The sequence below is a fragment of the Sander lucioperca genome, chromosome 1 (assembly GCF_008315115.2).
Source record: "Sander lucioperca isolate FBNREF2018 chromosome 1, SLUC_FBN_1.2, whole genome shotgun sequence".
Taxonomy (NCBI): Eukaryota; Metazoa; Chordata; class Actinopteri; order Perciformes; family Percidae; genus Sander; species Sander lucioperca.
Genome location: NC_050173.1, coordinates 30,087,194 through 30,193,099, shown reverse-complemented (window position 1 = coordinate 30,193,099; position 105,906 = coordinate 30,087,194). Strand labels below are relative to the sequence as shown.

The 105,906-nt window shown below is 41.0% G+C and overlaps 7 protein-coding genes across 13 annotated transcripts; 3 read left to right on the top strand and 4 right to left on the bottom strand.

The window, feature by feature from the left end:
• Positions 1-5,120: 5,120 nt before the first annotated feature.
• npas4a (neuronal PAS domain protein 4a) lies at positions 5,121-11,103 on the top strand. The gene is made up of 8 exons (XM_031303447.2): positions 5,121-5,696; positions 6,083-6,237; positions 6,335-6,437; positions 6,527-6,836; positions 6,973-7,082; positions 7,245-7,380; positions 7,506-9,280; positions 9,396-11,103. Exons 1-8 carry the CDS (start codon positions 5,522-5,524, stop codon positions 9,422-9,424), a joined length of 2,793 nt encoding a protein of 930 aa, XP_031159307.1. The 5' UTR covers positions 5,121-5,521; the 3' UTR covers positions 9,425-11,103.
• A 2,519-nt stretch (positions 11,104-13,622) lies between these two features.
• Positions 13,623-50,166, bottom strand: mrpl11 (mitochondrial ribosomal protein L11). Its single transcript, XM_031302986.2, has 6 exons — positions 50,029-50,166; positions 37,700-37,879; positions 20,178-20,273; positions 16,559-16,652; positions 15,894-16,053; positions 13,623-13,863 (listed from the first exon to the last, which is right to left on the bottom strand). Exons 2-6 carry the CDS (start codon positions 37,820-37,822, stop codon positions 13,749-13,751), a joined length of 588 nt encoding a protein of 195 aa, XP_031158846.1. The 5' UTR covers positions 37,823-37,879; positions 50,029-50,166; the 3' UTR covers positions 13,623-13,748.
• Positions 22,162-32,145, top strand: tmem265 (transmembrane protein 265). Of its 2 annotated transcripts, none has more exons than XM_031302982.2 (2): positions 22,162-22,615; positions 29,565-32,145. In XM_031302982.2, the coding sequence occupies exon 2, from the start codon at positions 29,567-29,569 to the stop codon at positions 30,617-30,619; it is 1,053 nt and encodes a 350-aa protein (XP_031158842.1). In that variant the 5' UTR covers positions 22,162-22,615; positions 29,565-29,566; the 3' UTR covers positions 30,620-32,145. The 2 variants fall into 2 exon arrangements, with proteins under 2 accessions (XP_031158842.1, XP_031158841.1); XM_031302981.2 differs by lacking the exon at positions 22,162-22,615 and adding an exon at positions 24,935-26,710.
• A 1,172-nt stretch (positions 50,167-51,338) lies between the features above and the next one.
• Positions 51,339-62,077, bottom strand: si:rp71-46j2.7. 2 transcript variants are annotated; one of them, XM_031302974.2, is made up of 17 exons: positions 61,700-62,077; positions 61,183-61,291; positions 59,688-59,901; positions 59,248-59,390; positions 58,115-58,289; positions 57,911-57,966; positions 56,709-56,866; positions 56,498-56,608; positions 56,236-56,361; positions 55,219-55,317; positions 54,967-55,125; positions 53,880-54,076; positions 53,437-53,654; positions 52,106-52,169; positions 51,825-52,012; positions 51,645-51,733; positions 51,339-51,525 (listed from the first exon to the last, which is right to left on the bottom strand). In XM_031302974.2, the coding sequence occupies exons 1-17, from the start codon at positions 61,886-61,888 to the stop codon at positions 51,427-51,429; spliced, it is 2,394 nt and encodes a 797-aa protein (XP_031158834.2). In that variant the 5' UTR covers positions 61,889-62,077; the 3' UTR covers positions 51,339-51,426. The 2 variants fall into 2 exon arrangements, with proteins under 2 accessions (XP_031158834.2, XP_031158831.2); XM_031302971.2 differs by having other exon boundaries at positions 53,437-54,076.
• A 3,371-nt stretch (positions 62,078-65,448) lies between these two features.
• slc25a5 (solute carrier family 25 member 5) lies at positions 65,449-67,744 on the bottom strand. The gene is made up of 4 exons (XM_031302984.2): positions 67,481-67,744; positions 66,234-66,720; positions 65,999-66,139; positions 65,449-65,864 (listed from the first exon to the last, which is right to left on the bottom strand). Exons 1-4 carry the CDS (start codon positions 67,589-67,591, stop codon positions 65,707-65,709), a joined length of 897 nt encoding a protein of 298 aa, XP_031158844.1. The 5' UTR covers positions 67,592-67,744; the 3' UTR covers positions 65,449-65,706.
• Positions 67,745-68,327: 583 nt separating this feature from the next.
• Positions 68,328-74,504, bottom strand: slc25a43 (solute carrier family 25 member 43). The gene is made up of 5 exons (XM_031302983.2): positions 74,066-74,504; positions 71,803-72,044; positions 71,441-71,613; positions 69,647-69,781; positions 68,328-69,066 (listed from the first exon to the last, which is right to left on the bottom strand). Exons 1-5 carry the CDS (start codon positions 74,335-74,337, stop codon positions 68,854-68,856), a joined length of 1,035 nt encoding a protein of 344 aa, XP_031158843.1. The 5' UTR covers positions 74,338-74,504; the 3' UTR covers positions 68,328-68,853.
• Positions 72,900-105,571, top strand: lnx2b (ligand of numb-protein X 2b). Of its 5 annotated transcripts, XM_031302976.2 has the most exons (12): positions 85,783-86,033; positions 86,141-86,179; positions 93,572-94,151; positions 95,949-96,142; positions 97,391-97,590; positions 98,883-99,314; positions 99,445-99,459; positions 101,117-101,263; positions 102,223-102,397; positions 103,406-103,649; positions 103,737-103,895; positions 103,994-105,571. In XM_031302976.2, exons 3-12 carry the CDS (start codon positions 93,745-93,747, stop codon positions 104,127-104,129), a joined length of 2,109 nt encoding a protein of 702 aa, XP_031158836.1. In that variant the 5' UTR covers positions 85,783-86,033; positions 86,141-86,179; positions 93,572-93,744; the 3' UTR covers positions 104,130-105,571. The 5 variants fall into 5 exon arrangements, with proteins under 5 accessions (XP_035857730.1, XP_031158836.1, XP_031158839.1 ...); XM_036001837.1 differs by lacking the exons at positions 85,783-86,033; positions 86,141-86,179 and adding an exon at positions 72,900-72,920; XM_031302979.2 differs by having other exon boundaries at positions 85,883-86,179; positions 95,949-96,133.
• The last annotated feature ends 335 nt before the right edge of the window (positions 105,572-105,906 follow it).

The window sequence follows — 105,906 nt, the reverse complement described above, 5'->3', positions numbered from 1 at the left end:
ATTAAATTCTACAGAAAAAAATCTACCAGAATTCAATAAGAAAGCAAAAAAGAACGCACAGATAAAGATGATGACTATAACATAAATTGCCAGGCTAGAATGGTTTCCTCCCTGGCACCATGCACCCTTGTGTCCAAGATCCAAATGAATCATATCAAGGTAAGTATTAATTGATTGGGCTTTTGTAATCATGTGCGGAGATTTCCTACATAAAGAGAACAATTTTTGGCAGCTTTAATGCCTGTTAGGAAAATATGTCTTTTCCAAGATGATAATTGAAAAGCTGAGACATCATTTGAGAGCAACACAGTGAGACAACAACACCCAGCACATATGATTGAGAGTCTGAAAGTTTCACACATTCATAAATCACAAAAAAGGCTTAGAAAATGGTCAGTAATAATGAATATGTGGTTTAGGAAATGAAACAAATTGTGTTCAAACACTGGCATGGTCCACTATAAAGAGAGAGTTGGAATCTAAATAACTCACTGTCAAATTAATTTGTGGTTGATGGTGACAGCTTACAAGGTCAAACCCAGGAAAAAAGTAATTTTGTAGTCAGTCGTCATTTGGAAAATAATCCTTTTTTATAGTTAAAGATTGTTGTCTATCATTAATTACTGTAATGATAGCGAATATAAGACAAGGCCACAAAGTGCTTATAGGCTAGTTAATGATGCAGCAGACTTAAATGTGTTGTTTTTTTTTCTACATTAAACAAGAATGCTGGAGTAGTTATGTTGCTAATGGCACCAAGATGCAGAGGACCATAACCTGAAGACTTTTGGACACAAGCATTTTAACAGCCAGACTACTGGTGAAGGGTGGAAGGTTGTTGAAAACTCTGGGGGAAGGAAATGCCATAATGTAGTATGAGGTAATTCCTGAGGAGAATGTCAGGATCCTAAGAGTTTGGTGCTTTATTGAATGGGAAGTGGTGTGGGTCGATATAATAAACAACCCTTTTTGCAGTAGCAAGTATCAAATGTAATCCAACGTCAGTACTTGCACAAACAAAGCCATACAATATGACATCATGCTGTAAAAATAAGGGCTGAGACTGTCACTACTGAAGCATATGTGGCGACTAGACACTGCTAAGATACAGTTATGAATATGCTACACAAGACCATACTGAACACATCATATTTTCATTATCATTCCTAAGCAACAAGAACACATTGCCACTGCTGACAAATGTTCCAGTTTTGTCCACATGGAGTTGCTGACTTAAAGCTGGGGTAGGCAGCTTTGTTTTGCGTCATTGGACAAAAATTCCACAATAACCTTTAACATATTGTAATTCAAGTTATCTGAGAGAATACTAGACCGCTGCCCTGCTCCTTGCTCCATTTTCAGGCTTTAGAATATCTAGCCTGTGACTGGGGACTTTGGCCAATCACATGCCATTTCAGAGAGAGGGTGTTCCTATTGGTTGTTCTAGATGCGGGTACACATGCCTTCAGATGGTGAAAGCCTGATTCAATAGCGAAAAATCCTGCAGAAAACGTTGTAACTGGCGACAACTAAATATACTGCAAAGCAACTCTCAAAAGGAAGACAGACTTCTCAAAGAGAGAGTGTCTAAAAATGCGTCTGACTATAAACGCAATAAAACAATATTTGAGAAGTGTCTTAGAGATAGAGAGAAAACACTGACAATAGTTTAGCCGTAGCCAAAAGCTCACAGCTGAGGCTAAAGCTCACAGCTACGGTTGGCAGAAAGCTAAACTACAACATTTTCTCTCAATCTCTGAATTGCTTTGTCAATATTGACACAACCTAAATCATAGCATCTCAAAGGGCTTTACAGGCCCACAAGTTTGCAAAAAAAATTTGCCGCTATATAATGACATCGGCGACACAATCACAATCAGGATGATTGAAATGAATGACTAGGACTCGCATAGGTTACTGTATAAAATGTGTACATATGGCCGCGCTCGTCTGGTTGGAGGGGCTTAGGAGATAGAGGGGAGAGCATCAGGAGGAGAGCTATATTTTCTAATTCTTGAATTCTTGAGTTTGTTTGACTTTTCCCAAAAACTGCCTACCCCACCTTTAAACTAGGCTGTTACAGTTGGAGTGCATGGAGATGAGGACCACAACTAACAACTCTTGTCATTATTGCTTAATCTGCTAATTATTTTCTTGATTAGTTTGTTTGTTCAATAAAATGTCATAAAATAGTATAAAATGTCCATCACCATTTCCCAAGCCCACGATGAAGCCTTCAGTTTATGATCATTATTAGTACAGCAGCAAATCCTCACAACTAAGAATATAGAACCAGGGAATCTTGGCATTTTTTTCTAGAGAGAATTATTTAATTTTCTGTGACTAACTGTCAGTCCACAGTAGTAGTAGTAGTAGTAGTAGTAGTAGACTTGTTATATGAGTATCCATTGGCATTTTTGTGTTGATATTAATTTAAAAACAACTATTTTTAGTCTGTACTTTCAAGCTGGAAACTGAAAATGGTTCTGAAGGCAGAGAGAACAATGGACTCTAAACTCAAGATATCTCACACTTATACTCTCACTGCGCTTTCCCGGTTAGGGGACTCACATGTGGCACCTGTTGTGTTCATTAAGTCCAGGAGAAGGAATTACATCTGGATGATTTTTACCTATAAACTCATACAACAGGGCCAACATCAAACCAAGTGAAAGGTTATTAGATGCACCTGAAAGAAAAAGAATCAATGAATCAATTTTAGTCATTTTCGTCGGGCTCTTTAAAAAAGAAAGTAGATTTGCACAACCTCTGTACATTGATATCTTCTCTGAGTAAACTGCTCTAATGAATGTGTGTAACGCTGCATCCAGAATAGCCAAAAGGAAAACTGATGTCACTGTCATGACACATTATAGTTCCCACTAGCAACAGACTGGTGTGTCTGCTCTGGAGGCGCTGCTCGTCCATGTGATGTGGAGTAGAAATGACAAACTCATTTTTCTCATTTGTACGGCTTCAAGAGCTCAAGTGAAGCTAATTTAACCTGTACACATTGAAAGTAAGGATTATGGGTCATTTTAGTGGAAAAAGTGAATTAATCAGTACCTCTATATGCAAATCTGCTATTCTTCTCTGATTGTCTGGTACCTTTGGGTCATTATTGAACAGGAAGCACTGATGGAAATACAACTATAGAAGAGGAAGCAGAGATGGCTTTGTCATCCAATAAGAAATATGAGACCAAAGCAAACTCCAAAGGAGAAAAGACACACACAGGTACTGAATCAAGTAAACCAAGAAGCAGGATGATTCATCAATGAGCTATCTTTTGCATATTAAAAACTGTCAAAGTAGGTAAACAGTGGGCCAAAGTAAGCAATACCTTTTGACAAATGGGCCTCATCCTCTTGACTCTACATTTATCTTTATTCATCTGAAGTAGATATAGACCAGGTTCTGTATTCCATTAGAAATGGACACAAACACACACACACACACACACACACACACACACACACACACACACACACACACACACACACACACACACACACACACACACACACACACACAGCATCGTAATTTGTCCGGATGAACAGTGGGGGCAGCGGTACAGATCCAGGTGTGTGTCTGTGCTCGGATCCACATGTGAAGCACATACTACAGATCTATTTTAAGTTAAAAGTGAAATCTTATCTATAAATAGGACGATCAGAACGGGATGCGGGGGCGCGCCTTGCAGTCCTTGTGTTGGTCACTAGACCTATTTTTAGAAACAGCACGGTTACCTCACGTGCGACTGGTGACAGGTTTGCAGGTTGCTCAATGCCGGCTGCTATTTGCGCGCGCGTCACATTATTCATGAATGTCATTCATTAAAATGGCTTCACTTTTCATTATGAAGATCGTCCTTGTAAGTTTTAAACGGAGGAAGAGAACAAAGCGCCGAACCACACATAAACGTCGTTCGTTAAACAGTTATAAGAGAGAATTATAATAAGATCGTTGCTGGTGTTTGATGGTATAAAATGGTTTTTGAGCGCCTTACTGGTCAAACTGGCCAGCTGTTTAGTTTGTTTATTTCAGTGATTTGCATTTGATCATGCTCTGATTGTTTCTGCGAGTCCATGTTTTTATTCTACAATCAAAACCACAACCGCCAACGGTCACTTAGAGTTAGTCTATTCTCGCCTGTTAATTTTTAAACCCTAAAAACGTTACTGTCCATCACAAGGCAATGGAGATTTAGCTCTGACGTGAATCACACTGCATATATAAAAACAAACCTTACATGTAGTGTTTCAGTTTATTTCTTATCGACAGTATTGAGAAAAAAAATGCTCACAAAATGCTAAAGATTGCCTCTTAACAAGACAAATGTGAAATTGCAATGAAGGCACGGGACAAGCGCAGCATTCATGTCTAACATTTTAAAAATGGAGGCACATTATGTGCAGGATTATGCATCCATTAGTGTTTTCAGCTGCTCAAGAATGATTTTCATTCAGAAAAGGCGACGGAGAGACGAAGCGATGTGAAACAGCCTCAGCATCCATGTCCGTCTCCTGTAAGGTGACTGAGCATGTTGTGTTCAGCTCTGCATCATCAATCTCACATGTTTAAAATGTTGACAGTAAATGTGGTCAAAGTGAAATGATCGAATCGCACCTAACAAGCACCTGCCGTGTTTACTGACAGGTCCGGGGCAAACAGGCAGTGACGGATAGCCTACCAAGTGCCAGACATATAAACACAGAGACTTCTTTCGTATGCAACCCAGTCTTCCCATCATCCCTCCCCTGCACCCCCTCCTCCTGCTCCAGTACACCGGAGTCCGGTGACTCCGTTTACGTTTTACGCTTGCTCCGCCCCTTACTCGGTTTTGTCCAAATCGGGCTTTTTGCGTCGCCGGAGCTCCCGATTTCAGACCTACGTCATCACCGAGTAGAGGGAAGCGCTGACGTCGATGAAGTGTCACCGAAAGGAGAGGGCACGGGAAAGGGAGGGGGAGAATTTCACCATTGCTACACTGATATGAGACATATCTATCACCCTCGCCTCGCTCCCCCCCCCCCCCTTCTTCTCCACCCCCTCCCTTCGTTTTACGTCGGTGTCGGTGTGTTGGGAGCCCCCCTGCTCTGGTGGAGTCCCAGACTATATAAGTGACTGGCGAGCAGAGTCCCTCAACCAGATTTACGGGTTACGGACTTCTGTGCGAGAGACGGCTACCACAGCCGCCGATTCACCTGCACTCTGAGAGGGTGGACAGACATCCAGCAGCCTGCCAGCATCCAAGCTGGACGCTGTGGCGGAGCTAAAGCAGACAGAGACAGGGCAGGAGAAGGTTTTATAACCTTTCTCTGAAAAACAAACCTAGCTGAGATGAAAGTCCAATAACACACCTCAGAGCTTTTCCACTTTTACAACCTGTCTCTTAACACATCTCGGAGACAGGGCACCCCGACTCCAGCCGAGGCACGGCGTTAAACAACACTCTGCTCGCAACTCTCCAACGCACATCTGGAGGAATTTCGATAGTTCACCGCAACAACCGGCCACAATGTACCGCTCAACCAAAGGAGCATCCAAGGCTCGACGGGACCAGATCAACGCGGAGATCCGGAGCCTGAAGGACTTGTTGCCCATATCCGATGCAGATAAAGCGCGGCTCTCATACCTGCACATCATGTCACTTGCCTGCATGTACACTAGGAACTCCGTCTTCTTCACTCAAGGTAAGATTGAATTTACTCTGAATAAAACGACCTGTTGATGAATGTCATGTGCTGCATTGATAGACTGAAATCTCTCAGTGGTGGAATCAACAAGTGTTTTAGTGGCACCGCAGGCAATTGACTTGATACATATCTCGAGCTGTGGGTCATTCATTATTCGCAAATAGTCGATATACAAGCTCGTTAACGCGTTTAATAAAAGTTTGTCGCTGTCCGTGGTGTTGAAATGCTTTAGCACCATAAATACAGCCGCGCCGCTGTCCATGGTGCTGAAATACACTGCGGCCGCTGTTTTTCTTATTGCGGAGATCAGGTGTGTTGTGTTCATTCTTATTAGGTTCAGGTTTATTAACAAATATCTTTCCTGTCCCATTTTTTCTCTCTAGAAGCGGAAACTGCTGAGGAGAGCGCGGGGTTTCTGTCTTTCCTCGAACTGTCGGAGTTGATGCAGTCGCTGCCGGGTTTTTTGATGCTGCTGACTGGGGAAGGGAAGCTCCTGTACCTGTCAGATAGCGTCTCCGACCACCTCGGACACTCCATGGTGAGTCTACACAGAACCGATTCATTCGTAGTTCAGTAGTACTATTCAAGCTCTACTTTGGGCTTAATAAATAACGTTTCTGTTTGAATTTTTTTAGGTGGATCTTGTGGCACAGGGGGACAGTGTGTATGATATCATCGACGCCTCAGACCACTTTAACATGAGGACCAACCTGTCAACCACCACGTCACTTGAGATGGGTAAGACAAACATTAAATTCACAAGTCTAATGCGGACTGACTACCGAATATGATTTTTAATAACCCCCCTCTCATCTTCTCCTACACAGACCGTCTCTTCCGCTGCCGTTTTAACACCTCCAAGTCCGTGCGGAGGCAGAGTGCTGGGAACAAGTTGGTTCTGATCCGAGCTCGCTGCCTCTCTCCCCCCGCTGCCTCTACTGCCGCTGGGTCCTACTGGACATCCAACCCCGTATGGGTGTGTTTCTGCTCCCCTCTGGAGCCCCACCCGACCCGCTCCAGCCCTGGGGGAGAGAGGGAGTCAACCTCCACCCCTCCTCTTGCTGAGGCCAACTTGTTTCTGGCTTGCTTCCACTCCCAGCATAGCCGGGACATGAGGCTGCAGACTGCCCAGGACAGGTGAGTTCACACAAATAGCTGATCCTCACCTCCACCTGTTGCTTTAATATTTACTGGTATATTAGTCTGTTCATGAGATCACTAAATGGTTAAAAAATGATCCTCCTAACATATCACCACCCACTCTCTCCTACAGTGTGAGCGCCTATCTCGGCTTTGATGTGACAGCTTTACGCTCTTGCTCCTGGTACAGCCTCCTCCACCCACAGGATCTGTCACATGCCTCCGCTCAACACCGCAGCCTATGTAAGTGTACTCTTCACACATACCTACCAGTTACAACCATCCATGCCCACACAATTACACTCACATCGTGGCCATTGGCACATCCACACAGTGAAAAACACTATGATGATTAATATGATTACATACAAGATGCTAACTTGTGCTGTGACTGTTGTTCAACAGTAAGAGAAGGAGGAGAGGGCAGAGCTGAAATGGTGGTGCGTGTGCAAGCTCAGGACCAATCGTGGGTTTGGCTCTACATGGTGCTTCAGCTGCAGCCTGGAGAAATCCCCATCATCAGCAACAACTACATCATCAGGTATTTACTGCCTTTTTTTCAAACCACACACCAATCATCAATTTAGGGACAAAAGAATGATGAATACAGAGAAAAACACCATCCTAACTTTCGGTTTCTTCTTTGTTTCTTCTTCTCTCTCTCAGTGAGTCTGAGGCCTGGTCAGTGCGTCAGCAGCTCAGCTCAGAGCACACCCAGCTGACCCTGGTTCTAAGTGGCGGTACCTCTCAGCAGGAGGGTCTGAGCCTCCAGTCTCCAGAAACCCTGTCCAGCCCAGACCAAGTCTTCACCCCAGGCAGCAGTGGCTTGTCAGCCCAGTCCTTTGACTTCAGCACTGCTGGCTGCAGTGTGGGTTCCTCTGATGAACCAGGGAGCTCTGCTGCTGAGGCCATGCAGGTGGAGGGTGACCCTCGCTCCAGTATCTCCTCTCTGGAGGAAGACAGCTTCTTTCAGCAGCATCCCACTGAGAGCCCCTCAGCTGCCTCCTCTCCCACTCCAGTCACTGTTGAAACAGTAGCAGACTTAGACTTTTTGACCCAGAACATTCTTCTGCCGCCGTCCTTCCAGCTCGACCCTCCACTGCCAGCTCTCCCCCTGCCTCTCCCCCCTGTCCCCACCTCACAAGCTCAGCAGACCAAAGAGTTTGTGTGCACACCACCCTACACTCCCCATGTTGCTGGTTCTAGCTTCCCATTTGGTGAACCCCTCTTCAGCTTCGACCCCACTGGCACTACCACTCCTCCGCCCTCTGCTACAACAGCCACCGCCACCACCACCTCAGTGGCCCCTTCAGCTTCCTCCTCAGCTCCACCAACTACCACCTCCAGCCCCTCCCCCCCCACCACCCTGTCCACCAAGCTCCCGCTCAAGCTACCGACTCTATCCACTGACTTCCTCTTCTCTGTCGAGCATGGCAGTGGAGCCCTTTATGAGAAACTGCCCCCCACACCTGACAGCCCTGGAGACGGCGACTGCACAGTGATGACCCTGCCCGAGGTTCGGGGTCCACTGTATGTAGATGTACCACTGGGGCACCTCCAGTATCCCCCTGAGGGCCTCCTCACCCCTGAGGCCTCACCCGGCAAACAGCCCTGCCTCTCCTTCTTCTCCCTGGAGAGAGAGAGGGAGAAGGAGAGGGCAGAAATCTCCCTCTTAGCTCAGCACATCAGCTCACTGGCAGAGGGATTCTACCTGGATCCACTCCTGTCCAAACTCTCTCCTCCCTCCATGTCACCCTCATCCTCCCCTCCCTCCCCCTTCCTGTCTCCCGCCGTTGAAACTGCTGATGTTGATTCAGTCCACATGCTTAGGGAGTTTTACCCCATCAAAGCATGGAGAGGTCTGGACATTCCCATGTTCCTCGACGATGATGACTCTCTGTTTGAAGAGAGTATCCTAGAAACCCTCCTCCAAGACAACTTCATTCCTCCTCAGTCCCCCGGCCTCTCCTCCCCCTCCCCTATGCCCAATCCCGCCAGCCCAATCTCTCCTCAAACCCCAGTGTGCTGGCGCCAACCCTCCCAGTTTGAGGGAGTGGGCCACTTCTGTAGCGTCCAATCGGCGCAATGTAACTCCATGGTTGGGTGCGGGGCGACTGTGGCTGCTGATGCCGGGGCAATGGCAGAAGGAGAGGGGCTAGCGGAGGAAGCAATGGAGATCGAGGTGGTGTCATCTCCTGTGTCCTCTTGCTCCTCCATCCCAGCTTCCCCTCCCCTCATCCTCACTGCCTCCCCCAGCCCTGCCACCTCCACGCCCATCGTCTCGCCCATGCCCGCTGTGTCTTGCAATCAGTCCCTCCTAGAGGAACTGGCTGTCCTGGAACCCATGTTTGGGGCAGGTGCCTCGATCGCCCCTGGCTTAGGGCAACAACCTGAGTTGTATCAACTCCAATGTCATCCATCGCCACAGTGCTTCCACAAAGGTAAGAATCTGTCTCTTTTCTTTTATCTTAGTCTTGTTAAAAGACACGAAAAAAACATTTCTGAAAATACATCACTAACGTCCTCTTTCTCTCTTTTCCCTTTTTTGTCTTTCAGATGGGAGTGGAAGTGTTCCTCCGTTCTAAAATAAGTCTGTGACTTACTTCATTAAGTATGGCATATTGTCATATTTTGTGGAGCCCCTTTTACTGAAAAGTAAAAAATTATTAAGTGTATAAATATACATAATGTATATACAACTTAAGGACTTTAACTCCTACATGTCTCCTAAGAACAAAGATTGGCTTTATATTTTTGTTCAGTTATTTATCTGTATACTACTATAAAACTGGTGCAACATTTACATGATGGTTAAACCACATGGACCCATAACTGACTTGGTTTTGAGTCTATGTGGTGTCTTTCAGCTTCTCTGTAACACAAGCTTCAGATATGATCAGACAGAGAAACCTCTCTGAACTTGTAAGCGCTGTTTAACTTCCAGATGCGCATTTGTATTCACTCGTAGTGAAAAATCTGTTGTGAACAAAAAAAGAACATTTCTTGCTATTTCAATAGAGAGATGAATTATAGCACTTTTTTGCCTGACATGCAGCAACGCAAACCCAAACCTCAAATGTATTGGAAGTCAAATGTTTACAAATATTTTACATCCTTAGGATGACCACTATCAGTACATCCAAATAAGTTCCTGCCAATAGCTCTTCTATCCGGTCTTCAGAGCCAGTACCGCTCTGATTCGATAGCACTCTTGCCTTAAAGGCAACATCAAAACTCAAAAATAGTAATTCACTTTTAACCAGAGATACTTTGAGCTTTGAGTTTGCAGCTTTAAACCTTTAACATTTCATATTTATCTCTCCATCTAAAATCTTGTGTATCGATGTGATGTGCAAACAAAAAAGGAAACATGAGATCCTGGCATGTGAAGATCTCAAGAATGTTGAAGACGTCCATTGCTTTACAAGATATAACACCAAACAAGAAATTGTCTGGAAGTTTGCCGGAGCTCTGATCATGCCACAAATCCACTGCTACGTTGTACTGTACATTAGACTCTGAATGTGGGCTCTTCAGGTTCCTGCTGGCCTGACGGCAGTCGGCTGGATATTGTTGCAGCATCAATATTTGCAATGCTGGCAGCTTATAGCGGCTCCTGTGTGCCTGAAACGGCCCTGACCTGCTGAACTCTGAACTCTTTATCATGTCCATTCAACATGGACATTTACATCGTTGCTCCACTGGAGTGCGGTGTAGTGAGGCACAATTGACTATGTGAATGAGCGATTCTTCTTTTTTGAGAGGGGTTAGATTACAAAAGTTTTGTTTTAAAAAATGAAAATAGGGATGGGGTGCTATTTCTATTCAGTTACCAAGCGACACGGGTTGAGAATGGTACTATTCCCATGGTGTCGACATGCTCACGTAGAGTTGTCTACGGTCAAGTAAAGGATTGATTCCTACGTTCTAGCTATTAAAGGCTAAGTTAATATACATGTGTAAAATTACTGTATTGTATGTGTGATATTTGAAAAAGATGTTATTACATATGCATTATGTCTGTGGATATAGGCATATGTTCTTTTCAGAAAGGTTGTACACATTTGTACATTTGTACAGTTGAACAATATTGGTCTGTGTATATAAGAAAGAGATTTTTATTGCATAAGATGGAATATATTCTAAACATCTTATTTCATGCAGAATGGACATTGTGGACCAGTGTTCTATTGTGTTGCTTATAAGTGTATTTGATTGTCATACAAATGCATTTATATTAAAAGTGCACTTAATGCAGCTGATGCATTTGTGTCGTCATAGTCAAGCCCCTTGTTCCTCCCTCAGCCTCATCATCCTCATCATCATCATCCCACCATCCCTGCCTCTTTTCCGCCCTCCCATACACTCTCCTCCATTTCTTCCCCGGTTCGCTCAGCAACAGCACTGACGCACACACATGACGAGACAGAATGAGACACTATCTGACTCAGACTGACGCACACTCTTGGCATCGAGGTTTTTGCGTGTGAGCATATGCACACAGGCACACACAGTGAGCCTCCCACTTATGATGATGCACACACACATAATAGTAGGCATGTGACCCCCCCCGCCAGCCACCCCTCTTTACAAATAACAGTAGCCCACATTCACTCGATGTACCTGTGACTCTATTAGCGCACGGAGTGGTGTAAGACTCCATATATAGGCATTCCATCTCAAGAGCTCTGACTGAAAGAGCCTCTCGTCTATTCTCAGCCTCCATTCAGAAGGATCAGAGAGGGGAGGGCTGGGGAGAGAGGGGAGACAAAGAAGGAGTGAGAGGAGGCTAAAATTAGAGGTACAGTAAGGAGGGATGTGGGACAATCTGATGCTATGTAGCCACAGGATGGAGAGGTGAACATAATTAAAATCAAAGGGAAAAAAATAGATTAATATAACCCATTTTCTCTACATCATGATAGATAAAAAAAAATAGAAAATATAGAAGATGTGTTTTACGGATCATTTTCTGCCAGATCTCATCACCTGTGCCACATAACAGATAATACAGAGGCAAAGCTCTAAACATTATACTGTTTTTTTGCAAGCAAACATTTTGTTCCATCACTAGCTGCTGCTGCAGTGTCTGTGATGGAGTGAAGATGAGCAGTGGAGAAAGTGTGCTCAGCTGAATGCTGCCATCTTCTGGCAAAGACAAGTACTGCACCAGAGAGGAGCATAGTGTGTGTTGTGCAAGAGGCCATGTTAGGAAAAGGTTATGATGAGGGCAGGGGTGAGGACATATTTTTATACTTCATGCTTGCTGGACCAAATATTATTACAGGTGTGATAAATATCACTATTCAAAGCTTACATAAAGGTAAAGTCTATGTAGGGCTGGAGGATATGGCAGAGATCATTAGAGTAAAGGATAGGTTCACATTTTAATCTGACAAAACAATACTCACATGCACACTGTTATTGGTTGGTGGTATTGTTCCTCCTGTCCATAGTGGCCTCGAAGACACCCCTTCCCTCTTTCTATTTTCTCAGAAGAAGGAATAGTAATACAAAGGTGGACATTTGTGCTTTTATCTTTGTAATACATTTTTAATTTATACAAATACACATTCACACAAGATGAGTTGGGAGGCAGACCACTAAACTTCGGATTGATCGATGTCTACCTTCTGAGCCACAGCCACCCCAGACTTTGATGCTGGATGATTCCCTGAGTCAGCCGAACTTTAGAAGTTTTGCACAGAATGAAAACTATGACACTGAAATCACCTTAGGAAGGATTATCTTCACAGCCAGTATGGAGTGAAGGAACATTTACAGCGAACAATAACACTTTGAATGTATATATGGGCATGTGAGTATTGTTTTAAGACCCATTTAAAAAAATGTAATCTAACCTTTAATAAAAATATTTTCTGATATTAATATATTGATACATGGCAAATGCAGGAAAACATAAAATAGTGTGATGTTCCATTTAGGGCTGCAACGAATGAATATTTTCAATCAGTCAATTATTTGTTTACAATTTTGTTACAGTCTTGAAGAGCAGTTTCATTCTCTTTGGTGCCACCTATAGCTAAAAGCAGTGATTGTTGAAAGTCTCAACAGCAAATGCAAGGGCGTCAGTGGGCCCTAGGCTCAATCACCATTGTGTTACATCATTTGGTGATGGATAGTGATTTAACATTTATGAATAAAAATCTTTGAGATTATTACTTTAAATATCACAAACTATTGAAAAATGGCCAACCAAAGATCCCAGGGTGCAAAGTGACATCTCCAAATTGCTTGTTTTGTCTGACCAACAGTCAAAACCTACAATGTTAAAAAAAAAAACCAGCAAATCCTCACATTTGACAGGCTATAACCAGTTTGGTGGATAAATGACTTCATAATAGTTGTTGGTTAATGAATTGTTTCAGCATTGGTTTGGTGGTTCATGAAACTAAACTCTTTATTTGTGCAAAACAAAAAGTTAAGTTGATAAGTTGATGAGGTGTGTGAAATGTACAAGAAACCATCTGCACAACCTGACAAGAAGCCAAACCGCTCCGAGAAGTGTTAATAATAGATAATAACATCAAAGAGACTAAACATACAAATCTTTCCAAAATAGAGCAATTACAGTTTCATTAGCTCGACTCAGCGGAAATAAAACGCTCAGGGTCATAAATATTTTCAATATTTGAGTGGATGTTTTTGTTGTTAAAATGTAGATGACGTTAAATCTTTTAAATCATTCTTAAATACTAAAACCAAACAATTTGCTGTAAAGAATCTAAATATCAGATGTGAATAAGGACACAGAAGAAAAGAAATCACAAACTTAACTGTTTATTAACTGACAGACAACATTAACAGTGTTTTTGTATGAATGTGGTTTATGTATGGAGTCAATACTAATAGGAATGCGGGGGTTAAAATTAAAAATGTTGCAGGTCTTCATTTCTTTTTGCTTGTCAAAGCTTCAGCTGCGGCGGCTGCGGCTGCTGCTGCATCAGTTTTCAACTTCTCCTCCCTCTGCTCCAAGAAGAGTTTGTACTCATCAGCTGAGAGACTGAAGAGGAGAAGGGAGGAAGAGAGAGAGAGAGAGGGGGAAGGTAAATTATATTTAGTTACCTAAAACTTTGTTTGACTTACTGCAACAGGAAATTGTAAGCTATTGTTAAAGGTTAAAAGGCAAAACGTTTAGGATGGTGTTCCTTGCATTACTACATCATTTTCTAGTAAAATCGAATAAAACCGGACAAATGTGGATGACAAACGTCACATCAGGATATTTCCAGTGGAGATGGTGATATTGAATAACGGGCATTTCTACTTGTTCCTTCAGCTATCTGCAATATCAACTATAACCACAGTTTAACCATGCTCTTCTCTCTGGACTCAGCATAATGCAGCAGTGTTCAACAACCATCCAGAGAGAAATCCATTGTAAAAGAGCCAGAGATACCAATTTCTCCACTGACAGTACTCTCAATAAATCATAATGCACTGCAGCTGCAAGACATGTTGAGCTTTAAGTAAGGGGGGGGGGGGGGGGGGGATTCTGGGAAAAGTACAATATCATTATGTGAAGAAGAAATAGATGCGGCAGGTTGAGGGACTGTGGTTGTGCATGAATACTGTAACACAGTTCATGCTGTGCACGTAATAAATGATAAATATCGGAATGAAAACACAGGTGGGTGTTAAGATGCAAAGCCCCTCAAGGGTACGCAAGTAAGTTGGAGGAGGAGTGGGGGGAGTATCTGTAAAATCTAAAGAATTCTGATATAAAAGCAAGATGTGCAATATTTGTGAAGCTTATAGCATTCATCTTAGTCCCAAATCCATACTGCATACTGATTGTATACAGTATATAATGTTGGTGTCTTAGTATAAGTTTTTGCAGTATGTACATATCAAAAAAGGTTTATACTAACAGGACATTATGCAACATGTGCATCGACGCGCGTCAATCAAACTGTGACGTTTGAATAACAACTTGTATGAGTCTATAAAACAAAAACTAAACTTGCGCCATAAACAAATCTAAATATACACTGAATAATTCCAGATTGTTCAAGGCACACTGGTACAGTACAAGTAAAGAAGATATTGTATAATATAATGATGTATTAGTATGGGTAAGGTACTGTATAGGACCTGCAAAGATTAATAGAAACATTAGCTGTCCAATTAATTATTTTCATGGAGAAATGATGACCCTGGGCCCCTGGGCACAGACACATAAATAGGGCCCTCCTCATACCTTGCACCCACAACATTTTAAAACCCCCACCCCCAGCCTAAGTTGTCAAAGCTTTATTACATTGTTTGGATTACGAGAATGCTCAAAACACTGACATTCATTTTGTACTTTATTAGCTTACTCTAACCTAAATAAGCACTATGAAGCTGTATTACATTGGAAAAAAATCAACGTAAATATTACAAAGATAAATACTGAATAGGACTCTGTCTGGAAAGATGCTCAATATTAAAGGACTAGAGGTTCTTCCCGGGTCCACTCAGTTCCTCATAAAGAGGTAGGGTCCCATTGTATTGTAAGGGGTCTCGGGTGTGTATCATAGATCCTCGAGTAGATTTGAGCGCTCCATACCGACCCCTACAAAGGACTCCGAACGGGATCAAGAGCATGAACAGATAAAATGTGACGGGGACATCACAATTTCTGTCTGAGCCCTTTGACTCTACAACAGTTATTGCTGCGGGGCCATTTTATTGAATTTGATTATATACTGAAGCTACTGTAGGTGTTTATGTTATTGTGGCCACTGTGGTCACTTCAGTATTATCTTATCTGACCTCTAGTGGCCGTTAGGAGGCATAGCAGCATCTACAGAGGACGCCACCTGCTGCTGCCTTGTAACTCTGCAGGAAAATGTGTGACATTTTATGTATCTTCTGTGTTTCTTTGTTCATTTTATTTGTTCATTTAAAGAACTTAATACAAAATGATAACAATCAGGACAGGACCAGTTTCTGACAGCATTGCTTGCGTGCACACAGGTGGCTTCATGGCATCTCAGGTCAATACAATAATAATATAAAAAGTGCACCGAGCACAGAATAGAGACTTACTCGCTGACAATCTTGATGCCCAGTGAACGAGCCGAGCCGATGATGCTTTTGACGACGGTCTCAAGGGAGGCGTTCCTCATTTTGAAGCACTCGTCCTCGGCTTTCACCTGGGCAATCTCATACACCGCCCTCACCGACACCATCCCCGCTGTCTCGTGGCCTTCACACACACACACACACACACACACACACACACACACACACACAGAGTTCAGGGTGTAAATGAAGAAACAAAAAACGAAAAATTCAATAACTGTACAAAATACAGTTTGGCACCAAAGAGGACAAAGTGGGGTGTCTGTGTGTGTGTGTGTGTGTGTGTGTGTGTGTGTGTGTGTGTGTGTGTGTGTGTGTGTGTGTGTGTGCGTGCGTGCGTGTGCGTGTGTTGGAGACAGTGTAGAGGTGGTATTACGAGTCAACTGCTGAAACAAGGCTGGAGATAGCTTGGAGCATAAAAGTTGGAAATCCATAGTTCTCTTTTCTTAACTCGCCACCTTTGCTGCTTCCTTCCTCTGCTGCAGTTCCCCCGCATGTCATGAATATAACATCAATCACAGCAAAGCTCAAAACCGAGCCCAGGGAGAGACGTGTGTCCGTTACAGGATGGGCTCAGCAGGTGCAGATGGCAGTGAGAGCAGATACATCAGTGCAGCAGCACATCTCACCTGTCTTGCCGGCCCCTTTCGCAATGCCGGCTGCTTGTTTGAGAAAGTAAGACACTGTGGGCTGGCCAATCTTCAGGTCATAGGTTCTGTCGGGCTGAGGAGACAGAAGAATCAAAATTAAAACCTCTGATCAAATGTGGGCCAGAAACAGGCTGTAGCTAGGATTCAGATATCTATAAATTGTTCTTTTGTTCACATTAATTTATTCATTCAATAATGTATTTATTCATTCAATTTGACTGTTCACTAAACCCTACCTCCATTAGTTACTGTTGCTACCCCTGTCAAAGTTTCTGTTCTGCTCGACACATATGCAGTTTACAATGACAGTGTTGGCAGATTGAAGGAATGTGCTGTTATTGAGACTTTAGCTTATTCACCGTAACCCCCAGAGTTAGATAAGTCATACATAGCCTTCTCATCTCCGTGCATGTCGTAACTGTCTGATGCACCCACCGCTAGCCTAGTTTAGCACAGATCCTGGAGGTAACTGGCTCCATCTAGCCTACTGCTCCCAATAAGTGACAAAATAACGCCAACATTTTCCTATTTATATGTTGTGATTTGTATAGTCACAGTGTGTACAAATAACAAGGTTACATGAGACACAGCTATCTTCTAACCGTATACAAACTGGGAACTATATTCTCAGAAGGCGAAGCACTGCTACTTGGGCGGAGTGATTAGCGCAACACCTGAAAAGCACCGCTGTTACTCTCTGCTCCTCACCACGGGGCTTCTCAGGTGCTGCGAGCAAATCACTCTGCCCAAGTAGCAGTGCTTCGCCTTCTGAGAATATAGTTCCTAGTTTATTCCTAGATTTTAATTTAATAAATGGATTAGATAATTGTTTTGCCCATAAACCCCCAAAGTTGAATGTAAAAAGCCTTCAAAACCAACTATTTGTCCTTTCTGTGTAATTGTAGGATTTAAACTTTTCCTAAAGTAATAAGACCTCCGTGTCTCAATGGTGTCCGTGGTGTCCTCAATGGTAGCTATAGCTCTGACCAAAAAAACGGTATCTTCCTTTATGACTCTTGATAACTTAAATTAATAAAACTGAGTAGAAGCAGCATGAGTCATACATTTTTTTCTGTGCGTCTAATACTGTTTTGAAACATTTTCTAATTGAAATTCAAAACTGAAGTATCAACGTACTGTAGCTTGGACCTACTATTCACGAGAGGGTGAATTCCTCCTAAAAAGTCAAAGCTCAGTGCTTCGTTAAACTGCAAAAAGTTAAGAAGCCTTTATGATAATAAGACTCCATGATTAAAGCTAACACAAACACGTATCGACCGCTCTCTGCTCTTCTTCAAAGGCTTCAATGAAGCAGTGCATTGAGATTTTGGGGGAAATCATTCCCTTTCTTGTCTACAGTATTGAAGCTATCTGTGAATCAGGAGTACATGCTTTTTCTTTATCCCTCTCAGATTAAAGTAGTGCTTCCTTTATTTTTTTTCATTTCATATCTTGAACCTAATTACTTTGTGTTCATTGCAATAGTTATTGTAACAGAAACAACAATTATACTACAACAATCTGTAAGAATATTAGATGTTTGGTTACTGTGCCACCTCTAAACAACAAAGTAATTTGTAATTTTGTAATTTTTTTGTGACTGTCCGAGACTATAATTTAAATCTATGCCCGATAAACTGGGAACACAAAACTCACATATTCTTTATAAGATTTATTTTATTAGGACAAGGCACATTAATCAACATTTCTGTAAACGCGCCAGGCTAATTTTTAACTGTTAATTAATCACCCGCAACTAACTCCCTTTAACAGGGTAAAACACCATGGTACACAACAATTTGTAACAAAATTGTAACACTTATAATTCTATTTTTACAAAATTACAGCATGTTTTTATATTCTATGTCTTGACAGTAGAGCAAGCCACTAGAAACCTATAATAGGGCCCAGTCATGCAAAAAAACAACGTAATATACCATAATATGAAAGAGGCTGTAAAGCTCCGCAGATCTGAGGAGAGGTCATTGACAATGCTGCAGCTTTAAAGAGGATGAAATACAGTAATGTGAACACATAAAGAACAACATAAACATTGAAGTAATCTAACCCATTTACATGAGGTGTTTACTTTATTTTATTTACCCCCCCTCCCCCCTCCTGCATGTTCAACTGTGTGCAGCACATCTGCTCTCCTGCCTCATTTGCTCGCCCTTTCTATCCTCCCCTAAGGAAAAAAATTAAAATAATCTCTTCAGCCTCAATGAGTTATTCTGACCCTTTCCTTTTAATTCAGATTCCTTCTCTGACCTTTATTTACTAAAACGTGACGTACAGATCCAATCAATAAATTATCTGAGGAAAGACGCTTTGGATCATTTGTTATCTGAGACGTCAATACAAAAAACACAAAAACAAACAGGACAATAAACTGTAGGCTGAGCTGAGAAGATACCACAGAGCAGGTGATTTGTCATCAGAGTTGTGTTATCTAACAGCAGTGACCTTTCGACAAAGACAAGAATTTTTCTCCATCTATGGAAAAGCTATTGGTTGTTAAGGTCCGATGTGTCGCTGTTGTTTCCACCTACATTATAGCGTCTGACAGGCAAACTGAAAAATACAAAGACGGAGAGAGAAGGGGAATAATAGTGCAGGAACGTTATGGGAGCTTTCATGCTGAGAGTTAGATAAGAGGTGTTTAGCATAGCATAAAGACTGGAAACAGCTGTCCAAAGTTAAATAAAAAAATAAGCTACCAGTACCTCTAAAACTCATTAATTAGCTGGCTCTATCTTGTTGTCTATCTTATTTTTGTTTTGGCCGTCCACATACATAAACTGTTGCCTGGCAACCTATGTGACAACAAGACACCAGGAGGTCACTGCACCCAGCAACTGTTTGCCAAGAAATGTCAAACTGTTCCTTCAAAGAACGATGAAAGGCACTGTGAGAGGTGCTCAAAGCTACTGACAAGCCGGAGGTGAAAGTTGAAATGTGAGAAACATACATCTCAGAGGCTGAAACATGTTGCATCATGCACACATTAAACATCACACACAGTACAGTGTGAACAGAACAAACACTACAAACCACCAGCAGATGGCAATGGTGGGCAGCAGTGAGGCCCCACGTGTGATGGCAGAGCCATTGCTGCATATTGCATATCAAAATAAATTCACGCCTTTTAAAGGATTAGGCTTCCCCTCCCTCCATCACAAACCTCATTACAACACACATTTATTCCTTCCATCACAAACCTCATTACAACACATTTATTCAGCCGAAAGGACGCAACTCCTTAGTTGAAACAGCACACAAAGAGGTGGGAGGGGCGTGACGAGTCACACAATGTGTGGTTGTGTAAAATAAAATCTACAAGCTCATAACACCTCTTTTCTGAGTAATTCACGTTTCTTGCATGCACTTAATGCTTCTTGACTCCAAGTTCCTCTGGGCATTGCTTCATTAATGAATGCAAATGGAAAGGCTTACTTCGGTGGAAGAGTATGAATAATGAAAGTGCTCTGGTAATGTTATGCAGCTAGAGGAATTAACCACAATCGTGGGAGGGAGGGGTGCTAAGTGTAAAGGGTCAGGGATGGGTTAGAGAGACTGACAACGAGCCTCACAGACACACCTTCACATGGATCTTGATCGGGAGAGGGATGCCCTCCTTCAGCTCCTTGGTTTTCTCATTGAAGTCCTTGCAGAACTGCCCAATAGGGATTCCTCTCTGTTTGAGAAAAAAAGGGAAATAAACATGAGAAAACGATGGAGGATCGCTTTAAAATGTATGCGAAGAGCCACAAACATTGAGCTGAACGTCACTCGTGTCACACTGTGCTGCCAGAATACAGATGCCTGGGCTGCTGTCAGTCAGTCAATCAATTACAAAACCTCCAGGTCTGACTATATTTGCAGACATGAGTGGTTCAGGGAGCGGGCGTGTGGTGGTAAATAAATATATCTGACAGGTGTGTTTATTTGTAATATTTTGAAGGAGACATTTTCACACTTTACACTAGTAATTGTTATATTCACACGGAGATGCTTCCGTGTGTGTGTGTGTATGTGTGTGCAGCCTCTGTTGTTCCACACAGTGTTTGTGTGTGTGTGTGTGTGTTTGTTTGTGTGCAGCCTCTCTGTTGTTCCACAGTGTTTGTGTGTGTGTGTGTGTGTGTGTGTGTGTGTGTGCGTGTGTTGCTCGAGCTATGACTGAATGCATGTTGGTGCCCAGAGCCAGAGAAACCCAGTGATGAATGAGCCTCCCATTTTCCAGCTCCTGCAAGGCCAACCAGAGCGAAAGCAAAATGGATGGGTGACATTAAGTCAACACTCGACCAATGCTGCTCCTTTGCACCATTCCTCTTTGGAGTTGAATTCAGAGGCAAAGACTAATAAAGAATCTAATTATTACTGCCGGATTTATACTGACCTTCATCCGCCATCCTTCCCAAAGGCAACACACTGATTGAAATGTTCATTTCATAAATGAGGGGAAGAAAAAAAAAAAAAGGAGTTTTATTCAGTTTAATGGACTCGCAAGCTTCTATTGCTCCACGACAGAGCAGAGCCCTCAGTTTCTAATAAAGGATCTGATGAAAAGTCAGTCATCCTGAGACATTCTCCAATGACAGCACGGGGAAGACATTCATTTAAATTTAACGGAGCAGAAAGTTCTCTGAACATCATCTCTGCTAAAGGCTTCAAAAGCACCTGATGAATGCTAATCAGCTGTTGATCTGCACGACCCCATCACTTCCTTTGGGTCTAAAACGCTCCTCATTACTCACTGGAGTTCCTATGCTAACACAGATCTGCTAACACAATCACAAAAAAAACTGATTGAAATTTCAACACATCACAGGAGTCGAGACATGTTATGGTTTCAGAGCTGATTGGTGCCATTTGAATTACAATATGCTACTAATGAAATGAAATGCAGCTACGTCCCCGGAGCCCTCACTAGGCTCTACCTTCCCTCCCCACCCATGCTTATTAATAGTAATCCCATGTTAACCTTCTATCCATGCCCTTCCCTCCCTCCGCCTCCCATAAAACAACATAGCAAGGGTAAACAAACGGCGAGGGAGCACTGAAGGAAAGTCTAATTAAATATGGATTAGTATAAAGGCTGTGATGTTGCGTATGAGTCAAAGCAAACCCTCGGGCTCTGCCTCACACATTCAGCTCCCATTCCTTCCCTTCTGTTCAGCCCATGTCGGATAATAATCTCTCCCACCGACTCAGATGACCCTTTCATGCCACACAATGCCATAAAAGAGCCTTCCAGACCAGCCGGAGATAATGCCTGATGCTTCTAAAATGTGCTTAAGCACGGACGGCGAGACATTATGCAGACAGGGGAGCGACTGTTCTAAAGATAGACAGAGGCAAAGAATTCGAACGGCCTCCCTGACAAGATAGTTCCTCTAAAAAAGGGCTTGAACAAATAAAATTTAAAAAAAGGCTTAAGTGGCAAATATAAGACACGACCCACTTGGGGGAGGCAGACAGTTTGCCCTTGAGCTCTGCATACAACTAAGTATGCACCAGAGACAGGTAGTCATATTTTAATTAAGCTGTACCACAGGAGTCCAGGCATCTGATCCTCTGAAGATGGCAGTGTGAGGAAGTTTTATATTGGCCTCGGGCTACCAACCAACCATGTTGGTAATTGCAATCACAGTCTTTAAATGTGGCAGAGGGCTTGCGTGCCATGAAAGCAAGGTTCGAAGTTGGCTCCTCCAACTTCGCATGACATTTATCAGATAGAGAGAACTGGAACATTCATGCCCCGGCCAAATCGCTAACCCCCTCACTGCATCGGAGCATCTAATCATCCTCGAGTCCGAGCTGCTGGATAAATCCTCTCTCTTTCACCATGACTGATTAGAGCCGGGCGCTCTCCAGTATAAAATGGCTGCAGCCCATCACCCGAGGCGGGGCCTTCCACACTGGCTGTGGGCGAGGACATTCAGCTGCACATCTTCAAAGACTTTTGAGATCCTGGGCACCGTGATTAAACGCTAATCTAAGAAGATATTTCTTGCGTCAAATCCAGCTGCGACAGTGGTGAGTAATTGCTATATGACCCATTCAAGATCAGCCCGGCAGAGTCTTATTACTCGTAATTATGGGAGCAATTAGGCATTTGCAATTAAAATCTGGGAAGTGTCCATTTGATTTGACCCATCCAACATATTCTCTGCAGTCTTTTTTGACACTCCTTCCGTGTTAATGTGATTGGCCTTTCAGCTTCACTAACTCTTTTTAACAAGATGTAGCACTGGTGTGGCAAGATGGTGTGTGTGGATGGAGGGGCGGAGAGGAGAGACAGGAATGGGAAAAGAGAGAGACAGCTGAGGTGTATTAAAGTTGTCAGAATGTGGCCAGTGATCGTCGTGGTCAATATCTGAACAATGAGAAAGGGTTTGTTTAACCATGGTAAACAACGGGAGAGGAGACAAGTAAAGCGAAAGGCCGCAGGAGGTCCTCATGAATATGGGTAAGTGTGTGTGTGTGTGTGTAGGTTTATGTATGAATATTTCAGGCTGATTTCAATATGACAAGACTATCAGTTTAAGGGTGGATATGTGTGCATATTAAGCTGCCAGGGACTGCTGACGGTGAGGAAGTGTTCATTCACTGTGTGTGGTTGCAGGTGTCTCTGCGTCTGATAGAACAGGGGGGGGAAAAAGAAATAAGGGAGAGGAAAAGAAAGGGAGTGGAGGAGGAGGAGGGGAGAGAGGGAGAGATGGAGGGAGACGAGAAAGAGAAGGTGAGTAGGTCAAGTGAAAGTATTGTGCTTATGGAAGCGTGGCAAACATGGAGATAAAGGACACAGATGCAGGAAAAGACCTTGGGGCAGGAGGCAGGATTAACTGCCCCTGGCACACAAGGCCACCTGATAAATTGCCCCGGGCGATCGACACAGCGGAGGGCTGCGATACGGTGACGAAGGTGTTACAGTGGAGAAGGGCTGGTGGGAGGCGAGGTTAATTAAACTCCTCAGTGTGAAACACTCTCATTCATTACCTTCATTACCTTGTTCATTTAATCTGCTTCGCTGTTGGCATTTTATCACATTCAGCCCCATAGTAGCGTCATACAGCTGATTAGGTTTCATGTTGAACCCCTCAGCTGCAGACGTGGGTAACTGAGAGGCTGAACAGCAGGTCAGTTTAGGTCTAACAGACACAGATGCACACAGCAAAACAGCAAAAAATAAATTGAGTTCATGCTGGACATGTATTTTACTTGATTTTCCACCCTGGAATCAGTGGATTAGTCCTAAAAGTGGAAAATGAAAAGATTTTCACCCCGTCTCCAGTGAACTGTGCAGAGGCCAATATATAAAGAGCTGAGGAGCACTGCTCACACAAGCATGAGTGCAGAACTGACGGAGTGAACCTAATTCGGGGCCTCATCTTTATAACAACCAAAACAAGTCTAAACTTCTTAGCATTGTTTTCACTGTCTGGATCTTTGCTTAAAATAGAGGCAGCCTTTACTTTTTCTGGCTGGCACAAGAAGAAAAATTTGCCGTTTGAGGGCATGGTGAAAGCAAGCAGGCGAAGGGTGGAACAAAATGGATTGCATCACGACAAAACATCCCATTTTCAACTCCATTAGGTTCCCCACACAGTCTTGACAGTGTTGTGCTTTTTGCCACTTCACATGATTAATCACGTGTGGAGGCTGCAGCAGAAATACAGGAGCCTGAACTGCAGGCAGCTGAGGCTCCACACTGGAGATGTCTGAAAAATCACAAGACACGCTGACAAGTGGAAGGAGAGACACACAAAGAAAGAGAGTCAGGGGTTGGAATAAAGTCAGACTTGCAACAACAACTGATAGTAGATAATAGTGAATTTTGCACACTAAAAGGTGTCATTCAAAAGGGAACTCCACCGATTTTACACATCAAAGTCTGTTTGCAGGTCACGGGGAGGATAACCGCATAGGTGAACAAAGTTGTATAAAGACTTTTATGGCTACAGAGGGAGTAGCGCAAAATCTGATAAACTGCACACACCCAAATCTCAGACTGCTGGTGGTCAAGTTGCATTGTGGGCAATGTATGTAGGTGCCAGGTTTTGACGAGGAAGAATAATGTGTGGAATAAAAAAGAATGATATTTCAGCTACTGTTGTATTGATGTTTTTGTACTGTACATTAAGAGATGGACAATGCTGCAGAAGTGCAATGCTAAATCAGTGCTCTTTTAACTCATGCCCGACACACTGAGATGACTTCGAGAGAAAGAGCCAAGAGCAGGAAGGTGAAGGGATTGAGTACTCCATTTTGCCATGTTTGTGGAGGTCAGCCCCAGGTCTGATGTGGAGCATGACTCAGTGTTGACGCCTTTAGCATTCTTGGGACAGTCTTCAACCCCATGTGTCCTTCCAAACTTCCCCAATCATGTCTGAAGCAAAAAGTGATGACTGTACAGTACTGTGGACAGCCTGCCCACCTGGCTGCCCCTCGCCCTCCTCTGCTGTTCTCTGCCTGTCCTTTTTCCTGCCTCGCTCTCTCCTCTCTGAAAGTGAGCCAGTGTGCAGAATGACCTTCAACCACACCCACAGGGAACAAAAACAAAAGAGGGGGAAGTAGCAGGATGGAGGAGACAATGGGATAAACATGAGAGGGGTGACAGAAAGGCAGCGAAAAGAAGAAGACGGATAAAGAACAAAACAAAAACCCACGCTGAAGTGAGGACAATGGAAAATCTCTCTTCTCTTGGAAGCCAGCGGAGCGCAGAGCTGAATCTGACAAGAAAGATGACTCTCCTTCCTTTTCCCCACCAGTCTGATTAAACCTCTCACTCTAAAATGAACCCAGCACTCTGAGAGCCACAGAAACGAGGGAGCTGAGGACCAGAGCCTTTGCTAAAGATGCAGACTGGAATGCCTTCAGATACATTTGAAGGAGCCTTAGAGAGAAGTGACGCTATGAAATTCCTTAAAATCACATCTGTGGCTGACAAAGGAACCAAAATTAAATTCTTAAACCAGAAAAGCAGCCAGCTCTTTTTGAAAACAGTTTCCAAAAGATTAATTTCCAACTAGATCTGTCGCAGAATTCCCAATCCTTCTGTTTAAGCGCGCAGTAAGCCGGCTGTAATGAGTTCATCCACAATAGAGGGATGATTTCCTTGTGTGACTAAGACAGTAAGTAGACAGAAGGAGGTCTAATTAAAGTTGTAACATCTGCCTTCTGAGCTCTAAGTGTGTCTACAGGCAAGCATCTTTCGCTCCACTTTCTCCGCTCTTATTTCAAACGAAGAAGGGTAAACAAGGTATCCGCCTGCTCCCACACAATGCAACTAATCTTCTGCAAGTGGCATCATCATAATTACCATAACCAATGAGTATAACTGTAACTGGGTGCTCTCAAATATTCATAGCATCTTCCAGCTTAACTTCCACAGCTGCTGGTGGAGAAGAGGAGGAGAAACTGAGGAGGAGAAACTGAGGAGGGTGGGAGGTCTGGAGTGGAGCACGTAACCTGCTTACAAATTAACACCACAACCAAAGTCGGACAACGTGAGTGAGTTTCTCCTCTCGCTGTTGCACCGCTCTGCCTGCTCTCGCATGAGCCATCTTCTTCTCGGTCTGCGGTCTCCACTTTAACGTTAGGCGGATGCTCCACTTCTGACCGACTTCCCCCGGCTGCTCGGCACTGCCGGAGCCCGCCCGAGCCGCAGCAGCAAGCCCTGCACGGCTCTCTGCCCCCGCTGCTGCGTGAAAAGATAAACCAACAACGGCAGACCACGACACTGCGGGAGGTGACAGATCCAGATTCAGATTCGAGCCTCTGCAATAACCACAGACACATCGGCCATGCCATTTCTGCACACAGGGGGAAATCTTGATAAGTATGAGCAGTTCTTTTTTTTTTGATCCTACAAACTCGGGTCTGCTTGGTGTGGCAGTGGCGATGTCTTTCCACTCTTAACAGTCTCGAGATGAGCCTTCTCCTGGAGCCTTGCTCTATACAAACACCCGGACTGTAAGAAGAAGACTTTATCACCGAGCCTGGCTCATCAACGACAATAAAAGAGACTTTATTAGTCATCGACTGCGCTTCTACTTGGAAGAAAAAGCACATTACTCGCTGTAAATCAAGCCAGGAGGATCGAGCCTAAGTGCAAGACGAATGGTTTGGGTAACTAAAGCTTCACTTTACTAGCAGCCATGCACTGATACTCTCACAGTACCTGCTGTTAATAGGACAGTTATGAAACAGGTGTTGCAGAGAAGCGATTTCATAGAGATTATTTTAATTGCCAGAGGATGCAAGACGTCGCACTGCATGCTGGGCCAGTAATGATAACCCAATTTTCAAGAAAAAAAACAAACGCGATAACTCGGTCAAAAAAGCAACACAAATCCCCTCAGGCAACACTTGGGCTGCTACCTTACAAATCAACAGATGTTTCAGGCATGTGGCTTTAAGTCTGTAGAGGGGATTTATTCAGCAGTGCATTATCAGGGATTGCACACTGCCTGGCTCTCTATTAATTAATTAGTTTGCCCATAATGGCCTAGATGTTGTCCTGATGCCCTTGGTGCCCCAGTGGCACCTGTGATAACTTGTGGAGTATCTGGTCTTTGATGTAATTTGGAGCTCTGTAGGGCTGTTCATAGAGATATACTCTGAGTGGAGACAAATTAATCTTTGCTCTACATGGATTTCTATCCACCTGGAAATCGACCAATACTAATAGCAAAACAAATGGAAGTGGCAACCCCACCCCTTGCTTTATCTCTGTCAGCACGAGTGTGTGTTGCAAATAATGAGAGTTTTTGTGTTTGTTTGGACGATTACATGACACTGGTGCAGATGGAGGGAGAACAGTGTGCACATGGCGTCACACAAGATTAAAGACAACAAATGGGAAGAAATGGGAGGGGAAATGGATTTACAGTCTTTCACCTGCACACTATTACATGCCATTACTCATGCTTACACCAAAATAGTTTTCCTCGCCCTGTCAACGGCAGTGTAGCTTTCCAGACAGGGGAATGATGAATTTGGTCATTATTGATGAGCAGAGTGGACACACGGGCTGTCATCCCGGTCTCTCACTCAGAACAGAATACATTACACCGCTTTGACAGGGAGTCAAAACACAAATACAGGCTGAGGGGGAGATTTCTACGGTGAAATTTAAGGCGCAGGTGGAATATCTTAAGAGGCACGACCTCGAGAAAAAGCCAGCTGCAACAGTGGCTGTAAAACTTCTCCATCCTCTCCCTCTCTCCCTGCAGATAGGGTTTGTTCCCAGAGAAAGAAAAAAACAAATTTAAATTCCAATATCCTCTAATCTGCGGCTTGATGAAATTCATTCAATTTTGGGGGAATGGTAATCAATTTGCAGTAAGCGATGAGACAAAAGGCTCCATAGACTATACGATATTACGAATGCTGGCATGATCCACGCCTGTCCTCCCACCATGCCTCCGAGCAGATTAATCAGTTGAGATCGTTCCTTTCCTCATTTCTTTGATTCATCCGTTTCAGACAAACTCTAATGTCTGGGGTATTTCAATAGCCCTGGTGATGAATACATTTGGATTCATCCAGGCCAGGCTGGCACTTGAACTGCATGTCTTCATATAAGTGGATGGAAGTCACTTTCTATCTACATTTGAGTCTTTTCTTCTTCATCACTTTCACCCCCTCTCCTCCTGCGCTTATTTATGAACTATTACCATCACGCAGTAACACTTTATTAGACATGTAGACAGCCAAGAGGCCTATTAATCTTTCACTTGCAGTCGTATGCTCATTCTCCTTCCACACACACACACACACACACACACACACACACACACAATCTCAAACCCCCTTTTTTACCCAGTGGAGTTCCTCAGCCCTTTTCAATGATTCAGACAGCACCGAGGAGATGGCAGAGCTCCTGTTACAGTGAGGGAAGGGATGTGTCTTCCATCAGCAAGATATCAATACACACTTTTCACTGGCAGATTTTTTTAGGAGGCTGCAATCATGCTGACAATCTCTCGCTCGATCACGCTCAACTGTTGCCATTACGACACATCTGAGCTGGTAGTGATTTTATATTATAATGTCATCGATCCAGTTGAGGGGTTGACCGCGTTGTGCTGAGCAGATAACAGATAGTCCACTGATCTGTGCTGTGCTTTTCAGCTAAATACGATAAAGAGACAGCGGTTTGATTACACTGTAAAGTCAATGATCATTTCTCACACTACAGTAAGTCAGTACTGAGGTTTACACTGTCCGTGGCTGAGATATGAGCTGCAACAAAAAAAAAGAACCCTCATGTTCAGCCAAATTAACATTGCTTGCATGCACTCACACAGACATACAGTGTGTACACAGAGGCACGAGTCAAACACATCGTCCAAACAAATAGCAAGTTATCAATATTCATCTGAAATGAGAGGGGAATTTGAAAAGATTAAAGACTGCAGCACAGTATGAGAATAAACATGGCACACTATAGAGGCAAAGAAAAGGCTTTGACGGGACACCTAGCTGCGCCTGAACGCAATTAATTAATAATGAATAAGATGAGTACAAAAAGAACAGAAACAACAACAATACACAGACAAAAGTAACAGCATAGAACTCAGGGAAAGTCTGAGAATCAAAACGAAGCAAGGACATTTATGGAAAATAAAGACTACTAAATTCAAAGAGCTGCAGAGTTACAAAAAAAAACAAAAAAAAACCATACAATTTAACAGGCTTCTCAGCTTGAGCAGCCAGGGTAGATGTAGCTCTGGCCAAAGATGAAGGGGGCTCACTGCTTACTAGGCAGCCAATGTCTTTAACCATAGCAACAAACATCAAACTATTTTACATTTGGTTTTGAATACGTGTTGGGAACAACGAGCATGTTCTTATCCTGCAAATCTGTCAGTTTTACCGAGGACAGATGGCACTGTGTGGAACTATGTGAGCAGAGTTTGAATTCTGTCTAACAGACTGTAACAGATTTACCAAGTGCATGTGTGTACGTCTCTTTCAGGCATGGTGCCCACGCCCCAGGTGTGCGTATCAACCCTGGTCACAGTGAGCACGATGGCAGTGGTGGACCTCTACCTGCTGGAGCAGAGCATGCTGGGTGCTCGTGGTCTTCCAGGACCTAGCGTGTGGCAGTGTGCGGCAGTATTGCTCGGTGATGTGGGCTTCCTGCTGGCGCTGCGCTTTGTGTCGGCCGGTGTGGTGTCAGAGGCGCGGTCGCCGCGTCGTGGTTTTGCCAACGCCCTCTGGTTCCTGTTCCTGTCACTGCTCCAGCTCAAGCTTTTCTTCGTCTGCCATAACTACAGGCAGGAGCACCGTCCGCCAGATCCGCTTGCCAGGAAGACCCTGACGCTGCTGCTGTCCATATGCCTGCCATCCCTGTTTCTTATCCTGACGGGAGCTGACCATATGACCCCGCAGCGCAGAAAGCAGGAGGTGCGTGGCCGGCTCCTGTGGGTTGTGGTGGACCTGTTGGATGTGCTGGACCTGCAGGCGGGACTATGGGAAGCCCAAGCGGGGAGTGGAGGGGTCGTTGAGCAGAGGCTGCCCATTTGGGCGGAGGGCCTGGTCTTTTTTTATTGCTACGCCCTTCTGCTGCTGTTGCCCTGTGTGGCTCTCACAGAGCTGGGGGCCACTGGCCTGCCAGGACAGAGGGGTCCCCGTAAGGAGGCTCTGTACCCTTGGCTTAGCTTGGTCACTATCAATATCTTCACCCTGGCCCTGAGGGGCACAGGCATGCTGTGGTACAGGGACCCCCGTGTGTCCACTGTGTTCCTGGGGAAGAACCTACTGGCTCTGGCTGTGAAGCTGAGCTCAGCCTGGGAAAGACACAAGCAGGAGCGCAGTGCTGCAGGAGCTGGGACTGTGGCTGGAGCAGAACCAGGAGACTCGACCCTGCCAAGCCAGAGCTCAGAGCAGGGAGAGGGCCAGGACCAGGGGAAAGCTCCTCCCTCTCATTATCACACACTGTCTCGCTCCCAAAGCCACACGCTCTCCCACGTCAGCATGGAGCCCACAGAGACGCCCTTGGGACCCTCTTTCATCTCCCATGAACTTTAGAGTCACTCTGAACAAAAGCATGTGCTCACACATCCACACTTAAAACTCGGACTAGCAGAGCCAGCATCACATCCAAACAGATAACTTGTATTGTGTTTCAGTACAACAGTGATAGGTCTAATGCAGAGCTGTGGAAACGCATTTGGCAAGCTTGGCTTTCTGCACATTTTGTTGTGCTAATAATAACTCAAAATGCATTGCTGGGATTTGTGGGAGTGTATTTTTTAAAGTGATCACTGTGAACACATCTATCAGCCTGTAAAGAATATTCCAGAAATGTATGTTGAAGTCTAGTAGTGCTTGTTCCTTTCTTTAATCTGGGCACAGCTGCCCAAACTGCCACAGATTTGGTGAATGTGTTGCATTCAGACCCGTTTTAATTATTGTATTGTTTTACTGCATTACTCCATTTACAGTATCTCATATTGGTTTACTTATTTGTTAATTTTTGAGTTCAGGTCATGTGGCTTGTCGGAAAAAGGAGATCAACACTTTTCTGCCATTAGATGCCAAAATACAGACTCTGACCTTTAGCGTACTTTTTTCTCTGTCACTTTACAGGGACCTTTCACAGAGAAAGGTTAATACAGAGGAGTGACAATTTATTTCCCCCTTCCCACAGAGCCATGATTCAAGTCCTATTTGAATAGATTTGAAAGGCATGAAGAGGTAAAACTATCCAGTTTTTCAAAATAAAAAAGATAAGAAAATAAAATAAAAAATAATGTGTAACAGATCTTTTATCCTCATATCCTATCTTTTTTTATACTCTCATGACATCCAAGATTGATCTTAAACATCAGCTGGAGATGATTTTAGAGATGCATACTGAACCGTCACATTTATTTTAGAACCACTTTTGCTGTAAATGTTAAAACTCTCCTGCAGCGATTCTACCAAAACAATATGTGCATAACTCAAGATGCCAACTATTTATGAAAGACACCGTTTCCATAAATAAAATCTTTCAACAGTAGGGCTTAAAGATGAGCATTTTGCATCATCTTAATCCTATTGCAACACAAAACTACAGTACAGGTCTATTTTACTACATTGTTTACAAAGACAGAATACCATTGTAAGTAATCCCTTTAACCATTTCAGAACACATTTAAAAATCATGTTTTGCTGTCGTCTGTACTTGTCTTAAAGTCTCTGTCAGTCATTTTCAAAAAGAAGAAAAAAAACTGTCCAGCTGCCTCAGATTATTAAGAGTTAACTTTTTGATTCTATTTGAATTATGGATGGAGCCTTTCATTTACTGATTTGTTAACGTGTGGGTGTGGTAGTATTTGGTCGTCATGGGATTATGGGTCAGAGCAGCAGGTGTAGAGGATGTACAGTACAGACAAGTGCCTTGTTTCCTCATGGATCTACAAGCCTCTGCGTCGTCACGAGGCGTACACATTATGTGTACCATGTGGAACTTGGACATATGCCATGTGTACACTGTGAAGTTATTCCACAGCTGCTGTCAGCTACACCTCCAGGACAGAGTGCAAGCTAATAAAGTGTTTCATACTCGCCTAGTGTTGACAGTTCATTGGCTATGGCTATTATGTAGGAGCGTTATTGGCAGCCTGTCGCCCACATGGGGTAAAACAGGAGTCAGTCCTTATTTAAGGCCATGAGGCCTTAATATATATTATATATTTCAAAATGTACATATTTTTGTCAATCAGCTTGCACTCCACAGTCACAGAAAATTGCATGTTTTTCTACGTGAACACATTCAAGCAAGAAAAAGGTGCTCTTTGCTTCATGGTGCAGCACGCGGACAAAAGGCTGTCATTTATCACAATTATGCCAGCGGCCCCATCAGCTTGGATCCTCTCGCAGTAATCCTTGAGTGTGCCGTCGTGTTGTCTGCCTTTAATGTTGAAAGAGAGATGGGGTGTGCCTGTCAAGAGTTGTAGTAAGTGTGTGATGTTTTTAGAGTGAACTGGCTCTTTGCTCACAGCGGCTGTGAATGCACCCGCCGGCCTCGCCTCTGAGCTTAAATGGTCCTATTAATTGAAATTGAGGCATTTGTCAAAATGCAAGCGCTTATTCTCAGTGCTTTACGCTTGATTTACAGGCTATATTAACAGGATGTATTAAGACTAATGTACACACTCAGGCACAAAAAGAAATTCATTCAAAGTGTCAGTGGGGAATTTCTCTCCGGTTCAGAGAAACTTTTAAGGGAAAACCACAGAGGGATAACCAGAGTAGTAGACAGCATCCAGCTCTTGCCTACCCTCTTACTTTCATCCCCTCCTCCCTCGCTTACTCTGAATTTCAAACATACGCATACTGGATGCACTCCCTGTTGGGCAACTTCTCATGTTTCTATTATACTAAAAGCAGTGACTGCATAGGCAGCAGCCTCGGCAAATGACTACCTCCTAGAATTTGTTACACCTGTTAAGCTCTAGATACAATGCTCAGCATTTTCCCTCAGCTCCCACCGACTCTCATAACCTGCTCTTGAAGAAAAGTGCATGAGCCACTCTCCTATTATCTTTCTCCTTTTTCCGCTTTCTCTGGTGCTCTCTTTTATTCTCCTCCATTCGCCTGTGCTAATTTCAATCCAGCCTTTAATTATTCTCCTGTACCAAAGCTGTCAGTTTCCCTTTTTTGTCTCCCATTCCTTCGTTTATTTCTCTCGTTTGTTTAAATTTGCCCCGCAGCCGACAGACAGCCTACCTCTCTGCACTTCCCCTGTCAAGGGTTGTTAATCAGAGATGGAGAAAAAAAACGAGGAGAAGAGGCAGGCTAAGATTAAAGGGCCGGAGCCACTGCCTAAAGCAGAGCGGCTGCCGACTGCCATTTATTTACCGTTACACACAGTGTGAGCTTGATGGAGCACAGGAGCCCAGAGAGACGAACACACACAACATGCCGCCCCGACAACAATGACATCCCAAACAGTCCAAAAGGAGGCATCTTTATACAAACATATGGCTTTGTTTTGCTCCGTTGAGCACTTGGTTACAACCCATCTCACCTCATTACCCCTGACATGGCGACACCTACAGTATGCCTACAAGCTCAAACCCATCTTCTCTGGCAGAAAGAGACACATTAGACACAGATGTCTAAATCATTCAGGACACACCATCAGCACCAAATCTTTTGGGGAGAACTTCAAAGTATATTCTACAAGATGATGCAAAAGAGTCTGAGAAGATATGCAATGCAATACTAGAGACAGATGCATACTAATACTGGTCTCAGGTGTTACGGTGACATCAGTCTTAAACAGCTGATAACTACTGGTCAATGTTTCTGATCCTTACATAAAATTAAATAAAGAACTAGGCTTAAAACAATTTCTCAATTACTCAGTTAGCTGGTCGACAGGACATTAGTCACTAACTAATTTAATCATGGCTTATTTATTTGTCAAACCCAAATGCAACAGTTTCTGGTTCCAGGCTCTCAAACATGAGAATGTGCTGCTTTTTCTCTATTTTATATCATTGTAAATTACAGGTGTTCAGTAGAAGAATCTTTGACAATGAATGTTTACACAGAACTGACCATACTGAATCCCTATTGTCACGGACTGAATCAGTAGCTTTTAGCAGTGGAGCTCCACTTGTTAGCTCTGCTGTGATTCACTAGCCTAGAAGTCTAGACGGACCCTAGCGACAGCAAATGTATTTTGCAGCCAGAGGGGTCTAGGCCCTCTCCGTTTGGCTTGCAAGCTGGAAAAAACAAACTCTAGTCAGGCCAATCACGTTGTGTATAGAGTCGGTGGGCGGGCTTATGGCTGCTGCTGGGAACAGTGGTCTTCTGGAAGACTTGGAGTTAAGATTTTCTTTGAGAAAAGAACAAAGAACGGCACTGAAATCATTCTTAAAAAGGAACGTGTTCAGAGTTTTGCCGACCGGATACGGCAAAAGTTTAATCTATCAACTAGCATTGCGCTGGTTGGTTGTAGCGCTATCCTATTGCATGCAGAGGGAATTTGAAAGACAACCGTTTATCCCGCCCCTCAGATTGAGCCCTGCCAATGGTAACTTCCCAGACTCAACATCTTGATGTGGGTCTGGCTTGTCAAGCTAGTGATTCACATTACTTTCTCTTTAAAAGTCTACTAAAAGACAGCGAAAGCCACAGAAACGATCATAGTCTGATAACTCTGTCGCCAGTAATGGACTACCGAGCTATTAGCCCGTACAGTGCTTGTATAGGCTAGTTTTGCACTGATCGAAAAGTCACAGGTTGACCTGGCAGCAGACTGAATATACCTGTATGCTGTATGAATGGTGATGGTTGACTTACTGTTGTATGTGCTGAAGTGCATTTGAACGGTGATGCGACCGCTTAGCTAAGGAGGAAAAGTAAACAAACTACATTGCCACTATGTCTTAGCGGAGTTTATGAAATCAAAAACAACAAGAGGAAAAAAATGTGGAGGTTAAACAAATACAAGAAAAGGAAAAATCCATAATTCAACTTTCTTCTGGCTGAAACAGAATATTTGGACAAGGAACACGTGTTCTAAGGTGAAATGGACAAACAAAGACAGGCAGTGAAGACCACACTGCATACTTGAAGTTGGTAAAGAAACCCAGATTCTTGTTCTTGCCTGTTATCTTGAGCTGTCACACATTTCAGATTCTTTAAAATGATAAAATTTCCAACGAGAGGAAAGAAAAGCTGTTTTTTGGGGGGGTAAACATGCAAAGATCGCACACACACTCCCACTGATGCTCACATATCAGCACTCGTCACTGTGACAGGTTTTATATGATGTGAGAGACATGGAGGGATTTAAAAAAATGTATGATTGCTATTGTTTGAAGTTTTGATGTATGCCTATTGGGAGCTGCCATTAAAAATATTCCCCGTCTGTCAAGTCATGCAATTCTGCTATAAAAAAAAACATGTTTTTGCGAACTATGTTGTAGGTGTACAGTATTTTCTGTAATGCAAAATTAAAAAGGTCAAAAAAAAGTACATTTTTAGTGATATTTCCGAGTACTGGAGTCAGGACGTGCTTACAAACTGAAAAACTCAATAATCTTTAGGGTTGAGTGACAAAGCAAGTTTCTTAATTCTCAGCTTCGGGGGATCAGAGAGAACTTAGCTCCAGTAGCTGAGCCTCAAATGTGATCAGTAAAAATCTTAAAATCAATTATACAACTAACTGGTAAACAGTGCAGCGGCGGTAAAATTGGGTTATTACGGTCTCTTCAATTGGCAGCAGTTAAAACCCTGGCTTCTGCATTTTTCAGAGGGAGTAAAAGATGGTGAAATGGGATGAGATTAAAGCATAGATCCTGTATTACTGGATAAAAAAAATGGATGTTTAACAACTGTAAGAAGCATTACTGTAACTGCTCACTGTATTTATTCCAGTCACTGTCAAATATCAGTCCAAATTTTCTGACCACTGTGTGTGTGTCTGCAAGACTTTTGAGAAGAAGATGCCTTACACCTGTTAATACTGTCTTAATATAAAAACAATAGTTCATTGACTTTTTTGTCCACTTTGGAGCAGTGGATACAAGCTTCTGACACATTATCACCTTTTAAGTAGATAAAGCAAACTTGTGAGCAAAGCCTATTTACACATCCAGTAGATACAGAGAAATATTATTATTCATTTAGAGTGACCTGATGAATTTAAGTCCAATATTCACTTTGTTTTTGGTTTTACCAACCCCTGAGGGAAATATCTATATATTTAGCTGCTAAATGCTCAACTATGTTCACCAGCTGGTCGCTAACTGTCTGTCTGCAGATTGGGGCTGAGCAGATAGATTTGTACAAACGGTTTTTAGATTATGGGTTCTGGACTGCTGCTTAGGCAGAAAAAGAGGTCACGCTGGGCTCTGGGAAATTGTGATGGACAATTTTTTTTTACTATTTTTTGACCTTCTCTAGACAGAATGATAATTGATTGAAGGAACACAGAGAAAGTTAAAACAAAAGTGTTTAAAATGACTTAAAAGTATAGTACTTCCGAGCACTAAATCTAAGTCTCAGTCTGACTAGGGAGCTCAGATATACAGTAATGAACTGATTTTATCTTATAAAGTTGTGCAGCTGGTGACAGCAGAGTACATCATTTTGAACAAAACCATAAAGCAATAACACAGTTACAGTACAGTCAATGTCAGATAAGACAAGATAAGAGATAGGTTTCCAAGGGTGCAATAGCATTCAAGACTGATGAGCAGTGTCAATTAAAGAGCCTTACTGGATCATTTGTATGTACAGAACAAGCCATAGCATCCATTCAATATAGCAAAGGACAATCAAAGTTAAATAGCTGAATCACCATTAAAGCCGGAGCAGATTGTGCCTTTATAGTGTAAAATAAAATATAACTTTAACAAGAAAGATTTAAAACAATACACTTGTGTGATCAGAAACAAAGATGACGTTGATAAACAGAGCATCAGCATCAACAGTTACAAAAGGATGATTTTATTTACAGTGAAAAATAATTCAGCCTCAGTAATTTTTATCCACTCACTCCAATCCATCTTTGTTCATTGCTCAACACTTGACGACTGCGGACTTATTTTATTATTGTAATTCTTTCTAGTAGGAAGGGAATTGGCATCAGTGGTGAAAAAGTTGTAGTGGTGCATCCCTGAGCAATAAAAAAGAAGACAACCTCAGCTGTCTCTCCAGAGCAATTGAAGCAGAGAGAAGTATACAAGAATTGAAGAGAAAACCTTCACAGGTTCAAACTCGTTTCATCGACTGGCTTGTAAAGAGTGAGGCTAATGTATAAGGACACCTGCTGTGGATGGAGGTGTTAGCGTCTTTGGCCTGGAAACGGTGAGAAAATAGTTGCAGACTGAGTGTGGCACCTAGAGCTGTGCGACTAGAATAAAAATGGGAATATGAATAGAGATGGAGGTGGTGGTGGGGATGTACAATGAGCTGCCTGAGGAGAGAGAGGCAACTATGTGATTGGCAAAGTAAAAATAGGGAAGGATCAGGTTGTGAGAACTGTGTGCAGAAGTTCAGCTGATAAAATGAAGCGCTGCTCCTGCAATTAAGGTAATACTCCTGATTACTCGGAGCGAACAGACTCGGAGGAACAAGAAGTAGAATTGTAGGTAATTTTACCTGTCCCAGGATGGGGCCTAGTGGAGGTCCAGGGGCCGCTTGTCCTGACCTCACTATAGCCCGGATTACATTGCTGGCATCCAATTTCTTCACAGCCTTGGCTGCCTTAGAGATCTTTGACATCCTGTTCTGTCTCGAAAAGCCTTAAATCTGCCTCCAAGTCAACTGAGAATCCATCCACTGAGAAGAAAAACAGAAGAAAAAACAAATTAGCCTCTCATGAATACACAACTGCAACAAATGATTTACACGCCGGGCTCATTAAAACATCATACACTCAAATCGATACCGACACCTGCAGGGCAAAACCCGTGCCTTTTTTATTCTGCAGTGGGGGAGTAATTAAAAAAATCTTTGCCTTCGATCGGCTCAGTGAGAGCCACTTTCCTGGAGGAGTTTTGCAGTGTGGATCAGCAGCCGAGTGCTGATGCTCGCCATGTTGAAGAGCCTGAGAACTGGCAGGATTTAAACTTCTTTCCCAAAAATCATGGGGTGCATGCCAAAACACCTCCATCGCTTCACCTCTGTTTCAGAAGTGTCACCACTAAACTCCGTGTGCTGCGGCAGAGCTTCTTCTACATCAGTAGAGGTCAATAGAAGGCAGAGGAGGGATATGTAACAATATTGTGGCATCCCCGCATATGAACGCAAAGAGGGGTCAGCTCTTTCATTCCACCTTAAATGCATTTGCCAAATTAGGAGCCAATTAGTGGAGTGGGGAGAATGACTGGGGATGCAGAAACACATAAAAGCAAGCCTATAATCCTCTGCTGGAATAAAAGTGATACTGACACAGCTGTAAAAAAAAAGATCAATGACTGGAGCCAAGGGACAAATACAAGTTTTAAGGTTGAGCCTTGTGATTCAGGGGAACCCTGCATTCAATAAAAAACAAGCACTTGAGGGGAGAGAAGAGATCCAGCAATGATTCATTGTAGGCAACAGAGGGTATCCAATTAGATCAACAGAAGAGACAGTACCAAAAAGATATATGGGACCTCACGCTGCTTTAGAGCAAAAAACGGAGAGAAACTGCTCCCAAGAAAAGCTGCGATTCTATCTGGGCTGCTGATTATCCAGCAGCCGTTAAAGTGCAACCACCATTAGGCAATATTTAGGGCAATAAGGTGATACGCATACTGCAGAAAGAGTCCCAAATAGAATCCATTTAGTTTGAATTCAATAGCTGTCTTCACAATGCAAGTCTCATACACTGCTACATCTCAGAGGTCAATTTCACGCTACTCAACCAATGTGTTCAGGTACTTCATTGGAGAAAAATTGTGTTGCAGTTCAGATCAATTTTGGAGCCAGTTAGAAAATGCATAGACCAGTGTGCATTAAATCTGAAGTGAGAAAACCCACTTCTGTTATCAAACAATGACAGAAAGACTCATGAATCCTTAACTGGCAAGCTGCAGAAAAATAACTTAAAACAGCAGTTTGAGCGGGGGTTACAAAAAGTATCAACTAATATAATTACATAGTGTACGTCCAGAGAGACCAGGCTTGACTGGAGTTTTGTGACCACAAGAGAAAAAAAAAATTTGAGCCAGCATCAAATGTCGGGTTTAATTCTAATTTGGGGCAAAGGGAATAACAGTTCTGCGAGTGGGGAAATGACAACGTCATGCTTTAATGCACCGCAACTCCAATCTCTGTTGAAGTATGAATAATAAAACTGCAGTTCCCTCGCAAAATGAAATCACTCAACAGGGCCGAGCAGTGAACGCTGAAGAAGAATTGACCTACATAAGGCATCACAACTGCACCGACAGTATGTTTCTCGCAGCTGAATTAACATTAGATTCAAGAAATAAAGAAGCATTAACTGTGCAGTGGCGGGAAAGATGATTCAAGGCAGTACAATAAGCCTCAATCAGAGCTGGGTTTTGCTGTGAATAATCAAATCAAAGGTGTAGTAATTTCAAAGGAACAGACACAATTTTGAGCTGCCCTTTAGGCGGAATATTACATTCCCACAGCAATTACTGGCAACAGCGTCGCCGATAAAACGGAGTACACAGAAAGAGCAATTTGTTTGGGCCGTGTAGAGTTGCAGCGTAAAAGCGCTTTGCTGAAACATGCTTGAGAAATGACGTGCCACAAAGCCAGCACGTAAATTACTACCTAATAAGGAGGATGAGGTGAGTGATAATGAAGACCACAAATGTTGGACAATCCTCCTCCAAATTCTCCAAATTGTTGTTGCACCCAACAACTTCACTCCTATTCCTGACATTTTAAGTTTAATGTATTTCTTGTCCTTGCGATTATTCCATTAGGATTTGGCATCAAGTCTCTTGTTTATCAACTCAAGTCGTCGTTTTGGTTAATAAATCACCACCAAAATCCAAACTCTAAATATGAGCTGTTTCTTGGCCCATCTGTCTAGGAAATCTCTCCTGCTGCCTGTCAGACAAACTACATGGGATGGAAACACAACATCTTTGACAGAGGTAAACATGTCAATAAAACTGAGCACACAGGGGAAAGGCTGGAGAAAAATCCCACCTGTCATTTAAATGTGCATGAGTCTACATAAACTGTTACACCTACTTTATCATCTACTCATTATAATGTGTCGAAATTTCCTTTGGGTTTTTTATGCAACTGTAAACAGCAGCTTCTGTGGTGTGTTTCAGCATAATTAACACTGACTGTACTGTACAAGGATAAAGCTGACTTTGATTAAAGAAATTAATCAGTTTGCTATTAAAAGGTGTGTTTAATTGCACTAGTGAAGCCCACAGCTGTTTGTTGTTTAGGCTATTAGGCTCTCTTTAGTTTTCATTAAGGAGACAAGTCAAACAGTAGCCCCAACATCAATAAATACTCTAAGACTGTGATTTATTTACAGTTCAAGGTTACAGATATTGATCTTCCAAAAAATGACATTCTTGAAAAATGGAAGAAATGGTCTTTTAAAAAAAAAAAATCACTTGGGTTTTAAAGTCCCAGACCGTCCTCAATATAAAATATACCGACACTGTATCAGCCTGGAGGAAATCATGTCTTCTTCTTCTCTTTATATCTTTCATACCTTTTTACTGCAGTCGGGTGAATAAAAAGCTGAATACTAATTGATTTCTCAGTGGGATCAGGCTTTGTACCTGCAACAACACAGAATCTAATCTGATTCAATAACCTTTGTTCCACTTTATCAGTCTTCTCATCTTTATATCTCTAAATTATAACAGAGTCAGTGAAGAAAATTAAGTCAAATATTTTCTAATAACAGATTTTGCGCTGCCACATGAATTAAAGAATACAAGATTATTATCTTACCAAATGAACTCTCTGACAAAGATTCATTTGAGCGTAAATGCAGTGTAACCTGAAACTGCTTCGGTAAAGCCAGGGTACCTTTATGTGGTTGGTTTATGTTTCTCTACAGCTATTCCTTATGTCCATCCTAAAGCATCTTTGTAGGATTGGGTAGATTCGTGCCCACCAGACTACAGCTTGTACTGCTGATTTGTGCTTGCTAAGGTTGTGAATAATGTTACATTCCACATTCCATTGAGAAGTCTGAAGAAAGTCATTCTCATCCGTTTTATTTGTATCCTAAATTGCAACACTGTTTTCCCACCTGTGTGAACAGACCTTGAGACAATCCTTCCGCCCATCTCTTATCTTACTACACGTCATCTAAATGAATGGAGCGATTGTTAGAAAAGATGTATATCCTTGTGTTTCTCATTAAACAATTAGAACAGGGATCTTCAACAGGGGGTCCTCAGAGTCAATGCAGGGGGGGCTCCAAATAATTGTTAATCTTTAAAAAAATTAAAAAGTCCTAAAATGAATCCAACATATCATTAGCAAATATAAATCCCCACTGATGATAGGCTTACTGGCCTATAGGTAAGGTAGTCACTAAGATAGTCATCCACAGATACAGTTAATCCTAAGGATTCACTGTGCCACATGTATGTTTAACATTAGAGAGAGATCTCGCCACTGCTTTCACAACCAACTCACACGGGTCAAGCCAGTAGATGACAGGATTCGAACCACAAAACTTTCACAACAATGGGAAACTGTCACTTGAAATCATGTGGTCAGGGAAAAAAAAAAAGTGATAAAAGCCAAATTATTGATAATGGGAAACTTGGATGTAAGCTTATCACCGTAGTTAAAACGTTTTTGTATGAATAATGTTTAGCCACGCTATCAGTGGGATAGCGGGATGGCAATGTTGGTTGGTCGTTCCACCAATTCAGACAGAAATAACTATTGGATGGATTGCCGTGTTAATTTATACAGATATTCATGGTGCCAAGAGGATAAATCCTAATGACACTGGCGATCCCCTGATTTTTCCTCTAGCGCCACCATGAGGTTGACATTTGCCATTTTTAGTGAAATGGCTTGACAACTACGGAATGGACTGTCATTTTTGGTACAGATATTCATGCTGTAAATGAATATCACACAGTGGATTGTACCAACTTTGGCAATCCCCTTAATAATACTACTTAAAATACTTGGTGTATGACTAAATACCTGCAAAACTAATGACATTCCCATCAGCCTCAACTTTGGGGATATTTTTGCTTTTATTCTAAGGTCGACAGTAGGGAGGTGACAAGAAATGAAGGGAGAAAGAGCGGGAATAATATACAACATAGATCCCTCTCTCAAATCCTGTTGCAGTGACAATATATATTATCCGTCCTAACCCCTATGCCACTACGATACACTGTGATAAGAGGATTTTATCACCCATCCGGTGAACTGGTGCAGCACTCCTTTCTATTTTTTTATTTACTACTTTATCCCACTGTTCCCCAAGTGTTGCGATAACATGGTATTTACAGCTTAGCTGATAGTTCACAGCCCTAATTAGGATGATTTTAGTTGATATAAAACATTTACGCAAGCAAGCTTCTAAACTAGGTTATGTTTAAAATGTATAATCCATTACTTGATACATCTTTCTTGTCCTCTGGGACTAATTCTGTGAGACTAATAAGAACTGAAGTGTTCTTATTCCTGTCTCATCACTCAAAAAAAAAAAAACATTGTTTCCATCTTTTTAAAGAGATAAAAACCTGTCAGAGCCAATATCCAAACAGAAACCATGATTAGTATTCTTTTAGTATTCTTGAAATTACAAGGAAAGTGACAGAATTCATTCTTATCTTCCAACAACACTAAAACTCTTGACTCTTGTTTTATTCAACTCTTAGTGTGGCAGTCCATCTAGTGGTGGCATTCACCTTTACATTTGATGCCAGGCCTTAAACTGAGGGATTATTTCACAATAAGATAGTGGTACACTTCAGTGACCTGTGTGTCATTTCTGAGATAGCCAATGGCACCACTACAGGAACCTGCCACCAAAAAAAATGTATATAAACAGGAAGAAAGAGCCTGAAGACAAGCTGAAGTCCCTCGAGTCTAATAGAAAAAAAACACAGGCATAATACAAAAATTATAATAGCAATTTCATGTTTCTGCCCCTCTTTGCAGAAAAGTTTGAATACCATTAGAGCCACAAGACTGACCTCCTTGAATACTTAAGATGACAAAATCTCTTAACAGCACAATAAACAGCGCAGGAAGGACCTGCACTGACAGCAGGGGGATTCTGGGATACAGTTTAACTGTTATCGATGAGCCTAATGCAGTGATCAAACAGAACAAATGTACTGGGCTGTGATCATTCAGAGAGCCACATGGGACGCTCTCGATAAGATTAAAAGATAACGTCAGATATAAAGCTATAGAGACCCAGTCATGCCAATGCTGTTCAACTACATTAGTATTCTCCCCATCAAACTCGGGCTCTGGAGCTATTGATTGCTGAATGCCAAGTGCTAAAGGCCAGTCAAATAAAACGAAGAACTCAAGAAGAGTCTGAATGATCCCACAAGCCTGAAAAGGGGAACTTGCATGACCTGATTTAACCAAGACATATACATATAAACTTAAATAAATGTTTTTTAAATAGGATCTGTTGCACAAGTTTGTTGAAACTGTTCCACATTAAACATACAGTACCTTTGGAATTTCTGTACTGCAATTTCTAGTTACTAGTCTTGCATTGCCAGACCTATCTCCACAGCGCTGTGTCAGTGCTTGAGTATGGTCTGGCTACACCACGTATTTACTGGGATAGGAGGAAAAACACTCGTTTGTTTGTATTTTTTTAAACCAATCACAACCGTCCTAGGAGGCGCTAAGCCCCGATAGCAGAGATAGCGAGAGGGGAGATACCGTTCAGGCTTTATCCCAGTAATGTGCATCCATTGAGCCAGACTACTCATCAGCTGACAAACACGGCAATCTGTGATAAAATAACATTGGCCTATACAGCATATGTTGGGGCAGTGTTAGTCTTAAGGCGGTTCGATCTTTGGATCTTCACTTGTGAAAGAACAGCTTTTGGCATATCCTAATTACCACCACTGAAGTGCCATTGAGCAAGGCCCTTAACCCCTAACTGCTCACTAGTCCAGTCCCCAAAGATATTCAAATAGCTATAGGGTAAGACACAAAACAGCATAAAATCCTCCCATTCCGGAAGCTGTCCCCATCAAATGTTTGGTATTTTTACTTGGAAACTGACCTAAACAATTAATCAATTATCAAAATGGTTTTGAGAATGGTTGGAAATTGGTTTTCCTCCACACAGCCCCAACCCTAACAAATACCTCTGGTATGAACTTGAGCATCACCGGTGAGCCAATCATTTATTGGAATAACGTGTCCAGTGTGTCCACACAGTGTATTATAATCAGTTCACTTGACATTGCTGTCAAGGAATCACCGTGCAAAAATAAGACCGTTAATGAGGGCAGCAGCCGTTCTCTGCGCTGCTTTAGTGCCGACTACTGAAGCAGCTGATACATTCCCATCACTGCAGCCTGGATTCAAACCAGGACCTTGAACTTGAATAGTGATGACTCCCAGTCTAAACTCCCTGCATGCATTATCTCTGTTTAGGCTGTTTCCTTTACAGGCACCCCTGAATTACATTACTGTCTTACCGTACAAATTGGCTGTACTTGGAATACATTTAAAAAAAAGCAACAAACCACAACAATGACACATCAAATAAAGAAATGGAAAAACAGCACTCAGTTCATCTCGGATATATTTTGCAGACAGTGACAATGTTGTGGCTACATTAGCTGTCATTTTTCTTTAGTATCTGAGCATAAAGCGCAAGAAACTACAGACTGATGTGTCAAAAACAGGCTACAGTAACATTAGAATTACAATTTCCATTGCTCACCACATCATTGGACTTCTTGTGTGTTGTGGCTGATATTCAGCCGCAACACATAAACAAGCAATGCGAGGAAGAAAAGATCTGCTGTCTCTCACACACACACACACACACACACACACACACACACACCTCTCTAGGCAACATGTGGATACCCACAAGGCTCTGACATTATAAAATCCAGCCTTCAGAACTACAGCTCAGAAACTGCAAGCCAACTGTGACTGCAGCCAGAATGTGACAGTAAACCCTCTGAACTCTGAAGCCATCTGCCCCCGCCTGAGCTCTTGCTGCAGCTGGACCTCATATTCAGAATACTGGGGAGGTATGATTATATCAGCACAAGTGGGTTCCAATAACAATACCAGTATCAGAAATGCCTCTAATACTGCCTAAATGAATGAATGAAACATTTATTGCCCCGAGGGGAATTTGTTTTGCACTCAAGGGAGCCACATTACACATTAAGCACATACAACAGTAAATAACCATAAATAAACAATAGAAACCATACCAAATATCCAACAACAATGAAGACGAGGATACAGAAAACAGAACAACAACAACAACGCAGCAATGGTGGTGACATGCAATCATCAGTCCAATAGCTAAGATGACTTAATAAATAAATAAAGAATCAATAGTGCACATTATAAAATGTCTATGTGCCTGTATCTGATGCTAAAAATAAATAATTCTCTCAATTATGACTGATAGATAATAAAAAAAAGTTATATGGCATTTATTATCTGTATGTATTGGTTCATGTTTGAGCCAGGCCATACAACAATGACACCAATCATCAAGTTCTGGTATAGAAAAGTAAATAATGGTATTGGAACATCTCTGGTTAGTGAACTGGGAGATGGACACCAGATTAGCAGGGGTCAAACTAACCTGGTTGACACCAGACCCTTCTCAGAGCAAATCTCAAATTTGCCGGAAGTTCGTCAGGGTTTTCCCAGGCTAGGGTCAAACAGGAATCTGGATGAAACTAAAGTCAGATCTCTTTTTTGCAGCAAATGTGTTGTATTACAGATCTTTTAAACACCATGAGCTGAATTTTTTTTGTCACTGATGTTCTCTCAAACACGCAGAACATGTTTTTGTTCAAATGGGCCATTTTGAATGTCTTCATAAGCTTTTCATGGAACGTGGCTTCGAACCACCACGATGCCAAAAAGCAGTAAAGGCTACCAGCTTCATAATTTTTCTTCCTTTCACACCGTTTCTTGATTTGGACATTCAGATTTGCGCAAATGTCAAACACATTTTAAATAAATCTGCATGGTTCTGACAGCAGTCAACTGAGTTGTTAAGGGTGGTGGTTACAAAAATAAGGTCAAAGCCTAACTGTTGCTGTCTTTACCTACAGTTTAAAAGGTGCTCTAAGTGATGTGATGCGTTTTTTAGGCTACAACATTTTTCGTCACATACAGCAAACATCTCCTCACTATCCGCGAGCTGACTGTCCCCTGAACACACTATAAAAAAACGCGGTCTCTGTAGACAGCCCCAGAGTGATAGAGAAAGACACTATCTCTATGGCTCTGGACAGCCCATGCTCCACAAACGCCAACAAAAACAAACTGCGCTACCTGAGGCCTGTACTACGAAGTGAGATTTGGCGTTAACGAGCTAACTTCAGGTTCAACCCAGGGTTTTCTGTACTACGAAGGTGGATCACTTGTGATCGGGTTCAGTCGCCGTGGTAACTTATGCTGAACGCCTAACCTGGTCGGGAGCAGGTTAAGTTGGAGATCAGAGATCAACCGGTATAAAAGCACTGCCCACTGACCAATCAAAACTCAACTGATAACGGCGTCACCGTTCTTAGAAGATCAGCTGGAGCTCGGTTCGCGGAGAGAGAGAGAGAGGTGCGCTCATAAAAGTTAAAACATTTAGAGACCGACAACCCCGTTAACATTCCCTGATGGGTATTTTTACAAAAGATATAGATTTTCAGCGGAGGGAATTACTTATAGGCTATTTGTTGCCTTCTTTAGCCGTGTGTTGCCAATGCGCACATCGGTTTAAATTATGTTTTAATGTTTTTTTTTTTATTTTCTCTCACGATCGCGCACCACTGCCAGGGTTGCAACTGAAATAAAAGCCTAAAGCAACGACAGTTTATGGAAAGCAAAAGTGTAATTATATATGGTCAGATCTTGTGCCTGACTGATGGGGAAGTGACCAGTTTAGTCTAATGTATTGTAGTGGGTGTACTGTACTGTATATTGGCCAGAATCTGTCTTTGGGGGAGGAGGGGGGCATATCATAGTGGGGGGTCTGGGTGCCCTCCCCCAGGGAAGTTTTAAGCATCAACGACTTCATTTCCTGCATTCCGATACACTTTTATGCACCAATTTATGGTGAAATACCTCCATTGAGCCTATGTGAAGAAAAAAGCACAGATGACAATTCAAAATATATCAAACATATAATGGAAAGTATGTTGTTACGTGTCATTGGGCATTTTTAAGTGAGTATATGGAAATCCTGGAGCTTACTATCACGTAGACTACACCACTGGATATTGATAAACGTTGTGATTTAAGCATAACAGCGTCTGCTTTTTTGCCAGCTTTCCTTCCTGCGTTTTGCCTGTAAACCGTGTCTGTGTTCTTCATATTTATGTAGAATTACAGTTTGTTCTTCTTGTTTAAAAGATGCAGCTCTGGTAGATGTTTGCGATTGGTCATGGTGCGCAAACACCGCCTCTTTTATGTGAACGTGCACGTCTCTAGATTGGAAAAACCTGGGTTGACTGAACTAGTTGATAACCAGCGTCGTGACACAGGTTATGCGGGACCACGGTTGTTAGGTTAGGTGAAGCCGGATCACTGAAAGAAATCCAGGACATGTTGATCTTGATTCGTAGTACAGGCCTCTGCACCACGAACCATAACAAACAGTGTTCCAGCCAATAACTGACAAGGAAGAGTTGGTTGAGCCATCACTGCAGCAGCATTAGTCAGTAGGCTACTTCCACAATGCACGTTCATGACTCAACCAGCTCCTCCTTGTCGGTTATTGGCTGGAACACTGTTTGTTATGGTTCGTTGTGCAGATTGGCGCAGTTTGTTTTTGTTGGCGTTTGTGGAGCCTGGGCTGTCTACAGAAACCGCGTTTTTTTACAGTGGGTGTTGCATATGTGACAAAAAATGTTGTAGCCTAAAAAACGCGTCACATCACTTAAAGCACCTTAAATATTGGCATTAACGCATCCATTTAGATCACAAACAGACACATACTTCATAGATGTTCAGTTGGCCTTTACAGTCAGGTTACTGTAAGTTGATCTATACCCTCCAACCAATTATAATCACAAATGTTCCGTGGCCACACGTTCCATACTAACAAGACATATGGGCCTAGTCGTTTCTCAGGTGATCATATTTGGGACCTGTAAATAACTGCAAAGCAACTAAAGAAACAACAGGGGGTTGATGCTAGTAAGGCTATCAATATTCAGGTTAGTAAAACAATTAAGACAGGGAAGAAAAGAAAAAGATGCTGTTCATCAAGCAAACATCAGTCAAATCTAATATATGGAGAAGCCTTTGTTTCTCTAGAGTTCACCGTCAAATATAGCCTAGCAGAAGATGCTAAGGTCTTCTTTATAACATTAAATATTCAAGTCAAAATACAGAGCAATCAAAGTAAGATTCCTCAGGGAATGTTTAAGTTGAGAAATTTCAGATAATCTGCCTTTTCAAAACTGTGTGGTTGTGCTTTGATCAGATTTGATTGACAGCGGCCTGGGAACATAAGCAAACAGGCTTACGTGCAGTTTAGTGTCACAAATTATTTTCCAAAAACTGAGTGTCCCAAATGATGAGGGTCTTATTTGAGACAGGTTAAGGTTAGGGTTAAGGGTAGGGGTAGGGTAGCACAGGTGGTTTAGCAGGTTCATAATTAATTAAGGACATTGTATGGGGAATTTGGGACACTAAACTGCACGTATGCCATTTGGCAGAAGATCTGGTGTTCATGTAGTGTAGTGGAAGTTTTTCTTGTAAGCAGCAGGAGTGCGTATCAAAAACACCAGATGAAACATATAAGGACGATTTGAGGATTAAACCAAAGTTTGGTCTTTGAGTATTTATTTACATTTGCAAATGCAGAGAAAACAGTTTCACAAGTACTCATGGCACATCTGAAAGGGTCTTCTGACCATCTAGACAAAACATACGTCTATATAGTAGGAACTCACATAAAACACCCCCCCTCCAGGATAAGTTTAGCAGCTACGCAGATGAAAAAACACCACAAACAGTCACAATGACTACTACTTTTCCCCTCTGACCCTGCTTCTCTAGTTAATAGCCTAAACACCTGTTTAAAGCAAGAAACAGAAGGAGACAACAGTTCAAATGTTATGATCCCTTTCCACCCTTATCTGCCATGAAAGGAGTGACTGAGTTCTAAAAACAATAAATAACTTTCACAGAGAATAGCTTCACCTAGACTCAAGGTTTTATGATGCCAGTTGCTTCTTCTCTTGGAGTCTGAAAGTCTATTACAAAACTAAAGATTAGGAAACTCCTGTAAAGTATGTAAGAGAATCTTGTAAGATATCAAACTATAATGTTAAAATAAAATTCCCACTACAGTAGGACCCATTTTGCTCATCGAAGCCGTACGAAGTTTTTAGGGACTGCATTTCATTTCAATGGCATAACAGAAACTAATGACAAATGTGTACAGAAACATGCAGTTCATGTTCTTTCTATAATTTACATAAGTAGTTGTAAGCCTTCACTCACTCTGGCCTAACCACACAGATGTCTCCACATCTTTGCTTCCAGGTTAAGTGTAAAAACCATGCACGAGTAAGACTATTTTCTTTTTACCAAAAATACGAGATGAGTACCAATTATAAGAAAGATACAATGTGGGAAAAACATGCTTTCATCTTTAAACTACTAATAAAACACATACGCGTTTGACACCTTGTGTCCATAGTCACATTGAAAGCTACAGGCGCGTTAACTGTATGCCGAGAAACAGCTTAAACCCTTTATAACGGGTCAAAGAGGACCGTGTTAAACTCTAAAAAACGACATATACCGTAGTGTTCTCATACCTGTGACTTGTCCTGTACCTTCACGCCGTTAGCAGCATCCTTCAGGGCGCAGACATGTTGGATTACTGAACAGTTTGCTGCTGTTAATCACAAAGCTGCACCCTGCTGGAGCGGAGGAGCAGCTGCAGCAACGACTGGGTGGTGGAAACCATAGACTGTATAGAGCTGAGGTCTTGCTCAAGGACACTTCAGCAGGGTGGGTGGTTGTTGACACAGCAACTTCTACTATTTGATTAAGTAGTCTTATATTTAACCTTCAACTTTTCTTCTTTTCTTACCCCCCCCCCCCCCCCCCATTTTCATCATGAGTTTGTCATTTTGACTTCATGTTAACAAGTCATCACCTCAGGCTGGTAATACAGTAGATAGATAGCCAGATAGGCTCAACTTCTGTAAATCAAAGTGTGTTGGTTCTGTTATGTTGTTACCTGGCTACAGGAACGTCAGTGAATAAAACATGGCTTCATGTTGTTATGCTGCCTGATAATCTCTCTCCTGTGACCTGGACCAGAATAATCCTGGAATTATTTCTGTTACAGCAAGAGCATTCGAGACAGCATTTCCATTAAGGGTAATAGAAACAACACTACAACACTTTAGTCTAGTATTTTAATACATCTCACACTACACCTACAGGATTTCCCTAGGTGGACGAACTTGCTCAACTTGTCCGAAATATATTTTACCCAAATATTGCTTCAGAGAGTAGCCCGGGTTGGCTACAAGAGCAAATAAGCTGCTAGCATCAGCAACTTATTAACATCTTATACTTCTAAATTTACGATATTTATCTTTTACAGAGTCCAAACTCATTCAAATACACGAAGCCAGAAAAATAACAGAATTTTTTTTTTTCATTTAAATATTTTATTTGAAATAAATTCAAGTTATTTACATTAACAGCTTTGATAGTGGTACTGTCCACTTTGAGAGATTTAGGTGAATCGTAATTGTGGGATATTATAAAACTTAGACAGATGAATCAGAAAACAAACACTCACCACACAAAAGTGCTCAAAGTGATACAAAATATTTTAGAAAATTTAAATTATCTTACATTAAAACGTGATGGGTGAAATTCAAACTGTGTATATGAAATATTTACTTTTTACAATGAGTTTTACAATTAAGTAGTATATGCAAAGCTAGCTCCCACAAATTATGTTTCTGATTTCACACACATTTAAGTCAGGGTTTATAACTTACAAAATAAAAAAGGAAATTCAAAAAATGTTCACAGTATGTTTGAGGTAAACGCGACCGAGAGTAGTGTTTGACATTAATACAGAAATGGCCACAAATATTCCAAGGCATTTTCAGATGTTTAATAAATACAGTAATTTGATGTTTTAAAAAATGTCAAAAAAGTACCATTAAAAACACAACCAAGGATTCAGATCAGTTGGTGGAGTTGGTCACTTTCTGCAGGGCAGCGGCGCTCACATTTAGGGAATGCTCATTGGGAAAGAATTCCCTTAATAGGAATGACAGGAGCATCTGTTATGAAAGATCAATAAGAACAAGATTTGTATACTATATTGAAAAATTAAAAACCTGTGTAAATTAAATACAATTAACTAGGGATTGTGACAGAAAGTAAATGTTGAGATACTCACATATACCAGCATTTTGTTTTTTTCACCATCCTGGAAAATATTAAAAACAGACTCCATATCTGTCTTTTTCAGGATAAGATAGTTTGAATCTACAAAGAGAACATAAAAATACATTTTAAATGGATTATAAACTGCCAAAAACAATTGTATATTTCCTACTGGTGCAGAGGTGTCACCTACATCTGGCATTGATTAGATTGTGCGCTCTATCCCTGGTCTTGTTCTTCTCCTCATCGGTGCGAGGAGGAGGAGGAGGAGGAGGCGCTGCGGGTTGAAAATCTGGCCACTGTTTTTCACGCAAGGTGTCGATGTATGCGGCTATCTGCACTTCTGTCGGGTTCATCTTGTTTAGGAAAGAGTTCACTTTTCTGGAGGTGAACGCAACCAGAAGTCACTCACAGACCAGATCTGCCATAAAACTCTGTTTTATTGGAGGGTTGGAAGGCAGCACCAAAACTTACTTTTTTAGGATGGGCATAACAGGTTTCAAAATGGCATCAAATATGTTTACAAGGATGGAGTTCCCTGTTAAGACAGACAGTATTCAGTATTAAGTCTATTTTCAAAAAGACAGCCTTAAAAAAAAAAAAAAAATCATATCAGTGTTTATGCATGTTCAAGCTTATTTGGCTGAGATCAAAACAGTGAAAGTGCAAGCCTAACACTTAAGCTAAAAAAAAAGCTTTGTAGCTGCAGAGTTGGGTTTAGGGTCTAACGACAGACAGTGTTGCATGTTTTACAGATTGTGAAGCTCTCCGTCTTGCCCTCTACTTCAATTCTATTGATCAATGCAGTTTAACATGACTACCAACAATTTACTTAAAGATGCAGTAGGTAAGACTTATAAAACTAACTTTCTGTCATATTTGCTGAAACTGACCCTATGTTCGAGTAGAACTACATGAAGCAGGTAATTTAAAAAAATCTGGCTCCTCTGGCACCAGCTACAGCCTGTAGTGCAATTTGCAAAAATCAACCGCTTCCTGTTCAGATACACCAATCAGGGCCAGGAGGGTGTCTAACTGCGCGTCAATCACTGCTCATGCACACACATTAATTCTCCCTTGTGGGGGGAGGGGCTTAGGAGACTGAGAAGTTGTTGATGTTCAAATTTTTTGGCAAAATCCTGGATCTTCCCATTCCTACCTACATCACTTTTAAATTTACCAGCTGTTAAACCCGTTCTTCCGTACCTTCGTGAGCCACTGTTTTTTGTTTATTTCAGGATAATGTGGAAAACTTGTATAGATTTGAAGTTTGCTCTAGAAATATTTAGCTAAGGTAGATAATTCATCACAGTAAACATTAATGCAGTGGAATGCTCCTGATGAAGCTTCTTGGATGAGCTGTGAATCATTTTGTAAACCAAACATCAAAACCTTTGATTTATTTTAGTATTTTAGATATCCTACAACCTGTTTAATTGGGCATCTACACAGACAAACCTTTTAGTGCATGAAGTTACCTAACTAACATGATCCTTCACATCAATGTTTGCTTATTGCGGTCTTCTGCGGTTTGGCTGCCAACTGTCAAACATGGATTGTCTGAGCTTGTCACAAGCACATTAATGCACCACCTAAAATACTTATAACAGTCCATAAGTTCACCTTAAAATATCACATGATAAATTATAAAGCAGACTAAATGTTCATTGCAAAGGATTAGCTTTGTCAGGCGAGTGTGTACTGAGTGTACTTAAAAAAAAAAAGAAGGCCTACAACATACAAAAACACTGGTAAGATCATGAAGCTCTTAATGTTGTAAACAATAGTTTAAACACGGAACAAACCAGATATTTCTTTCAGTAGATCGAATATGGCTTTGGTCGCCTCCAGCTGCTCCCTGCCGACTTGGCTCTTCTGACAGTGGGAGTTCTCCCCTCTTGGTGAAGTGCCCTGATGCTTCCCTTTAGCCTTGTTCACTCCACTTGACATCTTGAAACATATGTTCTCCTTTTTATTTGACCTTACACTGGAATGAAGCCAAGTCGGGCCTTCTGCGATCTCCCTCTGCACGCCTCTGATTTGGCTGCTGTGTGGCGTGGAGTCTGAATCAGGCGGGTCTTCATCACTGCCGTTTCTTGTCGAGACCAGAGACTCTTGTGACCTGGAACGGGTCAGTCCTTTGAAAATAATTTTAAAGTGAGAGGTTAAAGGACTATCAGAGTCTTCTGTTATGTCTCGGGAACAGTTTTCGTTTGAAGAGTCCGAGTTAGCAGCAGACTGTGGTTCCTTTTCGGTTTCTGCATCCTCAGGCGGTTCTGAAGAAGAATTATATTGGGAGATAACAATAGTTGGGATTGAAGCACTGGGAACATCATTGCCCTTCTCAGTAGAGGCACCAGGTTTTTCTAAAGGCAGAGCTGTCAGTTCTGGATGTAGAGATGGTGTCATGATTTCTTTTGGGGCTTCTGTCTGAGGGCTCGAGCTCTGCAGAGGAAAACAAAGCAATCAGATTGCGACAGCTGATCCTGAGGCATCGGCCTTTATGGTGCAGAGTGGCAGACACCAAAGGCTAAACTAATCCATTTAAAGTAAGACATTTTTAAAGGGGCACTCCAACTAATTTACACATGAAGTTCAATTTACTATTTAGAAGGAGCATAGTGAGGTCAGCTTGAAACTACACTTTTTTTAAGCTGGAGTGCGGAACTTTTGTCTCCCCCCTCTGGCAATGACAGTTATTACACAAACACTGTCGACATGCTTAAGAAAAGAAGTAGGATTCGTAATAGCACTACAGCTCTGTGGTCTCTCCCCCCTTCCTGCCTGTCTTATATAGGTATTGGGTAATACAGGTAGACTAAATCGTGTAGCCAATCAGAGAGCCAGAATAAGCAGCTACGCTGTGAAGAACTGTAAGGTAGTGAGCAAGGTTGGTTGACGGCACTTTGAGTACTGCTCATGTAAGGACATTGTTGTGGAGTTAATAAACTACCCGTTCTGTAAACAAATAAGCGGTATCGGCATCATTCCGCTGCGGCACACACACTAGACACCAGAACCTCCTTATACTGAAAAATACAGAGCTTTCCCTGGCGGTGTTAAGCTAAATCTGCATTGTCTGAACTTGTTTGGCAAGGGGTTTGATATAACAGATGTTCATTTATATGTAAAGATCCTGTACTCACATTTTTTTTTACACAAATCCTGTGTTACAAACAGGTGATCCATTGTTTTGGAAGCTTGACATATAGTAGGAGCTTCAAATCAGGATATCCTCAACCCCAGTTGCTTGCAACTTGAGTCTTATTTCCATAGTTTTGGTCATTGCCATAACTTTATTATAACCATTAAAAGTAGTAAAAGAGTAACTTTACCTCGTCTTCCTCTTGACCTGGAGTCAAGAAGTAAGCCAAGCTGCTCAGAAGGCCCCACACGCCTTCATAATGGTCCTCCTCATTCAGCAGTTTGTCAAATGGGCAGAGGAACTGGAAAACCGGTTGAGTGTGGCCAATCAGATTATCAGAAACTAACTCCTGGAAAAGAACATACCATAAAGATTGAGTCATAAAGATTGTGATTGAAGTTGTTATGTCAGCATATCTACGTTTTATTCTGGTGTCTTTAACCTGCAGGAAATGCTCCACTGATACTCTGGCTTCTTCTTCAAGCTCATCGTTGACCTCCGACTCCTCCAGCACCAGGATCGTGGGCAGGTTGGTCGAGTCCTGAAAAAAAAGGCATAAAGAAAAGAGTGTTTTTAGGACAAGAAAGTTTAGAGACTAAACTGTTTTTGACATCAGGCAAAAGTTTGGCTCACGCTGAATAGACAGTAAGCAGGAAACACAACCCTTTCTCTAAAATCAAAGGAAATAAATCCTGACAACCAAAAGATCTTCTTTCAAATCGATAAACATGATGATGCCTGTCTATTTGTAGAAAACCATCTTTTTAAATTGTCCTATAGAAATTCATAACATTGGACTGCATGATTATGGTTCATCAAAAGTGAATTTGTCATTTTAAACTAATGTTCCCGTATTTCACTCAACTATTTAATTCTGGGTGAAATTTGCTTGTCAGCTTTAACAAAATAACTCATGTATGATTCATAATAGTCAAACCATTTCTAGAGGGGGGATGGCAGATTAACAAGGGGCATGCATTTTGGTCATTTTGCTAACGAGGGGGGTGGCATCCCCCCTCATATCACCTACTGGGTACACCTAGCTAACACTAATGCAGTCTAATACATCAGCCTTGTAATAAATCCTCCCATCATAAAGGTTATAATCAGTCTTTTAAAAACTGTTTCAGAGAGATGTTGATTCAAATTTAGAATACTTTTGGAGGCTGTAGTTTGTGGTGCTGTTGAACTGTATTGCATTATACAGAGAGTTATTTCAGCCATTTAGCCTACCCTCATTAATATCAATAGGGTAGACAAAATACTAGAAACACCTGTCAGTACCACACAATTCAACAGCACCCCAAACTACTGTTTTATTGCAGGACAGAATTGCTTTTAGCTAGGTGCACCTAATAAGCTGGAAACTGTATATCAGAGGTGATTGGATCAGTTAAAAGCAGAACATATATATAAAATGAGAAAAAACACAAAACATGGCCCTCCATCTGCCTTTTACCTGCCATGTGTTGCGGAAGTATATAACATCCATGTAGGTCTTCCTGATGTCCCACTGTAGGTTCTCAGGGCTGCCCTTCTCCTCCAGATGAACGGTGAAGATTAGCTTCTCATCATCCCAGTCGGCCTACAACAGTCAACTCCTACTCAGATTCCAGCTCAAATATTAACATGTCATCCAAGGACAAGCTTTAAGAGAGTCTCAGCGGACAGATAGCAAGCCTCCGGGACATTCCACACTGTCACTGATATTTATAACTCACATGAGGGACGCTGACAGCCCAGCGGCCAACACGCCACATCTCATACGACAGCTTGAATTCCATCATGTCCTCTTGGACGCTTGTCAAGTAGTTCTCCAGATCATCGTCCTCCTAATGGGGTTTGGCCAAAAAAAGCAACAATGAATATGTCATGTTTCACAAACTGTCATCTTTAGTTTAGTATATTGTATTATATCTGCAGCAGACTAACCCTGTCAGAGTCCTGCTGGCTGTTAACGGAGCCCTCCCTGCTGCTGACATCGTTCTCGTTGCTGCTCCCCTGCTCCATATTTTTGATCTTCTTCTTCGTGGCCTTCTTAGACTTCACCTTGTCCACAAATTTAGACCATCCTTCTTTTAACTTGTTAGCTGAAAATGACAACAACCACATTTTAAAAGTCAGAGAGATTTCCACAACTTAGTAAGTCAGTATTTTACCTTGCCTTTTTTCTGTCTCTTTTACTTGTTTTCTTTATTGTGTACACCACAGCTTTGAAGAAACACAATGTCCCTTGACTGTTAATCTGAAAAAAAATTCTGCACTGCGATAGGGATGCTTAAAGTGAACTCTTAAACATCACTATAGTTCCCTCCGACGAGGAGATTATGTTTATGAAAGGAGGAACCCAATACATTTTGACAGGATCGAATCACGGGCAGATACATAAAATATTTTTTACTTTCGTTAACATTGTGGCATAGCCTTGGCTGAGGTCTGGGCTCTCTTAGTGCCCGTCTAGTTGGAAATGTAGCGAGAAAGACTATTCACCAGATATAATCAACATTTCATTAGGCACGTAAGCATGATTAGTAATCAAAATTTGTGTGTTATAATCAATGTGATGGCCTTATAATGAATAAATATCCCAACAGAGTTAAATAATTCTTACATATTATGACAAATGATGGCATTTTTTTCAGAATTTATGATCCTTAAAGAAAACACACTCATTTGTCATTTTTGTTCATTATCATGGCATAATCGATTCTTATTTAGCCATCGTTACTTTTTGATTGTTTGCAATACAAAGAGATAGAAGTTGCACACAGAAATTATTTGCCATTCAGCTTACAGTTTGTGTAATTAGCTGTCTAGACCAACAAACAAAAGAAATAGCGGATTAATTATGCACTGAAAGGCAAGCTGGTAAAGAAAATTATAATGTCAACACTACTATTCTTCAAACTGTTGAACAAGGCGTTATGCAAGCACAGGCCTCTATTTTCCAAACACCCACAAAGTACTCCATCTGCCTTCCTCAACTCTTCCTTAAGTCTCATTTGAAAAGTTTTCACACTCATAGTTAAAAAGCAGGTTAGAATAATGTGTACTGCTAAGAAGAATGTCAAAGAGCTTTAAATAAAATAAAAAAAACACCTTTTAATCATAACAACTCAAATCTAAAAACGCACCTTTCCTTTTGGCCTTGATCCTGGTGCTGGTTGAAATCCCTGCTCCCTCCAAGCTCCTAGAAATCGATATAAAAAAAAACAGCCACCAGAAAAAACCTGGTCAGTTCCAATTTCAACCACAGAAAGAGGCTCACACAGTTGTTGCTTTGAGGTTCACTGTGACTAGGTCAAGCCAGCAGGGTGCAAAAGATGACAGCCACTCACACTTCACTGCCCTTGCCCTCGCCTTCGCCCTCCTGTGAAGCCAGAGAGGTTTGATCCGGGTCTGATCCACACAGATCCTCCACAGAGCCTTTGGGGGTCACGCTGTCCAGCTGGCTCACCACCAGCTGGTTCAGGTTGTCGGGGTCTGACAGCCATTTCACCAACAGGCCCAATCCTGAAGAAAACAGCCAACATACTAATCCTACAAGCACCGTTTGTCATGATATAAACACTAAAATCAGGAGGCACAATTTCCACATTTCACAATATTATAGGATTGTAATGAGTCATGTTTTTGAATCCTCTTAACACAGCTGCAGTCAGTAATAATAGATTCTGCCGTTTTAAAAAGGAATAGAACATTTTCCAAAATATGCTAATTTGCTTTCTTGCCACGAGTTATCTTAGCATAGAATTAAGACTGAAAACAGCTCGTCTCTGTCCAAAGATAACAAAATCCATCTACCAGCACCCCTAAGCTCACAAATTTACATGTTGTATCTTGTTTGTTTGATCCGTACAAGAAAGCAAATACTTGTATTTCCCAAAATATCAAAATATTACTTTAAATGTGGCGTATCAGCCCTTATAACATTTTTGTTTTGACTTGTAATGTCTTGCGTAGTTGAGAATAAGTGGTACGATATTACGATATTAGGCAAAATCAGGATTGTCAATTTAACTATAAAAGCAAAGCCCTGTATAATTTACCAACTGCTCCAATTTGTTGCAAAAACTGAATTATGTGTCTATAAGCAAAACTATACAATTAGAAATTATCTGTTTCTAGCTGCCAAGATGCACATAATCTCTTAACTAAAGCTGTAAAAAGCACTTATTGTAACTGAGTTACATGCATAATTGCAAAAACCTACTGCACAGCAAGACTCCCACGAGATAAGACATTTTATCTGTTACTAAAAAAAAGAAAGACAAAAACTTAAAGGGAATTGGCAAATGACCGCAGAAGAGCGCCTTCCTTTTACGCAACCCAAAATTCATGCCCTAAACTCTACAATGCCAAAAAGAAAAAAGGGATTACATACAATACACACTTGTAAAAGAAGTTCTGGGAGGCTTAGCCGTTACATAAGAGTGTATTCCTGCCGAGAGAGAATTTAATGCTTTCTTACCCTTTAAGGCAACAACCTCATTTAAGGCACAGCGGTTGACTTCTAGGTCACAGAGAGATTCGGGTAAAACGTTACGTACTAGAGCGTCAGAAAACTCTCGGAGAACTGCGATCTCCTCTGCTCTGGAGCTGAACAAGAGCTCTCTGAAACAGAAACCAAACAAGAGGGGATTATTACAGCACTGGATCATAGATGTTTATCACCACACATCTCTTACTATCACACAATCTAAATCTTAATGCGATGTACTCTTGAAATACTATTCAGCATAAAAACAACCATTAGTGTGTCACTGCAGGTATAATCTTGTAAAAGTAAGGTAAATTATCATAGGTGATAAAAAAATATGGGAGGTATTTATAGAGATCAGACACATAACTGAGTGCAAAGTGTAACTGAAGCAGCATGAATTCTGAGATAAAGTACGTGTAAAGTCTCACCTGTCAGACTGCTTCGCATTATGCAAATGCTGGGTCAAAATACGAACGGAGCCCACGATAGCCTGGGAAACATCAAAGTCTTTGGCTCTCCCAATGATCCGGTTGATTACGAAGTCAAACTCTCTGCTGAGCACCTGGTACAGAGGCTGGTTCTTGCGTGGCTCAGGAAGGCCGTACCAAGGGAGGATCAGCTGGGCGTACGCACACTCAAACACTGAGGAGAGCAGTTACACAGGAAAGTTAACACCAAACACCCCCACTCTCCCCCTAAACATCAAACTCGAGGACTGCAGCAACTTTAAAGCTTGTTTGGTGAAATTCAAGCTCTGTTTTTTTTTTTTTTTACTTTCTTCTTAAGTCAAGAACTCCTGTCCAAACTATTCAATTCAAAACTCAGCACAAATATCCATGACAGGATTTCCCTCTGAACTGAAGTCGGGTCCCTCTAGAGAGCATGTTTTATTTACAGCAACATAACGTTATTTATATATCATATAGAGGAAAGCTGAGAAAACCAGCTGAGAGCGCTGATGTGGGACTTCACACAGCCACTTAGTAGACCATAAGATTTTTTTAAAAGCTGTGAATTATTCATAGTTTCAGTGATTTACAGGCATGCATACATACAGTAGACTTTCAATGAAAAAAGGCACAAAAACGGGTTGGAATAAAATCACTTCACATGTAAATAGACAGTATTATAGTTTTGGCTTACATTTTTCAGCTGTATTTGTTTGTATAAATAGGGAAATAACATTTCTCACAACCTAAAGCTGTTCTATAATAATATGTTGCGTAATTTGGATTAAAGAGTTGTACATTTCTATAGAACCTTTAATATATAGCTGAGTTTGTGCTGGCAAAATAGATGTTATGTATGTGGGATAAGGACAGTTTAAAAGGTGCAAAGACAAAAAGGAATGCATAGATGATTCCAAAGGGTTACCGGGTCATGCATTTGAATGTCAGTGCTAGATTTAGGTCAACCAGTGGTTTTGAAGGTCTGTCTTGAGCCTTTAAGAATTGAAATGTAGATTACATGAAATACGTGTTTAAAGCCACTTATTCTAAAAGAGCTGGGATATCAATCATACATACAAACCAGTTTAATAAACGCTGCACAAAATAGATGCAAAGCAAAAACGGCTGATAATGGAGGCATGAAAACCAGATATCTTATTTCCTGTTTTAACACAGCCATATGCACCCATCTATCGAGGGTTTTTTTCATCCCTTTCTTTATTTCCTTAAAGCCCCTTATTTGCTTCATGTAACATGAGCTCCAGCTGCTGCCGTGTCTATGCAAAACCGCCCTTTTCAACAGTGTCAAGTCAAAACGAAAGTACAATTTACTGACAAAGACAGTCAGGAGCAGAACATGGATTTTTTTTTAAACATTTGCTCACATCTTCATGAAAAATGTTTCTGAACTGCAAGGACAAATGTGTTTACGCCACTGTAAAACACATGTTCTCCTGTGTAAGACATGCCTCACCTCGCTGTAGAGACATTTTTACACGTTGGTACTGAGAGTCCAGTGGTTCAGCCTGTTTGCTGCTTCCTCCATCTGTCAAGTCACCCAACAACTCTCTGTCAACAGTTTCCTGGAAAACACAAAACTATGAGTCAACTAAAGTAGACCTACCAGGGATTAATAGAGCACAGTAAGAACTATAACATTAGTTAGTGCTGAACTCTAGGTGACAGAGTAAGCTATGTAATGAGTGAAAAAAATGCACCTCAGGCTGTAAGTGATAGGCTAACTTTTCAATATTTGACTTTTACTTATCACACAGCTCAGGTGTTTGTGTAGCCTGACTTGTAAACATGGCAGACAAGTTAGATTACTGACTTAAACTTTGATTAAAAAAAAAAAATACTATTACTTATCTCACTTACTAAAGCATACAAGGCTTACCTCATTAAAACATGACTCAGTTTCTAGTCATGCAGTGCTCGTAAAAGCAACTCTTTCCTGCGATAAAAGACTGCAAAAAATGTGTATTTAATACCTGGAGTGGGTCTTCCTTCGTCTCTTCATCAGTCTGAGTGCTACTCTCTCGTCCACTGTTTCCGAATAACAGTGGAGTAGAAAAACAAAAGAGGAAACATAAAAAGTACTGTGTCACTGTGCGACCACAGTCTGAAAAATACCACATCAAACCGAGGGTTATGGCGATAGAAAAGCGCCATAGATACATCTTCTTTTCTTACAAAAGACTGCTCGTCTCTCTGACTTTAAGCCGATGTATGTTCCACATAGGCAGAGCTGGTTTGTTCACCCACATAATTAGCACCGAGAACAAGACGCCCGTTTCCTCGAAACCTAAATTGAAAAAAAGGAACTTTATTAAACTGGTTAAAGCAGAACTGTGATTGGCTGCAGGAAGTGCGCGTGGATGCCATCTACAGGTAACAGCTTTACCTGAAAGCATGGAGCTCTGAGGAACTGGTGGTCCCATTTATTTAATATTTTATTGTTTATAATATATATTTATTTATTCAAAGACGAACTTCTTCAACTTCAAAATTCTGCAACACAAATTTTTTTATATGAAATAATGTTTAATTTGACCTCTTTGGGCCGAAAACTATTATTTAAATGAAACCATCTGAAAAGGTTTAGAGGGGAAATCACTGTTAACAACTTAAAAACATCTGAACTCATTAGATACTATTTTTTTTCTAAAAGGTCTTAAGCCAAACAGGTTGGATCCGTAGGAAATCACTGATTTAATATTTAATATTAATATCAATTAATAAGTACTGTTGAATTGATATTGAATGAATTAATTAGGATTATTACTATTGTACATATTCTTTATACTTTAAACTGTAAACATGTGCACATTTCATCCTCTTTGTTTCAAAAACTGTACATAAAAAACAAACATATATTACTTATTTTATTGTACACTTGTCCATTTCGTATTTATGATTCTTGAGATTTGAGGTAGTGTAGTAGTTTTTTATTCTTTTCTCTTACTATGTTTCTTGTTATGCACCAAAACACCATGGCAAACTCCTTGTATGTGAAAACCTACTTGGCAATAATTGAAGGAAGGAGCAGATAGTTAATTACCACAAGGTGGTGCTAACGCTGTTCTTCAACAACTACTGTTGAGTGTAAATTCGACAACATGCAGCGCAGCAAAGCCAACTGCAGACATCTGCCAAAAATGCCTGTAAAGGAGTAAATAATAAATATACACAGTAAGAATGACAGTAATTTACACTTTGGAAATAGTTCTACAATTACTGGATACGATAATCATGCCTGAGGGGAAACCCTCATGGTCATGGATGTATTATGGAAAACCTTCAGACAGACCTATAGGGGTATTATTACATTTATCCATACAATGCTCTCCGCATTATAAATTTAACTATTAAGCAGAATGGCTGGAATACTATAAGCACATACCCTGCGTGACATGTAACTATAACTTACTAAATCAATCAAACTATCAAAAACCCTACTGCCTTGTGTGGTTTTTCCTCATGAGTGGAAATCACTGAGGTCATGACCCGGTGGATTTATGACGCAATTCAGTCTCACAGCTGAAATTACGCAACAGGCTGCTTGACAGAAAGCTTTTAATGTGAAGTGCTGAAGCTCCAGTGATCCGTAGACCTCCATGTGTAAACATTGACGATCAAACCCTTTTAAGAGCGGTGGATTGTAACTAAAGTATTGTACTCAAGTACTTTTAAGTACAATATTTGAGGTACTTGTAGCCTACTTTACTAGAGTAATGTACTATACTAATAATATACCTTTACTTCACTGCATTATTTTGACAGTTAATAGTCACGTAAAACAAATGATCTTATCAATATGTTGCAATGTAGATTTACACATGAATGCATTAGTAATAGTAATCTAATAATATAATTGCGTAAAATGGATATTTTTTTTATTTAATTATTTAAGTACATTTTGCTTATAATACTTATACTTCTGTATATCCATTTAAGCTACTTTATACTTCTACTTCAGTACATTTCAGAGGCAAATACTTATTTTTTTACTCCACTACATTTATCTGACAGCTTTACATTTCAGATTAACATTTAAAATAGAAAATCACCAAATAGTAACATATACAAAGTATAGTAGTTAAAATTAGCTAAGCATCCACTGGCTGCAACATTAGTAGTAATGTTATAGTAATAACAGGTGAAAATATAGTATATGATACAGTAGCATTACAATGACCATTCTCCTGCCTAATGAGTACTTTTACTTTTGATACTTTCAAGTATGTTTTGTTGCTAATACCAATGTACTTTTAACTAAGTCAAATTTTGAATGCAGGACTTCTAACTGAATATTTTAGTGTGATATTGCTGCATTATTAAGTAAAAAAATCTAAGTAAAAGATCTGAATATTTCCCCCACTACTGGGCCACAACACCTCAACGTCAAACACAAAGGAGTTACAGCAGGTGTTTCTATTTGCAATATCAGGGACCTTCAGTATAAATGCTTAAGGGTTTACTAAAATGAATTTAAATGTTTTTTACCATGTTAATTTGAAAATAAAACTCTCACTGACCTTAATCTTTGAGACCCTTTTCAATCACTGTGTGTCACACTTTTTGGTTTGGTCTGCAGTTATCTACATAGGTTTTCATGTAAATGCAGACTTATTTATACATTTCAAAATAATGAGGTCACAATCTGCAGGAATATCTAACAGAGGCTCAAAACATTAAATAAACACTTTCAATAGTTATGGCCTCTAAATACTGAGAAATATTAATAAATGTATCATTGCAGGCAGCCTACAAACACTGAAAAAGGCGACACTTGTCTGACTTGTTAACCCCGACTTGACCTCGAGGAAGCACAGCATATCTAAAGCTACACAAGACTGTACAAAAGGCCGTCTATGGGCGGTGAACTAACACAGACAGTCACAGACAGTTTCACTAATCCTTGTTAAAGTTGTAATGGAGCAGCTGTAGAAAGAGGCTTGCTGATTTTAGGATTAACTATGTGCTACCTGCTGAGAGGGACCTTTGGGAATGGAGTGGTCAAAACAGTATTACAAACTGATTTCTTTCACTGAAAGGAGATTTGACTACACCCTGCTGAGTAAATCATGTAATCTGATAGTATCGCTAAAATAAGTCTGTCCTCTGTTCAAGATCAGTCTGGGTTAAATGTGCAAGACACAGGGACTACATACTGCTTATGTAATGGTTTTTAAATTCACAGGATGACCACACACATTCACCTCAATGTGTAAGATATCAGCTTTAGAAGTTCGTTTTCTGGCATTTTACTCTTACTATAAGATAATAAATAACGAGCAGGTGTGTCATACTGGTGAATGTTCAAACAACTCAAGGTTAAAGTCCTCAGTCACACCAGCTGGGAGTCAGAAGACACTTGGCAGGAGATGAAAGTATATTTAGAAGGTTGGATTAATCCACCTTGCGAGTTAATCCATGGTTGCTTTTCTGCAGGAAGTCACTCATTCTGCTGAATATACATCAATATGTGACGTGTTTGCGACTTCCTGCATATCACTTTTCTGCAAGTATGCCTTGGTTGAAATATCATCAGGAGGTCAACTTCCTCAGCTGATTTTGGCTCGCCTCCAAATACAACCTGAGAGACTTCTGCAGCTCTAAGCTTACATTCACACAGGACGCTGCCAAATGGATTCCGGAAGCAGCACGTCAGCTGCGGCACTCGGTCACTCTGTCTGTAAGGTTACCCTTCATACATTCTATCACAGAAACCAGGAAGGAGATTCACTCAGTAGGTTGTGTTTATTTCTCTTTTTTCAGCAAGGTTCCTGTGTTCAGGGAATGACATTCTGGTAAGAGGCAAAAGAAAAAAAAACATGGGCCAAGAGAGAAGCGCATAACAGATTCCCCCTGTGCAACTAGTAGAAAATACTAGTTGGTCCCTATAAATATAGCCTGGCATTTAAATTCTTCCAAAATGTACAAGATATGTTACAGTAAAACTTCACAACATGAATAGTGAACATACAAAAACAACTTAGAGGACTTTCTTAAGCTCATCATACAAGACAAGCACAAAGGCGCCACCCATGCCTCTGAGCACATTAGACCAGGCTCCCTTGAAGAAGGCCTTGGGGCCCTCGTCACGTGCAATCTTCTTCCAGCAGTCAATGGTGCCAGTGTACATGATGTCGGCTGGGGGGGGGGGACACAGAATTATTCTAGTTGTCACACGTTTATTCTAGTATCAGCAGTTGTCACACGTTTATTCTAGTATCAGCAGCAAAAACAGAAAATTCTACTTTTGATATGTTGTGTGCGTTTATTACCTCCTTTGCGTCCAGACTGCATCATCATACGACGACGGACAGTGTCGAAGGGATAGGACACAAAACCAGCACACGCAGTCACAGTCTGAGCAATCATCCAGCTTATAAAAATGTGTGTGTTCTTGGGGTCTGGAAGCATGCCTGTAAGAGAAATTGGGAAGGTTAACTAAAGTCTCAAAGGCTCCACTGAGACAAGGTACATCAAGCTTTTCAATGCCTGATAATGAAAACTCACCCTTTGCCGTGTCGTAGACGCCAAAGTAAGCGGCTCTGTAGATGATGATGCCCTGTACTGACACGTTGAAGCCCTGGTACAGACCCTTGAGGCCATCAGACCTGAAGATCTTCACCAAACAGTCTCCCAGGCCTTTGAACTCACGCCCCTGTCCGGATTTGCCGACATCAGCAGCCAGACGTGTTCTGGCGAAGTCGAGGGGGTAGACAAAACAGAGGGAAGTGGCTCCGGCGGCGCCACCAGATGCTAGGTTACCCGCAAAGTATCTCCAGAACTGTGTGCGCTTGTCCACGCCATCAAGAAAAATCTTCTTGTACTTATCCTTGAAAGCAAAGTTGAGGGCCTGAGTGGGGAAGTATCGGATGACGTTGGCGAGGTTCCCTCTCCAGAATGAGAGGAAGCCCTGCTCTTTGGGGATTCGGACGACACAGTCCATAATGCCCTTGTACTGTGTGGCAGCTGTAATCTGTTTGCTGGCATGTTGTACCTGTAATTAAAGAAGAGATACAGCCATTAGAGATTATAATATAAAAAGGCATGATAAGCAGATCAAGTTTGACATCAGTCTATTTCTTCATCAGTGTGAATGAACATCTACAGTTAACATATTAGCCCTCTAACTTGTCTAATCATGACTCCTATGTGTCTGTCTGACAGACGCATTACTATCCATGTGCAACTAGTACAACTCTGATGGCATCCATTCAACAATTCACAGCCCCTCCTGCTCCTGCTGAGCCCAGGCCCAATGCAGCAGTGCCATGGCGCAAACCTTGCTGTGACCTTGGCTGGTTGTTGTCAAGCCAATCTAAAGATCTGTCATGGAAGATGTGCACTTTTGAACACCATAGTCACAGTAGATGGCCCTGTCTGGCTTTTACAACACTGCATTTTTTGCTTGGTAAGACAGCAGCTTACTGGCAGGGTGTATTACGTAACAGGTCTAATGCGCCTCATTGCTTGTCTGTGCCTGCAGCAAACTCTGACAGAGCTACTAATTCAGTATGTTTACACTCCAGCTTCTACCTTTAACAATGCATCAGCTTTTTTTATTATTATGTCCTTTTCCACAATGTATCATTAGGCTACATCTTATTAAACTTACCCTTCATCCCTTAGAAATTACTGAATGAAAATGCTGCAAATTAACAACGACAGTTTTGTGTTGCGCAAACGAGCACGACAGGATCTAATTAACAGCAGCAACTAATTAAAGAGTCATGCGAAATCATTCTGTTAGCACTCGCCTGGAGAAGAAGCTTGACTCTCTCGATGGGGGCTACAGCTGTTTTGGAGATGGCAGCGGCGATGCCACCAGCCAAGAAGTCCTTGGCGAAGGAAATAGCTGTCTCACTCATCTTCAGATGTTATCAGACACAGTCCTGCTACTTTAGTCGGTGGGGTTTGCCGGTGGAGTTGAAATGGCCGACTCCTAACTAGTAGAGAGGGGATTTAAGAAGACTGAACGCGAGAGAAACCGTGAAGTTCGACTCTCGCGTCTGATTGGTCGGCTGTTGTAGAAGTGGGCGGGGTCAACTGATGTCTGATTCAGATTTGGTGCTCTCTCATTACCCAAGTAAACTCAAAACAAGACCAAACTGTTTAACTATTCTACTTAATTAGTTATATAGATATTCTGATTGAATCACATCTCAACAGAACTCCATTGTTTTAATTTTTTTGGATCAAATTTGGCTCAAAGTCATGTCAAATGTCACTTTGAAGCAGCTGAGGCCTGAAGGCTATGGTGGGTAAAGGTCATCCCATCTGTTAATGTCCTTTAGTTGTCACTCAGTTTCCCACAGTATGGAGGAGGACATTATTGAATCAGCTGACTGATCCAACCATATTAACTAAATATTAAGTCGGCCTGATTGAAATCGGAAATTCATTGGAAACAAGGTACACTAGTAGCAAAGTGCAGACATTAGGTTGCATTTTTACTATAGGTCAAAATGGAGTCATTCACTGAAGTAAAAAAAAAATGAAGAGAGGAATGTGGTCCTCAGCAATGAGGACTCAAGGTTAAGCCATATTATAAATATATTAAAGACGTACAAAAACATACAAAAAGAACACCTTTGGTGCCAAAGCTGTCTCAATGAAATTTTAATGTTTTATGCACGTCTTTCATCACAATCAATGTTAGCACATTTACGTGATTGATCATACTCAAACATAAGAAGCATCAACATTTCTCCATTCATTATACATTAAACAAATAATGTATCACACAAGAAGTGGAGTAAAAGCGCATTTGCAAGTTACGTTAATAAACTACAGTATGGCACCATTTGATGTCAATAACTGAAATAAGCCCTGAAATAAATAGTTAATGCTCAAGGCACATAATGTTTGGTTAAAAACAGTTATGGAAAGATATGAAGGGTGAGGGAACATTTCATTAACAAATAATACTATCAGATAAAATAACAATGTTTCTGAAAGAGGTAGACCGTTGCTGACAGGACATCATTTAAATAGATGGTAACGCCTTCTATGAAGACATGAAACCTGAAATGCTATGTAATTATCATAGACACAACACGTATTTCAATTGGCTGGTCAAGTGTGGTCAGCAGTCAGTGTTTTTCACAAGATAATCTTCTCATGTCAAGTTTCACCAGCGGTTTCTGAAAGACGACTCCCCTGACCCAAAGTCCCTGTTTTTCAAGTAGCGCTTTGCGTCTTCCAGCTCGTACGGCCCGAGGCTCTGGTCGACCCCCGGTGCAAGTTTGTAGCTCAGGGGTGAGACGATGTACCCGTTGCGGTAAAGGCAGCCCTGCTTACACATCTCGAAGCAGGTGAAAAGAAGGCCAAAGTAGGGAACAATCTGTGAGGAAAGAGGTTGGGAGATAGAGATGAGTGTCTTTCAGTGTGATGCTGCCTACACTTAATGTGAAAAAAATTGACCATAAATCCACACATAGAAGGCTGTGGTCTGGTTTGGGCATTACCAGATAAAACCTTAATGTGTCTACAACTTATTTTCATTCAGGTTGACAGTTTGGTGAAAACAAAATAAGCTGCTCATGACAAGGCCTTCACTTTGTTAAACAGCGTCCAACTATTGACATTTCCAGCTGAAATAGGAGAGTGGAGCATGCTGTTCCAGAGACAGACTTTGCTCACCTTGCACATGATCTATGAATTACACACTGAACATTGCTTTCCATGGCCCCCACCCTGTCCTCACTATCCCTTTTGCGTAGGCCATGGGTTACAATTCTCTCACCGTCATAAAGTCACTCATGTTCCTGAGCATGTGCAGTTATTTCAGTTCCAAGATAAAGTAGACCAGTACTTTATCCATATGACTGATAGAGAGTACAATATATGGCAGAGATATAAATAATAATAATAATAATAATAATAATAATAATAATAATAATAATAAACAAGTGAAAAGGTACCTTTATTGTGTTGGCAGTAAGGCCATTCCACAGTGAGAGGACGCCCTTGTTTTTAACAACCTGTATGAAACAGTCCATCATTCCACTGAAATGGACGTCAACTCCACCAAAATGGGGAAGACGGGCACTCTGTGCCTGAGAAAAGAATGAAAGTGAAAATGAACAGCAGTGAATCAGAAAAATGTCATTAGGTGTCTGTAAAGTAATAACCAGAAAGGTCAAGTGAAGCATGACAAGACAGATGGAACGCATTGCAATTTTGAGGAAGGTTTAATTAAGTTATATATCAGCAGTGTTTTGCTAATTAGTGGTGTACTGATTTGACTTTTATGGTAATTAACCTGCACAAATCGGCTATATATAACATTTATTTAATAAGTAAAATAAACAACACTGTTTCAAAATTAAATATAGGGACAAGAGGATCATATAATAAACACAACGTTTTGTCTTTTTGAGGGTAAAGTAAAAAAAAAAGAGGGTGGTTAAAATACAGTCACAAGAGATGGAAACTTGGGAGCAAACCTGGTTAACAATAAAAGGAAACTTTAAGAAAATATATATAATTATGTAAGTTAACAGCATATCAAAGCTCAAACTGTAAGAGACAGTCACGCCGACAACTCTACAGGCTGACTGCTGTGTGACAGAGGAAATGTATCTTTAGAAGTTTCAAGGTTCCCAAAGGGAACACGCAGCCATTTGGGGTATTAGACTGTTCAAACAACTTCATTTGTCGAGGAAACATTAAGCTAACCCGTGAGTTAAACAATACTTAGCTACCCTAAGCTTCTGCAAACATCCTCAGCTGTTTCCCTATCATTTATTCTCTGCCTGACTTTTAATGCTTAACTGTGAGACATAGACAAGAGCTGAATCCCCAAGTTAAATCACTATTGTTCTTTATAGTAAGGTGACATGGTTGTGATGGTTTAGTGGACTGGACATACGCAACTCTCACCTTGCTTGCTGCTGTCTGATAGTAACCGGCTATCTTTAGAGAACTTATCTATAGCTTCAGAAGACCTGGGACACATTCACATTCCCAGCTGCTGTTTAACCTCGTGGTAGCTAATAATAGGCTGATAAAACCGGATGTAGTATTCTGTCCTTTGCAGCGCCATTGTTATTCCCCATGTGTCCTCCCCAACATGCGGAAGACATCTCAAACATCACTTCAGGGCAAAGGGGTGCAGACCAATGCTATATATAGCCACAGCAGGTTCAATTATGTTGAGGGTCAATTTAAAAACTGCTAATGATATGAGAATTGAAACTTTCAATGTTCAAAAACATTGAGTGACCCTGAAAGCCTAAACTTAATTTAGGATACACACGCCCACTGCCCCCCTGTGGACTAAATGTGGGATTACAGCCAGCACAAATGACCTGCTATACTGTAAATCTGTTGTGTTTACAGATTTTTCCAAATAATTTCAGCTAAGTATGATGAGAAACAATTTCTAAGAGTCATAGCAGATACATTTAAAGAGGATTAGTTCATTTAATTGAAACACCTATTAAATGATTTCCTGCATTGTCCCTATGCAATTGAATTGTCACATAGAGAGAGCTTTAAAAATCCTGCCAATTTATATTTCCCTTTAAAAGATCATAAACATTCTTAGTTGATCATGAGCCTAATAGCCATTAGTTGACTAACAGACTAGAATACTTGAATGTTGATGTCATATGTATGAATTATCCTATTTTAATTATTGAAATTATTTAATGGGTTTATCCTAAAAAAAATATCCTACATGGAGAAAGCGAAGTGTTCGAGTGGTAAATTACCTGCATCTTCCGTTTAACTGTTTCAAAAGGGTAGGAGAGTGTTTGGGCCACTCCTGCTGCGAGGCAGCCATTAATGAAGTTCTGAAGGGGAGTGAAGCGAAAAGGTGGCTCCTGCCAGAGTTTGTCCAAGTTCATGTAGACTGCATAGCATCCGATAGAAAAGGGAAATGCACCTGTATACAAATTAAATGAACTGTAAGTTACAGTAAAATGTATCATTTATGAAATGTGTGCTGCAAATGATGGGAAGACTGCAGACGAAAACTCTTGTCAGGAGGAAAATAAATACCTTTAATAAGGAGTGGATATTAAATATTTTTAAACATTAGAACTACATGACTGCTAGGAATATGCAAACACACCCAATAACGTGAGGGAAAAGCCCCTGTAGAGAGCAAGCAGCCCTTCATTCCTGTAGATCTTTGAGAGAGTGTGAGCTACGCCGACGTATGTGGGCTGTCTGCAGTTCTGAATGATGAGCCTGGTCTCTGCCACCTCCAGAGGGTATGTGGTCAGGGCAGCAGCAATACCAGCCAGTCCGCCTGCGAATATGGCTCTCCACTGAGAGATGAAGCCCAGTTCATCCATGTGAAGGTGGACTAACCTGGACACAGAGGACGGCAAAATTAAGTGTACAGATTGCATTGATCAGAAAGTGAATAGTTCTGTCCTTTGTCTTGGGTAGTTTACCGGCATATATATATATATATATATATATATATATATAATATCAACCATATACTGTATATACACATACATAAATATGTGTCTTTGAGTACTTTGAAAAGCTTTAAATAAAATGTGTTATATATATATATAAGTGTTTAGACAATTAGTTAATTAATCGATTAGTCGATAGACAGAAAATCAATTGCCAACCATTTGTAATAATCAAATTCATTCATGAAGCAAAAAAACCCCACTGTAGTATAAATTATTGTTGATGGTGTGATGAAGAGTAAACTTAAACATGGTGTTCCTTCCAGTCTCTTCAGAGTGCCTTGCCTTATATATCATCAGGCAAACAAAAGAACAGTTACTAAATGCTGACTAGGTAAAGACCTTGTCATTCAAACCCTGTCTCTCAGTCATTTTTAATGTTCATCATGTGTCCAGTACCTTAGCCCTTGGCCCTTTAATTTTAACTCTTTGACTGTCAGATGACTTTCATCTGACAACCTCACAACACATAGAATCATAGGCACCAAGATCAAAACATAGATTACTAAATCTAAAATGTTCATTTGGACAGAACAAGACATTTTAAGATGTCACATTGGGTTCGTGTGTGTGTGTGTGTGTGTGTGTGTGTGTGTGTGTGTGTGTGTGTGTGTGTGTGTGTGTGTGTGTGTGTGTGTGTGTGTGTGTGAGAGACAAAGATTAAAAGGGCTTTTTCTGGAACACACTGTACAGTACAGTAAAGGGCAGGTGTTTGCACGCACACATGAGGGTACCTACCGACTGCGGCAGCTTCACTACAGTAAGTACAGTAAATATTTATGACTGCGCGCTGGATTACTGACATGGCAGTGGGTCCTCGCTCCCTGCATGTTAATATATCAGACATGCTACCGGAGGCATTGCGGCATGTTTTGTCCTGTAGTAACCCGACAGAAACAGGAGTGGCTATATGCCCTGACTTCAACCTCACAGGCAACACTTCGTCTGACATGATGAGAACAAAATGTCCTCTTCTCCAGGAACCAACATACATATGTATGAATGGACATATATACATATATATGGTTAGGAGTCCTCGACTCACACACGTTTTCGTTATTAATTCATTTGTTATGTTTACGGTTTAATCAATAAATCATTCGTTTGATAAAATGTCAGAAAACAGTTCCATCACAGCTTTTCCAGAGCCCAAGCATTTCTTTTAGACCAAAACTAGTCTCGCATTGCCAGACCTTAATCCACAGCGCGTAATTAGAGTAGTAATTAGACCCAAAAGTTACACTCCCCGGCCAATTTACTATCATAGAAGACAAAGCTAGATAACCAGCAAATATTCACGTTAGAGACATTGGAAGCAGCACATTTTTGGGCATTTTTGCTTAAAACAATATAGTATTATATTACAGTTATAAACTCAATATACAGCGACTATTGGTGATCGACTTATCATTCATTCCTGTCACTAATATCGGGGAGGGGATAGGCGAATACCTGTGAGACAAAACTCAGAGCAAGGATAACCCCCGTCACTGTTAGTATCGACTGAGCCAATCCAGCCTTCTGATTGGCTAATAAAATAGAATGTTTACGGTACGGTAGAACAGGAAGTACATTTTTAGCTGCATGGATGAATGTAAACAGATAATTTAAACGAACCCTTTAGTTATTTTATAAGATCAAACCATTAACAATTCATCTGATTACCACATATTCTTCTACTGATGTTAATATGTGTTCTCTAGTTGTTGTTTTTTTTACACTGTTCGCCAAACAAACTTGCTAACTCAGTGTCAGCTGACCAAGATGGCTAACAAGTTAACGTTAGTTTGGCATCATAGATGCCATTGTTTGGCATAAACACTGAGCAAACCACATGAAAAACATCCACAAGAGATGTTTTAGGTCGATATAAGACAACACGATTTAGATTAAACCTTTACTTACTTTTTGTATGTTGTGAGATGAACTGCGGTGTAGGGGAACAACCGCAGACAAGAGGCGAGATTTCCTTTCCAAAATCCTCGAATTCCCTCATTCTGGTAGATGAGGAGAAAACTTTGCCAGAAACCCTTCTTGCAGTGAAAAGTTCCCACCTGACTTTTAATTTTAACCACCTCAAGGGGCGACGTGACGGTTTTACTGAAAACCCCGGCGAAACCGACGCACATAAAGCTCTGAGAGCTCGTCAGTCTGTTGTCTTTTTTAACCGAGGCCATCACCGATGAACTGTCTGCTTCCTGCGATAATTTTAGTCTTCTCTGAGGGATAATAAATTATTTGTTTATATAGGTTAGACCTGTAACTGTACAGTAGAGGAGGAGGATCCGTCTCCTGTCCCCACCAAGCGGTGTTATGTGACAAAAACACGTCACTGTTTACTGGAGGTGAGCTGTAGTCACGTCTCGGTAACACTAGGGGGCGCTCTTTGACCTGGTTAAAATTCACGGAAGACTTCAAATCCATTATTACACACAGTACAGTGTGTTGTCCTTGGCCCAGATGTGTCCTCATACTTATAAACAGTGGAAGATGAGTATCCACACCCTTTATTCTAGTAAAAGTATCAATACTACACTATTAAAATCAAAAGTAGGTAGTAGTAGGGTAAAAGTATTAACAGCAATATGGACCAGTGGTGGAATGTAACTGCCAGTAAGCACATTTACAAAAGTAGCCTACCGTTTTGAGGTACTTTACTTGAGTATTTATATTTTGTGCTACTTTATATTTTTACCCAACTACAGTTTGAAAGCCAATATTATACATTTTACTTGACTACATTTGCTTAATAACTTTAGTTAGTTACTTTACATTTTCAAATTATTAATACAAAATACAAATCAACTAATAAATCATGATGTTTCATTATGGATTAAGATACCCAGCAGTATGTCAATTCATTGAAATTAGCTCCACCTTTACTGCACAATTAGTGATGCCTCCAGATTAATGCATCAATATTTATAATCCAGTGAAATAATAATAACATATTACTGAAATGGGCCATTCTGCATAATGAGTACTTTTACTTTTGGTAGCCTACTTTATTTTTGATGCTAATATAACTTTTACTTAAGTAGAGAGTAAATATTTGAGTTCTTCTTCCACTGCTGACATGGACATAAGCATTTAAAAGTAAAAGTACTCATTATGATGAAGGGCCCCATCGAGAGTGTTATATTAATTTATTAAATAGGGACTTGTAAGACCAGACACATCATTTAAATTTCTCTTGAAGGTCAAAACTGCATAAATGTATTAATATCGTAGGTGCAGAGATAACAGTGGAGGAAGTCAAACTTGCGTGCAATTTTATCTTTTTGTCACTGGCGTACTTCTAGTAGATAAGAAACAGTGAAGTAGTTGAATTAAACCAGTCCTCATATTTTCAGGTGACCTTTTGAGGGGCGCCCTTGATGGTAACCTTATATTTTAGGGATTGGTGGGATGACTCTATATGTCTCTATAGGTGGCGCGATACTCCAAGTGAAATAATAGAATATCATTCAATTTAGGCTATAAACTGTTCAACTAAAAGTACACAAGCATGTTTTTTGGAGGCTACTCTAAGTACCAGTTAAAATACTGTTGTTGTTTTTTTTTTATTTTATATCTTTTTTTTATTTATTTTTTTATTTTTATTTTTTAGGAAACTTGATTGAGAGACAAATATCTATTTTTAAGAGAATCTTGGCCAAAATGGCATGGCATTATTTCAAAATGTAAATTCACTTGTTGGGGGCGGCAGTAGCTCAGTCCGGGGTGGACTTGGCCAAAGTTGGGAATGTGGACTGGTAGCTGGAGAGCTGCCAGTCCACTTACTGGGCATTGCCGATGTGCCCTTGAGCAAGGCAATGCACCCCCAACTGACCAGCCGACGTGGCTTCCCCTTCGATCTGACACGGCTCATTTGTCATGCATTTACATGGATCCTGTGTGTATGTGTGCATGTGTGTGTATTTTGGGCCTATTTGTGTAATGCAACAACAACAACATTTGAATTTCACCATTGAGGGATTAACCAGCCTTCTGTTTAGTGATGCTCTGAGTAAAAGAGGGGAGATGTAGTGGGTTGGAAACCAAAGCAAAGATAATTGTAATATCCTCGTTTTTCATCTGCAGTGCCACTGTGCGCCAATATATTTTCTTTATTGTACCAAGAAGACAGATTATTTACTGTCTAACTGTATTCATCAGCAAAGTAGTTGTCTCTGTCTGGTTTCAGCGCCGTGTTTGTTTTTCTCCTGGTCTCTGCCTGCCAGCAGTGCCTCTCTCCCCTGCCGGGCTGACAACCTCAGATGCATGCGAGGAGCCCACCTTCTGTCTGCGGCTGGACCACTTGGCTCCTCCACAAAGGCTATCTGGAATAACAGAGCCAACAAGAGGAAATGACAACCTGATCACAAGAAGTTTCCCTCACTCCCCCTCTAGCTGCCTACTGGGGTGGAAAAGGGTGTGTCTGTGTGTGTCTGTGTGTGTGTGTGTGTGTGTGTGTGTGTGTGTGTGTGTGTGTGTGTGTGTGTGTGTGTGTGTGTGTGTGTGTGTGTGTGAATGGGATACTGGCTTTCACCTTTGAAAAAATTGAAGTAATTTTGATGCAGTGGAAATAATCGGAGTGATGGTTAAGAAATGAGTGCAGACTAATGCCCTGAGATGTGCAGATACTGAAGTTATAGTTCATATAAGCTATTCAGGCAGATCTTACTTCAGCCATCAAACTGGTGTCAGATTACTCATGTGGGAATTAACATCGCCAAAACAAAAGAACTGTTAGTACAAACAAAACCAAGAGGGATCAGTAACATCACCCCTAGTGGAACATTTTAAGTACTTGGGCAAAATCATTTATCATACCTTAAGTTTTAATGCAAACAAAACAATACAAAAAGAGTATTTTTTTTTTTTAAGAGAGCCAACCAGCGCCTGTTTCTAATCAGGAAACTGAGGAGCTTCAGTGTTAGTCAACACATAATTGAGATGGCATACAGGGGCCTGGTAGAAAGTATTTTACAGTTTAATATAACCACTTGGTATGGCAACCTGAACGTAAAAGACAAAACCAAGCTTTCCAAAATTGTTAAAGGACAATTCCGGCGCAAAATGAACCTAGGGGTTAATAACAGATGTGTACCCACTCTGTCGTTCTCTGGGACATGTTTTCATGCTAATCGATTGTGTTTGTAGCTTGAACGAAGCTAGCGCGGACCGCTGATTAGCTTACAATGCTAGTATTCGGGGCACAGGGAAAGTAAAAATAAATCGCTATTTTGTACCACTAAAAAGTCTCAAAATATCACCAAACTTCAACAGTAGCAAAATGAGGGTCCCTAGATGTTAACCGAAGTATTGGTGATTGGCAGGCCACAAAAGCAACTCAGTGATCTATTTGACAGTGCAGTACTCAGGAAGGCCAGACAGATACTGTATCTGTGGATGCCTCACACCCACTAAACTCTGAGTTTGAGTTGCTCCCGTCTGGCCATCGATTCAGGGTCCCGAGGGCGAGCCGGAATATTTATAAGAGGTCATTCGTTTCCCATACCGTAGAGGCACTGATTGCAAAATGACTGCACTATAAAAGACAAGGTATTTTTAAATATGTTCTCTTGTAGGCTGTATCCTACCTCCTCTCCACCTGCTGTTGTTTCTGCCCAATTATTGTTTTATGTTTAATGGTGTGTAGTAATAGTGTGCTGTATGTTTAATGTTTGATAACATCCAATGTCTTGGTTGTATTTTAATGTTTTGGAGAAGCCAAAGACAAATTTCCACCAAGGTGGACAATACAGTCTTATCTATCTATCTATCTATCTATCTATCTATCTATCTATCTATCTATCTAAAGTTCAGGGGTATTTGAATCGTTTTACTTGCAAATCAATACAATCTTGAGAGCCAAGATTATAGGCTGGTAAGAGGAGCTATGTAATTTACATCATAACTGTGCTCCAACAGAAGAATGCTGAAGTAGGCTTACATTTTTTGCTCCCCAGAGCAATAAAAGAGCCCACTTTGAAAATGCTTTGAAACTTCTTTGATCTCACTGTCATATGTGTGTGTGGTTTGTGATACATGAGATAATGGGATGTCTTTCTCTAAAGATAAGTAGTGTGACGCTGTATCTTATCAATTAATGCTTCAGCAATCAAACAGGACACCACCAAGGATCTGTTGCCACTCTGTCTCCACCTTGCCTTTACCCACCAGTATTCATAGAGAATACACACAGAGCACTCTTCCTGTATGTATATCCCCCTCCTGAATGAGAACTTCCTCCTTGCAGCAAAGCAGTGCGGGAGTAGCCTGTATGTCTTTGTGTCTCTGGGACTGGCACGTAGCAGTAGGTGTAGGCTAGCTGAGGCATTGTCATTCTCTGGGTATGCGCAAGTCAACCCTTGATCTCCCACTTTGAAGTGCATTGCTGGATGAGACTGTAAGTCATCTGGCATGAGCTCACAGCAGTCAGCAGAGGGCGCCTGATACCAGGGATGCTGCACAGAGGGCCTGAGTCACTGTCATCCTCACAGACTGGTGTAATAAAATTCTCACCTCATTATCTGAGACAGTCACATCACAGGCTTGTGTTGGCAGGGGAGGGGAAAGGGAAGAAAGGGTGGGGGAAGGGAACAGGCTGGGGTTGGTGACACCAAAGCCTGTCTGTATTTGAGTGTGTCTCTTTTCTAAGGGTGGGGGTGTATTGGTGAGAAAAATCAGGCATAAGTACAATTCACTCTGGCACCATGTTGACACCTCTACCAACAAGGCTCAGGCCAAACTGCCGCACTCCCCGGCTCACTTAACAGGAATGGTAGACTTGTTATTCATAGGAGCCTAATTTTGAATTAATGGTTTCTGTGATGGGTTAAACTGTGAAATGTTGTCAGGGTTTGTTAGGAATAGTAAATGCAATTTTGCACCTCATTACTGGGAACAGTCTTTAATACAACAAACACCGAAACTACTGTTATCTCAGCCCTGCAAACCAGTAAATGTGCTTAAATACAGTCTATAAAGTGTCAAATCGGCAGTAAATGTGTAGCCTTCAGGAGTACATTTGTGTTATGATTGTTTCAAGTGCTGATCCATCAATTATTGATATACTAATGTGGGATTAATATTAGCCCATGTGCTGTGACATTATAAATGGAGTTGTGCGTTTGGTGTTGCTTTTTAAAAAACAGCTGTGGGGATTTTTAATTTTTATTTAATTTAATTTGGAATTTATACAAAAATTGTCATATTGTTTTGTGTTATTTGTATTTGCCTTGTAAAACATAACAAGGAATGATGCATTACCTATTTAGTCAGGATGTAGATGACCAGGAGGCCCATTGTCTTTAAGGATGCAGAGGAGAACTTCTGACAGCTGGTGCCCCCTTATCTTTCTATGTACAGCCAATAAATCAATATCAAATGTAAGGAACAGGAAGCCAGATGGCCTTCCCACAACCCACTAGGCCAGCGCGCTCTCAGGGCCTCCTCGGCTACTGTACCACCGGTGCATGCTGCAACCCTTTGAAGACATACACATTCAACAAGCAGCTCAATGAATGACTAAAGGGAACAAATAAGCTGTTACGACTCTGCTCAAATCAGTGTTTGTGTTTCCATCCACATCAAAGGCCTCAGTCTGTTTGATATGCAGCCCCCACACCTTGATCCGAGCCATGTACAGGTAGAGGGGAGGAGCAGTCCATTGAGAAGCGAGAGGGTCATGTGGCTGCTTCTCTCAGCCCTGGCTCGAGGGTAGTTGACCCAGACGAAGGGTCTTGTGGTGTCTCTTGTTCCCCAGGGAGCTATTGCCCCTTACACCCATCACTTGACACATTATTTATTGGGTGGCCTATTGATTACATGCTTTTGAGGAATATTCATAAGAATTTGGCACAGTAAATTACAAAATAGGAAACATCTTGCATTTAAAGAATACAATGAATATAATGTTAACTGAAGTAAAGACTGGTTGCCGAGAGAGAGGCCAGTTACCTAAATACATCCTGCCAGACTCATCTTGATTTCTGTGTAGGCCAGGGGTCAGGTTAAACAGTAGTTTGACTGAATGGCTGTTCACAGGCCAGTGTGAAATGCCAGCTCTATTGCAATGTGGGAGTGGAAAGGAGGGGGTTTCTCTGGCCTTTGTGTGGCCCGCGGTCTTAGAGCACGGACCCATTGTTAGAGGCTGACCAGCCAGCCCCTCAGACTCTCCTTTGCCCTGCTTTGTCTCTAGCAGTGTGACCATTTCCTTCATCCAGGTCAGGGCAGGGTCGTGACTTTGGACACCAGTCCTCCCTGTCTGTCTGCTCAGCCTACTCATAAATGCATAGAACACTGAGACAGATGTATAATTGTCACATCTCAGTGTTAAAAAAAGTAGCTGTGTTGGAACAGGTTTCAGCCTTTTTGAAACCAGGATGACAGCAAAAAGATCAGGTCTCATCCTGGTTAAAATTCACAGAAGCAACGAAATTATACCTACAACAATAAAAAAAAATTCAATAAATAAGCAAGACTTGTGTATACACTTAAATTGATCTATGTGCAATACAAGTCAATATAACACATTTATGATCAATATAATTTGAACGACGAGACATATCTCACTTTCTCACTCCTTTTTGTGTAAAACACAATACTACTTGCACAGAGCTGAGATAACCTCTTTACTGCCCTGAAGTGTCCGAGTTATGCAACTGTGAAGTTTTAGAAAGAGTAGACAGTACCCTCCCTCTATCCCGAGGCTGGACCTGCCTTATCATGGCCTGGCCGCCATGGTGATAAGAAGAGGAAAGGCCAAAGGGCCATAAGGAACATGTGCATGGTTCAGGTCAACAGAGTGAGGAGGCTGGACTCAAAGGGGAGGGAAGGTGGACAAGAATATTATCTGATAAGAATCTCCACGGTCTTTTGATCTCTGAGAGGCTGATACTGGGCTACAGGGTGTCATGCTGGGCGGACGAGCAGAACGACACGGCAGGTACAAACAAGCGAGCCCTTGAAGATCATCTGGGGCTAGACATATTTACGCAGGGAAGACTGGAAAGACTTGCGATGCACACACACACAAACTCACAAGCTTGTTGTCCTCAGGATGTCACGCTGTATTAGCATTCTTTACATGTTTAGCTTCTTTAAAAAGAAAAACAGAAAACACAAATAATGCCTAATTTTTTTTATGATGAAGCCATGATCAGGCAAAACATTTGTGAGCCCTCTGAGGAGATGCTTGTCACAGTGTGGTCTAGTGTGTTTTTTTATCTTAAATCACTGATTAAAAGCCATCATGTGGAGGCCAGACAGGACCTGGGGCTGCAGTGCAAGCTGTGGCCTGAACCAAATGTCTCGCTGTCTCACACAGGGCAAGATAAGGGAGGGATTTTTTCAGCCTGTTGTGGCCAGAGGGGAGGTTAGCAAGCTGCTGCAGAGTTAAAGTGTCCTTGGTTTCTTAGCAACAGTTCAAAACAAAGGAGCAGATACACATGTACTTGTCTCGAAAGCCTCACTATCTTTCACTAAACAAGGTCTAGTGAGGTGTAGTACTTGGAAGTTAAAGGACAAGTTTGATGATACTCAATATATATATATTTTTAATTGTCAAAAAATCTTATAAAACAAGACCAAAACAAAAAGAATTGTCTGTGTAGCTAAAGCATGCTACAGCTTAATACCCTGTGCCATATACCTCCATTCCGTCCAAAAACACATCAATGATGAACCGTTGCACTGGTACACCTTCCTGCTGCAGTAAATACTCACCAGAGCACAACATGTGTATCAATCTGCAAATAGTTGAAAATAGTCCAACAAATGCACAATTTACTCTTGTTTGAGTGATGTTCGCTATAAACTATACAGCCCAGCTGTTTTAGGAAATTATTCAGCCCTTTATAAACGTATACATGAGTGACCAGTTTCAAAGATGTATATCTTCAGTAGGAATGAATCAGGACCGTACTGTTGGTTTTGGCCTTTTTTTGGAATTTGTTGACAATAATATAAATATGTATGAAAATGATGTGTTTTCAGCCACACAGGCTTTCTTTTTTAGTGAGTGCCGACTGGAGAGGTATCATTCTTTACTTAGACAAATTGCACTTAGTTTTTTCCGCACAACTTGAAAATAAGGATTATGATTTCTTTTAAATTTGTCCTTAGTTCACATCAAGCAAAGAGAATGACAGTGAAGTATCAGCGACCTGTTACATCCACGCTCCAATTAAAAGAATTAAGATGTAAGGGGCCTTCATTATCTGCTCTCTCTGAAGGACATCAAAGGCTGTGGTGGAGTGAGAGTGCAGCTGCCCTGACGGTGTGAGTTTCTCCTCTCTCACTCCAGAGGAACTTGTTTGTGTTGAGGATGTTTACTGATCCCAGGAAAGACAAACAGCCTCTTTCTTGTTTGTTGGTACCGCAGCTCAAACAGAGTGTGTGTGTGTGTGTGTGTGTGTGTGTGTATGTGGGTGTTTGTGCGCGAGAGAGAGAGCGAGACAGAGCTTCAGGATGTATGGTATTGTTAGGTCAGTGTTTATCTTGTCTCTGTGTTTTCACCCCACTTCCAAGTTTCCCATCAGAAAAGGACCAAATTCAATGCTGTGAAGTACAATTTGACAAAAAGGGGCAGCCAAGGCAGCTGCACACAGCAGATGTGCAGCTGCATATTATCATTAGAATTTCTGATGATGTTATAATAGCTTTCCTTCAGTCTAATAATCAAGTTGTCCATTAGCTTGCCATGTGTAATCAATCAACAACAAATTGCCATTATACGCTTACATTTCTGAGCAATTTCAAGCAACTCAGTTATGATACCTCATCTAAACACACGGTGTCACTCTTTCTCATCTATGCTGTTAGAAGTTAGAGGAAGCCCTCAAACCCAGTCCACATTTTTTAGGTATCATTGTGCTGTCAAGTTGTTGTAAACAATGTTTTTTGGCATATATACATCTAACGCTGACAGCCAAGTGTCACCATAAGCGCTTAGTGATTTGTTTGTTGGCCTTAAGTGGAGTTACAGTTCTCCAGACCTTTAGGTGTACAGTTCAATTTAGTTTTGTGATTTTATGCTATTTCAATAAAATAAAAACTTTACTTCTCTTAATTCTTTTCATTGCAATAACATTCAAATCTATTCAGTTGTAAAAAATAATTTTTTATCGTTTGTGCCAGTGAATACAACATGTACATATTTTTTTTCATTTAGGTAGGAGGCAAGAAAGTGGGTTAATATGTGAGGAAATCATTTTTTAATAGAAAGTATTACACTTCCCATTAATTCAGTTAATACGGATACAGAAAAAAAACTTCCTGGCTGTCCAGCTGACATCTGTATTGCCACAATGGAGTGTTTCGTTCTGTGAGCTTGTATCAGCAAATGTCACTTTGTACCACCGCTATAAATCCTGGGGGAAACAGGCTTTCACAGAGAAGTTTTATGGCACAGAGACTTCCCTTCCATTCTGCAGGGGGTGCTTTACACCGTGTGTTCATGTGTCAGTCCTTTTAACTGGCACAGTCCCAAAACTAGTAGTATTTTCTATTCAGCATCATCCAGGTGTTCACTTACAGATGTTTGGTAAGACAGCAAGTTTGGAATGTAGGCTGGTATGAAGTAAAGGTAAAGTCAAAGTAAAAGTAGCAATACAGTGTAAAAATACACTCTAAGTTCTGTATTCAAACTTGAGTAAAAGTACTTACTATGCAGAATGTGCCATTTCAGAATCATGTATATTATATTACTAGATTACAATTAGTGATGCATTAATGTATTCATCACTTTAATGTTGCAGCTGTAAAGATAGAGCTATTTTAATTACTTTATATAGCCTATGGCTAACCTATAATAATACATTATAATTGACTAGTTGATTTATATTAATAATCTAAATCTGCAAAATAACTAAACTTTCAAATAAATAATGTGGAGCAAAAAGTACAGTATTAACGAGGCTCTGTCTTAAAGAGCTATGTCAAAATGTAGTTTAAAGGGTTATTTTGGTTGTTTTTTACCTTTTTTTAATTTAACCTTTATTTAACCAGGTAGGTCGTTGAGAACAGGTTCTCATTTGCAACGGCAACCTGGCCAAGAAAAGCATAAGCATGCAAGACAACATACAGTTCACATTCAATACAATAGAAGAATACAGAATACAATAGGTTACCGTTATTTCCCATTTTTTTGGGATCAATAAAAAAATCTATCTATCTATCTATCTATCTATCTATCTATCTACATAAAGTGCAGATTAAGTTGGCATTACAAAGCCGGCACAAAGTGAGGTGTAAGTAAGTCGATGGATATGCAGAAGTGATATGGTAATAACACAATATACACAAATAGACAATAGATGTAGATCAGTTATAATGCAATATATATGAATAGACAGTCTATGTTGTCCTGGTACTGGTTGTCCCACGCACCCGTTTAAAAACTAGAGGTGACCGTTCCTTTGAAGCGGTGGCTCCAAACCTGTGGAATGCTCTTCCAATTGTCTTACGTTCTGCAGTCTCTGTTGAAGCTTTTAAAAAGCAGCTGAAGACGCACTTGTTTAAATTTGCTTTTGATTCGTGTATATAAAAATGATGATTTTTTAATGATTGTTTTTAGTCTTTTAGTCTTTTTAGTTTTATAACTTACTATGTTTTGTACAAATTTTTATCATGTGAAGTACTTTGTGACTTTGTCTGTGAAAGGTGCTATATCAAATAAACATTATTATTATTATTATTATTATTATTATGTAAATGCTGAGCTGTAGTAAAGAGTCAATGTACAGTTAGTGCAAAGTGTGGTCTAGATAGTGATGTAGATCAGTAGATGTACAAAAACTGTATGATAACAAAGGTGGGAAGAATAACAGTTGAGCATGCCAGGGCAGATGCATAGTGCAAAAGAGACAGATATGATAGCAATGCAGGTGAAGATATGCATCCGTCCAACTATATGTTGCATAGTCCCATGTTTTTTACTATACAGCGCATCTGGGGTCAGGTAGTGCCTAGCACGGCCCCTTTAGCAGGTTAATCTGGCCATTGTTTCAACTCTGACTGTAAAATGTTATAAATTAACATATAATGTTAGTGTATTTTGTCTGATATCAGTGTGTCCACTTCCGTTCATACTGTATACGTCAAATACAAAACTATACGTAGTACTACACTGCCATTTACAAAATATAATATAATTTATTCACTCTGTATAACATCTTTATAGACTAATAAAGTAACCAGTAGTGTATAAAGTACTTAAAATTGTGGTGGACAGTAACTAAGTACATTTACTCAAGTACTGTACCTAGGTACAAGTTTGAGATACTTGTACTTTAATTGGGTATTTCCATTTTATGCCACTTTATACTTCTACCCCACTCCATTTCAGAGGGAAATATTGTACTTTTTACTCCAATCCCTTTTGTGCAATAGCTGTAGTTACTTTGCAGATTATATTGCTTGCTATATTTGCTGATACTACTTTTGTACTTTTACTTAATTAACAATTGGATTGCAGGATGTGCAATGCAGTAACCTATTTTTAGACTATGATATGTTATTTTTACTTGAGTAGAACTGTATAATGAGTTTGGGCTACACAGAACAAACATGCTACAGAATTTGGGCAAATGTATTGTTTTCATGGACTATTCTGCATGCAAGATAATAACAGTTAGTTAGTCATTTGATTGTAGACTGGCGAGCAGCTTCTGTTATAAATGACTGAAAAAAGACATAACTGCATTTATAGATACTTACAGTAACAGAGCACAGTACTCTCTACACCTGCATGGGCTTCTTCCTGTGCTGCGGCTTTTGGCTTTCAAGTATGTTTGCTCGAAACTGGGAAAGTCGCCCAGCCTTCGCCTGTAGGTTGAACTACACCTGGGACATCAGGCTGGGATAATTCAACGACAGCATTGCGGTAAAGAAAAATGTCAGAAAACATCGACGGTGTAGATGCTGCCCCGGTGTTTTGTGGAGGCTGTTTTAAATTCATTATTTGAGTTCACGGTGTTCTCTTTGTTTTAGCGATACGTTAGCTGCTTCCGGAAAACAACCTTCACACAGGTAAGGCGAGTTTCGGTCTCTACTTAAGCTAATTCTGTCCGTTTATGTACACAGACATCAAACAAAGATGTTTCTCGCTGTTGTGGGTGTTCAAAGCTCGTGTTTAATGGTTAAATATAGATGTATAAGAGCACATATTCACTCAGAAAAGTGAGTTTCCGTGTCCAAGGTGTGTAGCAGTTAGCGCTTTCTCAGCAGGTTCTGAGCTGAAGGTGAAGCCATGTCAGTTTATCGGCTGTTATTGTGTAACCGAGATACCGTCAACCAAAGAGATACCTATGAAGGCTAACTTTTATTACCTCTTCTGTCATTTGGATCTGTCACATCGTGGTGTAGTGATTAGGACCAAACCAGCAGTCATGGGCTGACAAGAGGGGGGCAGTGAGTTATTTATGCTCCCAGTGACAACACACACATCCAGGCAGGGGTGAAAAAGTGATTACAAATGTCCTTGTTACTGTTATTGAGTAGCTTTGTCATGTATAAAATGGTAACTCTGAAGTACCTGATCTCTACCTTCATCTTTATATAAATATACAGTAGGCTATATGGATTATGGAATATACTATTCTAATATATAGTATATTATATATATTGTGTAGGCTATTCTATAGATATTTATCTCTTCTAATGATTATATGTAATATATATTACTTTGTATTTACTGTTACCGTGCAATGCCTGGATAATCTGCTGCTGTAACACAATAATTTCCCAACTTGGGAACAATAAAATCTATCTATCTATCTATCGGTCTGTCTATCTATCTATCTAGCTATCTATCTATCTATCTATCTAGCTGTCAACATCAGTGGTAGAAAAGAGCTAAGTAAATTTACTCAAGTACAATTTTGAGTGTACTTTACTTGAGTATTTCCATTTAATGGTGCTTTATACTTCACTTTACAGGGATATACTATACTTTTTACTCTATTGCAGTTATCTGAATGCTGTAGTTACTGATGAAAAGATTTTACATACAAAACAGATGATCAGTTTATAGAATATAATAAGATACGATAAGGCTTTGTTGAAACCAAGAGGGAAAATGTCGTTGTTGCAGCAGTGCAAGGACAGAAATAAATAGTAAATAGAGAAAGTAAAAAAAAAAAAAAGAATAGCAAGAGGGCTATAAAACTAAAATAAGAATAGCAGTAAAAATAGAAAGTACACAAAGGCAAAGACAAGACAAAGACACATTTAGAAGGCAAGAGTGACATAGTGGTGTGATGTGATTAATAGCAGCAAAGTCAGCAAGTCTAGATGAAAAGGTGGATACTTCTGGCATAAGAGAAATGGGAAAAATATTTAAATATCCAGATTGCAAAGGAACAATGAGATCATAGTTTAAAATAGTACATAGGTTGCAAATCTTCAAATCTAAGATAAGTAAATGGTTGCCCTATGTTCCTTCTCTATGCAGTAAGTGCCAAACTAATGAAGCCACTCTAGTTTACTGTTATATAATGTGTCCTTCATCAATACCATTACGATAACATAACACTCTGAAAGTAAAGGTACCTTAAGGGAGAACTTCCTTCATCACTGGTCTGTGTCTGAAATGACCCGTCTTTAAAAGCACTGCTTTTGTACCTTTCAACTAGAGTAATCAACTTCACCTTCAGTAATATATCAGTAAAGTAACAGTACTTCAGTGTGACCAAAGTATTTTAGTATTTGTGCCACGTCTGCAGTAACTGTTGCAAGTACGCAGACAACAGAGTTTTTAAGATAAATTGTCGTGGGGAAAAAAGGAACACGATGTGAAGGTCACTAAAATCCAGATCCCAACCATCCCAACCAGCCTTATTTGACCATTTATCTTTTTTGAGAAAAATCAATCACCTGCTGAGTAATAACACTCATTTCTGTTTGAGTTGGTTGATTAAGTGAATGACTTTCACTGTTAGGAAATGCCCACAGGGCTTTTGTTTATGAGTTACCTTCTGCTCTTCATGCTGAATACAAAGGCAACATCCTTGGCTGATAATAACTTAATGCCATTTGTGGTGTTTGTTTGGTATGTGCAGTGAAGAGGGTTGTACAGTGGGAGTCTCAGCAGCCCTGTGAATATAAGCTTAACCTCCTTGTGTGACCTGCCGGCGAGACACTGGTACCACCACACCATGTGTGAGTCTGCAGTGAGGCTGAGAATCCAACTGGTTTGGTTGTATGAAAGTACAAACTGGGAAGAAGTTGGAGTGGAAAACCCTTTGGAAAATAATGGTTTATAATGTCACTCAGATGGTTTGTGTTGTTGATTATTTCCTGCATACAGATATGCAAATATTGGTCATTGTATTTAGGAGACTTTGCATGTTGTTACTTAATGTTCAAACAGTGCTCAAAGTAGATAAATAAATAGTATTTTATTTTAATTACTGATCAGAGAAAATATCTACATAACTCATTATAAGTAACGTGAAACTGAGGCAGCCATAAAAGTTTAATCTCAGACGTGTTGGAGCTTTTTACTTGATTATGTCATACGTAAACGCTGGTGATTAAGAGTCATTCACGTTTGGATAGTAATTTGATTCATTTTCCACTTCATGTGCAGCATTTATTTATATTGGTAGTCCCAGACATTGGCGTAAGGCAGAGGTAGACGTGACACACCTCCTGTCTCATGGAGTCATGGAGAAATTATTTGGCTTCACCTGCCTTCACTGAGGGTGTGGCTGCACATGTGACTCACTCATATCGACCATCAAAGCGAGGGATTTGGCTCAGCTTTGAAAGAACGCCACCTCTACAGATGGTAATCCTCCGGGAGACTGGAGGACACTGTCTGTCCACAGACATTTCCTTCCAAAGCTTAGATCGTCACATGATTACAAAGCATTTGATTTGGATAAGGCATTCCCTCATTAAGGCTGGTTGTATTGAGCAGATATGCTTTGGTTGGCTCCTAACCTGTAAAAACATTTTCATCCTGTCTTATTATAAAACTGTCTGGTTGTGTTAGTTTCACAAACATGGACTTCAAGTGTTTCTTTAAGTGTGGGATTTCTGTTAAAAAAAACGTTTTTGCTCTAGTGTAGAATTAGGATTACATTGAATATACTGTATGTACTTGTGTTGTTGAGGTAGATATGTTAATAGAGATGTTGATACAAAGGATTTTTCTTAAAACAGATGACTGAAATGAAAATGTACATTTATGTGTACATTATACTACAGCCAACCATAACACACCATCCTTTCTGCATCCTTCACAAACAAACCTTTTTCACTTATTCTCTTATGTTGCTGGTTCTGTATTGTTTATTATTACTGCTTTAATGCTGTTCAATTGTTTTGTTGCTGTAAAGTGCACTGAGACCATGTTTCATTTAAAATTAAAATTAAAAATTTGATTGATGATTGATTGATTTACACTTTTCTAGGGCTGCAAGTAATTTTCATTATCGCTTACTCCCTTATTTGTTTGATTAACTAGTCAATAGTTGAGTCTAGTCAGAATATAATAAAAAATGTCTCAAGGTAACGTCTTCAGATGGCCTGTTTTCTCTGTCTAACAGTCCAAACCCCAAATATAGTCGGTTTAGAGCTGCAACTGTTAGTTTAATTATCAATTAAACTGCCACATATGTCCTTTAATCATTTAGTCAATTGAATTTCCAAAATTAGTAAAAAGAAAATGCACATCACAATTTACCCTAAATCTAAGGTGTCTGACCAACAGTCCAAAACCCCCAGATATTCACTTTATGGAAGGAGTCCCTGACTGTCGTTCAATTTTTTCAACAACCATCAGTTCATCTGATCGATTACACACTTGGCCGGTGCATTGCCGATGGTCCCCAAGAAAGTGCAGTGTTGAGTGCGAGCTCTTGAGATCTACGGGACATATTTATTAGTAATGTGTAACTACCACCAGAGGTACACTGTGTAGTGTATTGAGAGGGGACCCCTATTAACTGTTACACTGCTGAACGCTCACTACAGTTAATTAAAAAAGAACAGATGAAGAAAGAGAGACCATAGATGTTACATTGTAGCAAACTCAAACATTTCATGGTTCAGAATGAACGCTTTTGTTCCCAGAAATAGTCTGTCCAAATAGCTAGCTGATGGCAAATGATGCAACCACTATGTCATGGCAGGTGTATTGCTCAGGACCAAGGAAGCGCAGTGCTGAGTGTGAAGTTGTTTGTTTGGATGAGCGGTTCTCAAGAAAGCGGCAAGCAGCAATACCGGAGGCCAAGCAATCGGCCGTCCCGAACAGGCTCGTTTTGAACGGGCACTGCACCAGTTGATAATATAAAACTGAAAAGCAGCAAAACTTGCATTTAAAAAGCTGTCGATAGGGAATCGACTAATCGATTCATAGAGCTCCGGAAGTTGACGTCACGCAATCCCAGCATGCACCAGTCAATATCAAAACGCCACCATTTTGGCAGGAAAGTGGAGAGCCGAGCGCCAGAGTCGGAACCGAGCCAGAGTCATTATGAGTTAGCTACGTTACTAGGTAGTTGCTCCTATTGTAATTTGCTGCCCTTTTCAGTAAACACCATGGTTCAACATGGTGGATAGCTGCTGTGCGCAGGGATGCCAGAACCATCGGGAAAAAGATAAAGGGAAAGCATTTTATAGGGTTCCTAAAGATCCCGAGAGAAGAAGTAAATGGATTGCTGCCATAAAACGTGCTAGAAGCAACTGTGGTTAAGCCAGCTGATCTGCATGGTCAAATCAACAACACAGCTGACATATGGGAGCAGCACTCACCCAGTCCAGCTGTGCAATTACAGTGGGCTCCTAACACAACCCCCATCACTCCTGACAACCACCCATGGCTTCAACTGAGGATCATTCAGTCTCTGGGAATGACTTACCTGTAATAAAGATGTAATGGCATTTTTGTGATGAAAAGTGCACTGATATAATGTACGTTAGCCAACGTTAGTAGCTAACCGTTGGCGAACGTTACAGATTAGCCAACGCTAGCTAGCTATACAAGTTATAACACTGACTGCATTAACGTTACACTTTAACTTATCCTTCCAGTGACGACAATGCAATTTTTAGCCAGTAGACTCCAAAGCTGAATATTCATCACAGATCCAGCTGATTGCGTCCATTGGGATACTGAAGGTCAGGGACGCTTTCCGTTTCACCTGTAAAGGTCGTAAAAATAACTCCGGGAGCATTATATGGATCACTAATGTTTAATCGATCAAGTTTTGCTTTATAGCTGCCTATGTCTTTTGAATTAAACTCGGATGGGTTGAAATCCGTGCTGGCGCCGTTCATTTTTGCCACTACTTTCCTGCCAAAATGGCGGCGTAAACACTCAAGTCACGTGACGCCCGGAGCTCTATTGACTAATCAATCAATTAATCAATCGACGATTCCTTTTTGCACTACAGAGTGGTCCATTTCACATGGAGGATCTCAAGTAAGACGAGTATCTTTTATTGATGTCATGCCATATCCTTGAGAAACATGGATATACTGCTGTGTCAGTGTGGTAATAGTGGACAGTGATAGATAGCTTCAGAGCCAGCCACCTTCAGACACAATAAGCAGGAGGGTCCCAGTAATCTCCAGGGTCGCTGTATGTCTTCCTGTGTAGATGACCTCTGCTCTGATGAAGACATGTTTCATCCTCAGTGAAATCCATTAGGTGCTTTCTGTGGTCAACTGAGACTCCCTGCTAGTGCACGTTACTTTATCACAAAGCAAAAATTACACCTTTGGTATAAAGCGATGTATCCTTTGCAGTAGGGCAGCATGGTGTATTTAATGTAAGAGTGTTGTATCGTTTATCTCTTGTTTCACATTTTTGCACCACGCCATATGATTTCCAAATAAACAAAGCACAGACTCGTTTCTACTGTGTTTCCCTCTCTGTGCTACAGGATCCATGACCCCTATCCATTACAGGATGAGGTATCACTTGTTCAAAGTAAAGACAAAGAGAGAAAGAAGGCCTGTGTGTGTGTGTGTGTGTGTGTGTGTGTGTGTGTGTGTGTGTGTGTGTGTGTGTGTGTGTGTGTGTGTGTGTGTGACCTCAACCAGTGTGCATGTATGTGGAAAGGCGCACGTCAGCTACGGAGAGTACTTTACTGCTTTACCTGTGGTAGTGCAACATCAGCAGTCTGAGCCCCCCAAACACACACACACACACACACACACACACATTCACAGGCATTAACAGAGGCAGAAGGAACACTCCTCATTCTGCCTAGTTACACCATTTCCCCACTGCATTCCTCACACCGGTGCAGTCAGAGCTCATACACATCCACACTCATGCACACAAATATGTGTACACACACACACACACACACACACACACACACACACACACACACACACACACACACACACCACACACATTATTCTAACTGTGTGCTACTAGAGAGGCAGGGCTCTGGTTTCATTCAGGCTTCAGGCAGCTGTGAGGTTAGAGTCTCATGTTTGCGTGCAGTGGCTACTGGGAAGATATCAGCTCGGGTGAGTCGCTCCAAGACAATAACACTGAAGATAAAGCAGCCTTTTTGTACCTGAAATCTTGGACTTATATTTTTTCTTTTTCATATGTGGTAATGTGCAAGAGAACATTCTTCTGTACTCCTCTGTGTTCTTAGGACAAAGTCAAATGTCTTAAGGTGGTATTTGGTGGTGTTTCTGTGCCAGTTTAGTCTCTCAGACAGCATGAACTCTTCATGAGTTTTGTGCTGAACTGTGTTCAGCACAAAACTCCTTACTTATGTCATACAGATGCCATTTACTGCAACTTAATAGTGCTTTTTACTCCCAACCATAATGAGCAGTTAATAAATCCATGCATGCACTGTTTAAGTGGATGCAATTTATCTTACAAGCTGGATTTTATGATCTAACCCAATGTATATTCGGTGTAATTTATGATATGTCAGTTTATTTTATATATTTTCATATATTGATATATGTTCAAATGTGGATTAAATGGATACACGTTTCTCTAAAGAATGTGATCCTAATCAGCCCTCTTATGAGAGAATTAAAGGAGATTAGGAGCTGCACAAAGGGATGGAGACCACTGCCGATTGGGTTCAAGGGGTCATTAGTGATTGGGGTTGCATTTCTGCTCAGTTCATTCAAAACTCTTATTCTCATGTAGGGCCATGCCTTTGTTCCTTTCCATTAGCAGGGGTTTGACTTTATTCCTTTTACTCTTGCCTCATTTCACAGAGTTTAGCCCTTTCAATGTGGAGCACAGTGACTTTTAGCTAAGATGAGAATTCCTTTTGTCCCTCAGGAAACTAGCTGAGAGGAAGCAGCTGCAGCTTGCTGCCATATTGCTGCTGCTCTGTGGATTTGTCATTTCCTGTGGAGCTAGCTGGTATGAGTAGAAATAGTCCAAATTCTGTACTAGGCCTTACTGTGTTTCTCTCTCTACAGAAAATAAAATGAAGACATGGAGATAACATTGTCAACTGGATCATTGTTTCACTCTCACAGTTTGAATGGATTTTAGCTTTGGACATGCAGGCATAGACTTGTGACCAGACAGTTTTTAAGGAGATAACAGGACGCTGATCATTTCCAAAGACGTTTGGACTGATCTTCAGCCAATGGCTACAACAGAAACCAAAGTTGCCGGCAGCAGTAGCACTCCGGGTCTGTCGTGGGCGCGGGTGTGTAAAGAGTGTGGCCAGCAGCATGAGGGCTTGGACAGCCACCTGTATGAGTACCAGGATGAGGTGGATGATGAACTGGTTTGCCACATCTGCCTGCAGCCCCTCCTCAGACCTATGGACACCCCTTGTGGCCACACATATTGCTTTCATTGTCTGAGCAACTTCTTGAAAGAGCAGGACTTCTGCCCTGTGGACCGCCTGCGGCTGCAGTTACATCAATGCCGTCCCTCCAGTCTGCTGGTTCGGAACCTGCTGGACAAGCTGACTGTGATGTGCCCCCACGCTGCAGAGTGTCAGCAGCAGATGCAGCGCTGTGAACTGCAGCCTCACCTACACAACAGGTGAGACTCTGAATGGGATGCTGACAGGTCATGACAGTCATTTCAGTGGATATTGTTAAACCTTGACCTGGCTAAAATGATTGGTCACAGTGTGTTATTTTAGACAGGAATGAAAAAACAAATATTCCCCCTCTATCAAATAGAAAGGGGTGTTCACAATATTACATATTAATGTAATGTAATCCTGTACAATGGTTTAACAAATACTACTTTTTGAACCTTTGGTAATAGGTGTAGTTTCATAAGATTTATGTTATGCTGCAGCAGTGGTAAGCCAACAAGTACCTAATACAAATCAGAAGTTTTCACCAACAACAGAATTTGTTTCACACAAATTATTAAGATAATGCATGGATGATACATCACTATGGTTGGAATCCTGGATTTCATCAATTTGTCAAGAGGCACAGAGAGGCTTTTAGCAGGGATTCAAGGCACGGGTTCAAATGAAGGCCAAGGCATATCGGGGAGAACCCGGGAATACATCTGAAGAGTTGTATATTACAGTGGGTAGTATATTATAGTGCAAGGTCGTGGGCATGTAAGCAAAGCAGTGAGCACAGGGTAATAATTCATAGCAACATAATGCTGTATCTAAAAACATGACAATGACATATTACTTCCAAAGTTGAATTAAATTGTCTCTAAGGTGTTGAACTGAGCCATCCTACTATTCACTGAAAACAAATCCGACTGACTGGTCACTAAGGGAATAGTTTGACATTTTTGGAAATACACTTTCTTTTTCGAGAGATTGATATCACAGTCATATCTGTCAGGTTAATATGAAGCTAAATTAGCTTAGGTTAGCATAAAGATTGGAAGCTTGGGGAAACATCTACCTTTGGGTTTGTTCCTCTTAAGTTCACTACTTCACACATTTTAATGTTTGTTTAATCCATATGAAATTGAAGTGTAAAAATGACAAATTTCGGCTGGCTGTAGTTTCATGTATATCATACAGACATGAGAGTGGTATTAATCTTCTCATCTAACTCTCTGCAAAAAAGCTTCCCAAAATGCTAACTATTCCTTAAAGTGGATGGATGCCTTTTTTTGTAAGGTGTAAATGTCAGTTCTCCCCTATACATAACTGCATGCACGCATTTCCACTTGAAGGTAAACATAAGATCTGAAGTTGAAGTCATGTCAAAATAATTTGGACTACTTCTCAGGAATGTAAAACAACTGTCATCAAAATTGTTTGTTTCTCTTCTATGTGCACTTTCAAAGGCTGTGTTTTCCCCTTTTTGAAGCTGTACCATTTATTGTCCCTCTTTGAACACAGACTTTTAATTATTGAGCTTAAGGTGAGGTGCGGGTCAGTCGACTTGTTTTTCACATGGCCAGTGTGGTGCTTATCATCTTGGTGGCCAGCCATGACGCATTCAGTTGTGGGTGGCAGATAGTCCTGCTGCAGCCTCTCTGTGCAAACAATATGGAGACAAAGTTCAGGCATATGGAACAAGCAGCAGTCCAAGCACTCTGACTGACTTAATCAGACTCAACCTGTCTCGCCCAGACACCCTGCAATGCAGTGAAATTGTCTATTCATCTGCATAGTGCTTCTCTTCTGAAACCTGTGAATGAATATTCTTTTCTTGTCTCCTTTTTGCCCTCTCAAAACACTTTAAGCATCCATTTTGTTTCACACTCCTTGGTAACCTGAAACATTTTAGAACATCCCCTTTTATTTCACAATAAAGATTGTGTTGTTTCTAAAAGTAAAATCACTGGTTGATCATTAGCCATATCATTCGCTTTACTAGTTTCCTCCATGTTCCTATCTTTCCTCAGATGTCCTGTTTTTAGAAGACTGAGGGAGGAAGCAGAGAAGAGGAAGAGGCCCTCGTGGAATGAGCTAAAGGGGCGTAAGGGTGACGGAGAGTCGTCTGGTGATGCTAAACATTCAGCAACGCTTCCCCAGCATCCCACCAGAGATCACACTGAGCCTGGGCTGATTAATCCTGCCTATGAAGAAAGTGAGGATGGTATGGAGTCATTTTAACATACTAACAACCACCACTATATCCACGATTCAGTCCCATGAGTCTGTTTTCTGTTCAAATAACAAAGCACAAGTACGGCGACCTTTCTGTTTTCTTTGTACCCACGTACAAACAAACAAAATAATTCAAATCAACACTTCTATTGAAATGATTTGCAATAGGAGGCTGGTCATACTGTGGCTGTGAGTGACACGGAATAATGTTTATAGAAGCTTCTAGGTTGAATGGAAATAGCTTCCTCACTTGGGGTGATTGCAGAAAACCTAAATTCTTGCCTTTCCCCCTGTGCCTGTGTGGATGGTTGTCGAAACACACGGACAGAATGGTGATGTTTTTAGCCTTAAGGTTTTGATTCTGAGTCTGTCACAGGTGACTCATCAGGCAAGTCGTAGGAACATGTAGCACCTCACAGATGTAGTAACCAGACAGTCTCATCACCGGGAAAAACCCTCAAAGCAACCTGCAAGCCAGAACGAGAGGCCAATTTCCACTAAAACATAGTTGCCAGGCAACTGGTAATCAGTGTACGCAGAGAAGTTTGCATGGCAGGCATTATAATATCTATTTTAATCAGATTACTGTTTTATGCTCTTAAAATCCCGTAAAGGAAATAAAATGAGCTTACACGTTTAAATTCTGCAATTAAGCTTTATATTTATTGATTGTTGAAATATAATTTTTTTTTAGCATAAAAATAGTAGCACGTTGAATTTTCCAGGTTATACTATCTCTTGAATTCATGCCTAAAGCTACATCCACACTAATACGTTTTTGTTTAAAAATGCATATCCTTTGCTACGTTTACACCTCGCGTCCACACTACCCCGCTGTGTCCAAGTCCCTAAAAGCAGACATTTGGAAACACTGCTGATCCCGTTCAAGTTTGAAAACTCCGGTGTTTCATTGTTGTCTGGACGGGCAGAAATGGAGACCTTTGGAAACTACGACGCAGACACCCACGTTATTCAGTCTTATCAGTTAGGTAGGCCTTAGTCTGGATCAACAGACTATTCTTTAAGTCATGTTTTTGCACTCCCAGGTAAGAGTGTTATAACTTCCTATAGGAATGATGGATAGCGCATTGCTATTGCACATACTGTTTGTTTAATAGCAACTTTTTTTAAAGTGTAATCAGCCAACAAGAGCAGAGGAGTGGGAGTATTTGCTTCATAAACAGTAATAAACAGCTATATGTATTCCACTTATTTTAACTGTTCCACGTCCCTCCAGACAACACCCCCTTGCGGTCCAGTCTGGTGGCCGAGGCCAATGTGGTGGAGCTGTTCAGAGAAGAGCCCGAGGAGGATCTGGGCCTTCGCATTGTGGGGGGGAAAGACACACCGCTAGGGAACATAGTCATCCAGGAGATTGTCCGGGACTCGCTAGCAGCTCGCGATGGCAGACTGGCCCCAGGCGACCACATCTTAGAGGTGAGAGAGACTCAGAAACTAAATGAGAAAAGTCAAGTACTCATCTTCCATTTTTCAGCATGGGAATTCAGACATATCCTAGTGGCGTAGCGTGACACAGTTCAGTTCAGCATATTTTTGCATAAACAATTTGTCATTGCATTCTCACGGTATTGTGAACATGGTGCTTGATAAACCGGTTCTTAGCTCAATGGTTACAAGGCGTGGTAATATGTTTATAGCTTTACCTGATTGAAACATTACATTTTATTACAATATCCTAGAGCCCAATGTGACATCTTGGTTTTGTCAGACCAAGAGTCCAAACCAAAAAATCAAAACATTTTCTATAATGTAAGAACTTGGAGTCATTAAATGTTTGGCATCTTTGCTTGAAAAATTACTATAATTCATTGATTCATTTTTACTTGCAGAAGACTTATCTATTAATCTTCTAATCGTTGTAGCTCTAGTTCCATTATGATATTCCAATTTTATAGACATTTTATTATCTAAATATTGGAGTTCAGTGTCAATACCCATGTAAATATTATAAACATTCATGAACTACTTGAGTATGGTTTATTTGCAGTAACACTTTTGTTTTCCACAGAGGAGAATGGAAGTGCACAATGTAACTGAAGATTTAAATAAGTTGCAGTTTGCTGTCCTCCAACAATGTCCTCCTTGTATTTCTACCCTCTGGATCTCCTGGAACATGGTAGCGCTGTAAACCGAGCTTACAAACTATTTGAGCTTCGGCTCTGTTGCTTTTCCTCCGTAGCCAACCAATCCCAAACTTGGAAATGCAAACAAAAACCTGCCTTCAGGATGTGAAACATTAGCTGCAGTTTTTTTTGGCTTTGTGGAACGCTGGTGGATGTAAAGAGATACAGTGAAGACGAGTGAAGATTGCGTCACTATGATCATTCTTTTTCTTACCCTTGAATCGATGCATTGATTTTTATGAAGGACAAATTTCACATCAGATTTGTGAGGCAAATTTTGTTTAGAAAGGCTCTTATTTTAAACAGAAGAGGCAAGCTGACGACAACTTGTATCTAGTATTTGTTCTGGTTCTGATCATTCTGATGCAGGAAATACAGATATGTTATAAAAGTCAGATATGTCAGATGGCACAATCAATTGAAACAGAGCTTCAAGGGGCAAAAATCTCACTTTTCTGCTCAACAAAAAACATCTCATAACTTTTTGTAGTGCCAGCATCCACGTGCAGCATGTACTGCAATGTTTGTATTAGGCTGCTGCACCACTGACTGTTGTTTCTTCTCTCTGTGACGTTGTGTCTCCAGGTGAATGATGTCAGCCTGGCTTCAGTCCCCCATGCCCGGGCCATCGCAGTGCTGCGGCAGCCTTCCCTCCTCAGGCTCACTGTTATGCAGGAGAAAGGTTTCAAATCAAGGGATCCACGGTCTGATCACCACCCTTCCTCTTGCACCACTTCCACCGCCTCCCAGCCCTCTCACAGTCCCCATGGCAACGCTACCACCAATAACAACCCCGGCACAGTCCTGCAGGTGACGCTAATGAAGAGTCAGCGCACCGAACCGCTCGGCATCAAACTCATCCGCAAATCTGATGAGAGTGGGGTTTTCATCCTGGACCTGCTGGCTGGTGGTTTGGCAGCCAAAGACGGAAAACTGAGGAACAATGACAAGGTGTTGGCCATCAACGGACATGACTTGAGGCACGGTACACCCGAGAGCGCCGCCCAGATCATACAGGTATATTAAAGGACCGAAGATATGATTTTGTACATTTTAGCACATTAACTACAAATAACCCACTCTACATTATCAAAGACATTTTTCTAAAGCATGCCATAAGTATAAAGACTGATTTTCTTTCTTCCAGGCTGAGTTTATTAAGGTATGTTGAACATTTAGTTGTTGTGATAATGTATTTGTGAGCATGGACTAGTTTGAAATCATTTGTGTTAGTGCATTTAAGAAATTACAGACAGATTTGGGTTGAAAAAAGTATTGTATTGTATTATAAAAAGTATTGCACAAATGAACTTCTGAGAAACAAAGAAAACAAACAGAATGCAAACATGGACATTCTGAAAAGAATAATGTGAATTATGAAGTTAAATCATAAAAGACTGATGTTCGGCTGTTGTTAGTTTCCCATCATCACTTGTTGGGGTTTCCCACAAACACTTGAATGCAGAAAAAATAAATACTTTCAGAACAGTCACTGCTTTCCAATGATTTAACATTAACAAAACAGGTCTAAAAGCCTCAAGCCTCATTCACTTGGTTAGAGAATTCATTACACCACACAACAGAAAAGTGATGCAGTTGCACGGCGCTGTCATTACCATGTTTTCATGAAAATCCCGATGTTGCAGTTCATAAGCTATGTGCTTGTGTGTTTTGAATGTCATCACTCAATCTTTCCCACACTGGGTGTTGAATACTTAAGGCTGTTTTATGGTTGTGCGTTAACTCCACGCCGTCGCTCCTACGGCGTTGTGACCCTTTCGGAGTTCTGCGTCAACACTAGGAGGCGTGTGGTTTCCGGAGAGTCAATTGCGAAACTCTTTGTTTACTTGTGCGTTGGTGTTTGCCTCGAGCCAGCGTGTGTGTGTGTGTGTGTGTGTGTGTGTGGGGGAGTGGGTGATAGAGCGAGGGAGAAAGTGAGAGAGTGACGGCAATTGTCTTCGGAGAAAGTTATGACTCTAGAGTCATAGTGAGAGAAACAACGTGTCTCCCCTATGCTTTCTGACCACGGTGGGAAATCTGTAGCAGGAAAAGTTAACCCTCTCCTTGATTTAACGTTGTTTATGGAGAAGGAGAACCAAGAAATGAGTCGGGGGAAATGCAACGCTACCAAGCCACGGCCGAGCGGCGTGCGTGGTTGTGACGTGTAGTTAAATTTTTCGAGAGGTGCATGTCAGGCTACGGCGTAGGGTCCGGCGTAGACGCAGAGGGGTCTGCGGGGGTCTGCAGGGGTACGTTGTCGATTCTACGCAGAACCATAAAACGGCCTTTAGTTAGATACTTCCCTTTCCGTGGAAGTTTCATCACCTTAAATATGATTGTTATTTCAGTGTTAACAAAAAAACACAGAGAGGAGGGATGGAGAGAGAGCCTGAATGAGGCAGTAATACGTACATTGACAGTAATAATGCTTTGTTTACATTTCTGATTGTGTATTTGGTATGGACCATTCAATTCAAATGTGACTGTGAACTAAAATAAAACAGCACATTGTAGTTTCTGTATTTATCACCAAAGCATTTATCATTAATACAATTAAAATGGGGAAAATGTGAAGAATTGCATTGCAGGTTGATTTAAGGTGTGCACCCCTACATTTTCTGCCTGTGTCCCTAAAATTTTCATTTAGGGGCTACAGTGCTGCTAGTAAAAAAAAAGTTAGTCTGGAGGCTGCCAGAAAGGTAGCAAATCAATTTGACAATCCATAATCATCGGCAGTAATATAAATTAAATGTTGTGAATTGCACAAAACATATAAAACTTCCAAAATGAAAACCCAAACCTTTTTTGTGTGCATTTAGGCGAGTGAGGTGCGTGTGAACTTTGTGGTGATGAGACCTGCAGAGACTCAGGAGGAAGGAGGAAGCAGCAGAGAGGGACAACACAGCAGAGCAGCCAGGAGGGCACCTGAGATGCAGTACTTCAGGCGCCGGTCCACCTACATGAAGGTAACACAGAACATTTCCTCACATACTAATGCTCAAACTACTTATTGAATAACATGGTTTGTATCTACATTTATTTGGGCCCTTTCCAGCTGTTGCAACTCCCTTATACACCACTAACCGCAATGTTGTTCGCGGTATCTTACAAACTTTACATGTTTCTGTTTACACAGTGTAATTGTGATGACCGCTCCTTTGTCAGTCACACTCAGTTGTACCATACACTGTCAGTAGGAAGAAAAGCAACCCCCCCCCTCCCCAGTCGGGGGTGAGAGGCTTTGAGAGCAGACACCTGTGTCAGTGATCGGAGATGAAAGCCTCCCTCTGTCCTGATCAAAAGGCCTGGGGTGCTGCTCACTCTGCCGCTACGGGGCCACTGTCTTGTTGTTTTTTTGGTTGTTTCTTTGGGTGGCAGAGGATCAAAGCTGGTAACAGTTAGCTTTCGCCTGCAGAGTCAAGCCTTTTCGTCTTGCTGGGGGGGGGGGGATGGGTTCCCTGCTGGGGGGAGGAAGAGCCCCCTCCTCCCCCCAGCTTCCCTTCTGATGGTTTACAGACTCCAGAGAGAAACAAGGAGGCTGGTTGAAGCTGTCACTTTCCACACATCTCTTCCACTACGAGAGCTTAGTGTTGATCCTCACACATTACCTCTACCCTTACCTCTCAGCTCCTTCTCAAATGTTTCACATTTGTTTCTACGAGTGGTTTTGTAAGAGGAATCAATTAAGTCAAAGGATCCTGGAGAGGCTGAAGTGTGTGTGTGTGTGTGTGTGTGTGTGTGTGTGTGTGTGTGTGTGTGTGTGTGTGTGTGAAACAAAATAAGATACAACAATAATTCTTGCGGAGAATTTGTGAAACATGGCGTCCTGAACAAGGCCAGCATATTTAAAAATCCATACGGTGATGTTGATCAATATTGATGACTTGTCGTTGCTTGGTATTAATTTGTCTCACTGTTTATAAAGGATCCTCCAGGTGGGTTTTCCAGCCAGGAGAAGACTGTGAGCCTGAAGAAGGAGCCTCGGCTTTCCCTGGGTATCACTATTGCCGGGGGTAGGGACTTTCGCAGCCGTCTGCCCGTTTACATCACGAGTGTGCAGCCTGTCGGCTGTCTTCACCGAGATGGCACCATCAAAAGAGGTACAAAGCAGCATCTGGTGATGTGTGGTATTGACGTTTTAATAAGGAATTTGTACAAGAAGCTTTAGGCTTTGCAATTAGTCTTTGCAATGTTATTAATCATGGCGAGGGCTGCAACTAACTATTATTTTAATTAGTGATTAATCTGACGATTATTTTCTCGATTAATCATTTGTCTATAAAATGTTGAAAATTGTGAAAAATGGCAGCGTCTTCTTGTTTTGTCTGACCGAAAGATAATAAGTTTCCTATTATGTACGACAAAGAAAAGCCCCAAATCCTCACATTTGACTAGCTGAACCAGCAAATTTTCAGAATTTTTGCTTAAAAAATGATGAAAATGATGATTCGACTTTTCTGTCCACCAACTAATCAATTCATCAACTAATCGTTGCTAACTAACCGTCTATAAATGTAAATGCACAGAGAGGAGTTGTGAGTGTATCAAGAGTAGGTTAGTAATTATGTGGGAACATTTGAATAAATACACTGAAGTCAGCATCAGCAAGAAACTGTTTATGGGAAACCATTTCCAGTTCTGTTTGCAAATCCATTACAATGTGACAATTAGCTAAAAGGGAAAAGGGCAATTCTCTTTTCACTTGCTTCTATTCAGCGACACAATGTGGACACTTAAACAGAGGATGTATGCTAAAATAGAGGCTTCACACTGACTTCTTTAGGAGAGGTGTGGCCTCCTTAAAGTACATCCACATTAAGACGTTTAAATTTGTAAACGCATCCTTTTCTCTCCGTTTCAGCCCTCCCTCCAGACTAAAAACTAAAACAGCGTTTTTCTCCTCCCAAAATAATTTCTCCAAATCGTTTTCACACAATTTCGATGGCTGTTTTTATCCAGTCTTATCCATATGGTTAAATTGACAGCAAATTGAGTTCACCGCTAATTAAAAGAAATTAAATTCAAAACTAATCCTCATGTTGAACACAGAGATCCTCTTAAATAAAATGTCTCTGTCCCTGTTTACAACATCATCTGTGTCTCCTCAGGCGACGTTCTGCTGAGCATCAACGGTGTCGATCTAACCCAGCTGACCTACAATGAGGCCGTTTCTGTGCTAAAGGCTCAGACAGCTCAGTCCCAGGTGACCCTCCGTGTCATCCAGACCCTCTCCGAGGACTCAGAGGAGGACACAGAGGCTGCCAACAAGGACGAACTGGACACTGTGGACGACCCACGAGACGACGCCCTCAACTGGACACCGCTGTGGACTCGCTGGCTGGGACTACCCAGGTGTTTGTCCACAGACACTTGTTTGTCGTGTATTCTGTTCATTTTGATGTGAAAGAGTTAGCACTGACTCTGCCCTTGTCCTTTCAGTCCCATGCACTGGTGCCGGGACATTGTCCTGCAGAAGACCAACAACGAGAGCTGGGGCTTCAGTATCGTCGGCGGCTACGAGGAGAGCCACGGCCAGCAGCCTTTCTTCATCAAAACCATTGTGCCTGGTACACCTGCTCACTTTGATGGACGCCTCAAGTAAGTTGAGCCCAGTTTGACACCCACATGACGGAATGAGCTCCTGCATCCTTTCATCACTCTTACTCTCCATGTTAATGGTGTGTGGTTCCCTCCAGGTGCGGTGATGAGATTGTGGCGGTGAACGGAGCCACAACAGTAGGAATGAACAACTCCTCTCTCATCCCCATGCTCAAGCTGCAGAAGAATAAAGTCACATTGACTGTGGTGTCTTGGCCAGGGAGTCTTGTGTAGCAAAACACGCCTGCCCCATTCACTCTCTTTTCTTTCTATCACCCTCTTTAATTGCTTATAGCACACACAGATCCTCGCCCTGTTCAGCTGCATTCTTGACTGGGCGACTCACTGTCCCTTCCATATGTAACTCATAGTTATATTTGCATTGTTGTTCAGTCTTTTGATCAGTTATGTAATACAGAACATGTGTGATTATGAACCATCCTGTGTACAATGGAAAGAACTTTCCCAAGCATGGTCTCAGCAGGCACCTGTTTGTTTCAGTGTCCTCTCACACTCAAAGGGCAGATGATTGCACAAAATGGGTTTAATCAGGGTGCAAGAATGATGACAATCAGTGAATTATATCCTAAGGACACTGGAAGGATGATTTTGCTTTTTGGAACACCTTTTTTTAAATACTTCATGTATTTTTTTTTTGCTTTCCTGTTAAATAATGTTATCTTTTGTGTGATTCACATAAACAGCATCCAAAGATGAAATGTAGTTCTTACGATATGTGTAGACAGTTGTGATGAAGAATTATAGATGGTTACATATAATAAGATGGATGCTGACTGTAAAGACTCATGCCAAAGACAGAAACAGCACCCTGTCCTGTAGCTTTTATACCATGTGTGAACTTTATTTACATTGCACTTCCAAGATGTGCAACAGAAGCAGGAAGCCGTGATGGAAATTCAAGTAAATTGAGACAAAGTGACGTTAAGGATAACATCAACAGCAACTGCAGCGACCAAAACTGACTTTGGTTTTAACAGGAAGGTTGTTGAATAGACATACAGTCCCTTTTGGTTTAAACTTAACGGGAAACCTGCATAGACCATTTAATCAGAATTGCATTGGTAGGAAACGGCTTGGGTCGAAGTTTATTTTCCTAGGTAGCTGTTGATATTACAAATTCTGCAACAGGAAATACACTTTTATATTGTTTAAAACGGTGAGCTGGTCTATAGAAGCAACTGATTCTGTGATGAATGTTTGGTCTTAATCAAACATGGTACTCTATAAATAAGAAATACAGCAGACATGTCCATTGAGCAGTTCTCTGTATTTATTGTATGATATAATACTGAATTACTTTGATAAGCGGGTGCCTTGTAGACATTGAAGGACAAACCAGAATGTATACTTGACTTAAATTTTCACTGTACAAAAATGTGTTTTCCCCTCACTATTTCCTCTCATTATATTATATTATAGGAGTTTTAAAGGAGAACGGCCTTGTTCAGATACATTTGTGTTACCTCGTTCTTTTTGTGTCAACACATTCCCAGTGGCCTTTCTTGTGTCATAATTGAGACAAGACTTATAATATAGAATAATTCAGAATATTGTTTTGAGTCAGAGTGGCTGTGACATACAATATATACAGTAGGTAATGTGTGTATTAACCCGTCCACTGTTTCATTATGTTCAATAAAATCTTAACAAATCAAGCTGTTCTGTGAATCATGGCTTCTAACTGCACTGTGGGGGATGTCACATTAAGCGGTATGAAAGCGGAGCAGTGCTGACAAGATCCCACAGAAAAGTTCATCAGTGTAGCAAAGAGCAAGGGACATAATTTGAGGTAAGATAAAATATTTCAGATTCACGATTTGTCCTGGCTAAAAGCCCCTATAGTGTCAGGAAAATGGTCACGGCAAAAAAGAATCACTGCAACTTGCATGTCAATGTGAAAATAAATGTTACTGGGCTTCATAAGCTGCTACTGGTTACAATCTCATGATGACCAGGGAGTTCAGAGGGGTTTTGTAGTTGTGCCACTTTT

Bases quoted from the DNA above. Each gene is read 5' to 3' on its own strand.
- npas4a (XM_031303447.2), top strand. From the start codon at position 5,522: ATGTACCGCTCAACCAAAGGAGCATCCAAGGCTCGACGGGACCAGATC. The intron at 5,697-6,082 runs GTAAGATTGAAT...TTTTCTCTCTAG, and splicing joins CTCCGTCTTCTTCACTCAAG to AAGCGGAAACTGCTGAGGAG. The intron at 6,438-6,526 runs GTAAGACAAACA...TCTCCTACACAG, and splicing joins CACCACGTCACTTGAGATGG to ACCGTCTCTTCCGCTGCCGT.
- tmem265 (XM_031302982.2), top strand. From the start codon at position 29,567: ATGGTGCCCACGCCCCAGGTGTGCGTATCAACCCTGGTCACAGTGAGC.
- mrpl11 (XM_031302986.2), bottom strand. From the start codon at position 37,822: ATGTCAAAGATCTCTAAGGCAGCCAAGGCTGTGAAGAAATTGGATGCC. The intron at 16,054-16,558 runs GTGAGATGTGCT...GTGTGTGTGAAG, and splicing joins GAAAGGGGCCGGCAAGACAG to GCCACGAGACAGCGGGGATG. The intron at 13,864-15,893 runs GTAAGTCTCTAT...TCTCCTCTTCAG, and splicing joins GGCATCAAGATTGTCAGCGA to TCTCTCAGCTGATGAGTACA.
- si:rp71-46j2.7 (XM_031302971.2), bottom strand. From the start codon at position 61,888: ATGTATCTATGGCGCTTTTCTATCGCCATAACCCTCGGTTTGATGTGG. The intron at 56,867-57,910 runs GTGCGTTTTTAG...TGTCATTTTCAG, and splicing joins GATCAAGGCCAAAAGGAAAG to CTAACAAGTTAAAAGAAGGA. The intron at 55,126-55,218 runs GTTAAAGACACC...GTTCTTTTCCAG, and splicing joins CAGTGGAGCATTTCCTGCAG to GAGTTAGTTTCTGATAATCT.
- slc25a5 (XM_031302984.2), bottom strand. From the start codon at position 67,591: ATGAGTGAGACAGCTATTTCCTTCGCCAAGGACTTCTTGGCTGGTGGC. The intron at 66,721-67,480 runs GCGAGTGCTAAC...CTTTAATTACAG, and splicing joins GAGTCAAGCTTCTTCTCCAG to GTACAACATGCCAGCAAACA. The intron at 65,865-65,998 runs GTAATAAACGCA...CCCCCCCCCCAG, and splicing joins GCAGTCTGGACGCAAAGGAG to CCGACATCATGTACACTGGC.
- slc25a43 (XM_031302983.2), bottom strand. From the start codon at position 74,337: ATGGCCTCGGTTAAAAAAGACAACAGACTGACGAGCTCTCAGAGCTTT. The intron at 69,782-71,440 runs GTAATTTACCAC...TTCTTTTCTCAG, and splicing joins CAGTTAAACGGAAGATGCAG to GCACAGAGTGCCCGTCTTCC. The intron at 69,067-69,646 runs GTACCTTTTCAC...CTTTCCTCACAG, and splicing joins TTACTGCCAACACAATAAAG to ATTGTTCCCTACTTTGGCCT.
- lnx2b (XM_036001837.1), top strand. From the start codon at position 93,745: ATGGCTACAACAGAAACCAAAGTTGCCGGCAGCAGTAGCACTCCGGGT. The intron at 97,591-98,882 runs GTGAGAGAGACT...TTGTGTCTCCAG, and splicing joins CAGGCGACCACATCTTAGAG to GTGAATGATGTCAGCCTGGC. The intron at 103,650-103,736 runs GTGTTTGTCCAC...TTGTCCTTTCAG, and splicing joins CGCTGGCTGGGACTACCCAG to TCCCATGCACTGGTGCCGGG.